Below are 122,033 nucleotides of genomic sequence, written 5' to 3' on the forward strand. Positions count from 1 at the left end.
CAGGCCTTGGTGCCGTTCCCTCGACAGGGACAGCTCTGAGTTTGTGTGGGGACTGACCAGGCCTAGACGCACAAGCGGGTCTGGATTTAGGGGAAGCTTATGCAGAGTTAGTTCTGTCTTCTGTGAACTATTCTTCTTCTTCCTCCTTTTTGGACATTAGTCCATGTAACACATTTAGGTGGCAAGTTCTCTCTCTGATGTAAATTTCCTGCAATGCCCCTGGACTTACTTTTTCCCCCCAGCTTTATCCATATATTGACATATACCCCCTGTCAAATTTCAAGTGTACAATGTGATGATTCGATACACACGGATATTCAAAATGATTACTACCATAAGGTTAGTTAGCACCCTTACCCTTTCGCATCATTACCTTTTTTTGTGGGTAGTGATGACATTCAAAGTCTACTCACCTCACAACTATCAATGATACAGTGTATCACTGTTAGTTGTAGCCACCATGCTGTTCATTACATCCCCAGAACTTACTCATCTCACATCTGGGAGTCTGTACCTTTTGACCAACACGTCCCCATCTCCCCCACTCCCAGCCCCTGGTAACCACCCTTCAATTCCCTATTTTTGGGAGTTCAGCTCAAAACATCCGTTTCCGTTTTTAATTTTAATTTTTAACCGAAGTAGAATTAGCATACAGTGTTACATTGGTTTCAGGTGCACAATATAGTCATGTGGCAATTCTACATATTCCTCAGTGCTCGTCACCATGTGTGCTCTTAATCCCCTTTGCCTGTTTCACCTATCTCCCACCCACCTCCCATGAGTTCGGCTTTATTACACTCCACGTAGAAATGAGATCATACGGGGGCGCCTGGGTGGCTCGGTCGGTTAAGCGTCCGACTTCCGCTCAGGTCATGATCTCACGGTCCATGAGTTCAAGCCCCGCGTCGGGCTCTGTGCTGACAGCTCAGAGCCTGGATCCTGTTTCGGATTCTGTGTCTCCCTCTCTCTCTGCTCCTCCCCTGTTCATGCTCTGTCTCTGTCTCAAAAAAAAAAAAAAATAAACGTTAAAAGAAAAATTTTATAAAAAAAAAAAAAAGAAATGAGATCATATGGTATTTGTCTTTCTCTATCCGACTTGATACTCAGCGTAATGATCTCAAGGCTCACCCATGTTGCAAATGGCAGGATTTCCTTCTTTGGCTGGATAGTATCCCATCGTGTGTAGATACACCACATTTTCTTTATCTGTTCACCATGTTGATGGACACTTAGGTTGTTATGTCTTGTAAATAATGCTGCAATGAACATGGGGGTGCAGATGTCTTTGAGATAGTGTTTTCTTTTCCTTTGGATAAATATCCAGGAGTGAAATTGCTGGAACGTTTGGTTGTTCTATTGTTCATTCTTTGAGTTAGCTCCACACTGTTTTCCATGGCGGCTGCACCAATTTGCATTCCCAACAGTACACTGGGGTTCCTTTTCCTTCCGTGGACTTTTTCCAAGTTAGACTCAAGCACCGGGAGAACTCATGGACTGAGGGTGTGTGATTATATATAGGGGGAGGGAAGTGGGAGAAATGGAGGAGGAAAAGAATGGCTTCAAATAATTGGGGAGAAATAGTTCAATTTGTATTTATGTATACGACATGAGGCTTCGGATATTTCCGTTTTAATATTTCAACATAAAATGAGTAAGGAAAGGCATTCAGAAGGAAAAATCACCAGTAGGCAGATCTGTCTTCACAGCTGAAGAAATCAAATGAGTTCGGTGTGGAAGAATTTTACCTTTGTTGTCCATTTGGTCATCATTCATAACCATGTGTGGCAGGAAATATTATCACAGCGGGGCCCTGGAAATGAAAGCTCAGAGAAGGCAAGTGATTTGCCTACAGCCACACAGCAGGCGAGTGGCAGAGGCTGACTCACCTGGGTGTCTCGCTGGTTTCAGCACTCACCAGTCTCCTGTGAGACATCGAATGTCCTGTGAGCAAGGTGCTGTCTTATTTTGAAGGGCAGTGGGAAAGCCCCCCCCTCCCCCCACCGGGAGCCTCAGTCTCCTTCCCTGTGAAGTGAGGGTACTACTCACTTCACTGTAAAGGTGGTCCTATGCCTTAAGTGAGATAGTAGAGAGGAATTGTTTATCAATTGTTAAAATTGATAATAGAGAGCAGCTGGTCTCTGTGCAGGTGCTGCTTTTTACCCCCAGCCTGGGAGCCCCGTTGCGTGTTTTAACTGGCGCATGGGCGTTCTAGGCGTGCTCTGCAGTGGCTCTGGGCTCTCCCGCCCAGGGAACGGGAGAAACGCGAGCGCTCTGGCGGAGAGCGGGTGCCTGACCGTGATGGCTCTGGAAAGGAGGAAGAGGAAGGGGGTAAGATGAATTGGCTGAGGTGGCCACACATCAGGGCAGGAGGGGGATTGCACGTCCTGAGGGAGAGCCAGGGAAGACGTCTGAGCGAGGAAGGAGAAACAGACATACATGACAGAAAGCCAGCCACAGCAAAGATGCTTTCTCAGCATCTTGACCTTCCTACACTCCGGATGTCCCACAATACACGCACACAACCCACGGGGCGCCCCAACCTGGCGTACGGCCCAGTGCTTTTACCAGCCCGCCCCCCAAAACAGTGAGGGTCCAAATAAAATAATTTATAGCAAATGTTTTTCTGGTCTAGATTCCAATCCAGAGTCATGTATTACCTTTAGTTATCAGGCCTCTGTAGCTCTGTAGTCTCCTTTAATCTGGAACAATTCCTCATCCTTTCTTTTTCCTTCATAACTTTTGACACTTTGAACAGTACACTCATGCCAATTGTTTTGTAGAATGTTCCTCAGTTTGGGTTTGATACTTCCTCATTATTAGTTTTAGATTGTGTACTTTGGGCCAGAATGCCACAGAAGTGATGTTGTGTTCTTCTCCCTGCAACATATCAGTAGGCAATGGTAACGATTTGTCCATTACTGGTGATATTAACATTGACCGTTTTCTTAAAATGGTGCCTGACAAGTTTCTATTTTCCTTTTGTAATTAATAATTATTTTTTGTGGAGAGATTTGTTGAGACTGTAAATATCTTGTTCATCATTTGATGATTCTTGCCTGAATCCATTATAGGATGGTGATTTTCTAATACCATAATTCTCTCTGCATTTATGTTGTATATTGGCATTCTACAGCAAGGAAGAGCTGTCCTTTAGGGATGGATGTATATATTTGTATGGACTTCTGAATTCTCATTATATTCAACTGATTATAATCCATTATTGTCATCTATTTGGATGCTCCATGCCTTCAGGTGTTTCCTGTGTACTCTTGATGTATTCCGATTATTTCTTATTCTGTCACAGTCCAGTGTTCCAAACTCATCTTGTTCTTGCCTTACCCAGTCCTCAAATAAGCCATCTCTTCAAGGATCTCTGGTTCCTTGTAGCAAAGAATGCTTTTTGGAAACCAAAAACATTGTATGCTAGAGTGTGCTCATTGCCGGCTGTGTTGGTGTTTCCAGGTCCTTCCATGGACAAAGGTAGAAATCCTGGTATCTCTAATTCCAATCTAACTCTGGAGGGTTTGCTTGTTTTGCCCCATTTCATGGTCACCTCTCCTTTCTTTCAGGGTGAGAACTCTGATTCCCAACATTAGTATATCCATTTACTTGTTTGGACCTAAAAACATAGAAAATAGTTCCAGAATTCTTATACTCACACTACTATGGAAAACCAAATCTGCTAAGTAAAATACAAGACTTATGTATTTATTTATGCAGTTGCCAGGAGTGGCTAAAACATACCAGGATTTGTCCCTGAAGCTGAGTATATTGTCACTGGATAAAAACTACTGTTCTGTTAATGTAAAGGATAGGGAAAGCTTCTTGGTGGGCAATCAATAATAATTCCTTGCAGTTCCTCTGGGTGCTATTTGGTGAACACCAAGGGAGTGACATAAGGGAGAGGAGACTGGACTGCCAACGTCCAGAGGAGAGATGATAAAGGCCTGAACCAGGGAAGGCTACTAGGGGCATGTTGCACATGAAATCAGCTGAGCCCTTTTAGAATCTTATGTACTCGAGTCTGTAAGATCTCTGGATAATACATTTCAAATATGTACTCTCCAATGTCAGGAGAATACTAGCTGTGTGACCCTGGACAAGTTATTAATCTCTCTGAGCCCCACATGGGACACTTTGGTGCTTGGAGAAAAGACGTGAGCCTGTCTATGATATTGCTCAGAAAATGTTTCCAAATTTACCTCGAATCAATGGTTTTGGCCAACAGCACGTTTTTCTTTAACTGGCAATTGCCTATTCCTTTCAACACTACAGGAATCTCAAATCCTTTTAATACATGGCATCGTAATTGTAGTTTTCATCTTAAACCACTTATTTTCAGAGGGAATGAGAGACTATGTCAAGAACATAATGAGATAATTTAATGAAAAAGATGAAATGCTTGACTACCACCCAAGTAATAGCTGACAAAAAAAAAAAAATCTTCAAGTGGCAGTATAGATCAGGTAGTGGAGAGGAGGTATCTCTAACCTGTGTAGGTGGAATATATTCCAAGTTATTAATTCCCTATGTGCTCAAGGCCAGGCATCCTCCATGATGGCCTGACCTGGCTTCCTGTCAGCAGAAGGGATGCTATCCATGTTAGTAGTGGGGAGTAATGACAATAGTCAGGACTTTGGAGTCAGCCAGACCTGTATTCAAGTTCCAGCTCTGTTATTCATCGCTGTATAATGCTGGGCTGTTACAAAGGGGTAAGAAATCCTGACCGTGTAAGATATGCCTTTGGTAAGATAATGAATGATGAAAGCCAACCACACAGACACACAGTGAGTGAGTGTTCCCTTCCCCCTTTGCGACTTCCATGGATTTACTTTTGTGCCCCGACAAAGCCCTATTTATCCATATATCCTCTCAGCTACACAGTGGCCTCAGCCTAATGTACCAGTAGCCAGCCATGAAGATTAGACACCAGAGAAACAAGAGCCAAGAGGAACCATGCTGCTTCCAATATCACACCCTGTATTTCTTTCAGGACTCAAGGAGCACTAAGTCACCTGCTTCTCTGTTTATAAAGACAAGTTCATAATATTCTTAAACACCTACCCAGCACTCAGTTTCTGTCCTGAATTTTGTGGATGATACAAAGAAATATAAGGTGTGGTCCCTGCTTTCCAGGAACATAAGGTCCCAGTTAAGGACCCAAGTAAGCACAATGCATAGCAGACAGACCTGGGTTCAGTCCCAGCTCTGCACTTACTAGCTATGTGACCGTGAATAGTCATGTAACATCTTTGTACCTCTATTTCCTCACCTGTAAAACAGACCCACCAGGTCTGTAGGTCTAAACCTACATCATCAGGTTTAGAGTAACTACTACATGGAGGTGCATGGGTGGCTTGAGTTGGTTAAGTGTCCGACTCTCGATTTTGGCTCAGGTCATGATCTCACAGTTTGTGAGTTCCAGCTCAGTTTGAGCCCCACATCGGGCTCTGTGCTCACAGTGCAGAGCCTGCTTGGGATTCTCTCTCTCCTCCTCTCTTTCTGCCCTGTACCCACCTCTCTCAAAATAAACAATACAAAACTTAAAAAAAAAAAAAAAAAAAAAAAAAGGAATAGCCACTACATGTAGTTGGCCCAGAGTAGGCACATGGAAAAATCTGAATTCCTCTTTCCTCAAAGCACATTGGAGTTAAATAATGTAACAGAAGATCTCTTACAGGACAGCCTATATTCACTGCAAGTGAAATGCCCTGAAATAAAGGCTGTTAGAGTTCATTGAAGAGCAAAAGCATTCAGGCTGAGGCAGGTGGGGTAGATTCTTGGATGAAGAAGGAAAATGACTGGCATCCTCCAAAGATGGGCTGATTTTCTCAGATGCATCGTGGAAGCCCTGTTTCCTGCACCAGTGACAAGGAATAAAGACTTGGGCACCTAAGATCAAAGTAGTGCCTTGAAGACTAAAGAAAGTCATTCAGTTATCCATCCAGTGCCATGCATTCTTTCAGGTGGGAGGGCACATCCAGACTCTGCTCTTTCACCTTGGCTGGAAGCAGAAGTCTTCCTTTTGCACTTCCTGTTGGACACAGCCAGAGTAACTTTCTGATGTTTACAACCGAAAACCCTGGCTGAAACGTTACCTTGCGTGATTAATGTGAGGATTACATGAATGTAATGCACGCATATAAATGCTCAGGACGGTGCCAGCACACAGCAAGTGTTCAATTAAAGTTAATGTACTAGTCAGTTTATCAGTTCTTTGTGGCCACAGCAAAACCGACTAGTACATTGACTTTAGTCAGTGTAAGTCAGTGACTTACAATAACAAACATTTCTAACTAATGTGTCTGCTGGTATGTTGGTTTACTTAACGCTGTCATGACTCAGCTGTGCTTAATTTACCTTGAGGACCAGGCTTCCTCATTCTGGGACCCAGGTGGAAAGTAACATCATCTGAGAAGACAAGAGCCTAAGGCCAAGTAAATGACTGAAATGCAGGGGCGCCTGGGTGGCTCAGTCGGTTAAGCGTCCGACTTCAGCCAGGTCACGATCTCGCGGCCCGTGAGTTCGAGCCCCGCGTCAGGTCCTGTGCTGACAGCTCAGAGCCTGGAGCCTGTTTCCGATTCTGTGTCTCCCTCTCTCTCTGCCCCTCCCCCGCTCTTGCTCTGTCTCTCTGTCTCAAAAATAAATAAACGTTAAAAAAAAAAAAAAAACGACTGAAATGCAGTTAATGTTTCTGCTCTGATGTGGTGGCTATTGTGGCCTCCCATATTTTATTGGCCAAAGCAGGTGATATGGCCATCCTGAAACTCGATGGAATACCACTGTACTCTACCCGCGGAGAGTCCTGGCAAGAGGACTCTTACAGAAGATTTTCTTACAGAAGGAGGAGCTGATAATTGGAACAATAACATAATTTACCATAGCCGCTGATTGTTATTAACATCCTCGTCTAGAAGTAAATTTCCCTGTACATGTCTGTTCAAAGCAATACTTTTTTTTAGAAGTATTGGGGTGAGCACATCTCTGCCCATCAGCATTTCCTTCATCCTAGGGATATCTGTCCTCTGCTTAATTTGTCTTTGCCCAATGGACTCCGATTACTGTGGGAGGGGGGTCGATTGATTCATTGTGGGGTGAAAGGCCATTGAGACAGGTGGATGGTGAGAACTGGCAGTTTGAGGGCAAAGAATGTTCTCTAAATACAGTAGAATTAAATTAGAAATTAATATGGAACAATGACTGGAAAATCTCCAAATACTTGGAAACAAAATAACATGATTTTAAGTAATTTATGAGTCAAAAAGAAAGTTTGCTAAAGTTACAAAATATTTTGAACTGACTGAAACTGAAAACGCTATATTGCAAAATCTGCAAGATGCAGCTGTAACAGTACTTAAAAAGGACTTTATAGGGGCGCCTGGGTGGCGCAGTCGGTTAAGCGTCCGACTTCAGCCAGGTCACGATCTCGCGGTCCGTGAGTTCGAGCCCCGCGTCGGGCTCTGGGCTGATGGCTCGGAGCCTGGAGCCTGTTTCCGATTCTGTGTCTCCCTCTCTCTCTGCCCCTCCCCCGTTCATGCTCTGTCTCTCTCTGTCCCAAAAATAAATTAAAAAGGTTGAAAAAAAAATTAAAAAAAAAAAAGGACTTTATAGCAGTAAAGGCCTATATTAGACAAGAAAAATGGTTGCAAATCAATGATCTCCACTTCCACCTTAAGAAACTAAAAAAAGAAGAGCAAGCAGATGCCAAAGTAACAGAAGAAAGAAAGTAATGAAAGATCAGAACAAAAATCAATGGAATCAAAACCAGAAAAACAAAGAAATAAATGAAACCAAAAGCTGATTCTTTGAGAAGATCAATGAAGTCGATAAACTGCTAGCCAGACCAAACAGGCAAAAAAGGAGAGAAAAGACCCGAGTTACCACTATCAGAAACATGAGCAGTGGTGCCACTATAGATTCCACACATATTAAAGGGATAATAAGGAAGGGGCTCAGTCGGTTGACTGTCCAACTTCAGCTCAGGTCATGATCTCACTGCTCGTGGGTTCGAGCCCCACATTGGGCTCTGTGCTGACAGTTTGGAGTCTGGAACCTGCTTCAGATTCTGTTTCACTGACTCTCTTCTGCCCCTCCCCTGCTCACACTCTGTCTCTCTCTCTGTCTCTCTCTCTCTCAAAAATAAATAAATAAATATTTAAAAAAATTTTTTAAGGATAATAAATATTATAGACAACTTAATGCCAATATAGACAACAACTAGATGAAATGACAAATTTCTTAGAAGATAATGAACTACCACAGTTTACTAAAAAAGAGAGAGAGGAAGGCTTGGGTGGCTCAGTCAGTTGAGTGTCTGACTTCGACTCAGGTCATGATCTCACAGCTCCTGAGTTCGAGCCCTGCGTTGGGCTCTGTGTTGACAGTTCGCAGCCTGGAGCCTGCTTCGGATTCTGTGTCTCCCTCTCTCTCTGCCCCTAACCAACGTGCATGGTGTCTCTGTCTCTCTCAAAAATAAATAAACATTTAAAAAGAGAGAGAGAGAGAGAGAGAGAGAGAGAATAGCCCTGTATCTGTTAAAGTAATTGAATTTCTATTTAAAAATCTCTTCACAAAGAAAACTCCAGGGCCAGGTTACTTCACTGGTGGATTCTGTGAAGCATTTAAAGAGGAAATAATACAAATTCTACATAAATTCTTCCAGAAAATAGAAGGAAAGAGAACACCTCAACTCACTTGTGAATTTGATGCCAAAGCTAGGCAAAGATAACAAGAAAAACAAAATCTCAGACCAGTATCCCCCATAAACATAGATGTAAATGGAACCCAACAACGTACTAAATGGATAATATATTATGGCCAAATGGGATTTATCCTCAGAATGCAAAGCTAGTACCGCATTCAAAATTCAGTCAATGTAATTCACTGTTTGACCAGACTCAAAAAGAAAGGAAATGGGGAAATGGCAGAATGACGGGCGGACTGGAGAACCAGATCCAGAACCACAGCTGGAATCACAGCCCAAACACGATCTGTTGCAGACACTGCTGCCACGGCCAGGTCCCTGGACACTGGACACGGGGGTGTGGGCACCATGGCTAATGGTATTGCTGGGGTCTGGATGTAGCTGCTGCTAACCCTGCCCCCATCAGAATGCATTCTCCGCTATCTTTGCTTCTTTGAATGGCTGGTTCCAGTTGTGAAGACCCAAGAAGGAGGTTCTGATCAGCCAAGCTGTCAAGAAGACAGGATAAGACAGGGTGACAGAAGAGGTTCTTAGTTGTCAACAACAGAATCAATGCCACCTGCTTCACACAGGTGGGGACTTAGTGAGACAGATTAAATAGTTCACAGAATCCTTGGAATTGTTGAAAACTAGGCTACAGACAGAACTTTCAGGAAAATACCTGAGATTACACTGCAGAGCAGGGCCTGATAAGGCAGCTTCTGCCACAACTGAGCTCTTGCTCCTGATCCCAGAAAAGAGCTGCCTCTACTTCCCCAGAAGTACTAGCCAGAATGGGTGTCCCAGGCTCAGAGAGTTTCCTCAAGTAGCTCACTTTGTTTGTTTGTTTTTTAAGTTTACTTATTTTGAGAGAGAGAGAGAGACCACAAGCAGGGGAGGGGCAGAGAGAGAGGGAGAGAGAGAACCCCAAGCAGGATTCACACTGTCAGTGCAGAGCCTGATGTGGGGCTCAAATCCATGCATGGTGAGATCATGACCTGAGCCGAAATCAAGAGTTGGATTCTTGACCGACTGAGCCGCGCAGGCACCCCTCAAGTAGTTCACTTCTGAATTAGACTGGTGTTATCTGTTTGGCAGAATCCAGATGATATCCACACTGAGTGGCAAGGGAGGCTAGGGAATGCAGAGGCTTTGTTTGTTTGGTTTTACCAAAAATAAAATGTGAAGAGGGTTTGCAAGAGATCTGAAAGAGCCATGAATGAGTGCTAGGTTTTTTGTCCCTCAGCGAGAGGCAGCTCTTCTTCCTACCCAGAGGGAGGGAGGGAACTTCCCTCCTTCATGTGGAGCAAAGTTCCTCAAGCTTAGGAAGGTGGTTCGGATGCTGGATTTCCAGAAGTGACAATGGAAAAGCACTAGAGAAAGGCACTTTATTACTTCCTTTGTACAGACTGGAAGCTGAGCTTCCCAGACATTTGGTAACTTGTACAAGATCACAGTTTGAAGAACAAGCATTGGCCAAAACGCTTACGGACCTCACTGCCTTTAATCTTCACAGCCCTCCGTGGCAGTTATTACCACCCTGGTTTATATAATAGAAAAACGAGCATTATAGAAATCAATTAAAAAGCTCAAAGTCCTGTGGTGTGACCCTGCTGTAACCTGCCCTCCATCCCACCACCTCATCCCAGTGAAGCAAGGTGACTCGTGACAGCAGAACTCTCCAGGTCTCTGGGTATAGGTGTGCATTTGCACGTGTGCATTTGTGTGTCCTTAACATCTTGTCCTGCACCAAGTTCAATGTTCATTGGATAAATTTGGGTATCTCTGTTACTAAGTCTCACTTTTCCTTACTACACACTATCTCAGGTATATTCCAGAGTCTCCTGGGGTGCTGAGATGTCTGGGCCCTGCTAGCTCTAATGATCTAACAAGTAAAGGGCAATGGGATGGGGGCATGGAATGGTCTGGGATCTGTAGCTATGTCAGTATGCAAATCATTTATTTATATGCAAAGTATTCCAAGGAAATGGTGTTTGGGATCCCTGAGTCAATCTTTCTCTCCCATAAATGATGCAAAATACCTTTGGTGTATATGACCCTGTGTGTTTTGTGGCTAGACTGAAATAGTTTTTAAAGAATAGACTTTATTTTTTTTAGAGTAGTTTTAAGGACACAGCAAAACTGAGCAGAAGATACCAAGATTTTGCATACACTCTGCATAGCCTCCCCTGTTGACATACCCTGCAGAGTGATACATTTGTTACAACTGATAGATCAGTATTACATTGACACATCGGTATCACTCTAAATCCATAGTTTCCCTTAGGGTCATTCTTGGTGATGTTCCAAATAAAATGAACTGAAAAAGATCCACACAAAGATACATTATAATTTAAATGTCAAATGCTAAAAACAAGGAGAGAATGTGAAAAGCAGCAAGAGAAAAACAACTTGTATGTACAAGGGAACCTCCATAACAGTATCAGCAAATTATTCAGCAGAAACTTTGCAGGGCAGAAAGGAATGACACAATATATTCAAAGTGCTGAAAGAAAAAACACTTCCAACCAAGAATGCTCTACCTGGCAAAGTTATCATTAAGAATTGGAGGAAAGACAAAGTTTTTTCAGACAATAAAAAATAAAGGAGTTCATTACCATTAGGCTGGCCTCATAAGAAATGTGAAAGGGACTTCTTTAAACTGAAAGAAATGGTGCTAATTAGTAACAAGTAAACATGAAAGAATAAATCTCACTGGAAAGGCAAATATGTAGTAAAAGTAGTAGATTAATTACTTATAATGCTAGTATAAAAGTTAAAAGACAAAAGTAGTAAAAATAACTATAATTATAATAATAGGTTAAGGAATACACAAGATGAAAAGATGTAAAATGTGATCTCAAAAACATAAAATGGGGGGGAGGGAGAGTAAGAATGTTAAACTTTAGAATGGGATCACACTTAAGTTGTTATCAACTTAAAATAGACTATTACAGGGGCACCTGGGTGGTTCAGCTGGTTAAATGTCTGACTCTTGGTTTCAGCTCAAGTCATGATCTCACTAGTTCGTGAATTTGAGCCCTGCATCAGGCTCCGTGTTGACAGCACGGACCCTGCCTGGGATTCTCTCTCTCCCTCTCTCTCTGCCCCTCCTCTGCTCTTTCTGTCTCTCAAAATAAATAAACTTAAAAAAAAATAGACTATTACAGATACAAGCTGTTATATGTAAGCTTTGTGACAACCACAAAGTAAAAACCTATAGTAAACACACAAAGAGAAAAGGGAAAGGATTATAAGTGTACCACTAAAGAAAGTCATCAAACCACCAAGGAAGAGAACAAGAAAAGAACAGAACCAAGAGGAACTATAAAAACAGCCAATAAACAATTAACAATATGTCAATAAGCACATACCTATCAATAAGTATTTTTTTTTATTTTTTTAACGTTTATTTATTATTGAGAGACAGAGAGACACAGAGCGTGAGCAGGGAAGGGATAGAGAGAGGGGAAGACACAGAATTTGAAGCAGGTTCCAGGCTCTGAGGTGTCAGCACAGAGCCTGATGCAGGGCTCGAACCCACAAAGTGTGAGATCATGACCTGAGCTGAAGTCGGTCACCTAACCAAGTGAGCCACCCAGGAGCCCCCCTATCAATAATTATTTTTAATGTAAATGGATTAAATTGTCCAAAAGACATAGAGTAGCTGAATAGGAAAAAAAAAAAAAAAAAGACCCATCTATATGCTGCCTACAAGACATACACTTTAGATATAAGGACACACACATGGACTGAAAGTGAAGGATAGAAAAAGGTATCCCATGCAAATGGAAACCAAGCAAAGTTGGAGTAGCTACGCTTAAATTAGGCAAAATAGCCTTTAAAACAAAGACTGTAATAAGATACAAAGATGGATGTCACATAATGATAAAGGGGTCAAACCAACAAGAGAATAGAATATTCGTAAATATTTATGCACCCAACATAGAAGTACCTAAATATATGAAGCAAATATTATCAGACCTAAAAGGAGAAATAGACAGCAATATAATAATAGTAAGGGATTTTAATACCTTACTTACATCAAAGGATAGATCATTCAGGCAGAAAATCAATTAGGAAACATTAGCCTTAAATGACATGTAGGACCAGATGGACTGACAGATAATATACAGAACACTGCATCCAAAAGCACCAGAATACACATTCTTCTTAAGTGCACGTGAGACATTTTCTCAGATGGATCATATGTTAGGCCACAAAACAAGTCTTAATACATTTAATAGGAAGCATTTTTTTTTTTTTTTGCCACAAGGGCATGAAACTAGAAAATAATTATAAAGGAAAACTGGAAAATTCACAAATATGGTGAGATTAAACACATGTTACATGAACAAACAACGGATAAAAGAAGAAATGAAAAAAATATCTTAAGGCAAATAAAAATAGAAATATACCAAAATTTGTAGGATGCAGCAAAAGCAGTTCTAAGAGGGAATTTCATAGCAACAAATGCCTACCTCAAGTAAAGAAGAAAAGTCTTAAATAAAAAAACCTAACTTTGTACCTCAAGGAGCTAGAAAAGTAAGAATAAATGAAGTTCAAAGTTAGTAGGAGGTAAAATAACAAGATTAGAGCATAAATAAATGAAATAGAGACTATGAACACAATAGAGAAGACTAGTGAAACTAAGAGCTGGTTCTTTGAAAAGATAAACAAAATTGACAAGCCTATAGCTAGACTCACCAAGACAAAAAAGAGAGAGGACTCAAACAAAATCAGAATTGAAAGAGAAGATATTACAACTGATATCACAGAAATACAAAGGATCATAAGACACTACTATGAGAAATCATACCATCAAACTGGACAATCTGGAAGAAATGGATACATTCCTAGAAACATACAACCCATCAATACTGAATCATGATGAAATAAAAAAAATTTTGAATAGATCAATTACTAAGAAGGAAATTGAATTGGTAATCAGAAATCTTCTAACATATAAAAGTTGAGCAGCGCATGGATTCACTGGAAAATTCTATCAAACATTCAAATTCAAAACATTCTCAAATTCTTTCAAAAAATAGACAAGGAGGGAATGCTTCTAAACTTAGTTTATGAGGTCAGCAATATCCGGATACCAAAGCCACACAAGGACATCACAAGAAAAGAAAATTATAGGTCAATAACCCTGATGAACATAGATGCAAAAATCATTACCAGAATATTAGCAAACGGAATTCAGCAATACATTAAAAGGACCATGTATCATGATCAAGTGGGATTTCCTCCAGGCATATGAGGATGGTTCAATATCCACAAATCAGCCATTGTAATATACCACATTAACAAAATGAAGGATGAAAACCATAAGATCATCTCAATAGATGCAGAAAAATCATTTGACAAAATTCAACTTCCATTTATGATTAAAAATTCACAACCAAGGCTGGCTGTAGAGGGAACATACCTCAACATAATAAATGCCATATATGATAAACCCCCAGCTTCACACTTAGTGGTGAAAAGTTGAAAGTCTTTCCTCTAAGATGAGGAACAAGACAAGGATGCCTACTCTCGCCACTTTTTAAAAATGTTTATTTATTTTGAGAGAGAGGGACAGAGAGCGAGCAGAGAGAGAGCGGGAAACAGAGAATCGTAAGCAGGCTCCATACTGTCAGTGCAGAGCTCAGTACAGGACTTGAAATCTGGAACTGTGAGATCATGACCTGAGCTGAAGTCAGGAGTCAGATGGCTAATTAACTGAGCCACCCAGGTGCCCCACTCTTGCCAATTTTATTCAACATAGTATTGGAAGTACCAGCTACAGCAATTGGGCAAAAAAAGAAAGGAAGGAAGGGAAGGAAGTAAAGGAGGGAGGGAGGGGAAAGAAGGACGGTAGGATGGTAGGACAGTAGGAAGGAAGGAAGGAAGGAAGGAAGGAAGGAAGGAAGGAAGGAAGGAAGGAAGGAAGGAAGGAAGGAAGGAAGGAAGGAAAGGCATCCATTAGAGAAGTAAAACTATCACTATTTGCAGATGACATATTATGTAGAACCCTAAAGACTCCACCAAAAAACTGTTAGAACTAATAAGCAAACTCAGTACAGTTGCAGGATACAAAAGCAATATGTGGAAATCTGTATTTCTATTAATATACTATTAGAGAAATTAAGAAAATCCCATTTACAAGTGCATCAAAAAGAATAAAAAACCCAGGAACAAATTTAACCAAAGAGATGAAAGACTTGTATATTGAAAACTGTAAGACATTAACGAAGGAGACTGAAGAAGGCACAAATAAATGGAACGATGTTCTGTGATCATGGATTGGAGAAATTAATGTTGTTAAAATGTCCAAAGCAATCTACAGATTTAACGAAATCCCTACCATAATTCCAATAGCATTTTTCACAGAAATAGAACAAAGGATTCTAAAATTTGTATGGAACCATAAAAGGCCCCGAATAGCCAAAGCAATCTTGAAAAAGAAGAACAAAGCCAGAGTCATCACACTTCCTGATTTCAAACAATATTACAAAGCTATAGTAATTGAAACAGTATAGTATTGGCATAAAAACAGACATATAGATCAATAGAACAGAATAGAGAGCCAAGAAGTAAACCCATGCATGTAAGTTCAATTAATTTATAACAAAGGACCCAAGAATATGGAAAGGACTGTCTCTTTAATAAATGGTGTTGGGTAAACTAGACAGCCATATGCAAAAGAATGAAATTTGACCTCTATCTTACAGTGTACATAAACAATCACTCAAAGTGGATTAAAGACTTGTATATAAGATGTGCAACCATAAAACTCCTAGAAGAAAATACAGACAGTAAGCTCCTTGACATAGGCCTTGGTGGCGATTTTCTGAATCTGATATCAAAAGTAAAAAGCAACAGGGGTGCCTGAGTGGGGCAGTCAGTTAAGTGCCCAACTCTTGATTTTGGCTCAGGTCATGATCTCACATTTTGTGAAATTGAGCCCCATGTCAGTCTGCTTAAGAGTCTCCCTTTCCCTCTCCCTCTGCCATCCATCCCATCTTTTGCTCTCAAATAAATAAATAAATAAATGGGACTGCATCGTACTAAAAAACTTCTGCACAGGAAAGGAAACCATCAACAAAATGAAAAGACAGCCTACAGAATGGTAGAAAATATTTGCAAAGCCCATATTTACTAAGGGGCTAATATCCAAAATGTATAAAGAACTCATTCAACTTAATGGAAAGAAAATTTAAAAAACCAATCGTATTAAAAAAATAAGCAGAAGTTTAAAAATAAAAATATAAAAAAAAAAATTTAATTAAAAAAAAAAAAGAAACAGAAGATCTGGATAGACCTTTTTCCAAAGATGAAAAACAGATGCCAATAGGCACATGAAAAGATGCTCAACACCACTAAGCATCAGGAAAATGCAAATCAAAACCACAATGAGATATCACCTCACACCTGTTAGAATGTCTATTACAAAAAAGGTAAGAGGGGTACCTGGATGGCTCAGTTGGTTGAGGGTTCAACTCTTAATTTCAGCCCAGGTCATGATCTCATGGTTTGTGAGTTAGAGCCCCATATCAGGCTCTGCACTGACCGTGTGGAGCCTGCTTGGAATTCTCTCTCCCTCCCACTCTGCCCCTCCCCTGCTCTCTCTCTCTCTCTCTGAAATAAATAAACATTGTTTTAAATTTTATATTTGAGAGAGAGAGACAGAGACAGAGTGCAAGCCGGAAAGGGAAAGAGAGACGGAGACAGAAACTGAAGCAGGATCCAGGCTCTGAGCCTTTAGCACAGAGCTGGACCTGGGGCTTGAACTCAGGAGCAGTGAGATCATGACCTGAGCCAATGTCAGACACCTAGCCGACTGAGCCACTCAGGCACCCCAATCAATAAGCATTTTTAAAAAAAGAAAAGATAGTAGTATTGGCAAGGATGTGGAGAAAGTAAAACCCTTGTGCACTGTTGGCGGGAATATAAATTGGGGTAGCCAGTATGGAAAACATTATGGAGGTTCCTCAAAAAATTAAAACTAGGATTACCACATGATTCAGGAATTCCAATTCTGGATATTTATCTGAAGAAAATGAAAACAATAACTCAAGATATCTGCACCCCATGTTCACTGCAGCATTATTTACAATAGTCAAGATATGGAAACAACCCAAGTGTCTACTGATGAATAAATGGATAGAGAAATTTTTGGTATATATATATATATATATATATATATATATATATACACACACACACACACACATACACAATGGGATATTATTCAGCCATAAAAAATGAAATTTTGCCATTTATGACAACATGGATGGACATTGAGGGTATTATGCTAAGTGAAATAAATCAAAGAAAGACAAATATTCTATTATCTTTTTTATATGTGGAATCTAAAAAAATAGAAATAGAAATAGAAATAAACCAAGCTTATAAAGAATAGACTGGTGGTTGTCACAGGTGGGTGGGTGGAGGGGAAGAAATGCTAAAGGGGGTAAAAAAGAGAAAAAAACCCGTAAATCTCCATCCATGGTTATAAACAAGGAGAGTGCTCATGTTCTATGTTATTTCTTCCTTCCTTCCTTCCTTCCTTCCTTCCTTCCTTCCTTCCTTCCTTCCTTCCTTCCTTCCTTCCTTCTTTCTTTCTTTCTTTCTTTCTTTCTTTCTTTCTTTCTTTCTTTCTTTCTTTCTTTCTTTCTTTCTTTCTAAGTAGGCTTCACGCCCAACACGGGGCTTGAACTCACACCCCTGAGATCAAGACTTGAGTTCAAGAGTTGTATACCTAAGTGACTGAGCCACCCAAGAGCTCCTCTATTTTACTACTTTTAACATTAAATCTACCATCGTATTCTCAGTGTATGAGCATATATTTTTCCATACTGTCTAAATGAACTTCAACATTTAGTCATTGAAATAATTATTTATATTTTTAATGCATACAGTACACATAGACTGATACTCAATATTAAATAGTACTTTAGGTCATTTCTGAGTTCCTGAAAAGGCTCATCATTAAATACTTTGGATTGTGCTCTGTAGGAATCATGTTATTGAGTCCGGAAAAAAAATTAAATGTGTTAATGGAATGTGGTAGATGTAGTGTAGTCCCTTAAACCAGTTATTTAAAAAAAAAGCTTTTTTAAAAAGATGCTCTGAATCTAGTAGAAATTATTGGTACTGAGAATCTATCTGATTAAAAAAGCCCTATCTCTGTTCAAGCGTAGAGCTAAACTTCTAAACTGAGATCCTGTTTTCACAGACTCTGAGTTATGGTTAAATACACAGTTGGGCTGACACACAGTTTAGCAATCAAGGTAGTATCTGCATTTAAAAAGAAGAAGAAAAAGAAGGAAGAAAAATGAAGTTTGCTAAGTCAGTTTAGTGAAAATCTCCCACTCTGATATCTGACCACCCTCCGTATCTGAACAAATTCCTCATCTCTCACCCTAGTCTGCCTTCAGCAAGAACCCTGTGGGGTTGGTGTAGCACGGATCCCCATCACCCCTGATGTGTGCTAATTTTCTATCCACTGATACCCACTAGTTCCTCGGCTATAAATTTGCACTTGTCCTTGTATTGAGTTGAGCCTAATCTTTCTCCCCTACAACAAAACCCCATTGTAGAAGCCCCCCTCACCCTTGAACAAAGTCTTCCTTACCATCTTTTACAAGTGTCAGGAATGGTTTAGCATTGTTTGTCCACCCAAAGAACTATTATAAGCCATGAAAATGAAGGAACTACAGGTGCATGCATCAGTGTGGATGAATCCTGTTGAGTCCAAACAGCAAGTCCAAGAGTACAGCATTAATAAAGTTCAAAAAACAAATACATAAAACTAAATAAGATGATGTTTAGGCATATACATATAACTTTTTTCAAGTGCCTGCATATGTGTATGTATATCAATACAGATAGTGGGTTTTGTTTTGTTTTTGCAGAGGCAAAAAGATGTACCAGGAAAGGAGCACACAGGGAACTGTAGGAGCCTGGCTTTGGATAGTGGGATCATGGGTGTATTATATTGTGAATAAACACATAAATAAATGTAAGTGCCAGGAAGACTCCCTGGAGACAATTGGCATACAGGCAGAGAGCTGGAGGGTGAATCAGAGTTGTCTGGGGTCAGGCTCTATCAGGCAGAGAGATCACTGTGTGCAAAGGCCTGTGTAAGAGAGAGACAGCTCAACTTTCTGGAGCTGCTGAGAGGGTCTCAGCACAGTGTGGCCCAGAGCAAAGTTGCATAAAAGTAAGACTGGAGTGGGGTGCCTGGGTGGCTCAGTCAGTTAAGCATCTGGTTTTGGGTCAGGTCATGATCTCGGGTCCATCAGTTTGAGCCCCACGTTGGACTGTGTGCTGACAGCTCGGAGCCTGGAGCCTGCTTTGGATTCTGTGTCTCCCTTTCTCTCTGTCCCTCCTCCACTCATGCTCTCTCTCTCTCTCTCAAAAATAAATAAACATTAAAAAAATTAAAAAAAAAAAAAAAAAAAGAGACTGGAGCTCAGGAGCTAGCCTCAGCTAAGAAGTGGGAAAGCATCCTGTAGGCCATGGGGTACCAGGGAGGGAGAGTACTGACTTTAGGGAAAGTACCAGGACACTGACTTTAGGAAGACAGCTCTGGCTGTCTACTCACTGTGGGAGTGACTCGGCTGCCCTCAAGCAGCCTAACCACTGTCTGTCCCTCCAGCTTTGTCTTAACCACACACCAGTCATGCTATAGGCTCTGTGCTGGGGTGGGTACCTAGCTAGGTGATCATCCCGTCCGTCTGCCCCCAGGAGCTAATTCTTGTAACTACCTTCACCAGGAAACATTCCCAGACTGCCCTTCCCAGCCCGGGAAAGGAGCTCCAGATCCTCCATCAAAACATTTCCCTCACTGGTTTGAATGGTCTTTACCTGTCTGTGTTTTTGGCGAACCGGCGCTTGTTGCATTTAGGCTCTTTGGTGCCTGGCACAGAGAGAACGGGGATCAGACCAAATGACTGTGGAATGGAACTGAAGTCAACCCCGGGAGCAGAGACGAGGACACCCAGACCAGGAACTTTCAATTTCCCCAAGGAAGCACCCCCTCGGCCTTCGCTCTGGCCACGCCCTCTGCCTTAGGTCTCCGCTCCGGCTGGGGAGGAGGCTGCCCACCATCAGCTCTAGGAGCCGGTACAGCAGAGAGACCCATCTCCCTGAGCCTCGGGTGGGTGGGGAAGGCTCCGCGAAGCAGGTGCAGTGTGAAATTGGGATTTAAAGACGAGCTGAAGCCTGCTCTTTAAAAATAAAGTGTGGACACGTGTCTGAAGAAGAGGCTATTAAGCCATCCTCTTTTCCTGGCTGCTACTTCCCACGTGCGCTGGGTAGAGACACCAAAGCTGCCGAGTGACCGAGGGTGTCTCCTCCCTCTCAGGGGCACCCACCCTGGAGCTCCCCGCGCGCTTGAATGAATGGGGGAGGACCCGTGCACATGAATGAGTGCGGGAGTGAGGGAGTGCGCGGGTGAGCGGGCGGGTGAATGGCGACCGCGCCGACTCGGCACGGGGGCGCGGGCGCGGGCTCCACTTCCCTCTCCCGCCAGCTGGTGGCCTCGGGAAGGTGGCGGCGCCGGCAGCGGCCCGAGCTGGGACGGGCCGGGGCGCGGGATGGTGGGGGAAGGGGCGTTCCCGGCGGCCGCGCCTTCCGCGGCTATTGGATTAGTGGCCTTCAGGGATGAGCTCAGCCGGATCGGCTTTCAGCTGCAGCCTCCGGGCCGGCCGGGAAGGCGGGGAGCGGGCGGCGGCGGAGGAGGAGGGGGAGGCGGCGGCGGCTGCAGCATCCAGAGCTGGCCGCGGCGGCCGGCGCGCCCCGCGCACAAAGGCGCCCAGCCCCTGGGGAAGGCGATGAGCACACCGCAGCCGGGGCCAGGACCCCAGCTCCAACTACCGAGACGTGCGCCCAGGGCGCCGGGGAAGACGCAGGGCGCGCCAGGGGCCAGCGGCCGAGGCGCGGGCCGTGAGCCCTGAGCCCTGAGCTCGGGACTCGCCGCCCTCCGGGTCAGGCGCGGAGCTTCGGAACGGCTAGCGCGCGGGCCTTGGCGCGTCCCCGGAATCCGCGCAGGAAGGCACTGCCCCACTCCCACCCGACCTCTCGCGCCCTCCCGCCGCGCCCGAGCGCCAACTTCCCCAAGAACGCTCCAACTCCAGGCCACCCTGCCGGGCAGAGGGGGCGCTGCTGCTGGGCACCGGCCGTGAGGACGCGCCCCTGGCCCTGGGGAGCCAGCCGGCATCTTCGAGGTTCCTCGGGCGCCCCTGAGTGGGCGGCGGCGGCGGCGGCGGCAGACGCCTCTACAGGGAGTGCAGGACCTGCCAGCGCTGGCGATTCCTCCCTCGCAGGCGCTCGCCCTCTCTTTTATGGTGAGTATTGTCCAGCTTCTGGCGAGGGGCGCCCTTGGGCGCGCTGGAGCCGGGCGCCAAGATCTGGCAGCGCGGACCTCGTGCGGGCAGGCACTCACCACAGCGGGAGCTCCTGGCACGGGTCCTGTTCGGGTTCCCGGGAATTCCTCTCTGCAGGCTGTGGCGGTCCCAGCTGGTTTGGTTTTGCGCTCAGCCTTTGGGGCGTTTGGGGCCGGCCCCTCTTGCCGTAGGTTCGAAGCCTGCCGCTTCTCTGTAATGGAGACAGCACGAAAAACTGTCCCCCGAGTCACCCTGCCTGGGTTTGGGTCCAAGATCCGTCATTCACTGGCTGGGTGACCTTGGGCAAGGAGCCAAACCTCAGTTTCCTCATCCGTAGGATGGGGATGGTCATGGTACGTATTTTATAGGAGTATTGGTGGGATCTACGAGGTGGTGCCTGTAACGCCCGTAGACCCGTGCCTGGCACAGAGGAAGTACTCAGTCAAATGCTACTAGCTACATTATTATTAGCTGGGTGAGCCCAAGCGTGTCACAACTTTCCGGAGCTGTAGCAGCTCCTTCGTCTATTTAACGGGGACTGAATAGATTGTGGGGGTCTGGGCGGGGTCAGGGGATTCGGAGCGGTGGAAATTAAGGGCCTGGCACGCAGTAGGCTGTGAGGAAGTGGTGTCTGTTGTTATCGTTTACTCTAGACGCTGGGGTAAGAGAGCGCTGCTCGCTGCTCGGGGCCAGTTTCTGCCCTTGCCTGGAGACAAACTTGGTGATGCTCAGGAAGGGAAGGGAAGGGGTCGCGAGCTCTGCGAGTCACGGATAGGGGTAGGAGGTGGGGTCTGGGAAGGTGGGAGGAGGCCAGAGCCTGGAGCGCGGCAAATGTGGCTGCTCCGGTAGCGCAGGACGCGCCACGGGCTCCGAGCTAGGAGGGGACACCAAGCCCAGGACCTCTCTCTGGTGGGATAAGCTGAGAAAGTGACCTATCCAGCCTCCCTAATGGCCGACCGTGGACTATTGCGGACTGGAAAGGAGGGGAGGGCAGTTTTGTACCGCTGTCACCAAGAGGCGGAGAGTTCTGGGCTCTGGAAACAGCCTAGAGTTCGAATTCCGCCTCCACCATCAGCCCTCCGTGTGACCTTGGGCAAGTACTCTAATCTCTCCCAGTTTAATTTCTTCCTCTGCCCTATCCTCCTCCGGGGGCGGTTGGGGGTGGGGGGTTGTGAAGAAAGGAGTTCTCTCCTCTCTAGGAATCTGAGCCCCCATCTTTCCACCCACCTTCTGCCCTCCCCGCAATCTGATGAGCCTAAATCCGGAAGACGTGAAATGTTATGCCTGAGCCTCAGGGAAACGCTGTTAAAAGGAGGATCCAGGATCTGCCCACCCTCTTCTCGGCCGGTCACCGCAGCATAAGAAGAGATCAATGTACTAAGTCTCTCTCAGTCTCTCCATCTTTGTTTCCCCACCTTCTCACCTCTCTCCTCCAGACATATTCTGCCCCTTCTGTCAGGCTGATGGGGGAACCTCTTCTCATCCCGCAAAACCTTCATTTGTTTTTAAAGCTCTGCAGATTAATGGAGTTTGCAGAAAGACAAAAAGTGTCAGTAGCATGATATCAGCAAGCTTTGCACAAGGGCATATTCCTCTGAAACACATACTTTCTCATTGATTCAATTTTAAAACTTCCTTAAAAAGTAGTAATAAAAGTACTTTAAGCCACCTTTGGCAAGAAGCAAACAACATTCAACTTGCTGGCCATTCCACTCAAATACCTCTCCAGTTTGCATTTCTATTTTATTTCAAAGACTGATAAATTCAATGATATAAAAAGAAACTCTGCATGGGAAAGAAATCACCATAAATAGTCAAAAGTCAAAGTAGGGGGAGAATTATTACTCCTATCCAAAGGGCTCATCTCTTTAATATGTAAAATGTTCCTCATGTCAATAAGCAAAAGACCAAAACTGGATAAAGATCATAAACAGTCCACACACGCGAAATGACACTCAAACATGTGACAAGATGCTCTACCTCCCTCAATAAGAATGCAAGTGAAAACATGCACTCTTTTCACTTACTTACTTACCTAGTAAGTAAGATAGGGGCCCTGGGGAGGCTCAGTTGATTAGGCTACCAATTCTTGATTTCAGCTCTGGTCATGATCTCAGGGTCGTGAGAGTGAGCCCTGAGTTTAGCTCCACGCTAAGCATGGAGCCTGATAAAGATTCTCTCTCTCTGCCCCTCTCCCCTGCTTGTGTTCTATCTCTATTAAAATACAAACAAACAAACAGAAAACACGCTACAATAAGATATATATTTTTTTTCACTTCAGCAGATATTAGCAATAAGCATTTATCAGAAACATCTTTTAAAATTTAAATCAAAGCCCTCTCTCTCTTAGAACCTTCTCCAAGCTGCCACGCAGTAGAGCCTGGTCACCGCCAGGGTCTTCCAGGTCTGGTTACTGCCCCCTACTCCCTTTTGCCATCATTTTCTTCCCACATTGCCCTCCACTACTGGCCTTTCTGGTTTTGCTGCAACAGTGGAAGGACTTCATTTGCTGTTCCCCCTCCTAGACTACTTTTTCTCTTCGATTTTCTTAAGACTGGCAGCTTCTTCTAGCTTGGGCAGGCCTATCCTTGGGGGACTTCACTCCTCTCCCAGGAAGTGGCCCAGGCCCGGGCCACTACAGTGTTCCTCATCTCTCTGTGAACAGACCCAGTTCAACTCACCAAATGGGGGCTACTTAATTCTGAGTTGCCTGGCCTGTTGTCACATAGCCAGGCTCTTGAAAGGTCCCTTCTCTGTTGTTATAAGAACCAAGGGTCTCAGGGCAGCTCCCTGGCTAGAACAGGCCATTCTGTGTGGAAAATCAGGAGGGTGGTGGGACCTGGGGTGAAGTTACCAGGCAGAAGCGTCTGCCTCGTAGTCATTTAAAAAAATTAGTGCATAAATTTGTGCGCTTAATTTTTGTGGACATAACCATACGTATTTGGTTAAAGAAGATCAACAGCAAAATATATGTAAAATATCAACACATTTTTAATAAAACATGGTTCCTAAATAAGTCAACTAGTTTATCTGCTGCTGCTCAGCTCAAGAAATAAGGATCTGTTCGGAGGCTGTGAGAAAAAGTCATCTCTGCTAAACCCTTTGGGAAAGAGGATGGTGAACCCAAATCAGATATCATGGGCCTTGTGGACCTTTCCAGGGCAGTGTTGACTGTGTGTGATTTTCGCTTCACATATTGAATTTAGAACTGAATCCCCATTTAAAGTGTGTACTTGGTTTATTATTTTTTTTAATGTGTACTTTAATTTTGAAAAAAGTGTTTGTTGCTTAAAATGCAAAATATACAGGAGATGTGGAGTGGATATTCCTTCTTCAACCCAACAAGTACTTTCTAACCTAGCCCAAGGGGCCAGGTGCTGGCTGGCTGCTGCCAGGAGGTAGAGGAGAGTCGGGTGCTGGCTTTGCCAACAAGAAATGCAGCATGCACTGCAGAAGACAGTAGAGATGAGGGTGCACAGAGCAGGAGGGCTGGCAGAGAGGATGCCCAGCCTGCCTGGGGGGGAGCAATCAGCCAGGCAAGTGAAAGTGGGAAGGCTCCTAGGACACCAAGGTATGGATAAGATGTGGTGCTTGGGGGAGTCTGGCATGGGTACCCTGGGCTGGGCCATGCTGGGAGGCAGTGCGGGAGGAATAAGCAGGAGCAGGTCTTGGAGGCTGTTGTGCCAAGCCACGGGGTGCAGCTTCCCCTGAGAAGCCACGTGGAGAGGTGAATGAGAAGATGGGTGGTGGCTTGGTCAGATTTACCCCTTGGCAATGTGGAAGTGGGCTTAGGGGACACAGACTGGAGTCCAGGAGCCCCATTAGGAGACCATTGTAGTAATCCAGGCAACAGCTGAGCTGAGGGAGAGCTGGAGGCATTAAATGAGAGGGATGGGGGGGGGGGAAATCCATGGCAGAAATGGGGGTGCACAGAGGGGAACCTGGTATGCTGGAGAGGGAAGAGGCTGAGGTTGAGCCCTGGACATGTACTGTTGGGTCATCTTCTCCCCAGATGTCTGGTATCCCAAGAGGGTGAGCATGCCCCCAGACGAGGCTTGTGGTAGAGACCAGGTGGCTTTCCAAGGCTGTTTGAAAGAGCACCTAATCTGGTGGGCAGAGGCTTCCAGCAAGAGGGTTGTGGTGCTGAGGAGAGAAGGCAGGGCTGGATACCCAGTTTGGAAGAATCTGCAGAGGCCGGAAATGAGAGAAGACACATGGAGAGAGAGGGGGGCAGAAACAAAAGATGTGACCTAGGGGGTACCCCCAGGTTTATGGGGCAGGCAAGGTGCATCCTGGAGCCAGGAGGTGGCAGGAAGCTGCCACGAGTTCTGTACCTCTCTATGTGCACAGGAGAGGCCCAGAGCAGCTCCCAAGTCACCCACCTGGCTTAGTGCTGTGAAATGTCATTGGTGGGGAACATGGAGCTCTACTTTCTCCAGGAGGGAGCCGAGGTTGTTCCAGTTATAGCCAGACCACAGAGATGGCTCCGCTCTCGGCCGCATACTGCGAGATAGGTTGAATTACATAGATTCCTGGGGTCAGGGACTCCCTCTCACCTGTCCTCCTCGCCCCCACCCCCACCCCCATCGTCTCTCTCTGTCTCACTGTCTTCCCTCTCTGGCCTCCCTGTTTTCCCAATTCCTCACCAGCCCCTTTTCCTCTCTTGCCCGTTCCCTGGTATCTCAAAAATGCTCCCAGAGACCTCAGGCTTAACAGAGGACCTTCAGAAATCCCAGAAGGTGCCTATCATGATCTCCTCAATCAAGCCTGAGGCATGAATACTTTAGCTTTTCTTTCAGGCATCCTGTGTTTTCCCACAACCAGTTAAACCAAATGGGCAACGTTCAGCTTGGGAGACAAACGAGGTGCTGGACCTGAAGATTATTGTGTTTTCCTCATGGAATTTTCCCTGAGAGGGTCCCAAAGTGTAGCACCCTCCCCCAGCCCCTGTGGTCCAGCTTTGCTCTAGCCCGAGCCACGCTGCGCCTCACGGAGGCCAGCTGCCCCTCAAAACAACCCATATGTTCCTGGGGATGCCCTCTGGGTATGGGAGCAGCTGCAGGGTGACCAGGCCTGCCCAGGCTGCATGTGTATCAGGGCCCCTGGCCTCCGCTGCCTCAGAGGAGTGTCTCTTTCAAATGACCTTGCGAAGCGCGCTGGCCTGGTCTCCGCCCAGCAACCTCCTTCATCCCATCCTCTGCTCTCCTTGCTGGCTGACAGCCTGAGCTTCTGCCCTGGGGGCTCCTGGCTCAGTCACGCGTGGGAGGATTCCCATGGAAACCCCACAAGAAGGAGAGGCTTGGGAAAGCCTCATTGATTCACACTCTAGGAAGACAGGCGTGAGACGGTTCCACCTGGAACTGGACAGATGGCTCTCTTTGTGAGCTCTGGGGAGGAAAAGACTTGCCCAGCCAGTTGTAGCGTGAGCTCCAAGCATGGGTATAGAGGGGGAAAGATGATGGGCGTCAGTGGAGAAAACCTTGGAGGTTCTTTAGTTCATTCATCATTGGTGGTTTCGCTCTGAATGAGCATCTTGTGATGAAACAGCCCCTCTACTTAATGTTTGTATTAAGAGAATCTTAAAAACATCCCAGTCAAACCAGATTAGGGTAGGTATCATTGGCACCATTGGAGAGGCAAACACTAAAGAATAAAGATGGAAATGAATTGCCTGAGCTGCCGGAGCTCTGTACTTCCAGCTCATGCCTCAGTGGAGGTTCTTTTACTCATTTGCTCAGGCTTGTGCGTTGTGTAGACATTCACCTAGCCCTTGCTCTGAGCCAGAACCATGGAGACTCCCTGGGACTGCAGTGAGGGGACCCAGCCCTCCTCTCGAGTTGTTTCCTTGCTGGCGGTGGGCAGGCAGCTAAGGAGAGTCACGGCCTCCTGTGATTAGTCTGGTGGAGTATCGGGGCTTTGCAAGCAGGGAAGGAGGCTCCCCAGAAGTGTTGATTCCCGAGCTGAATTACCCACCTGTGTGCCTGTGGGGGTGTGCAGGGAGAGGGAAGGGACGAAGGCAGCAGCGTGTCAGGACAGGAATGTGTGGGCTTACGTGTGCCTGTTGGGAAATTCTGGCAGGTTGGTAGGGATGCAGTGAAGGGGTTTGTGTGGAGGCCAGGGGAGCACTTTGGGAGGTTAGGGTTAGGGGTCTGCACTTTATCCTGCTGCAGAAGATTGTAAGCAGGGACATGATTAAATTAGTTTTGCATTTTACAAATGCTGTAGTATACATTGAAAAGCAGTATGCCGTCTGTTAAAGGAATTCAAACGGTATCAAACTGCACTGGTTTTTTTTTTTTTATAGTCCTTGTCATTATTCAGACCTGTCACTGGGTGTGACTCCTTTGGTGTGAGCTCTCCCTAGAGGGACACGGTCTGGTTTTATACTTCCCCGTAGCCTCAGCTCCCCAGGGAGGCAGCATCACTGTTGGTTACAAGTAGGACTGAAATCCATACCCACCCCATAAGTCTGAAGCCAAAGGCCACACTCAGAGGAGGGTGGCTCACCCAGTCATTACCAATTCCTGCAGCATCTGTCTTGTGGCAAACCCCATGCCTGGGTGAGCCTGGCCAGGCCTCTGAGAATGGGATTTCTGGTCCCGTGCCTCTGAAGGCTGAGTGTCACATTTTGCAAACCGCTGAGGCTCCTTAAGCGATGCAACCTCCATGCTTCACATCCCCTTGTTTCTCTGTCGGGTTGCAAGACCCACCAGGGTCCTGGGAAGGGCAAGTGGCAATTTGGGTTTTTGTTTTCTTGCTCAGTCATCGTTGAAGCCCCAGGGCGGACCCTGCCAGATAATGTCATTAAGCATCCCATCCAAGCGTAGACTAAGAGATTAAGTTTGGTTTGGGGGGAATGTGAAAGAGGAACCATTAAGCATTGTTCAGTATGCCCTCTGCTTACTGGGTTGAGAGACGATGTTATTATTCCTATCAGGAAGTTGGACTTTGTCGTATCTCCTGTGTGCCTGGCCCGGTGCCACGTCCTGTGGTGGAGACAAGAAATGTGACAAGCACCCACTCCTGGCTGAAGAGAGAAGGCAGGGACTGAGCCTGACCTGGCCACTGCTCTATCCCTAGCTCTCAGCAGCACAGAGCCTGGCACGTGGCAGCTATCCTCCAAGTGTTTGTTGAATGAATAAATGAGAACTAGGGCAGGAAGCGTGCACAGCAGTACCTAACAAAGGGGCAGATTAGATACAGCCAAGAGTCAGGTGATCAGGGGCGATGACAGTGTTAATGGCAGAACTAGGCCCCATGTCCTCATCTCCTGATTACATCCTCTAAAAAGCAGAAAGTGAGACCTCCCTGAAGGTCAGTGTCACCTCTCCACATGCATACATGTACTCTACCCTGTCTTTAGAGCATGGTGCCTCTGTCTGTGCTTGGAGGGGAGCAGAGACGTGCAGGTGAGAGATTCCTGTCCTCAGAGGAGCACCCCTAAAGGTAGAAAAAAAGCAGATCAATAGGACTAGAGAGACCAGGCTGGCTCTGGGCGGACAGAGGTCTGGGGCAGGTCCCTCGAGTCCTGGTGGATCAGGGCAGGCTTCCTGGAGAAGGTGGAGCTGTCAGGCAGGATTGGGAAGATGAGGAAGGAAGGACTAGGGACTCCACCCCCCTGGACACAGACATGAAGACTGACCTGTGCCCCGGTTTAAGAGTTGGGACTCTGCATTGCTAATTTCCTTTCTCCCAGCTCTGGCCTCGAGCCGGTTGTCAGCTGGTCCTTCTGTCCCTCGATTCTGATTCTGACCGTTGCCCGTGACAGGTTCCATGGGACTAAAACCAAATTTCTTAGCCCCTCTTTTATTCATTATTCACTCACTAGTTGCAGGAAACCTAAGATGCTAGAACTTCCCTGGGGTGAAGACTATAGAGGCCGTGAGTCTTGGCTGGGTGCAGGGAAGGTGAGAGCAGAATAGGGCCCCCGCTGCAGACCAGGATCTGGGCTAGAAGCTAACACATAGTCCCCTATTGTTGAGCGTTTGGGCTGGTCTCCATTCTTCACTGCTGTGAACCACTCTGCCCTTCGCTCCGTCGCTGAATCTTAGTGCTCACCCGTGGTTGTGTCTTTAGGGTGCGTTCAGGGCCCAAAATGGCAATGTCAGAGAATATACACAGTTTAAAGGAGCACTTACCATTTACTGGGTACCTCCTGAGTGCCCTGGGCCATTCCAGACATCCTTGCAAAGGCAGACAAGGTTAGCACAGAGTTAGCAGCCCTTCTCAGGTGAGTCTCAGAGAGGTCATGTCCTTGCCCAAGGCCCAGTGGACAGCCAGGCATTCAAACCCTGCCCTTCATTATAATGTGCGGTCGCTAGTTAGTGGACATCAGCACTCTGCGTGGGTCCTGCCTTGGGGGGGAGCAGCAAAGGGGCCATCTCTTATATGTCTGCCTTGCCTCACCCCCAGTGTGGGCAGCCTTTGGGATCCCCACCTTCCACTGTTGGGACAGAGGCCTTGAGGTCCTGAGACTGCAGCTGGGAAGGAGAGCCTTTGCCCTCAGGGACCCAGTGCGGGTCTCCTCTGGGGATGTGGTTTCGCTCTTGCTCTCAGACACCTTAAAGGTGTCCGTTCAACAGCAACAACTCTCAAGCGGGCCTGGCTGTGCACAAGGATAAGGCAGTTTCCCTTAGATTCGCCCTGTGTGGGCCACACAGCTCTGATTACAGGAAGAAAAATGGGAGAGCATGGGCTTGTCCTACCATGGCCCAGGGGTCCCTCTCAGTCCTGCCGCTTGCTAGGAACCTCTCTGAGCCTGTTTCCTCATTTGAATAAAGGGGCAGATGCCTTACAGTTCCTGGGAAGCGGCTGTCATGCCACTTGGCACAGAGCGAGTGCAGATACTTAAGGTTAGTGTGGGAGAAAGCATAGAGGAGCGCGTGCGATGGGGGCTTTGGCTGCAGGATGGGAACTGCTCTGCTGTCCTTTAGCCGTTTGCTTCAGTCAGGCTGCTTTCTCTTGGCACCTTAGTTTCATGGTCTGTTAGCTGGGACTATAAGGTGCCTTCGAGGCAGATTCCAACCCTTACAGTCCGTTGCATCAGGGCAGACTGTACAGACTTACAGAGACGGCCCTGGATGAGGGTCGGTTCTATTAACAGAGTCCCCACACACAGCCTGCACCTCTCACACGTTGTCTTGTTTATTTCTCATAATCAGGTTGAGGCTCAAGGGCTGAGTGAAGGTTGCTATGAAGCTCTAAGGTGAATAGAGAAAAAAAGCAAGTTGTGTTGCTCACTGAACTACAGTGTCCAGTTTTCTTGTACACACAATGGGTCCTCATTTCTGTCTGGACCCTTTGGGTTTGATACCCCCACCCCCTCCTCACTCCCCTGCCTCTTCCCTTTTACTCCTCCCCCTGCCCTCCACAGAAATGGCAACACACCTCACATAAGGTTCTGCACTTTGTTTGACTTCATCATCGGTACGTTCTTTTCTCCAGTTGCATAGTATTCCATTACATGGATTTACCATAATTTATTTAGCCTGTCTTTAGTTATGTTTCCCCCCAATATTTTGCTATTACAAACAATGCTGCAGTGTATTACATCTATATAAAATATTTGATATATACATGTATTATATACATATTATATATAATACATATTTTATGCATCTGATGTATTATATGTATGTACATAGTTCTGCATATTTAATACTGAATAAATACTGGCAGTGGAATAGCTAGGTCAAAAGGTATGTGCATTTCCAATTCTGATAGACGGTGTTAATATGTCATCCACTGAGGTCACACCATTTTACCTTCACTTTAGCAACATATGAGCCTGTCTGCTTCTCCAGGAAGGTGTTATCCAACTTTTTGAGCTTTGCTAATCTGATAAATAAAATGGCATTTCATTGCATTTCTAACTTGTTTCTCTCTCTCTTTTTAAATGTTTGTTTATTTTTGAGAGAGAGTGAGTAGGTGAGGGACAAAGAGAGAGGAGAGAGACAAACCCAGACAGGCCCTGTGCTGTCAGTGCAGAGACCCACACAGGGCTTTGAACCCACAAACTGCGAGATCATGAGCTGAGCCAAAATCAAGAGTCCAAGGCTTAACCGACTGAGCCATCCAGGTGCCCCCTAACCTGTTTCTCTTTTATTATGCATTTGGTGGAACATCTTTCCAAAGGAGCCATTTGTTTTTCTTTTTGTGTGAACTATTTGTTGTATCTTTCACATTCTGTATGTGGGTTGGTCTTCTCTTAGCAATTTGTTTGTCATATATTTGTAATCTGTGTCTTAAATATTTCCCCATATTAAAACAATAAGCAAGTCTAACTTCTTTCATGAGTGCTTTTTGTTACGCCATTTGGTTATTTCCCATTTTCATTTCTTTTTTATTTTTTAATAAATTTTTAATGTTTTATTTCCTTTTGAGAGAGAGAGAGAGAGAGAGAGAGAGAGACAGAGTGTGAGTGAGGGAGGGGCAGAGAGAGAAGGAGCACAGAATCCGAAGCAGGCTCCAGGTTCTCAGCACAGAGCCTCACATGGGGCTCGAACCCACGAACCATGAGATCATGACCTGAGCTGACGTTGGACACTTAACTGACTGAGCCACCCAGCTGCCCCCCCCATTTTCAGTTCTTATGTCTCATATTTGTGCCTTCTCCCCACCCTTTACATGATTAGCTTAAATGGTTTATGTGTTTTATTGTTTCCTTATTTTAGTCATTGAAGTTCTGCATTTAAAGTACAGTTAACAATATATGAAAATATAAATTATTTAACTTTAGGTGAAATGACCTGAATAAAGGCCCATGATGCCATTTTTTAAAAAGAAAATTCACTAATATTTTGTAAATTAAAAAAAAGATAAACTGAAATAATCTAAATGCTAACACTGTTTACATCTGGTTAATGAGATAGGTGGTGATTTATAGTTTTGTACATTTTTTTGAATTTTCTAGAACTTAGAAATTAGTTTTCTAATTAATAGACTTTAATTTTTAGAATAGTTGTAGATTTATAGAAAACTACATAGAAAATATGTACAGTTCCCATATACTCACACCCAGTTTTCCCTATTATTAACATTTTACATTAGTATGGTACATTTATCACAGCTAATTAACCAATATTGATACCTTGTTAACTAAAGACTATGCTTTATTCAGATTTCCTTAGTTTTCTCCTAGTATCGTTTCTCTGTTCCAGGATACCATATTAAATTTAGTTGTCATGTCTCTTTAGGTAGGCTTGCCTTGGCTGTGACAGTCTGTTCCTTTTTCTTTTTTTAAGCTTATTTACTTATTTATTTTTGAGAGAGAGAGAGAGAGCCAGTGTGTGCCCTCAAATACGAGAGCAGGGGAGGGGCAGAGAGAGAGGGATAGAGAGAGAATCCCATGCAGCCTCTGCACTGTCAGAGCAGAGCCCAATGTGGGGCTCGAACCCACAAACCATGAGATCATGGCCTGAGCCAAAATCAAGTGTCTGGTGTTTAACCGACTGAGCCACTCAGATGCCCCAGATGTTCCTTGTCTTTAACACCCTTAACAGTGTTGACGAGTATTGGCCAGGTATTTTGTTGGATGCCCCCCATTGGAATCTGTCCTATATCTTTGTCATGATTAGACTGAGGTTATGGGTTTTGTGGAAGAAGACCATAAAGTACTATTTCATTACATCATGTTTTATCATTTCATGACATACTATCAGCATGATAATGATATAATAATTAATAACCATATAATAGATAATATAATATGGTAGATTAAATGATTGCCTTAGACAGTTTTTGTGTTTTATTGGTTTTGTTTTGTTTTGTTTTTGTGGTACTTTTTTCCCAAAGAATTAGTTCTCACATTAGTTCTATTGTTTTTCTATTTTATTATGCTTAATTCACGTATTTTCATTTTTTATACTTACTAGTATAAGTACATCTCTGAGTAGTAGGATCCCACAGGTTTTAAGATATGGAATGTGTTTTGTTTTTCTTACTGTGTATATATTCTGCAAATTCTATCTAGGTTTCTTTTTTTGATTTGAGTTGTTTAGAAGAAAGTTTTTAGGGGCACCTGGCTGGCTCAGTCGAGTAAGCTTTCGACTTTTGGTTTCGGCTCAGGTCATGATCCCATGGTTCATGGTTTCAAGCCCCACGTTGGGCTCTGCTCTGATAGCATGCAACCTGCTTGGGATTCCCTCTCTCTCCTTCCCTCTGCCCCTCCCCCCACTCATGCTCCCATGCTCACTCGCTCTCTCTCTTTCTCTCTCTCTCTCTCAAAATACATAAATAAACTTTAGAAAAAACAGAGTTTTGTAAAATATCCAAGTGGTAGGGTTCTGTCTCATATTTTTGTGATTAATTTTTAGTTTTTCTTTTATGTTACTAGATTCTGTATTATCTCTGCTTTTTCTGTAAGGTTTACTTGTGGCCTGATAAATGGGAAATGTTTTGATATATACCTCAATTAACCCTGCCTTATTAATTATGCAATTTTTATTTTTTTATGTCCTTTGCTAATTTGGTTCACTGATCTGTCAAAAGCTTACAAAGGTACTGCCTCTGCTGTGTATCTATCTGCCTGTTCTTCCTTGTTATTGTCTGTAGCTTTTGATCTGAATTTTGGTGCTATTATTTGGTATGTTAGATCTTTAATATTGTTGCCTCTCTTTGCTTTGGAGATACCTCTTTTAAAAAAAAATTTTTTTTAATGTTTATTTTTGAGAGAGAGAGCATGAGTGGGGGAGGGGGAGAGAGAGACAGAAACACAGAATCCATCGGAAGCAGGCTCTAGGCTCTGAGCTGCCAGTACAGAGCCCAACTCAGGGTTCGAACTCACAGGTTGTGAGATCATGACCTGGGCTGAAGTCGGATGCTTAACCGACTGAGCCACCTAGGTGCCCCTGGAGAGGTCTTTTATATGTAGCATATGGTTGGGAGTTTTGTCTTATTTTCCAACTTACATTTTTTTTTTTTTTTTTACTATGGCCATTCATTGACACAGCTAGTATTTCAGGCTTAGTTTTACCATCATATTTTATGTCTTTGTGTTATGATTTCTCTTGCTTCTTACAGCAGAATCTTTCAGTGTGCGGTCTTTTGTGTTGTGTTCTTTCTGACAGTTTGGAAGCTTTGCACTTTAGTTCTTCTAGAGGTTGCCTTTATAACTATGTAAGATGCATTTTATCTTTTTTTTTTTTTTAGACTGTGCTAGTTGTCTCCCTTCTGAAATAAGTGATCACAAAATTACTTTACAAATTTAGTCACAATTTTTAAGTGCTTTGTGACAGCTTTTTTCCGGTGAATTTTCTTGATTTGCCATTTGTTGTTGTTGTTGTTGTTCTCTCCCTCCTTTATTTCTCCTGTAAGCATCTTTGACTATGTCGTGCGCTAATTCCTCTAGATCAACGTTTTGCAGGGGATTTATGCAGAGGGGAGGTGCCAGGAAGTATTTTAGGAGAGCAGGATTGCTCCCGGTTCATGGTAATTTTGTTCCTAGGACTGAGGCCGTGATTTCTTTTGGCCTCGCTTCTACCCAGCAGCAGAGTTCTGTAGCTATGGGCTTCCCCCAATCTCCCACTCTGCCTCAACAACACACTGCTTCCTGTGACGATGGCAGGCCTGTGGTTTTCTTGCTACCCCTGCCCTCCTCTGTCCTCAGGGTGTCCGAGGCAGCTCCCACTGCCAGACCACATACCCTGCTCCCACTGTTCTGTTTAGGAACCATTGGTTTTTTTCCATCAGAGAGTGCCAGCTACTGGTTGGCTTTGCCAGCTTTATCCGAGATCTGCAGCCACAGGTGTTTTCTGTAGGTGTTTTCTCACCCCCGTTTGATCTTCGCTGCTTTTGGCAGTCCTTTACTGTTTTTGGCAGTCTTTCCTTATAAGTTGTGGTTCGGGTTACAAATGTGTTCTGGTTTTGCTGAAGATAAAATTTGCATTTCTCTTTCTCTTTCTCCTTTATTTTAGGTGATTTAGGATATGAAAAGAAGTAACTGTATTCTGCTATCTTCGGGCTGTCTAGTGTTGCAAATTTTTACGTGCTCTGGTTTCCCCCAGATTAAACATTAGCCAGAGCTCTCTGGATAGGGTTGGCATGTGCTGAAGTTGGGGTCTGCAAATAGAAGGAAAAGAAAATGAGAGTTGAGAATAAAACAGGAGAGTTAGAAAGGAATCCATAGTATACTTGCTGTGCTGTGTAGCAGCAAGTTTCTTTCCTTCTCCGTTTGGACTGTGGCTGGGAGTGGGCCACTGTTTGGGTGGGAGGTTGTGGCCAGGCAGAGCAGGGCATGAAAAATGCCTGCCCCTTGGTCTGTCTCAGGGGAAGTCATTCTGAGCCCAGCAGCTCTTAGGCCAGAGAAGCGAGGGCACATACCTCTGCCCTGGACTGGCTGCCGGGCTCACCTCTCCATCTTTCCCCACACCCAGGGCTTGTCCAAGCAGCCCAAGCACTCTGGGCTCTGGCTGGCCTCCTAGAGATGGTGGCCAAGTCCTCCTCCCTGAAAACCAGGATCTTGCCTCAGAGGAGGTTGTCCGGGGTCAGTGTTGTTAATGGTGTTTACGTGCCCGAAGAAAAAGCATGCTTATCCGAAGGGAAGGGGTGCTTGTGGGATTCCCAGAGGATAGAGCCAGAGAGGAAAACCTGCCCCCAGAATCTCAGGCTTGGCCCTTTGTATTACTGTCTCTCCAGATTACCACGCCACCCAGAGGGTGCTATTTATCCCCATTTTACAGATGAGGAAACTGCAGGCCATGCAGCTTTGAGTTGGAGACAGGCATTTGGATGCAGTTTTTTCTGGCTCCAGAGCCTGGACCCCAGCTCCCTCATTCCCCCTGCCTCCCACTCCCCTTCCCATGGAGACCCCACCCCACCCTCATATGGCTGTCCTGTGTCCATGTTCACGTTATGATTCACGCAGCCCCTGGGCATCACTGGCTGTCGGTGCTGCTGTTGTAACCCGTGCGCTTTGCTTCCTTCCAGGAGCTTGGGCCCCTGCCCCAGCCCGGTAGAGGCTGTGGAGGTGTACGGTCCAGAAGCCTGGTACCCAGCCCGGCGGCCCATCCCTGGCTGTGGGGAGCGGAAGCTCCCACGAGGTAGCGGTGGCCTGCAGCGGCCCCCTCCCGGCAGCGAGCCATGGGCCAGAAGCTCTCGGGGAGCCTCAAGTCGGTGGAGGTGCGAGAGCCGGCGCTGCGGCCGGCCAAGCGGGAGCTACAGGGAGCGGAGCCGGGGCGGCCGGCGCGGCTGGACCAGCTGTTGGACATGCCGGCGGCGGGGCCGGCGGTGCAGCTGCGGCACGCGTGGAACCCTGAGGACCGCTCGCTCAATGTCTTCGTCAAGGATGACGACCGGCTCACCTTCCACCGGCACCCGGTGGCCCAGAGCACCGACGGCATCCGCGGCAAGGTGGGCCACGCCCGGGGCCTGCACGCCTGGCAGATCAACTGGCCGGCGCGGCAGCGTGGCACCCACGCCGTAGTGGGGGTGGCCACGGCTCGAGCCCCCCTGCACTCCGTGGGCTACACAGCACTGGTGGGCAGTGACGCGGAGTCGTGGGGCTGGGACCTGGGCCGCAGCCGCCTCTACCACGACGGCAAGAACAGGCCGGGAGTGGCCTACCCCGCCTTCCTGGGGCCCGAGGAGGCCTTCGCGCTGCCGGACTCGCTGCTCGTGGTGCTGGACATGGACGAGGGCACGCTCAGCTTCGTGGTGGACGGCCAGTATCTGGGCGTGGCCTTCCGCGGCCTCAAGGGCAAGAAGCTGTACCCAGTGGTGAGTGCGGTGTGGGGCCACTGCGAAGTCACCATGCGCTACATCAACGGCCTTGACCGTAAGTACAGAGTGGGGGTGCCTGGCGGTTTCAGAGGCGGGCTGTCGTGGGACCAGTTGGGGAGGGCGGCAGGAAGCAGGCGAGGCCCCACCTTCCGTGGTCGCTGGGCATAACCCTGCTGTGTAGAGGATGTGGACTCTCCTTTACTGGCTTGGTGATCTTGGGCTGTGCCTCAGTTTTCCCACCTGCAAAAGTGGCACAAGGACAGTAACCTTGGGCGTGTTGTTGTGACGATCACATACCATAATAATGTATGTGACGCGCTGAGAACGGTGACTGGCACCTAATAAGGGCTTCCTGTGTTGATGCGAATCATGAATCTTGCTGTCTGTGTAACGGTTATGCAAAATGAGGTCTCCTCTGTGCCAGGCCTCAGCTCACAGCAGGAGGAGAGGGACGGTAGAAGATAGAGTCCCTGCACACGAATGCCATACACTCTGAGTTAATTTGTATAATAAGTGTAGTAAGTGATGATAATAACGACTCTCCTGTATTGACCACCAGCTGAAGGCAGGGACTGGACGCTCAATTCCCAGCTCTTCCTGGTGAAGAATAATCATCTCTAGCTGATTATTGCCTCCTGGGAATGAGAGCCAAAAGTTGTAGAATCTCTTAATTTTTCCAAGAGGACCCAGAAATCTAGATTTGTGTGAAAGATCCCAATTTTCAGGAGTTGGCAGCTGCTGAAAACACCACGTCGTCAAACAAAACACCCTCGCAGGCTGTAGGCAAGCCCCTAGGCTGCTGGGGTTGATCCCTGGCAGCTCTAAGGCCTCCTGTCATTTAACATGCACCATCATGCTGTCAGGCACCTTCAAAATCACGGCAACAAAAATGGTTATGTTTTTAGGAGGTAGTCATTCGGAGGCAGGGTGGCCTCTGGACAGAGGCATCTATGGCCACCAGCTGAGCGGAGCCTTGTGGGCTTATGCACTTCTCATCCAAATAGACTTCCTGCCACACCCCTGACACAGCTCACAGAGGCAGGTGCTTAAAGCCTGAATTCCAGTTTATTCATTTCAAATGAGAGATATAATTGCCCCCATTTCAGGGAGCAGAGCTACAGAGAGCCAGGGTCTACCTAGGTCGTCTGTCAGCCGCTGAAACATTCTTTTTCCACGCTCCCCCCCCCCCACCTTCAGTTGAGGCGCTGAGAGTAACACCCAAGAAAAGAAGTCAAGAACAAGATTTTACTCAAGTAAAATTTATATTTACTTGAGTATAGGTTAGGTTGACTGGGTTTTTTTTTTTTTTTTTTATTTAAAATATTTTTTTTTCCAACGTTTTTTATTTATTTTTGGGACAGAGAGAGACAGAGCATGAACGGGGGAGGGGCAGAGAGAGAGGGAGACACAGAATCGGAAGCAGGCTCCAGGCTCCGAGCCATCAGCCCAGAGCCTGACGCGGGGCTCGAACTCACAGACCGCGAGATCATGACCTGGCTGAAGTCGGACGCTTAACCGACTGCGCCACCCAGGCGCCCCAGGTTGACTGTTTTCAAGGGTGCCAGGCCAGCAGAAAGTGGCTGGTGTGCTCAGCTCTCTGGTGTAATAGGTGACATTCTTGCTCAGATTTCCTTTTCATGGTTGTTGAACTGAGATTGCCATTGATGGCAAAGTGTTGTTCTGTTTTCTCTGATTTATCTGGTTAGATCTCAGAGCAGCTGAGTGTGTGCTGAGAAGGGCTAGTTTAATCATCCCAGTGCCATGTGGAGAATGTCTGGAACCCTCACAGACATGGGGAGCAGGCAAACCCCAGTACCAAGAAAACCAATGGCAACAACAAACACTCTTTCAAGCAGAATTGGGAAATTTACTTGCCAGAATTTATCCTGGGACTAGAAGGGTGGACTTGGTGCACAAGGCTCTGGAGTCTGACATGCCTTAGTTCCAACTGCATCCCCAGTGCTCGATGGTTTTGCGTCTTCAGTGAGTCATTCTAATGCCTTACAGCTCATTTTGCTTGTCAGTAAAATGGGACAGCATCAGGTCTCTTTCACAGCTGCTGTGAGATCTCGTAGCTGGGATTAAAGGCTGACATTGATACCCAGCAGGAGCTACCTGAGCCAGCAATTGGGCCCCCAAGGTGGGCTTCCTCTTGGGTATTGATTCACTGATTCATGCCCAGCTATTATCTGTTGCTTGGTTTTCAGGCACAAAGCTGAGATGCTAACAAGGTCATAGACTGTGGCTCCCCCATGCGTGTTAGGATCAGGAGGAGTCAAGCCCTGGTATCCTCCTTGGTGCAATGTTGGTGGGGAGCTAGGTGGGAACAGATAGTTGTGTTGGGGGCATTTTGAGTGCTTGGATCCTTCAGGTGGCTGGAGAAGCTCAGTGAGGCTGAAACGTGGACTGTTCCATGCTTTTCCTCACTGGTGGTGATTTTTGAGGTTGGCTGAAGCTGGAATGCTCCTCGAGGAGGCAAGCAAAGGCCAGGATGTGATGTGATCCTGTAGCATCTGTTGTTCCATGTCAGGATTGGCTTGTCTGCTATGACACTGGCCTGTTCTCCAGCTAGAAGCAATGTTCTCTATCATGGGCAGGGTATGATTGCAAAAAGGAGGAGCTCAGCAGAGGCACCTGGCTGGCTCACTCGCTTAAGCGTTCGACTCTTGGTTTCAGCTCAGGTCACGATTTCACAGTTCATGAGTTCAAGCCCCACATTAGGCTCCACACTCCTGCTTGGAATTCTTTCTCTCTTCCTCTCTCTCTGCCCCTCTCCTGCTCACTCTCTCTGTCTCTCTCTCAAAGTAAATAAATCAACTTCAAAATTTTTTTAAAAAGTTGGGGAACTCAACTTTTCTGTGCTTTGAAAGGCCATGGTCAGCCTAGGGCAAGCCCTGACTACGGAGTGGGCCATAGGACATGCTGCACTGGACTCTGATAGGGGCTGGTTGGGAAGGGACTGTGTGATGCCTGTAGGTGGGACCTGGGCTGATGTCCACCAAGGGCATCCTGGGCACTGGGAGGCGTTTGGCCTCAGGGAGTCCCTGGGCAGGGAAGGTGACCCAATGTGGGGTTGTGTACGTGAGAATTCTGTGCCAACATTGGTTGCGGACATGATGTCAAGTCCCCATTCTCAGACCCGACAGGGATGTAGGGGAGCACAGTCAGAGACACGTTCTGGAGCAGAAAGGCGGGGCTGCTCTCTGGGGTTGCTTCCCCGGAAGATCATCAGGGAGAGAGCTGTGCCCAGGGCTCCTCACAGACTATGTTAGTCTGGCCCTAGAATTCACCAGAAGGCCGGGCACAAGGATTACCGCTCTGAACCTCACTGTTCTCCTTTGTAAAATGGACGTAGTAAAGCTCGCCGACACAGAGCAGTTACACGGCAAGTGGTGCTTCTGCTTTGATTAGTTAGGTGAGTGGAGCCAGGTCCTGGGGTTGACCTATGGGTTACAACAAAAGCGGCCTCAATAGAAGCTTCTCCTCTAATGTGACGGAAGGAAGTTGATGGATATCCTTTTCTCAATTTTTGAATTTTTATGACTCTGAAAGCAAGACCTAAAAAGGTCTAACCTCATTTAACTCGGAAGCATGTGTTCGCTGGGGGCAGGAGCCCCAAGAAGCACGTTTTCCTGTTGCAAATGTGTTCTTTGGCTGTGGCATGGAGTGAAGTGGCTCTACCTTTCAGAGTTTGCTGCAAAGAGCTGCAGGACCCCCGGGGGCTCTGCCATTTCGAATGAAGCGTAGAACCAAGGCCGGGCAAGTGGGCAAATCTCCAGATGATCAGATCCAGGGCCCAAATAATAACAGCAGTAATAGCACACCAGCGATAAACTAAACTCCCTCTTAGGTGGTGCTGGGCTCTATTCTAAACACTTTACAAATTTTAACTCATTTAATCCTTGTAACCACTCATTCAGCCAATGCCTGTATTATCTCATTTAAAGTGAGGAAATTGAAGCACAGAGAGCTTGAGTACGTTGCTCAAGGTCACCAAACTGGAAACTGGGGGAACTGGGATTCAAACGGGAGGCATAGTGGCCCGGTGGGCCCCTTGTGGAGAAGTTTGCAGAGGGGGCAGAAGGGAAGGAACAGGAAAGGCTGCTCCACCGGGCTGGGTGGCCACGCAGCCAACTGGACTTTTCCTTCAGCGGTGGGTCTAGGTGAGACTCTGAAATGCTGTCCTGGTAGCTCTCCTCGCTCTTGCCTTCATCTCTAGCCCTCAAAGCTCTTGGCTCAGCACAGAGCTCCACGGGGTGTTCTAAAAAGTTAGCTGCATAAAGACAGCCCCAGCAGTGGCTGTGAATCAGGCATGCTTTGGTCGCTAACAGGAGAATGTCACTGAAAATGTCCCAACTGCTGTGAGGTTTGGCCCAACTGCTGTGAGGTGGGCCAGGCCTTTGGAATCTGCTCCAGGATGGTTTCCGGAGTTGCTCCTTTGCTCCCTGGCTCCTCCTTCCACATGTTAGAGGCCAGCAAAGTAGGTTGACAGAACGGCTTTGTCTCCTGTCTTGGAGATCTTGGGTGGTGAGTGGAGTATAAGTGACACAGGAAGTGGAGAGGAGCCCCAGACAGAGACGCGCAGGCTTGGAGTGCCACACAGCTTTGATTTGAGAGTCATATAACAATTATAAGCTGTTTGTTTGTTTATGCCATTCATGTTTCATGCTCTGAGCCAGGCATTCTTCTCTCCCTCTCCCTCTCCCCTGCCTCTCTTTTTTGTGCCTACAATAAACATGGAGGCATTGTGCTGTTATTATCTCCATTCTGTAGATGGGCAAATGGACTCTTGGAAAGGTAAATTAGTGAATGTGCTCAAGGCCACACAGACAGACAGCAGTAGAGCTGTGCTTAAACCCGGGCCCAAGCACTCCTGTGCCCTGCCTCCTGCTGTCTAGACCATCCCTGACTCCATTTTGCCCACCAAGTAGGGCCTGATTCCACAGAGCAGGTGTTGGTGCCCAGGGCTCATTTTCTCGGGTGGGGGTTGTGGGGGAGAACGGGAAACATAGGATCTGAGGTCTAATTGGCAGAGAGGGCTTGGCCACCTGCATCGGGCCGGGGAAACTGTATTTCCAGACGTTGTTCCTAGATGGTTTAATTGACCTGCCAACAAGTATTTATTGGCGCAGCGGCTCAGCAGAAGAGGCTGGCAGCCAGCCAAGGCTTCTGGTATTGATGAAGGCCAGAGAGAGTTTTATACCGAGATGAGTACAAGGACACCATCCCCTTGCCAGAGCCATCCTCCAGTCTGCACTGAACTCACCACCTTCCTGCTCAACTCCCATGTGTCTCTCCCAGGTGACATGGTCCTCCCGGTCTCCCTGACATTGAGACTCAGCTCCTCTTTGCTCCTGACCCAGGGCCAGACCTGGTCTCCCCTTCGCCCTCTGTCATATCATTGTGCCCTGACCCCAGCTCACCCCCAGCCCTCAGCCCAGGCTGTCCCCTGCATACTCATTCAGCACCTAGTGTCCCTCATCTGCTCCATTTACTTTTCCACATGTGTGCCTTCTTTCCCTAAGTAGATATGAAATAAGTTCCTTAGGACGAGGGACGGTGACCCAGGAGGCATGCGTGGGGAAGCCATAGAGACTTAAAAATATGTATGTATTTACTTATGTTTGTCTTTTTAATGTTTATTCACTTTTGAGAGAGACAGACAGAGTGGTGAGCAGGGGAGGGGCAGAGAGAGAGAGAGAGAGGGAGACGGAGGCACAGAATTGAAAGGAGGCTCCAGGCTCTGAGCTGTCAGCACAGAGCCCGATGAGGGGCTCAAACTCATGAACCATGAGATCATGACCTGAGCCCGATGCTTAACTGACTGAGCAACACAGGTGCCCCTGCATTTACTTTTGAAAGGCAAACTGAAATATAAACATGACAATGGAATACCCCTCTCCCCTACACCCATCAGCTCCCCAGCTCCTCTCCCTGCTGGCAACCTCCCTTAACAGTTTCTCGAGTTTCCTTCCAGAATTTTATGACAGAGAATTTTTACATGAGTGTGATCATGCTGTAAACATTGTTCTGCATCTCACTTCCCCCTTAATAGATCTTGACGATGATTTAATATGATTAATGTAGAGCTGCCTCATTCTTTATTAACAGCTGTATGGAGTTTCTTGGTATGGTTGTCTCATAATTTAATAATTCAGACCCCTGGGTTTTGACATTAAGGCAGTTTCCAGTCTTTGAGAATGATCATTTGATTCTGATTTAAGTTTCATTTCTGCCTCCTGGCCAATTAACATCCTCGAGCCATTGTTTTCCCATCTGTGCAGTGGGAATAATCATATGTACCTTTGCATCATTGCTGCATGAGAAATGATGCAGAAACAAAGCATGGTCCAGCATGTGGCTCCTAGGTGTGTGTGCTGCAGGGGGCTGTGGGTATTACTGCGCTTACCCTGCATGACCGATTGGACCATGTCCAGTGCTGAACTCATCCTGGACACTTGATGAATCTTGTGAATGATTTGGCTTCTTGTTTAAGATATAGTAGAATGACATTAATTTGCTGTTACAGAGGCTTCAGACAGTACTGGACTCAGATCATTTGAGTCGCATAATCTGGTCCTTTCGTAGGGTGAATGTCAGTGCCGTAAGTCACCGGGTCCCTTACCTGCACAGAGAGGGTCCACAATGAGCGTGGCTTGCTCTTCTGTTGTTGCCACTGCCGCTGCTGAAGCTGGTGGTTCTGGGAGGCAGGGACTGCATCTCACCCTTCTCGGCCACCCGCTGTTGCACCCCTTGGAACTGAGGACATAGTAGGTACTCAGTAAGTGCACGTGAATATACTGGCCTCCTACCACCCGGGGCAGCTTTTCTTTTCTCTGCTGCAGCGGGACCTGAGTCACAGTTAGCTGGAACAGAGGGAGGCTGGCTACGAGAGGCCGCCCTCTTGAAGCCTGACCCTAGAGTGACCCATTCCCGCCTCTCATTGTGTGTGGAGCACAGCACATCTGTCCCCACACTCAGGCCAGGCGAAGGCTGCACGATGGGCTGGGCAACTCAATTCAGAATCTTGACATTCAGAAAGTGGCCCCTGCCCTTTGTTTTCCACAAAAAGGAACAGACTTTGAGCTGAAAAAAAGCTTTTGCTCAGACACCGTGGCCTGCTGTGAGTGGGGGTTTTTCGCACGAGGAAAGTCCTGCCTGTAGGAAGGGGGCTCTGGAGCTCAGGCTCAGTCAGGAGAGTGTCACCATGGGCCGGGTTGCAGTTACACACGGGGCACTGCAAACAATGCGCGCCTGCCATCTTCCTTTCAGAGGGCGTCAGTGTGGCCTCGTGGGACAAGCTAGGGCTCACTCCTGACTGGGCTGCTCATTAGCTGTGACCCTGAGCAAGTCACTTCACTTCAGAGCCTCAGTTTCCTTATCTATAATAGTAATAGAAACATACCATGCTACAAGTTGTCATGTGGATGATATATACAAAGTAAGTGGGCTAGTGCCTGACACATAGTAGATACTGGAAAAAGTAGGTTTCACAATTGCTGGTTATGACAATTGCAGCTCCCATAGTTTGGTAAAATTACTGTTAGAGTTATTAAATGTGGAAATACTCATTTATTGAATTTTGGTCCATGGGGCGCCTGGGTGGCTCAGTTGGTTAAGCGTCCGACTTCGGCTCAGGTCGTGATCTCATGGTTTGTGAGTTCGAGACCTGTGTTGGGCTCTGTGCTGACAGCTCAGAGCCTGGAGCCTGCTTCAGATTCTGTGTCTTCCTCTCTCTCTGCCCCTCCCCTACTCGATCTCGATCTTTCTTTCTCTCTTTCTCTCAAAAATAAACATAAAAAAAATATTTCGGTCCACATTGTGCAATCTGAGGGATTTCACATAAGGGAGTATGTTGGTTTGGGGAGGTTTTTGACTCTTTTATCTTTAAGATACTTGGTGGAAATGCCACCTGAGGTTCAAAGACCACTGTGAGTTTGTCGCAAATGAGCTGGGAGTGTTTAGCCTTCCTTGTGAGCAGTTTCAGAAGTTTCCAGCTAAGAGTCTGGTTTAAGCATTTTGTAGTTCCCGGTGGCAACTTGGTTGGTGAATGAGTGTTCAGCAAGGATGTCCAAATAAGTGACCCCCTTGCCAGCTGTGCCCCACATGCATATTCAGTGGGGGTGAGCTGCTGAGGTGGTGGGCCCGAGGGGCAGCATCTGCCTGAGAACAGATGGTCAGTAGGCCCGGCTGTGGGCCAGCCCCTGCTGGACCTTTGGAGGAAAGGGAAGGGGGAGTAGGTGGCCAGTCTCCACTCTTCGGGAGCTGGCAGGAGGGTGAAGGCAGGCCCCAGGCATTATAACTGGAACAGATGCCATCCAGCAGCCAGTGCCAGACCCCCACTTTACAGGTGGGAGCTGAATGGACCAGAGAGCTGGGAGGACGTGCCCAAGGTCACCAACTAATTAGCCTAAAACCCAGACTGCCAATCCCCCTTGAAAATGCACCTCACTGGAAACAAGAGAGTGAGAATCCAATGCAATTTGTGAGCCCATATTGAAAAACCCTGACATAGGGGCGCCTGGGTGGCGCAGTCGGTTAAGCGTCCGACTTCAGCCAGGTCACGATCTCGCGGTCCGTGAGTTCAAGCCCCGCGTCAGGCTCTGGGCTGATGGCTCGGAGCCTGGAGCCTGTTTCCGATTCTGTGTCTCCCTCTCTCTCTGCCCCTCCCCCGTTCATGCTCTGTCTCTCTCTGTCCCAAAAATAAATTAAAAATGTTGAAAAAAAAAATTAAAAAAAAAATAATAAACAAAAAAAAGAAAAACCCTGACATAGATGACAGAGGACATAGGAGTTTAAGAGGTGAATGATGCCTTCCTAGAAGCAGCCTTTGCAGTTTGAGCAAAGTTGAAACCCTCCATGGCTTCCCAGTGCCTCCTACATGTCAGAGACCCCTTTCAGACCATAGAGCAGGGAGTTCAGCCCAGAGACCAGAGACCCACCAGTCCCTTCATTTATGATGAGCTGGGCATGAGTTTCCTAACTTCTCAGTTTCTCAGTATTCCCATCTGTAAAGTGGGTCTGATGATGGCACTCACCCCATAGACTTGTGGTCAGCAGTGCTTCTCAAACCTTAACGTGCATTCAGGTCAGCTGGAGATCTTGTTAAATGAGGTTCTGACTTAAGAGGTGTGGGCCGTGCCCGGGATTCTGCATGTCTGACAAGCCTCTAGGTGATGCTCATGCAGCTGCATGTTGAGGGCAGGGCACAAGATAAGACTTCCACATGAATGGCTTGTCCCTTACTTCCACCGTCCTCACTCTGATCCTGCAGCCAAGCCAACCTGCTTATTCCTCTGTGCCTTGGTCGGTGCTGACCTCTTTGTTGGAATTGGCCTGTTCCTCAGGCCCGCCCCCCTCCCCCCATCAAAGCCCAGTGTTACCGAGCCAGGCTCTGCCCACTGCCCCACCTGCCTGGCTGACGTGAGGGTAGTTCCTGTGCCTTGCCCCCCGACACTCCCCAGCCTTCCGATGTCCACCTGTGCCTCAGCATAGTTCCTTCATTTCCCATCCAGCCCCATTTTCCTCTTGTTCTCATCCTCCCCAACCACCGTGTGACCCACTTTACCTGTCCTGGAACCCCAATTCACACAGCTGCCAGCAAGGTATACACAAGTAAATCCGTGAATTTTCCATGAGGGCAACTTTGTTTGGGAAAAGATTACTGCAAATAGAAACGGCTCTTTGTTAAACAGTTATTGAGCACCTACAAAAGTCCACATGCTGCTTGGCGCTGCTCATGCATCACGTCGTCTTATTTAGACCCCCCCAGCCCCCATACAAATGCTAGAAAGTGCCCTGTGCCCATTCGCTCACCAAATCCCCACAGATGAGAAGGTACTGTTGCCCCGCTTCCCACAAGAGGAGCCTGAGGCCAAGAGAGACGGAGAGCCCGCCCACAGCACAAGCTTGGAGGCAGCCGTCTGCACGGGAATCCAGGCCGCCAACCCCTGCACCCCCACCTCTAACCTCCAGACCTCACGGGGTCACGGCGAGCCTTCCTTCAGCTTTGCTGGTGGTCTCGAGCCTTAGCAGAAGAGTTTACTGAAGCTGGCATCGGCAGACCCACTGCCACGGCATTTAAGCCCCCTAAATACAGGACATCCGGACTGTGTTCATTCCCACCTGTGCCCGTGGGAGCGGTGCTGACGCGGAGTGGGTGGTGCGGTGGTAGCGATGAACGGAGTAAGCAGATTTGCAGGACGGTGTTGAAACGACTGGGGAGAGCAAACAGCCTGCCAGGCTGGCAGCAGCATTTGTTTGCCGCGATCGGGGAGCCAGCTGACCCTCCCAGTCGTGTCCCTTGGTTAAGGCAAGGGGGCAGTTAGCATGAGTTACAGCCCAGCCCAGACACTAATAAGGCCGCTTGTCTGAGGCCTTCCATAATTCAAGCTAAGCCTGTCCCGTTTAAGGGCCGTTCTTCATCGCATCTTCCAAGACTCGGTGCCTCCTTAATGATTTATTTGCTTGGGATGAAATGAAGCCGAGACAGCGTGAGCTTGGAAAATACTGCCGGGTGGCGGCCGCTTCTCTACACAGAGCTGTGAGCCCCGCTTCGTGACCTACCTGCTGGGAGCCCCGGGGGGCACAGGCGGCCCTGCCACGACCCTCTGGGGCCACACCTGATGAGGCACCTGGTGCCTCTCATCTTTCCCACCTCCCAGGCTGGCGACCCCCCTGGGGAGCAGCGAGGGGTGGGAGCTGCCAGCAACGACATCGCTGTCTTGGCTTTGGAGCCATTTAAGTAGAAGCGTTTGAGGTGATCCATTTGGAGCTACCGCCGTGTTCCAGATCTTGCCCTATTTGTTGATGTTTCTCCCTCAAAATGCATTTCAGGAGAGAGTCCCAGGGTGAGAGTGGGTTTGCTTCTGGTGTTTAGTGAGGTGGATGACAGATCTCTGCCTGAGTCTGGGCCTTGCTAGGAGGGGCATGTGGGATCCGGTTTATCTCCCTAAGTGTGGCCGCCTCTGTGGGGAGGGGCCGCCACTCACGTGGAGGCTGGGTGCCGAGTGAGGGTGGGATGTTTAGTCCAGCTCCTTTGGAGTTGCCTCAGGAAAGGGGTGAGTGTGAGGGTGTGTGAGGACTGAGTGGTCCAGGAACGGGAGTGTGCTCATGTACCTCACTGCTGCCTCAACGGGTTGAGTGTCAGTGTTGGGTGCCTGAGTTTGGAGAGGCTGCTTTACTCCCTTTGTTGCCTCCTGGGGTGTCCCAAGGGGTGTCGGGGTCGATCGGTCCATCATGTGGAAGTTCTGCCCCGAATCAGTCCCTCAGCCAGGGCTCCAGGAGGTGGAACATACCTGTGTGTGACACTTCTGCACCTTTGGGATGGCCGAGGTGCAGTCCCGCGACGTCCGGAGCCACTGCTTTTCTCCCCGTCAACAGAGACTAGGTCGCCCCCTTTGCCCTCGTGTCCTCAGCATCTGGCACATGGTGGGTTCTCAGTGACCTCTGTTGAATGAATGACTAGATAACTGAGGGTCCACGTGGCAGGGTGAAAAACCATTGCAGGTTTGGGTGGAGGAGGACAAGGCCCAGGGAAGAGCACATTCCTCCTACAGCATCTGCACAAAAGCCTTTACAAGCTTCCCGTTGAAACTTCGGGGAACGGAATCCTAAGAAGTTTCCAATTAGCCAGGAATAGTAAATTAAAATTAGTCGCACTCTGCCCACAGCCAGTAATTTGATCTTGGTGTAAATAAGCCGTTGCTCTTCGCTCAACCACATGCCATCCTGCGGGGGCCAGTCCGTCCCGCGGTGTAAGGAGGTGATTTATCCTTTCACTCAGTGTTTGTGAAGGGCCTGACCTGTGCTGACCTGGGCCGGGAACCGGGCTACAGTGGTGAGCAGGGGAGGCGGGTGGGCTTTCCACTCTCCGTGGAGCCACAGTCTGCTGGAGAGCCATGGTCACAATAAGAGAGGCTTTTTATCACTCAGCTTATCAGTCAGTGACTATTTTTTAAAACATCTCCTGTGTGCCAGGCACTGGGGGTACTGTGATGGCAATTTAGGAGAAAGAAACAGAAAAAAAACAAATAAATGCTGTGATAAATCTAGACATAGAAAATTGTGGTTAAATGAGCAAAACAGGGGACCATGATGGGAAGGGGTGTCTCCATATGCTGCTGCTGGGGATGGGCCCTGGAGGTATCTATGGTAAGGTGGAGGCAGCCCTGGGAAGATCTGGGGAAGAGTGAGTTGGTGGGCACCAGGCAGCAAGTCTGTGGCCAACAGGGCAGCCAGCAAGGCCGGGTGTGGTGCAGGGGAGAGCAAGGGCTGGGAGACATAGGGGTTGGCAGAGGCAGGACTTGGGGGCCTGCAGCCCGTGGCATTTCCTCCCATCCTACAGACCCAGATGATTCACTGTTTTTTAAAAAGTCATAAACAACCTTATTTTAAAGAAGCAATATTTAAAGTTCCTTTTCCACTGGGACATGTCTCCTGGTTCTACCAAATGACACGCTGTTGGACGTTTGGCGAAGGTAGCTTTGTTTGAGGTGGGTATTGCCATTTCCATTTTTACAGATGAGTTGATTGAGGCCCAGAAAATTTGGGAGCCTTGCCCAGGTTGCACTGTGAGTGGGAAAGCTGATTTGAACTCCATCTTTCATTTTTCCACATTGTCACTGCTCAAGAGGCAGATCCTAGGGGTGTGTGTGTGTGAGCATGACAGGGCTCCATGGGTCTACTAAGAGCCATCTGGCAGTCCAGATGAAGGCCCCAGAGAAGGGGCCTCTCCAGAGCAGGGAAGCCCATGGGGACCTGGGTAAGTCTCCGCCCCACACTGTTCTTTTGTTCCTCCAGGCTGTTGAGGGTGCTGTGGCTGGTGATTTGTGGTTCACAGTCGTCTTCCCTATCTGGGTGGTGGGTGGGTGACCCAGGGCTTGGAGCCACCACTGTGGCCAAGGTCTGGGCCAGCCACTGTTCACTGTGCTTCTGCTCCTCCGTGTCCTTGGCTGCACCCTGGGAAGGGGGACACGTGGGTGGGTTCTGGGCAGGTAGGCTCTGCCTTCCCTTCTGTCCCCTGACATGATGGAGCTCCAGGGATGGGACAGATGTCTTTTGGCTTAGGGGCTTGTCACCTCCAGGCCGGGTGAGCCATCCAGGAGGGACATGGCAGGTGGAGGACTTTGTTTCCATTTTGGACGACACCGTCAGCTTCCCTCAGTTATTCAAGGTGTTGTGGCAAAATGGATTGTTGAGATATGTGAGTTGAAAAAACATTTTTAGGCTGAAGTAACTTGATTTACCTAGAGTCTGGTGTTGGGTGGAAAAGAGAAGGAGGAGTTAAGTCCTGGGAAAAAATGCTAGATTTGGAGCCAAAAAAGCTGGTTCAACCTATTCCACCTTGGCCATCAGCTCTGTGTGACGTCGGGCAAGTTACCTCACCTTTCTGTGCCTTTATTTCTCTACTACTGGAAGGAGGGGATTGGACAAGATGACCTCAAAGCGTCTCCATTGTTCTGTTTTGCTATCTAGTATTGAGACACTATCTGCACATGATGACAAATATTTTACACTGCTGTGCTGTCCAGTACAGCAGCCGCTAGCCTCATGCAGCTGCTTGGATTTGAGTTTCAATTAATGAAAGTTAAGTTAAACATTCAGTGCTTCAGTTGCAACAGCCGCATTCAAGTGCTCCATAGCAACATGTCGGTGGTGGCTACCATGTTGGATGGGTACATGCAGAGCGTTTCCATCGTCACACAAAGTTCTCGTGGCCAGCGCTGCTTTCAAGCCCCTGGGGAGGACTGGGGAACATAATAGAGGGGTGCAGACCTCTGTTCCCATTCTGGAACTATTCTGGGGTCAGTGCCAAGAGAAGGGTCAGCTTTCCCCTGGGCCTGGCTTGAGCAAGGTGGGTATAGGAAGAAGATTCAGCACAGATGCCCGTCCAGGGAGTGTTGGGCACAACCAGGAAGGAAACCTTAGAGAATGTCAAAGGTCCTGGGTGAGGAGAGCCAGGAGGGGGCCAGTGACAGAGGTATGCAAGGAATGCCAAAGAGGAGGGCCTGGGGACAGCAGGGGCCAGGAGCCCCATCTGGGGAGGGGCGGCTGCTGCAAGGAGGCAACAGGTCTGGACACCTGGGTTCAAGATCCGAGAGCAGCCATCACCCACTCCCAGGTCTGTGTCCTTGGGCAAGTTTCTGAGCCCATGGAGCCTCCACTTCCTTTTGGGTGAAAGGGGAGGAAGAAGAAATGAAGGTTTTGATGGAGATGAAATAAAATCAGGCTCTTGAAAGCCCACTGTCAATGGTACGGCCAAATCACGTTAGAGAGTGCTTCACAGAGCACTGTTGACGATTTGTGTTGACTTGTAATCACGGACAGGCTTCAGTTGTGATTTTAAGGACCTGAGGTGTCTGTCCTGTCTTTCCAACTGGATGGTAGGCTCTTTGGAGAAGGGGACCAGCCCGTTCTTCCGGTGTCTCCTTAGCCCCGAGTACTCAGGTACTTTCCCTTTGCTCAGTTGAATGGAACAGTGCCGGTGGCCACCATGTGGGGGGCCATGCTGGCTTGTCCTCTTTGCCCCTGACCCGGTGGCCTTTCACCAACACCTAGCCATGCTCTGAGAGTTGTTGAACACTCTCCTTGTCCCTGACACATAGGCACATCTGGCTAGGTCTGGTTGTCATTTTCTGAACCCATGGCCCATCTCAGGCTCTGACCCCAGCCCCACTGTGTGTAAACAAATCAAGGGCAGAGGTCAAAGGCCAGAGCTGGGCTTTGCCAGTACCTCGCACATGCTCTTGGCAGGAAGTAGCCTGGTGTCTGGTTTCATCATGTAGGCCCCCGCCCCACGCAGAAATCAGCTTTTTGTCTGCATTCCTAGCTGGGAGGTGACATTTCTGGCTGGCTTGTCAATGATGGATTGCCTGCTACACACCAGCCCTGGGTAGGTTCATTGCTCAGGTCTGGCTCTGGCTTTTCATGAAGTCTGCACCATGGGCATGCAGAACACAGAGAGGGGAGCTCGAATCCCACCAGAGCCACCTTTCCTGCCACAGAACTGGTACACTTCCCAAAAAAAGTGGCAACGAAGATAAGTCAAAGAACCATTTGATAAACATCTCCCAGCCCCAAACAAGTGTTTTACACATATATGCATCCCATCCTTTTGGCCCTGTGTGGGTCATATTAATATCCCCATTTCATGGATGAGGAAACTGAGGCTGCTAGAAGCTAAAAGGTCGCAGGGCCAGAACTGGAATTGGAACCTTATCTGTCTGACTCCAAGTTCAAAGGCTCCATTTCAGGAGGTCCTGAAGGCCTCCTTTCTTGCTCCTGGCATCTTTCCTCTGATCACGATGAGCTGTAGCAGAGTTTTTAAACCATCTGATATGCCCTGTAGCATCCTTGTTTTCCTTGCTTAGCCTCAACTTGACGATCTGAACTTCTCTAGATGTGTGTTTAAGGCCAGGTTTTATGGAGCTGTGTGACCTAGGCCAGCCACAGGACCCCCTCACCCCCTGAGCCTCAGGTGTCCTCACTAGACAGTGGGGACACCATACGTATCCAAGGAGCTAGAGGGATAGAGTGCCCCAGTCCATGGGAACTGTGCTCTGTGGTTTTTCTGTTGTCCCCTTGCTACCCACTCACCCCCTACCCCAAATAGAACCCTGGATGGTGCCCCTCTTATTCAGGAAAGGTCCGCCACAAGACATAGGACAGGCATCGGCCCCACTTGGGCCCCATTTTCTCAGCCTCTTGTCAGGAGGGAGGCCTGGGGAGCAGGGGCCCTCATTGTGCCCTTTTCTCTAGGCCACCCCAAGGCGATGCGCCCTGTGCGTGGCCTCCCTCCACAGAGCCTGCGTATCAGAACTTCCACCACAAAAGTATGGCCCCAAAATAAATAAACATTAAAAAAACAAGAGTATGGCCCCCAGACCTGAGACCAGGCAAATTTCACCCCCACACTTTTGCTTATGCTGTGCCCCTGACTGGAGGCCAGCCCCACCTCTCCGTCTGCCTAAAGGTATCCTTTCTCACAGGTCAGAGAGATGCCAACTTAGTTTTTTGTTTTGTTTTGTTTTGTTTTTTTTGTTTATTTATTTTTGAGACAGAGAGAGACAGAGCATGAACGGGGGAGGGTCAGAGAGAGAGGGAGACACAGAATCGGAAACAGGCTCCAGGCTCTGTGCTGTCAGCACAGAGCCCGACGCGGGGCTCGAACTCACGGACTGTGAGATCATGACCTGAGCCGAAGTCGGACGCTTAACCGACTGAGCCACCCAGGCGCCCCCCACCTTCGTTTTTAAAGTCCTCTTTAATGATCTCAGTCTGTAGTAACAACATTCTGTACCATTGGAGCACATCTGGGTGCATAGTAGGGGCCTGCGGGGTTTGTAACCCAGAAAAGATGAAGGCACGACCACCTTCCTGGTGACACACCTTCAGATGTCGTTCTCTGTGGCTCCTCCTTGCTGGACTCTGGCCCCTGTCACCTCTCCCTCCACTAACTCCAGAACCTCTGGAGGCCCTTCAGGGCAGAGGGGAAAGGCTCTGATTTGGGCAGAAAGCCCGAGCTTGAATCCTAGCTCTGCCCTTCCAAACTGCGGGACTCTGCACTTTCGCTTTGTTCCCATCATCTGTAAAATGTGGCTAATAATGGCTCTGCTGGAGGGTGACAGAGAGGCCAATGAGCCTGCCAGCATGAAAAGCCTAGCACAGTGCCCAAGGCCTGGCATCACTGGATGGAGCTCAGGTGGCTGTTTCTTCTCCCAACAGTAACAGCATGTGATACACTCCCAGGTGGATAGTGGGCATGCAATAAAGACTTCTTAGTTCTTTTCAATCTTTCTTTTGTAATGTTGCTCTATTAAATGCAACCTGAGGCACTCCAAGGCCCAGAGCAGAAGCACAGTGCTTGCTCAGCCTTCCAGGGAGCCTCTGCCTGGCCCTTCCATCCTCCTCCCCTACACCCCTGCCCTGGCCCCTCTTTGCCCTCCTCTCCATGCCACCTGGGCGACTGCACTGGCCTATAAATCAAACCTGTCCCTGGAGACCTCTGACCCAAACCAGATGGCCGTACATCGCCAGCACGGAGTAACTCAGCTTCCAACAATGCTTGACCCCTCCCGTGCCTGACCCAGGGCCTTAGAGCTCCTTTACGCAGCTGCCCTGTCAATCAATCCCAATCCGTGATCCAGGCTCTAGCTGGGGGCCATGACCTCTCAGAGACACTTAGGGACTGCCTTGGAAACATTCCATTAAAGCCATATAAAGATCTCTGGAAGGTTTGTGCTGCCTACTTTGCCACACCAGGCCAGGGAGTAGCCTGGCTCAATAGCCCCAGAGCTGGCGTGCTCTGTACAATTTTCGACCCCTCCTCCAGGAAGCCTTCCCTGACTACAGCAGTTACTGTAACTTCTATGGCATAGAATGTTTGACGGCCCCAGGCACTCACTCATACATTTTTCATTCATTCTGCATTTACTGTGCTTCCTTTGCCTGGGCCCACTGGGAAGCTTGGACGTTGCCCTTACCACCAGTATACCCAGAGACAGCTATGGATATAGATTATTACAGGACAAAGTGTTAGGAGCTACAGTGGAGCAGGAGACCCAGAGCACTGTGAGAACTTAGAGGTGGGTGTACTATAACCTAGGAATCTAGGACAGTTTCCCAGGGAGGAGCACTGAAGCTGAGTTTTGAAGGATGAGTTGGTGTTTGCCAAATGAAGGTGGGTGTGTTTCAGACAGAGGAACAGCATGTGGCAGGGGCAGGCATGGGGTGTGAAGCAGCTTGATAGATTCAGGACCTACAAACTGGAGAGCAGCTGCAAGTCTACCTGGGGAATAAAGCGGGGCTAGCGGTGTATTGGGATGAAATAGGTCTGGCTGTGTGTGGCCAAAAATTGCCGCTAATATAGGCTTAAACAAGAAGAGAGATTCATTTCTCTCTCATTTAAGGTAAATCAGGAAGCAGGCAGTCCAAGGATATTGTGAGCCTCCGTGAGGTGATCAGTGCCCCAGGTTCCTTTTGCCTGCTACTCTACCTCATCAGCTTGTGACTTCTATTCCCAAAGGTACCATATGGTACAGAATGGCTGCCAGAGCTCCAGCTTTTGCACGCACACTTCGGGCAGTAGGACCAAAGAAGAGGTGAAGGAGGGCACACTCTTTCCTTTAAAAAGATGTCTCAGAAATACCATACCATGCTTCTGCTTATAGCTCAATGGTCAATATGTTATCACATACCACTCTTGGCTGCAAGGAAGATGAGAAAGGTAGCTCAGGTCAGTAGGTGCTGCCTGTAATACTGTTCTTCTGCGAAGGATCCTGAGGCCCTACCTTGCCTTTGTGGGAAAGAAGGCGGCTCAGTTAATAATGCCTCCCTTCATTGTGGGCATGGAGCCAATTAGCATGCATTCCCGTGTTTGTCTTGTTGGTTCACAGCCAGAAGGTCCTCTCCCCAGGGATTCCCATGGTGTTTTGGTGCACTTCCTGCAAATAGAGCCAAGCGCATGGCCAGTCAGTCTCCAAAGCCCCAAAGCTGAGCTGAATTAAGGCAAAGGGTTTCTTGGTGTTCTGCAGTCTGATTTTGTTTCTGATCTACCACCTCCTTAAGGCATCCATTGCCCTTCCCTAAGCTGGGATTTGCACACAATGGGCTGTGCAGTGAGAGCATGGACTGGGAGGACAAGAAAGAAATACAATGTCACTAAATAGCTGCAGCCTCATTCCTCAGTGAGGAGAACTTCGAGAATGCAATAATACAGAAAGAATTTGAGGGAAGTTTTGAGCCATTTTATTTTCACAGCTGGAAATGGATTGTCTCCTGGTTTAATTTCATACCTGCCGTGTGCCAGAGCCCCCTTTGCTTAGCTGTGAAATGGGGCTAATACTACCTACCTTGAGAGGCTGTTTGGAGACTCACATGAAATAAGAGAGGGCAAAGCGGGGAAGAGACACCGAGGGTGGCCGATGGGAGCCTAGGCTTGGCCTCCAACTGCCTGGGTTCCAATCCTGACTCTGCTACTGGTTACTGTGTGACCTTGCATACGTTACTTAACTTCTCTGTGCCTTGGTTTCATTATGTGAAATGGGGATGATAATAATAATAATAATAATAATAATAATAGTACCTACCTTGCAGAGCTGTTGGAAGGCTCACCCGTGTGATAATGTACAGAAAGGGCTTAAAGCCTGGCACGTGATGTGTGCGTGTAAGAGGTTCCAGCTCCAAAAAGCACCATCTTTGGGTAATTGCTCCTCTTCGCCATTTCCTTGTTTGTAAGATAAGGATAACGTGACCTCCCTTGCAGCCTGAGGATTAGTGACAGAATAACTGTAAAGCGACACATAGGACACCTGACGAGTCAGAACTATGGTAAAGATTATAATAATGATACCTTGTCCCAGGCTCTGTCAACAGCTCCTCTACCTAAAAACACTATAGATGTAGGCTGCTGTTAAGGTTCCTCCTGGGGCAGCTGAGGCCTAAGGGCTGGCCCAAGGTCACCCAGCTGCTGAGACATGAAGCTGAGGTTTGACTTCCTGGGTGAACTGACCCGGAGCCTGCGCTATCCTCTTGGGAACGTCAAGAGGAGCAGGCCCTGGGATTAAGAGGGGAAGGGCTGGGGGCGGAGGGCTCCCAGAGTTTCAGGAACAGCTGCCCCTGAGGTGATGCACAACCGAGGACCAGGGCTTCTGAGCCGCTGTAGTCGGATTTGCACGCAGGACCTTGACCCTAGCTCAGAGGACGAGCTCCTGGGACCTGTCTCTGAGGTGGGTTGTCCTTGCCGCATGTGGCCAGCAGTGTGGCCGGCAGCAGCCGGGTGACAGGCATGGAAGGCAGTGGGGCTGGGCTGAGGCAGGCCTGGATCTCTCTGCTGCATTTAGACCCTAGCTGCAGGCAGTGGGATCCAAGGGAGGGGCTGGAGGGGCACCAAGAAAGCCACATTTTTGGAGGATTCGCAGTACGTGGAGGGATGGCAGACACTGTGGACTTTGCGCAGACAAGATTGGAGAGTGGAGCGGGAGCAGGCCACAGGGGGAGGTCACTCAGGAGACAGACCCAGCAGGAGGCCAAAAGCCTAAGGTGTGCCGGTGGAGCCCCGGTGTCTGGGTCCCAACGATGTCAGGACCTGTGACAGCTGCTTTATCCGATGATCTTGTTTGATCCTCAGAGAGTCCTGGGAAGCGAGTGTGACATACCCGTTTTCCAGATGAGGAAGCAGAGGCTCAGGAGGTGAAATGGCTTGCCTGAGGTTGCACAGCCAGGGAACAGCAGAGCTGGACCTGGGCACAGAGCCGAGTACCAAGGTCGGGGCCCTGCTCTCTGCCTTGCCCACCTAGGCTGCTGTGGGCAGGGGGAGAGGCAGAGTGGGACGGGGAGCGGCAGGTGAGGAGTTGCTGCCTTGTCTGTGGCAGGAGTGGGCATGGTGGGACCCTTCTGTGTTTACAACCTTAAGGAATAGACTTTTCTTTAGGACGCAAAAGTTTGGTTGTGCTCAGTGAGCAGGAAAATGGAAGTGACCCTGGAGCAGAGATTTAAAGCCCTGTTGGCCATTTAGGCAGCACTGTGTTTAATAGCTTGGGACCACAGTGTCAGAGTGATAAATCCACTGTGCACCGTGAGGTGGGGAGCTGGCCTCCTGGGGTCTCCCTGCTCTCTGAGTTCCACCAGGACCCAAAATTCCTTCCAATCTGTCTTGGAAATGGACCCAGCCCTGGACTAGAGAGGCTGTTAGCACCAGCTTCAAGAGGCGACTGTTGCCAGTGTTACACGGGAAACACAAAGAGGGCACAAAGTGATACATATGTAAGTCCACAAGTATGAAGTTAATGTTAAGTACACACTATAAAAACTAATGCTAGAAGGCTACGCTCCAAACAGGTTATCTATCCAAGGTTACTTCTAGGCAGGAGGAGAGGTAGATTTCCTGTTTCTTTGTGCTCAATGTCCCTTACAAATCAACACACACACAGGGATATAAAAAGTGCTCTCCATCCATCCCCATTTCCTAGCAGATTCTTGGGGTGCCCATGCTTCATCCCCCCAGCCCACTGGGTTTCAGAGCCACTGTGGTGGGTGTTCCCAGGGCCCGTCGCTTTGGCACTGTGCTGGCTTCCGTCTGCTCTGCTCTGTGCTGAGCTGCAGTGGCCCCTCAGCTGGGTGCAGCTACCACCTGGACGTACCCGTGGGGGGTACCCCTCAACTACTGTGAGGAGGGGGGCCAGGGGATAAATGCCTCCAGCCCCCAGGACAGCTTTGAAGTATGACTGAGGGTTGCTCAGAGGGACCTGCGAGAATAAGCCCAGGTGCCCCCATCTGTGTGAGCTCATTAGCATACCCTTTCTTGGGGCTTCTGGGTGGTTCAGCTGGTTAAGTGTCTGGCTCTTGGTTTTGGCTCAGGTCATGATCTCACGGTTCATGAGTTCGAGCCCCGCATTGAGCTCTGTGCTGTCAGTGCGGAACCTGCTTGGGATTCTCTCTCCTTCTCGCTGTGGCCCTCCCCTGCTCGTGCTCTATCTCTCTCAAATAAACTTTATAAAACAAAAACCATACCATTTCTTGTCTTCCTCCCTTCCCTGTTGTACTCTGCCCTTTCCCTCATATTTTTGGACATCACGTTCCCCCCCCCCCGCCCCCCGAAACTATCTGCTCCCCTCATCTCAGGGGAGCCCCAACCAAGAAAAGCCCACACTGACCAATTTCTGGAAGAGCTCCTCAGACGTCTTCTAGCACATCTGTATCCACAGCTAAATACTGATGTGTGCACTTGCTTTTTCGCAAAGCACAAACGGGACCAGGCCGTATTTACCATTCTGCAACTTGCTTCCTTTGTGACTCAGTGGAACACTGCAGTGGGATTTCAGGTGCCGGTGTGTGCACTTAGCAGCCCTTCCTGGCGACCTTGATTCTGCTTATTGTGGACACCCAGGTCCCCCAGGACGGGACCAATCCCAGTTAGAGGTTACTGGTCCTCAAGGAAGGGGAGCATGTGACAAATCCTTGTCCTCATCCAGTAGGTCCGTATTCACTGTCCAAACACTGGCTGAGCCTTGTCCGCTTCCCCCAGGCCAGATCCTGGCTGGGCTTTGCAGCTGAAAAGATAGGCCTGCATGGTCCAGCCCATTTGCCCAGCAAAAAGGAACAGTCCAGTAAGAGCTGCAGGTTTCCACAGACCTCAGAAGGCGGAGAAAGGGCGCCGAGGGGGCACAGATAGCAGATAAGGTAGGTCTCTGCAGAGGAAGGGACCTCTGAGTCCTGAAACCTGGGTGTTTGCCAAGTGGGGTAGAGCCCAAAGGAGTGAGGCAGGCTGAGGTGTGGAGGTGAGAGGGGGGGTGGGGGGTAGGACAGGGAGCAGATGTGGTATTTCTCATGCCTCGGCCTGACATTTTCCTCGACTGCAATGGATTCTTTTATCACGACTGTCACAAGCAGGCCTGTGTCTGCCAGCAGCCTTAGGGTCGGGAACAAAGGAGATGATGGACGCCTTTGGACAGAAGCCCTTACCTCATTCTTTGGGGACTTTGTCAAAAGCCAGTTATCTTTGAAAAACCAATTTTCAGGGATTTCACAGAAATTGTTCCAGAATTTGTGAGTGTTGACAACTCTGTCACTAATCAGCTGGGTGACCTTGGGAAAGTCACGTTAGAGACTGCTTTGGAATTGCTCTATTTGCTTTTTTGAGAGCAGCTGACCGAATGAGTGTACCCATTGTGTGTGGGTGGGGGGAGGTGATGGGAACATTCATGAATACTTGTCTGAGGTGACGCTGGCTACCTACTCCTTTCTCAGCTCCTGCCCCCCCATCCAGACTGCTTGTAAAGCAAGGGGTAAACAGAACAGTTCTCCTCTCTCTCTCTCTCTCTCTCCCCCTGCCTCCTTGCCTACTCCCCAGATTGGGAATACACATTAGGGTCAGCCCAGAATTTAAAACCCCAGCTCTTCCGCCGTTTGACCCTGGACAAGTCATTTTTTAAAAATTCATTTATTCTGCACATACTGAGCACCTACTATGTGACAATTACTAGTAGGCACTGGGGATACAAATGACACAGGCAAAACAGATAAAAAAAAAAACTCTGTCCTTGTGAAGCTTATATTTAGTAGGTGGAGACAAAGTCAGGCAGTAAAAATGAATAAAATGTTAGCTAGTTATAAGTGCTACAGAGAAAAGTAAAGCAGGGAAGGGGCTAGAGTGTGTTGGAGGAGGCCTTGTTGAGAAAGCAACATTTGAGTAAAGAACTTGAAACAGAGCAGCGGTGAGCCCAGTGGGTGTGTCTGGGAAGGGCCATCCAGGTGACAGTAACAGCAAGTGCAAAAGCCCTGAGGCACATGTGCTGTGAAGGGTACAGGAACACGGTATGAAGCCAGAGAGGATCCAGGCATGGGGATGGGCAGGTCATGTATGACATTGGCTTTTTCTCTGACATTCCCACATACAGACTCTTGGGAAGAGGAGCAACATGATTTGCCTTAGGTTTTAGTGGGATTGCTTTTACTGTGGTCTTGAGAATAGATTGTAGGGTGGTCTGGGTAGAAGCATGGAGGCCACTTAGGAGGCTATTAGAGACGCTAGTGGCCTGGATCAGGAAGGTAACAGAAGAGGTGATGAGAAGTAGCTGAATGCTGGATATATTCTGAAAATTCCAATGGGATTTGCTGGAGTGGGTGAGAAAAAGAGAAGAGTCAAGGAGTCAGGGATGATCTGCTGGTTTGGGGCCCAAGCAACGGCAAGGGCGGAGGTGCCATCAACTGAGATGAGGAAGACTGTAGGTTGGGTAGTGATCAGGAGCCTTACCTTGGACATGTGGGGGTTAAGATGCCCATAGGACATTTGAGAGGAGGTGCTGCGTAGGGAGTTGCATATGGGGTGCAGGGGAGAGTCCTGCATAAATATGGCTTTTATAGCCATGAGACAGTGTGAAGTCTGCTGGGGAATGAGCGTAGCTACTAAAGGGAGGAGGTCCCAGACCAAACCCTTGGGCACTGTGATGCTTAGAAACCAAGCCTCAGTTTCTCCTTCTGTAAAATGGGAATCAAAACTAGAATCATCTCATAAGGGCTGCCATAGAGATCATGTGAGACACTGCATGTGTTATGCATATATTAAACATTTCACAATAAAGGCCATAGGTAAGAGTATCATAGGCCCGAGTTGTCATTAATGATACAAATAGTTGTTATTAATGAGTAATGACGGTCTCAATAAGCATAATGCCTCCTACTTATAAATGCTTTTTAACTTTCAAATCTACTTTCTGGTTTTTTTTTTTTTAAGATTTTATTTTTTTTCTTTAAAATCATCTCTGCACCCAAAGTAGGGCTCGAACTCACAACCCTGAGATCAAGAGTTGCATGCTTTACTGACTGAGCAAGCCAGGCACCCCAACTTTGTTATTTTTGACCATCAAAACTGTCCTGAGAGGGGCACCTGGATGGCTCAGCCGGTTCAGTGTCCAGCTTCAGCTCAGGTCATGATCTCACGGTTCATGGGTTCGAGTCCCACTTCAGGCTCTGTGCTGACACCTCAGAGCCTGGAGCCTGCTTGGGATTCTGTGTGTGTGTGTGTGTCTCTCTCTGCCCCATTCCCACTCGCACTGTGTGCCTCTCTCTCTCAGAAATAAAAACATTTTTTAAAAAGCTTTTAAAAAGTGTCCTGAGCTATAAGACACATCATAAGTATCCCTGTGTAGCAAGTGAGAAACCTGGGGCTCACAGAGGTTAAGGGAGGTGCCCAGCTTTCCACCAGGTTAGTGACAGAGCCAGGATTTGTGTGGACACCCACCCCCCCCAAACCCCTGCTTCTCTGATCCTCCCACCACAGCCTGTTAAGCCTGACGAATGACTTTATTAAGTAGAACAGGTGCTACTCACCTGTGAGAATGTGGATGCCAGCTTTACTCAGGACAAGCCCCGATGGCAGTGCTCCCCACTGGTGGTACCAGTGGCCCGGGTTCATGCTAAATGGCCAGGGACACAGGCTGAAACCTGTGGAGGTGGTGACAGGGCAGGGTGACTCCCTTTTGTCAGACACCCTCCTTTTTCAAAGCAGATGAGGCGGTAAAGCTCATTCACATACCAGCTCTATTCAGCAAAACCTGCAGGACCCCTGCTCAGCCCGGGTACTGCTTTTCCTGGCAGTCAGTGCATCTCCCAGCACAGCAGCTAACTCTGGAAGAAGCTGTGAACCCAGTTAGTGGCATAGGAGGTTTGGGGGGGAGGCCTGGGTTGGCCCTGGGTCGAGCTGAGCTGCGTTCAGATCTCGACTTCTTTGTCTTCAGCTGGGTTCCTGGTGTAAGTTATTTTACCTCTTTGAGCTTCAGCTCTCTCTTCTGTAAGGGGGGGGGGGTCCCCTTGGTTCCCAGCATTGTTTATGGACTAGAAATAACATATAGAGTGAATGGAACAAAACAGGGCTTGATAAATAGGTGATGACATGATTATTATTAGCATTAATGTTATCAGCAAACTAAATGAAGAGTGAAATCAACCTACACACGTTCAACCAAAGCCCTTCTCCTTCAATAACCACATCTACTCTCAACCATCGACAAGGGGGTCTATCAAGAAGGGCGCCTGGGTGTGTCAGTTGGTTAAGTGTTTTGGCTCACATCACGATCTCATGGTTCATACGTTCGAGCCCGGTGTCGTGTCGGGCTCTCAGCTGACAGCATGGAGCCTGCTTGGGATCCCCTCTCTCTCCTCTTTCTCTGCCACTCCCCTGCTGTGCTCTCTCTCTTTGCAAACAAATAAACTTGAAAAAAAAAAAAGTACTGATTAGAATCTGCTGCAATTAAGGCCTCCATCATTGATATAGCCAGTACCTCTGAGTGCCCCTGTGCACCAGGAGTGAGACTTGAAGTGGGGAGGAAGCCAGATTCTGCCAGGAACTCAGGGCAGCCAGGCCCGGCTCAGGCAGCCTCTGGCTTTGCTGGTGTCCTGCCCCATGAGCTGGCCCTCTGGAGGAACAACTGGCATGGGAGCTCAGTGTCCTGCACCAGGGGCCTCCCGCGCTTGCTGACTGCATTGGAGTGGGCCTCCTACCCTCAGTTCCCTGATCCAGGGTGAGCAGGGAGGGAAGCTAAGGATAGGTACGTAGCCTGGGCACTGTCTCAAGGCAGAGAGAGAGAAGCAGCATTGCCTCCTTCCACCAGAAGGGAGCCCCTCCTGTGTCCAGTGTATACTTGATATCTTCTAGACTCCTTCACCTCTGCTCCACTGCAGAGAGGGGCTGCTTACCACACTTTAAGAAGCTCAGGGAGGTGAAGCAACTTGCCCATGACCACACAGTTGTTTCGAGGCCAGTCTGATGCTTGGGCTCTGGCTCCTTCTGCTCTGCCTCCCTCCCTCTGCCCTCAGAGGGGGCTGTGGGCCACACTGTGGCTGCCAGCCTGCAGGGAAGATTTCAGTGACAGGCTCTGGGCCTGGGATAGCAGTGGGGCTGAGCCTGACCTGCCTGGAGCGGAAGATGGAAGGTGCCAGGATCCCCACTCAGAGAGGAGAGGAGGAGGCAGAGGGTGGGGCAGCCCTGGCGATGTGGGAACATTTGCAGAGGTCATGCAGGGAGATGAAGGTGTTCTTTTTCATAACAGAGTCTGTAGGGAGAAATTAAGCCTTCTTGGAAGTTGAACCTAAAAATGCCAGCTGGCCATAATGACAACAGCAATAATACAATATGTAGTAATGCCATGTATTGTGGTAGACACTTTTCATATTGTAAATCTTCCTAGCACATCTGCCGAGTAGACGTTACTTTCTTCTCTACTTTGTAGCTGAGGTCATTGGGGCTCAGAGAGGTCACTTGATTTGCCCAAGGTCACTCAGCTAATAAGTGGCAGAGCCAGGATCCAAGCCCGGGTCTGTCTCATTTCAAAAACATGCTCCTTCTGCTATTCTAACTGAGGTATAATTTAATTCATCAGCCCGTTTGATCTGAAGTGACCAAGAGGAGGCCCAGAGAGGTTAAGCTGGGCGTGAGGCCCACGGTGGATTAGTCACAGCTGGGGAAGCTTCCGGATCTACAGGGCCACCTTACCACCATGCACTGCTGGAGAAGGGCTGTGTGCCAGCTGCCAGGGCCCGGCTGGGCTCTCTTCTTCCCTCCTTCCACATGCCTATTTATCACATATATATTTTTACGAGCAGCTCAACCTCTGCAAGAGAGGCAAACTGGAAGCCAAGGGTCTTCCTTGCCAGTCGTGTACAAAGAGCCATGCGCCTATTCCCTTGGCCATCTGCAGCCAGAGCCACATCTTGCTGAACTCCGGCACGACGGCCTCCTCCTCTAACACCACGTAGGCATTCTATGTGACCTTGGGCAAGCCATTGCCAAGTTCTAGGCCTCAGTTTCCCCTCCTGGGAAATAGGGGCTAGCAGCACCTCCCTCTGGGATGGCAGGGGGGCTTTAGTGTGGTGACGTCTATGAAAAAGTCAGCCAGCTGCCCGCCACCCATTCAGCGTTTAACAAATGCCACTTAGGCCTGACCTGGTTCTCTTTAGTGAGTGGTAGCCAGGAGTGCTCATTCTATTTCTAGAACAATATCTGTGGCAGTCTTGCAGCTTGGGGCCACCAAGTGGTCACCCTCTGCAGCCGAGGGCAACTTGTGTCCATCGTCATCTTCCTCCTGTGACTCCCCCGGCCTCGGCCCTCTCTACCTGACCCAGCATTGTCCGCCCTCCCCCATGACACTGCACAGAGTAGGTGCTTGGAACCTGGTGGGTGGTTGAATTCGTGTTCCGGGTCTATGCAGATCTGTGCTGACTACCACAGGGTGTCCCGAGGAACAAGCGACTCCGCCAGCTTCACCCATGGGGTGGCTCCTGGCCTGCACATCCCCCTCATGGAGAGCTGGCTAGACAGCAGTTCCTTCCACACACTTCTGTGCCCTGAGCAGGCAATTTTTGAGGTGGCCTGAAGAGAACACGGATTGGAAATTACGTTTGCCCCTGGCCTTTTTTTTTTTTTTTTTTTTTTTTTTTTTAGCTTACCCCAAAAGTCCTGTCACAAAAGGCTTTCAGCTGGAAATCACTCTATTGCACCCTGAGGAGGAAGCTGTCATAGGCTAGGACTGAGACTGGTCAAGGACCCATCGCTCCCAGGGCCCGAGCACAGACTGGCTGGTGCCCTCCATGCCTGTGGCCTGACTTCCCTCTGTGAGAGATGGCTGTGCCACCCGATTGTCCCCTGGGAGCAGCCTTCCTTCACAGTCTGGAGGTTGCTGTATAAACTCCCCAGCTGCCGCGTCCTCAGGTGGGATCGCTCTGAGGGCACCTTCCGGCCAACTCTCGCTGCTAGCCGGCTGCAGAACACATCCTGCCTACGTGTCCCTTCCCCCACCCTCCTTCCCCCAATTCCCTTGTCCCCTACACTACATGCTTTCTCTGTGGCTGCACTTTCTGTCTCAGGGAACATGGGGGGTTTAGAAGTGCCCCAGGGGCCACCAAGGAAGCACTTTAGGAGAAAAGGTGTCAAGGAGAGTCTGGACTATCTACCCATGTATCCTGCTCCCCAGCAGGGCATAACTAGTGGATGTTCCCATTGGAAGAATGGGCTCGGCTCCTCTCAGGCCCGCTTCCAGGTAGCTTGGGGCAGGGGGCCCTGCCCCTGGGTGTCAGGGTGACGAGGCAGCCCTGCACAATCCCTGGGGAAGAGTGCTCTGGGCGAGACTGCAGAGGGCATGTTCGGGAAGGGATTTCCGGGCTACTCTGAGGAGGAAAATTTGAGACCATAAGCTCCTCAACAGCTGTGCTCTCTGTATTGTTTGGGCCACTGCCTGGAGCACCATGGCTACGGGATGAATACAAATGCATAATGGAAGAGGCTGTCCTGGGGCTCAGAACAGACTTATTCATCCCTCGCTCCCCCACCTGCTCCCTGCCCAGCTCCCCTGCGACTTCTCTGGGACTCGATGTTGTCAAAACTTATATAAATCCCAGTGTCATCTGGCTCTGTTGTCTGCAGGACCCCAGACATCAGGAGGGAAGAGGGAATTTTCACTTTTCTCCATAAATGAGGGGGGTCGATGGGGAGGGCCCGTTGTCCACCCAAACTTCCTGGGAAGCAGCTAGGACCCAGAACGCAGGGATGGCTAGGGATCCTTTGTGCCCCATCCCCCCAGAACATTTTAGGTCATCGGCTCCAGTGCCATCTGCTTCAGAGGCTGGGCCGGGGGGAGCTGGCACTGTGCGCGGGGTGTCTCCCAAGAGGATGGAGAGCTCCAAACTGGTACAACCATAAGACTTCTGTGACTGAGTCTGGGCTGGGAGTCTGAGCCTGGATTTGGACAAACCATAAGAAGAGCATAGAAGGAGTAGAAATAACACCCAAGGCAGAAGTAGAGGCCCCCTCTGGAAGAGGAGCCAAAGCTGGGATGTGATGACCATCTAGGACTATAGGGGGAAAGAGCTAAATGAGTTCATAAGCCAGCAAGTGATAGATAGGTAGCAAGGAGGTAAATAGTCAGGGCCTCTCCAACAAACATTATAGCGAGACCTCCCCTCCTTTCATCTGGACCTCATACTGCTTTTGATGCAGCCTCTGTTAGTCTCAGCTAACTAACCAGCCAGCTCACATTGTCCAGTCTCAGGGAGCTTATGACTGTTTCACAGAATACACTGCCAGGCCAGCTCTCCCTGTCCTGCCAGCTGGATTTATTTCCAAGGCTTAAAAGCAGGACTTTATAGGAAACCGTGATAGGTTCCATCTTACTGCAGTATGCCAAATTTCCTAGAGTGTGCAGATCATTTGGGTTTCTAGTTCCATACTGGGTATCATCTATCATTTCCAGCTTGTGCTTCTTACATATGTGGTAACATCATAACAAACACATTAAAACTTACAACACCCTTAAAGCGAAATAAGTCAGTCAGAGAAAGACAAATATCATATGATTTCCCACTCATATGTGGAACTTAAGAAATAAAACAGATGAACATAGGGAAAGGGAAAAAAAATAAGATAAAAACAGAGAGGGAGGCAAACCCTAAGAGACTCTTAAACACAGAGAACAAACTGAGGGTTGCTGGAGGGGAGGGCGTGGGGGGATGGGCATGAAGGAGGGCACGTGTTGGGAGGAGCACTGGGTGTTATATGCAAATGATGAACCTCTGGATTCTACTTCTGAAACCAGTACTACACTGAATGTTAACTAACTTGAATTTAAAAAAATTAATTTCAAAAAGCCTTGCAGCATCCTTTGTTAAACATAATGAAGGTGTAGTGGTGAGTTCAGTTGTGTTGCCCGGAACTTGACTTCTTGACATAATGCTCTTTTTCTAGGGTAGATATTTAATTAAATGTATTAACTTTAGTTTTGCAGCTTTCTTTCAATAAGTTTGCCAATAAATGGACCAATAAATTTACCCCGATCTCAAACATATTTTAAGGATCTTGGAAAGTTTGTAATCCACAGAGCCTTATGTCTGGAGCGTTGCATGGTTTAAGCAGGCCTGGCATCTTCCTGCTCTTTCTAGGTCAGCTGCATCAGCAATCCTGGCTGAACTTCCTGCCTCTGGGTCCCCTGTCTGCAACCTGGTGCCTTTTATACATGGCTTCCAGACTCATCACCCTGAAATACCATTTCTTTTTGTTCCATTTTCTTCTTGACAGTCTGTGTTGGAGCTGGAATTAGGCCAGGACACTCAGCCTGCATTTGGGGCTCTCCATCATCAGCTCCCAGCCCCGGGTGACCCAAAGTCCCTTGGTCCTAACACAGGCCATCCCTGAAGTCAGGCCAGGGCCTTTGTTGGCCCTTGGACCCACCATGCTGATTCCTTCATGTCCACCATTGTCCCTCTTCTCTCCCAACCTGGGGATGCGATGATCTCCAATAATACCATCCTGGGCCCATAACAGAGGCTTTCCAGCAATGGAGAGTGTTTCTGAGGCTGCCCACGTTTCTCTCCAAAGACTTACATTTCTTGTAGTCTTGATCCTTTCTTACGAGTATCTCCTAAGGCCTCCACTTTGACTTTCTGCTTGTCTCCCATGGGAGAGAGAGCCTGGCCTCCTCTCTGTTAAAGGAGGAGAGATGGGCTCAAGGACTCTTGGGAGGGAGGACCAGATGGCACTGGAATGTGGCTGGTGCCACAGGAAAGAAGGCCGGTGAGCCTCTGACTGGGTGGCAGTGTGGTAATATCCAAAAGGTAAATTCAACAACTTAAAATAGTTAAAACAATCCAGTCATTAAAATAATTTAAAAATAACAAATAATAAATTACTGACCATCATCGTGTCTCTTCACTGAGTCCCCGTGACATCTGACGCCCTATTCATGACCTTTATCTTACCATACTCACGTGAAATAAAAACAGGCTCAGGGCAGGTACCGCAGGTGTTCAAGGCCACACAGGCTGTGAGGACAGCCCAGGCCTGTCTGCTTATCACATCCATGACCTTTCTTCCCCATCAGGACCATTTTCTCACCCAGCAGCAGATAGGTTCACCAATTGCTGGAGAAGTACAGCATTTCACTATCTGTCTAGACCTCCACCAGTGCCAAGTGGTTTTAATTACTGTAATGCAGTGATTAAAAATCTGTTTTAATAGCCTGTAGGACTGCTTCTGCCTCGTTATCCCTTATTTTTGCATTTTTCTGTTTCTTTTGTGTTTACTTTTCCAGATAAACTTTAATCATTTTAGTAAGGTCCCCCCGAAGTCCCATTGGTATTTTAATCGAGATCATACTACACTTATGGATTATTTTAGGGGATAATTGACATCTTTGAGTTACTGAGTACTGCGGTCCACGCATAAAATATATCTCTCCATTTAGGCAAGTTTTCTGTTATGTCCTTCAATGTGATTTACATTTTTATTCTTACAAGACTTACACATTTCTTATTGTGTTTATCCCTAAGTATTTTATCTTTTTTGTTGTTATTATGAAAGGAATCCTACCTTCCATTATATTTCCCAACTTGTTATATGCCTGCAGGGAAGCTGTTGATTTTTGATGACCAGTAATTTTCTACTTCACTGCATTCTTATTTCTCTCGAAGGTTCTCTTTTGGTTCTCCTGGGTATACAAGCAAACCATCTGCAGAAAATGACAATTTTGCCTTCTTTTTCCTCTTTCACTTACAGAACAGTGATAAGTAGTCGTGGTGTTGGTGGTATAATGTAATTTTTAATAACTAAACAAATAGTATGTCACCATTTAATCATACTATAATTTAATTAACTGTCCTCTATTTTATACATTTGTTTCCAACTTTTCCCTCTTGTAAATAACACTGCAGTGAATGCTTTTACCTATACCAGCTGTTCTCTTTATTTATATCAGCATGGTAGATTGTTAGGAGTAATAATAGGTCAAGAAATATAAACTGTTTTTGAGATTGCCGACACTGAGTGCCAACCGATTTTCCAGAAAGAGTTTATCTAATTAATTAAACATGTATATGTTAAAGCTTTGAACATTGGCTAGTGCCTTGTAGAATCTCAAGATTGGGGGACCATTTACTTAGAGGAGATTTATATTAAGTGAGCTTGGTTGTTAGTCTTGTCAAGAAGATGTTTTATTGTCAACTCAGACTTAGTTCAGAACAAGAGATTGTAGCATCAGAATGGGCTAGTGCTGAGGCCAGGTCTGGCCTCTTGGGGTCCCCTGAGCTCAAGTCCAGCAGAGTCTATGTTTACCTTCTTCTGAAAATCCCCTCTGCCAGAGACTGTTGGAAACTACACCACCATTGGGCATGGGCCAAGTATTGTCCTGACTGGGCTTGCCCATGCCCAGAAGCCACAAGTCTGTGGCAGGGGTCGTGGTCCTTTGGCTCATGGCTCTGCCCCTCTGTGCTGCCTTTTGCATATATGTTTCAGTCTTTCTCTCCTGGCTCTCCAGACGTACCAGCTGCTGAGCTGGTTTGTTCTTCTTCCTTGGTAGCCCTCATCTTCCCTTGCGTAAAGTAAACAAAGTGTTACGGGCTTACTTATGTTCCCCTAAAACTGGTATGTTGAAGCCCTAACCCCCAGAACCTCAGAATATAACCTTATTTTTCCAAATAAGATACAATAAGATGTAAGTTAAGATGAGGTCACTCCAGTGGGCTCTAATCTAATAAGATAGGTGTCCTTATAAAAAGGGGAGATCCAGACACAGAGACAGGGACAACACCGTGTGAACAAGAAGGCAGAGATCAGGGTGCATGTCTACAGGCCGAGAACCACCAAAGATGGCCTGCAAACCACCGGAAGCTAGGGGAAAGCGGGTAGAACAGATTCTCCCTCGCAGCCCTCGAAGGCTCCCACTGTGCGGACACCCTGATCTTGAACTCCCAGCCTCCAGAGCTGTGAGACAATAAACTTCTGTTGCTTAAGCCACCCAGTCTGTAGCACTTTTTTTAGGGCAGACCGAACAAACTAATACGTAGGGGAAAGGCTCATCTGCTCAATCAACGTGAAGCAAAGGCCTCTGTGTGCTCAGAAAGATGCACTACGATGGCTTCAACAGGTGAGGCCAAGGGTGAGGAGGGGCACAGCTTGCAGAGCGAGCATCCTGGATCCCATGACTTAGCAGCCCTGGGTGTGGGCCTGGAGCCTTGAGAGAGAAGGCAAGGGTACCCTTGCAGGCAGCTCTCTGGGCAATGCTTGTTGCATAAATCCGACAGAGTCCCTGTGAAATGGTCAGAGGCCTCTGCTTTCCAGGCCCAAGCCCTGTAGCTACCCTGCTAGTGTTGGAGATACACCACGACCACACAGGGAACGTCACTTCAGGGAGGCGGAGGCCTGGCTTCTCGTGAAACCAGCAACTCTGCAAGTGTAGACGAACAGGTGGAAGTTGTCACATAGGAGTGACACTGGTCTTAAAACATGCTCTCCAGACCTTCCAGGCTGGCAGTGGAGGAGTCCCTTTGGAGAAGGCTGGGGGAACTTAGAGCCCAACTGCCATCCCCTTGGAGACTGCCACAGCCCTCAGCAGGCTGGCCTGAGTACTGCAGTGGCCCACCCTCCCCTTCCTCCCCACTGCAGACGCCCATGCTGGGAGGCTGGGGAGCACCTGACTAAACAGTGGGTCAAACAGACCCGGCCGGACCCACAGCTGGGAACCTTGTTTCCATGGCAACACTGCATCTTCAGTTTGGGGGACGCTCCCCCACAGGCACCTGCTCAGAACCTCACTCTGCAGCCCGGCAGAGACTTCAGAGTCCAGCTACCAGGGATAGAGCCCAACCCTGCCACAGCTCCTCTGTCATCATGGCTAAGCTCCTCAACCTCTCTGAGCCTCTGTCTTCTCAGCTGGAAAATGGAGATAGATCCCACCTGTCAAAGGTCTCCTGACCATTAATAAATAATACAATGCATATAAACTGCCCCACATGACTTTGGCACATAGAAGTGACCACTGCCAGGTAACTCTTATCATTACCTGCATAATACTCCCCAAATAATGGACACCCAAGTTCTGTCCACCTTATGAACATTTTTCCTTCTCCCTTAAGCTAAGCAGCAGACAGCACACTAAACATGAAAGGCATCAATGATGCGTGCTCATCTTAAATTAATCATAACAGGTTCTGCACTATTCATTTCCATTCACCAGCCCTTGCTCACCAGAGACTTTTTAGGATTTCCCAAAAGCATTTTCAGGGATGCTTGTAAATTCATTCCACTTTGTTATAGGCAGCGCTCCCACTCCAGGCCCTTTTCTCCGTGAATGCTTCTCCAGCCACACGTTCAGTGCCTTTCCAATGCAGTGGAAGGCCTCATGACTCCCATATAAATTAACTGAAATCCTAATAGTTTGTTCGTTGGTTCATGCTTTCGTTGATTCATTCCTTCCTTCATCAAAGAGCAGGAATTACTTAAGCAGGAAGGTGTATCCAGGCAGAAAGAGCAGGAAATCACAGTTATGAGAGGCCTCAGGGTCTGGGGCTGGAGGCCTCAGCTTGGCTGGGGTTGGAGTGGAGGGTGTAGTGATTGATTGAATATTTACTGACAATGTACTCTGTGCCAGACCCTGTGCTAGGTGCTGATAAGGCAGTGAACAGGGCAGCCAGGGACCCCGTCCTGGAACTTAGAACTCAGCAGGGAGACATGTCACAACCAATTATAGAAGTTGTCCTGTGGTTACTATGGTGCTGGTGGCACACAGGGGAAGCAGAGAGTGCTGGGAGCGGGCATGAGGGAACTCTGGTCTGTCTTAGGAGTCAGAAAAAGCCAATCTAGGGAACCTCTAAACTTAGAGGAGAAATTAACTAGCAAGATGTCTGTTGCGAGGTGGGAGTGAAGAAAAAGGTATTCCAGGCAGCAGGAGCAGTATGTGCAAAGGCCCTGAGGTGAGAAGGAGCTTGGTATAATTTAGGAACGGAGATAACAAGTGGCATGCATGGAGCATGGCAAGAAACAAGGCTGGAGAGGCAGCAGGGTCTCCCAAAGGTTAAAAGGAGAAAGCAAGAAGTAAAGCTTTGTGTATGTAAGATTTTCGAGCAAGGGTAATTTGGGGTGTGATGAGATTACAAACTCACTAACAGTGCCCAAAGGCAGGTGGCCGAGTGGCACCTTGGAGATGCCTCGTGGTTGAAGTGGCTGCCCAAGGAAAGCACTGCCAGGGAGGAGAACACTGCTTGACAGAACTCACCACGTTTCAGGCAGACAGGCTACCTGCCTGTGAACCAAGCCACACCTCCACCTCCACCTCCACCCGGCAACTCTAAGGGCCACCCAAGCCCTTTCTTCCTACTGTCCTTGACAGTAGTGGCTGTGTACTTCACCACGCCCAGCCCACTCTTTGTTCAGCACCTCTATTCCCAGGCCTTAAAAGAGGATTTATTGCAGCCCAACCCAGCTGTGGTAACTTGTAAGAAACGAAATGGCTCCTAAGTGGCCATACCTGTCCTGTGTGCTGCATAAAGTCGTTTGACCTCTCTGTTTTCCAAGAACCAGAGATTAGACAGAGCAACTCATTCCAGCAAAGTTTAGAAATTCTCACCCATCCCAAATGTACATCCTCTGGAGCCAGCAGTCACCAGTGACCTGGAGCCATGGCCCCTCTGAGGCAGAGATGACGCAGCCCGCCCTTCAAGAAGCCATCAGTTCTAAAGTGAGAGCTGAGAACGGTGCCCTGGGGCGACCCCATCCCAGTCACACATTGCCCAAAGCAAGTCAGCTGGGTCTTCTTATGGAGCCACTCTGGGTCAAGCACCACAGAGCCCACTCATCACCCCGAGGGCACAGCAACATGGGAAGAGCACAGTTGTTTCATGTCCTCAAGCCCTATACAACCTCAGCCCAGAGAATGAATGGAAAAACTCACTTAGGGCCTTGAAAGGAGCCCAATTTCTGTTTTGAAGTTTAGAGCAATCTTCTTAGACACTATTTTCTGTTCATCCACACCTTACTAGCATTTACATCAGCCCGGTCATCTGCCTCCCACTGCCTTCGCCAAACAGAAGCAGCAGCCAGCGTGGGCAGTGAGGCCAGAGAAAAGCACACAGGCGCGGGCCCGCAGCGTGGACCACCTACCCACATGGGGGCGCTCAGGAGAGCAGCAGCAAGCGGGAGCTCTCAGAGCACAGCAAAGGGGCATGCAGCTCCCACCCCAGCAGCCAGGCAGAACCAGGACCAAACGTGGCATTTTCTTTTCTAACGGAATCCTCAGAAATGGATTCCATTGGGGCGCCTGGGTGGCTCAGCCGGCTGGGCATCCGCCTTCAGCTCAGGTCACGATCTCGCAGTTTGTGGGTTCGAGCCCCGCGTCGGGCTCTGTGCTGGCAGCTCAGAGCCTGGAGCCTGTTTCAGATTCTGTGTCTCCCTCTCTCTCTGACCCACCCCGTTCATGTTCTATCTCTCTCTGTCTCAAAAATAAATACACGTTAAAAAAAAAAAAATGGATTCCATTGTGTTAAGGGTGACTGGTTTTAGATGGCGGCATGATACCATTTCACAGTATATGCATATATGAAATCATTGTGGTGCACCTTAAGCCTGTACAGTGTTATATGTTAGTTATATCTCAGTAAAACTGGAAAAAAATTAAAGGTGAAGGCATAATGCATTTTAGAAAAATTCCCACCCAAAGAGATCAAACTAAAAGTAGGTTTAGGTACTTAAAAGGATAATTTATCAGAAAAATTCACTGATGTTGAAAAAGCTCTTTCCCTGTTTCAAATAAATGAGGTGTCAGCGAAATAATGCCAGCATTAAATAATAAAGGCACCCCGGGAAGGGTGTGATTAATTATCTAATGAGGGCATGGGCAATGAGTGCTGTCAGCTCGTGGAAAGGCACAGTCCCTGTGGGTGCAGAATTATGGGGGGATGGACCAAGGAGGACCTTGTGCAGGTGTGGGACCTAGTAGGAATGGGCCTGATGGGGGGGATGGGAGAGGTGTTCCAGGCAGGCTGAAAGGCAGGAGCAAAGGCGGGGAGGCGGGGAGCACTTGAGTCTGCGGAAGGGGAGCATTTGGGTGGGTTCCTTGAGGGGAGCCTGCTGGGGCCAGACTGTGACCCGGATACGCGGCAGACATCTTCCGGTGGCTGCCGCTGACAGGTCCACAGAAGCTTCTTTGAGAGCCTCCCAGGCATGCCCCTGAGAATGCCCTAGGCCGTGCCAATGGCCGGGGTTGGTTTTGGCAGCTCAGGGTCGGGAAGTGCGTGGGAGGAGACGGCCCGGCAGAGCGGAGAGGCTGCCAGGCCTCATGGTCTGCACACAGGTGGCCGGTGTCAGGCGGGCAGTGGTGTCTGTGGACCTCACTGCCCAGATGGGCAGGGCTGTCCCTCACAAGCGAGCCTTTGTGGCCCTGGTTTACGAAACCAGCCAAATATTTTCCCTGTCGCTTTATGAGGTGCTAGCTCTGCCCATTCAAGCTGGGAAAAATAAAAGCGTCACATAATTTGCTCCGTGAGAGTTGAGAGGAGGTTTGAAGTTAAGGGAATTCTGCGCCCCTGGAAAGGCCTGTCAGCCCGGAGTGGGGGAGGGGGGGCGGTTCCCAGGATCCCACCTCTGGAGGGGATGTGGGCACCATCCAAGTCAGCTGCAGCTTTTTTGTGGATGGAGAGAATGAGGCCCTAAGCCTGGAAAGTCAGCCCAGAAGATGGAGTTAGGTGAGGAGAGCCAGTTCCCTGAGAATCTTCTATAGCACTGTGTTTTTAGGGACAGTTTAGCCCCTTATGCATAGGTGAGGCTGGGGAAGTCACAAGGGGAAATGGGAATTCTCCTGCAGAACTTACCCACCAGCCATAGAGGTTTCTAGAAGGGTTTCAGAGCCGAGGTACCTGGTAGGAGAGGACCTCGGACAGTGAGGTTGCCAAGCATCAGCCTTGGGACACCAGGGTGGCTCAGTCAGTTAAGTGTCAGACTCTTGATATCAGCTCAGGTCATGACCTCAGGGTCATGGGATTTAGCCCCACGTCAGGCTCCACAATGAGCATGGAGCCTGCTTAGGATTCTCTCTCTCTCTCTCTCTCTCTCTCTCTGCCCTTCCCCAACTCACGCTTTCTCTCAAAATAAATAAACATTAAAGAAAAAAAAGGGGGGAAAAAGCATCAGTCTTATGTCGTGAGGGAGTGGGCAGCCACCGACACACTGTGATTTCTAGCTTCCCAGTGAGTTCTTACATCCCCTACAAAGCGCCCTTTCTTACTGACCATGGCCTGCAATTCACTGGTAGACCTACTTCCCTTTTGCCTCTAGTAATAAGTGTCATTGGGTACTTGTCACTCTGTGCCAAGCACTTCATTAGGTACCACGTTCTTCCAACTGAGGTTTATTGAAAACCTACTATATATACAAGCTCCTGAGAATATAGCAACGAAATTCTCCTTTGCAACAGCGCTGTTTATAGTAGCGGTGAACCCATTGCTACAGATGAATAAGTTGAGCTCATAGAGAAATGACTTGCCAAAGACATACAGCTACTACATGGCAGAGCTGCATTTGAAAGCCAAGTCAGTCTGACTTCAATGCCTGGCTTCTCTCTACTTCATTGGCCAGGTTAGAAAGAGGCACGTAATTAGTAAAGAAGCGACAATATATGTAGCCTCAATTATAATTCTTTGGTTTGTGTTCCAAGTTATATTCAAACTAGTCATAGTTTTGTATGCTAATTATCTTTTGAGATGAATAAAGATACATTTTCTTAAAAGCAAATCCATAATGGCTACTGACCTCAATTCCACAAAGCATGCGGCAACTCCGCATCGCCACCTGGTGGCAGAGCTTTCTCATAGCAGAGGAGAGAGAGCTGAAAAAGAGCAGACTTAACTAGACAACAACTATGGGTAGCGGAAAGGACACCATATCTGAGGGGTTCTGGCCTGTGATCTGCCCTGGACTGGCCATGTGGGCACTGAGTCATCCACTTCAGCTCTCTGGGCAGCAGATTCTTGACTGTGCAGTGCCTGATGGACTGGTATCCCTGAAGATCCCTTCTAACTTGTACATTCCCTGACTCTCTGTGTCTCTTTCGTAGTACTGAACTTGAGGGGAAAATGCTCAGGTGGATTTTGACGCACCAGCCGGAAAACTGGCACTGTGCAAGGAGGGCTTTCCAGAGCCCTTAGGCTACTCCATGAAGGCAGACTTCCTCCTCCAACTGTATAGCATGGCCCGCCACGGTTTTCTTACCTCTCTGGAATCCTTTCTGACTCCAGGCCTCTTAATGTCCATTCTTACCTCCTTCCATTCTTCACTGGACCAGGGATCCTCTTCCACCTACTATAGTGCCTCCATCTGAAATAACCTCTGATCATAGTCCCATAACTCAAGTCCAGGGTTAGAGAAGGCCTAACACAGCCAGGGTGGTTTGTTAGTTGTATTCTCTTGTAAGCAACAAGAAACCTGACCCAAACTACCTTATATTAATAAAGAGAATGTACATGCTTTTATCACTGACTAGTACTTGGGTAAATCGGGCTTCAGCCTCACCTACATCCAGGGTTCAAACACTATTGCCAGGGTCTAGTTTTTCTCTCCATTTCTCAGCTCTTCTTCCTTTGCATGCAGTAGTGACTTAGGGCTACTTCATGGGGCTTTAGGTCCTCATACTCTCAATCTCCATGAAATAACACAATTTAAGTATAGACCAGTCTCCAAATCTCTCATCCCACAGGGCATCCCACAATGAAGTGAGGTTATCAGAAGGATAGCCTTGATTATCACCCTGATTTATTGAAAGATCGATCATTATACACTTTCATTCTATTAACCTTTATGTTAGTTACTAATGGATTTTTGGTGGGTTTGCTCCCAGCATCTTTTCTCTGCTCTTTTAATAAAACATCTTCAGATTCCCTTGGGGAATATGGGTGTTCCCAAGACCCTGCCCCATCCCACCTCTTAAGCCCCTTCTGCACACACATTTCTGGAGGCACCATGGTTGGGCTCTTTCTCAAATCCCAAAATGCCTGCAAGAAGCCCCTGGGGCCATCTGTTCCATCCTTTTTTTTTTAAAATCTTTATTTATTTTGAGAGAGTGTCTATGTGCATGAGCAGGAGAGGGGCAGGGGAAGAGAGAGAATCTCAGTCTCCAAGCTCAGTGCACAGCCCACTGCAGGTCTCAGTCCCACAACTGCGAGAGCATGACGTGAACTGAAGTCAAGGGTTGGATGGTCAACCGACTGAGCCACCCAGGCATCCCAACCTATTCCCTCCTTATCTTGCAGGAGCCAGCCTGTTGTATCAGCCTTGACTAGCACAAGTCCTGGAATGCATTCTAAGGCCTCTTTGGGTCACATACCCACTCCTGAGCCAATCACGGTGACCACTGGCTTGGAATGTGCTGATTAGCTGAGCCCTGGTCACAATCTCCACCCACGCAGGTGGGATGGGGCAGGGTCTTGGGAACGCGCATATTCCCCAGGGGAATCTGAGTATGTTTTATTAAAAGAGCAGAGAAAAGATGCTGGAAGCAAACCCACCAAAAATCCATTAGTAACTAACATAAGGGTTAACAGAATGAAAGTGTGTAAATGATCGATCTTTCGATAAATCAGGGTGATAATCAAGGCTATCCTTCTGATAACCTCACTTCATTGTCTCCGGAGTTTCATTTAATAGCAGCTGGATTCTGTCCTCCCTGCACTGCCATCCACAGGGGGCAGTCCTGGTGAAGACACATTTCAGTGATGACTCCAATTTAAAGACCTGGAAAAAGGGAGGTATTTCTTTAGGTTTGTGGGTTTACCCATGGGAGGTTGTCTTGCATGTGATATCATCCTGTAACTACTGGGATATCCTTCTGTCCCCTCCTCTGGTCTCTGGTGTTCACTCAGAGATCTATTTGTCTAGAGTAGATTTTGCTCACTGTGCTGCCCTGCCTGGGCTGATGTTTAAAATTCCAGGTAGAGATTTCAAATGGGAAGAGCCTTAGGGACCCTGGTCCAAGCCCCCGTGCTGTGGATGGGGACCGGTGAGAGTCAGGGGCTTGCCAAGGCCCCTCAACCAGTTAAATTGCAGAGCCAAGGCCCTCTGCCTGGCAGCCCCTTCCTCTGGGTGCCTCATTTCCATGGGATTCCTGAGTATCCAGGCAGGAAGGCAGCTGAGGTGAAGGCCCAGATGTAACCTTTGCCGTGAAGAATCCACAGAATCCTTTCTCTTTAGAGCAGTGGGGCAGGCCCCTCACTGTGTGTGTTGCTGGGTGCATCCACGGTGGTTATTTCTTGCTGCAGGGCATCCCTTCCTAATTGTATTTTGCTCAGACTAATGTGAAAACGTAACTTTCCCAGCACACCCAAATGAGGCCAAGGGAGGAGGTGGTGTGAAAGTAGAGACTTAAATTTCAGCAGATAAACTGCAGGGAATCATCTGGAATGGATGCTCTGTGTGTGTGTGATCCCTGAGAGATACTGAGCAGCATTCTATGTGAGGGCCTGGGATACACTCTGAAATCAGATAGGGGCCCGGCCTCAAAAATCTCCTAGTTATTGGAGCAGCTGCACAGATAATGGTAATTCAGTGAGATAAGATTAATCACGTGCTCTAGGAAGTACAGTGGGGAGAATAACAGGTGTTTGGGGCAGCTGTGGCATCTAGGAAGTGCTCACAGAAGAGGGATATTGGAGTTGAGATTTAATGAGGTTGCTAGATGGAAAGGCTGTTGCTAGATGGGTATAGCATGTGCAAAGGCACAGAGGCTTTAAAACACATAGCCAAGTGCAGAACACTGCAAGAAGTTCAAGGAGCACATGAGGCAGAGAGTAGTCATGTAAGGGTGACCCCACTGATGTAGTTGGTCATTTGTTCATTCATTAAACCTGGGCCTTTTGAAGTCCCATATTTTTTTTAAATTTAAAATGTGTTTATATTAAATACATTCATAAAGTTTAATTAAGATGTAACAGTGAAAACTTTCCTGCCCACCCTTTTTCCCAGCTACCCTCCCCAGAGGCAACCATTGCTGTCAGGTTCTTGGGTTTTCTTCTAGGGGATTTTTCACAGATACGCAGGCAGCAGCATTCCCCTTATGCCCTGATGTGCACTTGCTTTCTTCGTTTCATATATCTTGGAGGTGACTCAGCACCCAGAGGGGCTTCATCATTCTTCTTGACAGTGGTGGGAGTTCAGCTGTAGAGCCCCAGCTGTGCATGAAGAGACCTTCTCATCCGGTCTCTTGTTGATGGTGGAAAAGACCAGAGGCCCAGAAGAGTAGGAAGCCCACCCAAGGTCTCCCAGCTGCTGTTTTCAGTGACTGAGCCAGGACTCAAACTCGAGTCTTCTGCTTCTCATATCTATCCAAGGCCAGCCAGGCCCACTGCCTTGCCTCGATGGTCTTCATTGTTAGACTATGGGTCGGAAAAGGTGATGGGTGAGGTTGCCATTTTTTACAGTCAGTGGGGGAGTAGGCTGATGTCTCCACTAGCCTCTTGATGTGTGCTTCCAGGCTTCCATAGTAACCCTTGTCAGTGTTCCCTCCCCTCCCCCCATTCCCTTTCCCCCCCTTCCTCCTCCCCAGCTTTCTCCTCCCCAGTTTTCTCCTCCCCCACCTTTGCTTCAGAAGCCCTGTGTCAAGCCTCTGGCCCATCCCTAGCCCAGCAACTGGTCACTATGACAACAAGGGCCTTCCATCAAAAAGTGGCCTTCCAGGTATTTTATTTTGAGCCCCAATTAAGCAGGGCAGGCTGCAGGCTGGGAGCAGTGCAGGGAAGTATGTTTTATGGCCTGTGAGAGAGCCCAGGTGCTATTTATAGCTCCTTAATCGGTGTTGCTAAATGGGGTCTTAATGCAAGTCCCGTGGCAACTGCACATTTTCATCACAGAGAATCTCCTCCCCGCAGCCTCACTCCCTCCATCTGTCGGCCTGAGCGGGCTCGCCTGGAAGCCCCTCCTGAGGGAAATGGTGCCTTCTCTGTGCTCAGCAGCTGTCAGCAGGCTGCCTGGCCCCCCTGACCTCCTCCTGTCACAAGCGGGCCCTTTGCAGTCCTGTCTTTGGGGATATTTGGCCCACAGCTGTCCCTTCCATCAGGAACCTGGAGTCCTCGGGTGGCCATTTATCTCAGGGCTGAGGTTCTGTCCCCAACCCCCCCCCTTCCCCCTCCACACCTCTCCCCAGCCTCTCCATCAAAGCCAGAGTGGGGTGAGGGACATGTATGACTGAATATACAAGTAAACACCCACAAAATGCTTTCCGTTAGTGCCTCATGGTATTAACAAGCAGTTTTACTCATTCACACACAGAAGGATAACAATTATACCCCATTCCTTACAGCTGGGGAATTCAGGCTGAGGCCGGAAGAGGAATTAACTAACGTTCACTGCCAGGCAGTGTCTTGGAGTTTAACAGGTGCCACCTCATTCAGTCTTCACGTCACTTGTTTTCGAGGGAAGGGGCCCGTTTCAGTCAGGGTAGGCCAGGTCTTGCTGCTGTAATAGACAAACCCCAGATTGCACTGACTTCAAACAACCAAGGTTTGTTTTTGCCCATCCCTGGTCAGCCCAAGGCTCTATTTTGTGAGGTTTATGTCCTTCAGGTCCAGGGAAAAAGGAACAGCCTCTAATGGTCCCTAACGGAAAGGAGAAGACACAATGCACATACTGGCTGCTAAAACTTCCACTTGGAAGTGATACACAGCACTCCCACTGACCTTTCATTAGCCAAAGTAAGTGCATGGTCACACCTAACTGCAGATGAGTAGGGAAAGGGAAAGCTGATCTGTGCCTGGAGGGTAAAAGCTGGAATATTTGAAAACAGCCCTAAAGACCTCACAGAAGCTCAGGGTCAATGGTGAGGGATTTTCCCAGCTCCCATAGCTCCTAAGTGGCAGAGCGGAGATTTGAACATTCAGCTGTTTTCCCTAGAAATCTTTGCTCTCTTCCTTTCTTAAAAATTTTTTTAAATTTATTTTTATTTTTTATTTTGAGAGAGACAGAGTGAGAAAGAGAGAGAATGGGGGAGAGGGGCAGAGGGGGACAGAGAGAGAATCTTAAGCAGGCCTCACACTCATCATGGAGCCCAATGCATGGTTCCATCCCGTGACCCTGGGATCATGACCTGAGCCAAAGTGAAGAGTCAGACGCTCAACGAGCGGAGCCACCCGGGCACCCCTGTGCCCTTTCCCCATGTTGCCAAGTGGCTATAGACATGAATGCTAAAGACAGACTTCTGACTCAAATTCTATCTCCAGTATTCACCAGCTACGTTACCCCAATTAGCCGGTCATGTAACCTCTCAGAGCTTCATTTCTCTGTAAAACAGAGATATTGGTGCAGGACTATGTTGTGAACACCAGAACTTTATTCCTAAGTTTGGGGCAAACTCATTTGGCAGCCAGACTCCATTGGAACGGGTGTGAGCCTATTTATAGTCATTCCTTATTTCCCTCAGTGTGAATATTCATAGGTCTCACTATAGAAATATTAATGTATTTGATTACAGGCGCTGCCCCAGACCACAGGGATGTTATGCAATACATGGCATATGCAACTTAATTAATAAACTCTGGAACTCTCTCAATTCTGAAACAATCTGGCCCCAGGGTTTTGGATAAGGCACATGGATCCTTCACGGGTTGCAGTGAGGATTAAGGGAGATGATGTGTCAAAAATTCTGAGCACCAGGCCCAGCATGTAGTAAGTGCTCAATACTTGGTGATTATTTTAGATCCCAAGCTTGAACTGACAAGACAGGAAAGAGGCTCCAGCTTGTGGGAGATTGCCACAGGACCTGAAACCAAGGCAAGAAAAGAGTGGGAATTCTCCAGTCTGCACTAACTGAAATCAGCAGGTCTCTTTGGTTCCTAAAAAGCCTATCCTAGTAAATAGAAGTCTTTAGGGCCTCAGATATTCTAGAGTGTATTTGTGGAATGATTCACTCTGATAGCAACTAGGGTATTTGTGAAGGTCCTCAGAAAAGAGACAACATGCTTGGTAAATGTAAGGTGTATCAAATAATGTGCCCTTTCTAGCCATTGGACCAAAGTCTGAGGTTTTGTGTCAACATTCATTTTCCAGAATCGTGGGTCTTGCAAAGGAGTCCCAAAACCTTGTTCCTCTGAAGTCCTCAAGGCCCCACCTTGAGGGTATTACCTGAGACCCCACCCCTCACTCTGGTCACCTTCCCTTCTACCTGTGGTTCTACATAAAAATTCATTTGCAAAAAACTCCTGTGGCTTTGGCCAAGAGACCTGCCCTTTTGCCTCACGCAGGCTGAGAACCGCAGCCCAGAGACGCCCTGTGTGCAGCGGTTAGAACCTTCGTTAACACTGCCTGGGCTCGGATCCCTCCTGAACCACTCACTGGCTGAGTGATCTCGGGCAGGTTATGACCTCCATGTGACTTATTTTCCTCATCTGTAAAGGAAGATACTGATGGCTGTTGTGGGATTAAATGAAGTTAGTTTGCGGAAAGTTCTTAAAATAGTGCCTGGTGTAGCACACACCGTAGAAATGCTGGCCGCTATTACTACCATATTATAGTGAGTCTGTGGCACAGCCGAGACCTGGGTCTTCTGTCTCTCACTCCAGGAATCTCATCCAACTAAATTCACATTTTTGAAAATAAGTGTTGACAAGGATATGGGGAAATTGCTGGTGGGAATGTAGAACGATGTGGCCACTGTGGAAAACAGCTTGGTGGTTCCTCAAAAAGTTAAACATAGAGTCAACACATGACCCAATAATTCCAGTCCTCGTTATATACTCAAGAGAAATGAAAACAGGTGTTCAAATACTTGTACCCAAATATACATAGACACAGCCAAAAAAGAGGTAGAAACAACCCAAATGTCCATCAGCGGAGGAATAAACAAAATATGGCATTTCAACACAATGGAATGTTATTTAGCCATAAAAAGGAATGAAGTTCTGGTACATGCTACAACATGGAGGAACCCTGAAGACATTGTTGCTAAATAAAAGAAGCCAGATACAGAAGGCCACGTACTGTATGATTCCATTTATGTGGGATATCCAAAATAGATAAGTTCATAGAGACAGAAGGCAGATTAGTGGTTGCCAGAGGCTGGAGGAAGGAGGGATGGTGGGAACTAGTTGCTTAATGGGTACAGGATCTCCTCTGGGGGTGATAAAAAGGTGATAAAAAGGGATAAAAAGGGAACTGGATTCAAGTAATGACTCTACAACACTGTGAATGTATTAAATGCCATTGAATTGTCGATTTTAAAATAGTTAATTTTATGTTAGGTCCACCTCACCTGAATTAAAAAATAAATTCATTGCAAGGAAGCTGTCCCCAGACTTCAGTCAACAGGGCGGTTATGCTCATGCAGAAAGTATTGGAGGGGTGAACTCACTCACTCTGAGCATGGCACTGGGGAGCACCCTTTATCCCCCATGACCCCTAGGACACTGTGTGCTCCCCAAATTGAGGGTGTCTGACTCATTTCTGATTCCCCAGCACCTGGCTTTGCACACAGCAGACCCTCAGGGAACATAGGACTCCAGGGGGTAATTGACGAAAGCATAGCGAATACCCACCAGCGCTGACCGCCCCTCGCCAGGTCTGTAGTATTGTGCCAGCAGCTTAAGCCTCCCGGCTTGTTTTCCTCGCTGCGAAATAACATGGGATGATGGTGCTGTGTCTGGCTCACTATGCCAGCCCAGAGAGGTGATGCATCTCAAGCTAGTGGGGCAGAGCTGGGCCCGGATGCAGGGCCCAGCAGAGGGCAGCGGCTGCCCGTCTTCGGCTGTTTTATTATTATTATTATAATTGGGAAACAAGCCTCCACCCCCCCCCAACTTTATTGAGATATAATTGACATACAACATCGTGTAAGTTTAAGATGTACAATGTGTTGATTTGATACCCTTTCATACTGCAAAATGATTACCCCTGCAGGGGAGGCTAACACCTCCATCCCATCACCTAGTACCTTATCTTTTTTGTGGCAAGAGCTTCTCATTTAAGATCTATTCTCTTGGCACCTTGCAAGATTGGTCAAGGGGATTCTCAATCTGTGTTCCTTTAAGAAACTGGTTTTGCCACAACCGGAACTAAAATATTTTCCTGCCTTTGTCCAACTCACACTAACAAAAAAATTAATTTTGTCTGTCATTTTTCTCTACCAATATATTTTCGTTGCTAAACCTCTACCATCTGCTACCCGTTGTCTGGAGTAAAATAAGAAATAAGAAGGTGTCTGATTTTATGGGAAAATAGATATGGACATTTTACACCAAGTACATCAGTGTTCTGGGTGTTGAATAGTGTCTTGTGAGGAACAGATTCTGGGACCAACAGCTCTGCCCTCTTTTCTGGGTGACCTTGGGAATCACACGACCTCTCGATTCCTGAGTTCCTCGTCTCTACAATGGGGGTAAACATGGTACCTGCCTCATAGGATGCGGAGGACTGAACGAGTTGCCAAAGGGCAAGTGTCTGTTACTTGGGCGAGCTCCATATTAACCATTATTACCGTTGGTGGGATAGTGGTGGTGGTATCATTACTGATACTCTGTGGTGATCCCTCCAGTGCCCCTGGACTGCCAGGTGTCCTAACCCTGGAGGTTGTACATTTTGCCAACCTGGTTGGTTCGCCAGTCTGTCTACACAAGGAAAACCGAGTGCGAAGGAGTGGGTGCATTTGGTGACCAAGTGAGTGAGATCTTCCCAATCAGAATACTCAGAATCCATGGTGAGAGACGCTGGAGAGAGAGAGAATGGGGTTTTCGTGAAGTTCGGGATTCTTATGTGTCATCGTGGATATTATAGCTCGGGTCATCCTCAGCATAGAGGAACAGTGAGCACATTGCTGGATCCCATCGAGTTTGTGCCTCTGTAGTTGGATCCGACCTTCCAGAAGTTTACGAGGATGGGGGGTGCCCCTCCCCCCGGGGTGGGATGACTGTTAACCAGGTTCTGACAAGGTGGTGGATGAGCTTCACTTGGTGGTGAACCGACACCACTAGCCCGGGTCTGTGTCTGGCCCTAGAAATGTTTTGACACAGAAATGTCACATAAGAATCTGGATGTCAGGGGTTTTGGAAAGAGCAGGAAATCCGTAACACCGGACACACCTTCCTGCGTGGATCCGTGGCTGGAGCTTGTGTGCGCCCTCTAGTGGAGGACTCCCCCTCCCAACCCTCATGCCCACTGCCCACACCTGCGTCTGCCATTCACACAGGCCACCCCTCTGGCCCCTAGGCATTGGAGTTGGCCGCCTCTGGTCTAAAATCCAAACACATCTGTGATACTAGAAGTGGCTTTCATTCATGTACTGACCATTAACTTTTAAAAAAGTTATCTAAAGCAAGAGCCATTTGCCTTGAAATGAGAAATGGAAATAGAGCAGGAGTTTGCAAATTTGCTAGCTATTATGCTGTATCATGGCTCTTTACACACGGAACATTTTTATTTACAGACCTCATCACTTGCCGCTTTTCAGTAGACACACTTTTTCTCTTCCCAAGCTATCCCCTAAATACGGGGTTCCTCTTGAGCTACTTGGATCCTCTGGCTAAAGGAGGGGGGAGCCAGGGTGAGAAAACTAGGCAGACGCCATCCAAGAATTCAGTTTACTCATCAGCTTTGCTTAAGTTAAGAAAAACAAGCTTCCACCATCGTCCTCTGGGCCTGTTTCTGAGCTCACACTTGGAAAGGTCAAATAAACACCATAAATCCATTAGAAGGCCTTCGTATTAAACCCCTGAGGCTTATGCTGTTTAGCAAGAGGCTAGGGTGATGACGTTTCCCAAGTGGAAGGAAGTTTGCCTGACCTTGGCTATTTGCTAGAAAACAGGAGTCAACTGTCCCCATTAGCCTCGATGGTTGCAGGGTACATGGCCCTGGGGCTGATTCAGGAAGGGATGACAGTGGAAGGCAGTCTTCTCTGGCTTCCTTCTCCTTTCCAAATTCTTCAGACCAAATCCCAGGTGCAACCAGGTGGACCGAACCACGCATTAGTAGCTGTCCCTGACTAGGCAGAGTCCCTCATTGGCCCCATATCTCACCACTTGCCTGCCAGCCATGGCTGGGCTTTGTTGGGCCAGGGGCTCACCTCCAGTCCATCCAGGGATCTCCACGCACAAAGAAAGAGCTACCCCTCCCTGACACACACACGGAGCAAGGCTGAGTCTTGGGGCATGGGGCCACAGAGACTGGGGACAATCAGCAGACCTAGGTTTCTTCCTCAGTGACTGTCACCCCACTTCCCCAGGAGAGTCTGCCAACATAAGGTGTGTCCCAAACCACACTGCCTGAGTTCTGGTCCCTTTTAACCACTTGAAGCTGGCTTTAAGTAAGCTACCTAACCTCTCTCTGTGCCTCAGTTTCCTCAGTCTGTAAGTGGGCTACCTCACTGGGTGATAGTGAGGCATAAGTACAGTAAGACTTAGACCATCTCCAGACATTAGAAGTGCTATGTACATCCTTGCTGTGACTGTTTAGATTTTTACTATTATTATTGCCAAAAATGCAGCCAAAGAGCCCAGAAGAACACCAAGATAGACTCAACCCTCATGGCTTTCCTCATGCTTCTGCTTCTGATGAAAAGATTGGAGGAACATCCTCAAAGTAGAAAGGGCTGATGGAGAGGGCTGGAGTCTGGGATTTTACCGAGCTAGATTTGGATGCGGGCTTCGTGGTGCACCAGCTGCTGGGCCTCCCCAGCAGTTGTTGACGTGGAAGCATCCTACACGGGGTGTCCGTCCCGCTGTCTACACCAGCTGCTTTCACTTTGTTCTAAAGGACCAACTGTTCTGAAACAATAGCTGTCACGTTTGATCACCCAGGTGTGCCAGGGCCTAAGCCCGTGCCCCTCATCTCGTGCCCCCACACCCCCACAGCCGACGAAGCAGGCATCGTCCCCCTTCTACAGAGGAAGCAGCTGGCCGCTTAAAGCCAGAATTCAGCTCCAGGCCTGGGCTGTGTCTCCTTCCAGCGGCACCTTTTCCTAAGCAGCTCTAAGTTCTCGGCAGGCGAGGTGACTCCGTTATTACTCATCAGCTCGAATTCAGCTATAAATTGTCTTCTGGCCAAGCTTCTGGCCAGATAGAGGCCAGTCCATGACTTGTCTCACTCACTTTTGCTCTTTCTTTTTTTTTGTTTTTGACTGAACCTCTGATACAGAGAATTGGATTAAACACAATCCTTAGTTGTGATATACTGCCATCAGAGCCATGCATAGCCCTCTTTCATTCTAACTTGCTTCTTTATGTATTTACTTCCTTATAATTTAATGTTCCCATGAACCCATCCCCAACCCAAGGACTAGAACATTGGCAGTTGGATACCCCCGTGCACATCCGTGGTTCATCCCTGCCAACCTGCACTTCTCTGAATTTTGTGTTTATTGTTCCTTATAGATTTTTCATGTACTGCTTTTTAAATTATTTTTAAACATTTATTCATTTTTGAGAGGTGGAGAGAGACAGAGCATGAGTAGGGGAGGGGCAGAGAGAGAGGGAGACACAGAATCCGAAGCAGGCTCCAGGCTCTGAGCTGTCAGCACAGAGCCCGCTGTGGGGCTCAAACCCATGGACCTCGAGATCATGACCTGAGCTGAACTCAGACACTTAACCGACTGAGCCACCCAGGTGCCCCTAGATTTTTCACTTATAGACATACGTGTAAACAATGGCTTATTTAGTTTTAGTTGTTCCTGAACTTTTCTAGTTTATCTGTTCGAATACCACACTGTATTCATTGTTACGGCTTTAAGTAAGTCTTGCTACGTGGTCGGCAAGTCCTGCTGCCCCCACACCCCTCATTCTTCTCCTTTAGAAGGGGACACACCATGAGAAAGGGGGACCCACCCCTGAGGGCCCCAGCACTGCCCTGGATGGGACCTGCACCAACTGTCTCCGAAGGACCATTGTGCTCTCTTATGTGGTCATCCCATGCTGGATGTGTTTCTTTCAGCATCTGTAGGGGCAACCAAGCTGTTCCCAGGACTGCAGTAGCAGGGAAGACTTCCGGGGACATAGGACGATCCATGGTGCAGGGTGTATCACAGCCAGAGCCCTCCCCCCCACCTCCCTGAGGCTCTCCCCACATGGCCAGGGGCTGTCCTCATCCAAAGCCAGGGTGTCCAGCCATCGTGCAGCTCCCCAGGGCAAGCCCCAAGTTGAAAACAGCCAGATATTCTGGGAAATTTTTCGGCTGAGTCAGGAAAATCCCTCCACCAGACCGAGGAACTGGCGCAATGTGTTGCTAATTCTGTCCGCCGGTGGGACCTTGCTGGAGGGTTCTTCAGCCAGCTTAGGGCAATGTAAAAGGGCTACTTTTTAAAACTGTGTTTCTTGCACCAGAAGAGCTGGGATACCACTTCCTTTGTAAAGATGAGGCTCATCGCAGCTGCCTCCTTGGTCCCGGGGACCGAGCACCCACCGTGTGCAGAGCAGAGCCTTAAGGGCTGGGAAGCAAGGATAGGAGCCAGTCCCTACCTGTGGGAGCCCAGCATCTACAGGGGTGAAGAAAACACCACCAACAGGAAGTGATTCTAGGGGAATTCGGGGTGGTCAGGGATTTATCACAGGTCGGGGGTAGGGAAACCACACTTCCCAAACGGAAAGTTAGACGGTGATGTCTGGCCACAGGACAGAATATTTCCAACAGGGGTTGTCCCATGAACTCCTCAGACGAGTCACCATAATGATGAGAACCACTCACAGGCCTCTGCTGGGGAAAGTATTTGGGGGACAGGCTCACCCAGCAGAGAGAGGAAGCTATACTAGATGGGGAGAGGGCAAAGGCAGGGGGACGCTCGGGAGGCTGCTTTTCATGGTGGGGTCAGGAGGTGACCAGAGGGCTGGTCGCGAAGACAGAATGTCAGGATGGATCCGAGGTGTTTAGAAGGTGGGCATGGCAGGGCTTGCTGGTGGGGCCAATTTGGAGGGCAGAGAAGGGCTTAGGAGCCTGAGACATGGCCCCTAGGACAGGGATCCCACCAGAGAAGCACAGTGGTGAGGAAGATGGGCCAGGGGAGATACGTGGGTTCTCTGCTGGGTGTTGGGATGTGTGTGGAGCAGCCCCATGGAGCGGGCCTGTAGACTGTTGTGTTGGAATCACTGGGGACCTTGTGAAATTGCTGGGCCTGATGCAGCTGTTCGGGGTAGGCTGGAGCTCCCGCATTCCCAGCAGGCTCGTGGCTGAAGCTGATGCTCCTGGGCCATGGATGGCTCACGAGGGTCCCAGACTGGGGCCGGTGTAGAGGCTGGTGTGACGCTGTCCCCGACTCAGGTAATAGCAGGGGCTAAGTACCTGTCGAGTTGAGGTCAATAGTCATTTTAGTTTCCCCTCCAAAATGAAATGTTCCTCAGGCTCCAGGAACACCACCACTGATCATTCCAGTCAGAATTCAGGGACATGAGAATGGAAAGGGACATGTGACTTTCTGGAAATGTCTTCATTTGAAGAGTGAGGCACACACCATCTCAGTGTACATTCACTCCTGGGACTCGCCTGGGCACCCTCATGGACACTTGGCTAAGATCGAGGGTACAGCCTCTACTCCCAGTAAAGGGAGGGCGCTGACTTTTTCTTTTAACAGACTAGATCTTCAACAGCTGGTTTTTGTTTCCTCAAAGTGTCATTTGAGAAAACTGTGAACTTTTCCCAATGTTACTTACACAAACGAGATTCCTTGAACGCATCTTAGAGAGATGGCTTTGGAGCCAATAGGCATCCTCACCCAGCAGTAAAACTAACTCTTATTCATCTTCTGAAACTTCTCTTACTTGCAGCCTCCTCCAGGAAGCCATCCTGGATAATCCCAGGCTGGGCTAGGTGCCCCTCTTCCTGGCTCTCACAACCCCCCTTACAATTCCTGCTCTTAAACACAAACCCAGCTGGGCTACCACCATTCATTCTCATCTCCCTGTCCCATCTGTAGCCCCGGGAGCCCCTGTGTGCCCAGCTCCCTGCTCAGGTCCTGCAAAGCAAGTTTAGAAGTAGAAGTATGATGAGTGCCTGCATCTGTGATTCATCGTTGCATTAGAGGGACAAGACTTTATCCTCAAAGTCCACAAAATGACACTGGGCCTCTGGTGTCCCTCCAAGCCCTCTTAAGAAGACTTTGATTATAACAGTGATGTCCTGGGGCGCTGGGGTGGCTCAGTTGATTTAAGCATCCGACTTCAGCTCAGGTCACGATCTCACGGTCCGTGAGTTTGAGCCCCGCGTCGGACTCTGGGCTGATGGCTCGGAGCCTGGAGCCTGTTTCCGATTCTGTGTCTCCCTCTCTCTGCCCCTCCCCCATTCATGCTCTGTCTCTCTCTGTCTCAAAAATAAATAAACGTTAAAAAAAAATAATAACAGTGATGTCCTCATGCTTTGATTTCCCCATCTGCAGAATGGGCCAGCGAAGAGATCTTACATCATTCAGGGAAATTTCAAGTTTGCTGTCAACAGAGACTGATCTTGGCCCTGTAGGAGGACGGAAGCCGAGCTGGGATTTCTCTCCAGCACCGCTCCCCACACCCCTGCCAGGCTCTCAAAAGGCTGGGCAAGTGACAGGATCTTCTTTCCGTCTCCCCAGTACCCGCCCCCCCCCACCCAGCCTAAACACGCAGAGGCTTCTTCAGCCTGCAACCGCTTAGTGGCTGAGGCAGCTCAACAGGGCTGAGGCCACAAATCCCCAGAGAGGCCCGAGTCCCCCAGCACCTGCCTGGAGCCATTCATTCTTCCTCACAGTGGGGTGAAGGCAGCAGCCAACACCCACCCACTGGCTTTGGCGGGGCTGGGCACAGCGGCAGAGTGAGTGGGCAGGCAACCCCAGCTCTGCTAGATCCGGGCCAAGAGAGCAGAGAGCACCCATGGATAGAAGGCCCTCAGATGAAGGACTCAGGTCACCAAGAGTCTTCATTCCTTTGGCAGTGCTAATGTGAGCCTGTGGCTAACATGAGTCTCACTTGGTAAGCCTGAGTGCGGCCTCCGAGCACCCAGCCCTGCCTTTGATAACACAGCAGAGTATGGCTCAGTACCACCTCCCCCAGGAAGCCCGCCTTGCCTGTGCTAGCATGAGAGCCACAGCCCTAGATCTCCAAGGCTCATCTAACATTTATCTCACGGAAGCCTTGCCGTTCACTTTTTCATGTACATTGAAGCCTAATTTGATTGGGTTCAGTCAGAGTCCCTCCGCTGCCAGGATTAAATCTGATTTCCGTTCTGCCAAGTGTCAGCTGTGGAAGGGACCCTGAGCCTTCTTGCCAAACCACTTGCCATGCTGATAGAGGCTGAGACCTTAAGGAGGAAGGCGAAGCCACCCTGCCAGCTGGTGGCCGAGGCCCGCCACAGCCCAGGGCTGCCAGCTGCTCAGCCACTTTTCACTCAGCTGTGCAGCAGGTTCAGGGCGAGGGGGCCCTGAAATGGACCTGAACAGAGATGAACCGAGCTCAAGGGGCTCCTAGCTCCCTGTACGTTCTCAGTCTCTAGCCCTGTGCCCCCGGCCACTTAGTGGCTACCCATCTCACCCGTCTGCCCCCCCATCCTTTGTCGCTGTCTCTGGGGATGGTGAATCATTCAGCTGGGGTGAGGAGGAAGGTGAAAGAAAAGAATGCTGATGGGTTGAGCGAAAAAGGAGAGGGTCCTGTGGCCACAGTGGGGGAGGCTGATCCAGTGGTCAGAGACTGGGGTGCTGAAATGGGCATTTAGGGAATGTAGCTGAGCTCCGTGGCATGACCCAGGGGTGGGCACTGGGTGGAGGGGAGTGTCCCAAGCACGAGGTGGCCCAGAACCAGGAGCCTGAGTGATGAGAGGGTTGTGCCTGTGGAGGACTGCGTCAGATGTGGAGGCGGCAGGTGTGGGCGGATAGGGGACCTGGGAGGCCGGGCCAGCACCCTGACAAACAAGGGGCCAGAGGTCAGTGGATGAAAGAAGCAAGGGTCAGAGCCAAGGGGTGCAAAGAGGAGCTGGGAATTCTCACAAGCGAATGGCAGGTGTGGAGCTTCAGATGTGCAAGGAGTCTGCCCGCCTCCTGGGCCTGCGGGCACAGACGGCCCCCAGGGAAGGCCAAGGGGCTGTAGAGTCTGGGAGAGAATGTTACGGGCCCTTCAGGCAGGAGGTGCGGGGAGCTCCTGGGGAAGTCAGGGGTGCCATTTTCTGTGTACAAAGCTGCAGTTCCAGAGAGCACAGTGGAAGATTGGCTGAGGTTTGGGGCCAGAGGTGAGGAGGCAGAGAGCGTCACGGGGAAGATGGCACTTGAGAGAAGCGACGGCCACAGGCAGGAGATCTAACGGCTCTTCATGCCCATCACTCCACCTTCCTTCACATGCACGTTCCATTTCCTCTCTCCTTTTCCTGGAAACTCATGCCATCCTGTTTCTTGGAGCACATTTTCATTCTGCAGGAGCACCTCCTTGAGTAACAATCAGACTGGGTGGGCAGAGGCTCCTCTTTCAGAATCTGAAGTGTAGCTGCTTTTCGCTCCATAGCAGTGCAGTTCCCCTGCGATGGGAGCGCTGTGGAGTCTTCGGGTGACCGCTGTCTTTCTGGACCCAACTTTCTGGAGAGGACTGGGTCAGGGAGCTGGGCGGGCCAGACCCGCGGCCGCTTCATCCAGATGGAAGTGTCTCCCCCAGGCCAGCATGCCCTCTGCGGTGGAGAAGGGCTGACTCGTGCTCCACTCGGCATCTCTGTTTGACCGCAGCGCTGACCAGGAGCTTCCCCGAGGCTGTCTGTCTCCTGCAGAGAGCGAGCCGAGGCTTCAGCTGTCCCAGATGCTGAGCTTGTAGTTCTCCAAGGGATTACCCTGATGATAGCTCATGTCTTGCCCTCTGTTGCTAGAGCTTGGGGCTTCTTCAGGGCTCCTTTGGTGAGAGCCGTGTCCACCCCTGGTGCACAGGGCTGCCAGTTCTCTGCTTGATCTTTCCACCGTCCTGTCCCTGTCTTCCCAGAATTTATCCAAACGTCTAGGCTGCTGACTGCCTGTCTTGCTTTCCAGTACTGTTGTCAGACCCTTTAAACACACATGTGCACACAGGTGCACATCTCCTCTGCCCTTTCGAGAGACATGGGCAGGAGAGGTAGAAGCCGGGGGTCCAGGCTGCCGCCTCAGGCACAGCCTCACACAGTTCAGGTGGTGTTTCCTAGCACACTCTGTTCCGGATTCTCCCCTCTGGAAGTTTCCCACGTCCCTGCTCCGCAGTGTTGCTAGGGAAGACCATGCATTATTTAGGACTGTTCTGTTGTGCAGCATTCCCATGCTCGTGAAGGGGCTCGCTCGCTCTCTATCCCGGGGGAAAAACGCGGGCCCCACCTGTGCTGTGGGGACCATCTGTGCCAGTGACGCTTGTTGGGACAGAGTTCATCAGAAAACGCTGCTTATGTCCCAGCTGCAGTCACAGCACTTTTTGCTGGGGAAACAGTGAAGCTTGCTAAGAGAAAACTCCAGATTCCAAATGCTTTCTAGATATGAGCTGAGGTCCCTGCAGAGCATGATGGGGCCGGTTGGTACAGGGATGCCATATATTTTAGAAGTGAATGCGTAATGACATATTTGTCCATTTGTGTAATTAAGTGGAGCGACACTTGACAGGTATAGACACAGAAGGCAGAGAAGCCACACCATTGGCGAGGAGGTGACACCTAGTTGGGGTCCTATAGAGGAGGCAGGCTTCTGGCAGGCGGGCGGGGGTTCTGACAGCTGAAGGAGCAGCATGAGGGGAGGCCCAGAGGCATGCAGGGAATTCTCTGAGTCTTCTGACACCAAAACCATAGTCTACGGATGAGTGATTAGCACGGTGTCAGGCACATAGAGCATGTATGTGATTGCCCATATGCGTGTCTTCTTATTTCTTTTCCCGAAAACAAACAGTACCCACGTGTACTGAAGTTCAGGTTTCAAGGCTGGCGCTCAAACCTTCCCCTATCTGCTGACCACTGTCTATAGCTGTTGCAAAAGAATTTCATCTCCTGACCTTAAACTGTTGATCTTTTTTCTAAATATCAACGTAGGGATGGATGTAGGGTAGGACTCACATCTTGGCATCTTCTACTGCGAGCAGAGGAGACCTCAAGGGGCCCAGGGAAGCTGCTTAAGCCACCAATCCCTGTGTGAAATCTCCACCATTCACCGTTTCCATCACAGATATGGACTCGCTAAGCCAGATGATCTAATTTCCCCACTTTGTTGACAGCAAAACAGAGTCCCTGAGAAGTTCCGTGGCTTACTTGGGGTTGTATAAGGGGTTGGTGGAGAGTTACGGAAAAATTCAGGTCACCACAGAACCTTGGAAATGATTGCCTTGTGATATTTTTAGCGTGGAACCAGACATGCAGCCCCAGCTTCAATAAATCTTCATCAAGAGCAGAGCATTGTCAATTAGGACCGTGTACTGAGGCATTTTTAGAAACACAATAAGTAAATTGCTACTATTTTTAATGGTGCCTCTTGGGCTGATGGCCTGAAATAAGACCTACCATAGAGAGAATGTCTTTAAGGCAAGGAGCATGCTGTGGCATACTATCGTCACAACACGTGGCTGGAAGTGTTGCTGTCCCCACTTTACAGATGAGAAAAATGTGGTCCCGAGAAGGTGAGCCAACTGCCTGGCCCACTGGTGGTGGGAGCGGGAGATGGGGTTCCGAACCAGCTTCCTCTCCTCACTTGGCCCCATTGAGGCCTCTGGGAAGACGTCTGGCTTGTGTCCACACCCCCCAATCATGGAGTGGAGGCACTCCCCATTCAGTCAGTGACCTTTTATTTTTCTTAATGCAAATGCATTTTTGATGTATAAATATGCAGAAAGCATGCAAATCTCAGGTGACAAAGCTGGATGGTTTCTATAAACTGAACACGCGGGTACAGCCAGAACTCAAAGAGCAGGACAATACCTGTCCCCCAGCTTCCTCCTGTCCCTCCTTTTTTTTTTTTTTTTTTTTTTTAATATTTATTTACTTTTGAGAGAGAAACAGAGTGTGAGCCAGGGAGAGGTAGAGAGAGAGAGGGAGACACAGAATCCAAAGCAGGTTCCAGGCTCTGAGCTGTCAGCACAGAGCCCGACGCAGGGCTCGAACTCACAAACCATGAGATCATGACCTCAGCTGAAGTCTGACACTTAACTGCCTAGCTGCTTAGCCGACTGAGCCACTCAGGCGCCCCTCCTCCTGCCTAATTGCCCCCTGCCCAGTATCACCACTGCCCTAATGTCATCATCTTGTTTTGGGAACTTTATAGGTGAAGTCACACAAAATGTACTTTTCTTTCACTCAAAATTATGTTTGTGATTCATCCGTGTTTTTGCATATAATTGTGGGTCCTCCTTCTCATGGCTGGTTAGGGTCGTGCTATGTGAAGATACACAATTTACACTTACATTCCACTGTTGGTGGACAGTAGAATTGTTTCCAGATTTGCGCTCTTACAGATACTGCTTCTGGGGCATCTGGGTGGCTCAGTGGGTTAAACGTCTGATTCTTGACTTCGTCTCAGGTTGTTATCTCACAGTTTGTGGGTTCGATCCTCGCATTAGGCTCTGTGCTGACAGTGCAGAGCCTGCTTGGGATTTCTCTCTCTCCCCCTCTCTCTCTGCCCCTCCCCTGCTCGCTCTCTGTCTCTGTCTCAAAATAAATAAACTTTAAAAACCAATAATGTGTCTATGAGCATTCATGTACCTGCATTTAGCACACTGGTGCACACTGGAAGGAAATCTGCAGGCCACAGGCTCAGCTTTAGTTTTCAGAAATAGTTGTGCCAGTTTACATGCTCTCAGCGTCATGAGAGCTCCAGTTGTCCCACATCCTCGTCTGCACTTGCTATTGCCTTGTTTTCATTTTGGCCATTCTGGCTGGCAGACAGCAGAGTCACATTATAGTGTCAGTTTGCACTTCCTGGCAATTCATAAAGTTGAGCACTTTTTCTCATACTTATTGGCCACTTGCATATGTGCTTTTGTGAACAATGACTCCTTTTCAATTGTCGTTTTGGTTGGAAAACATTTCTGAAAATGGCTCCTGTGCTGAAAGATTCTGTGTTTCTCTTCCCACCTGGTTGATCATTTCCAAGCCTCGGCATGTGGCAGTTCTCCGAAGGCTTCCAAAGCCAAGGGGAGTCAGAGAGAGGAGTTGGAGGGTGGGCCCAGCCAACACTGGGCATCCCTGAAGTGCTGGAAGTTCCACGGCTGCAGCAAGGCCTTGCTCTGTGCACTCTGGCATTGCTGTGCAGCCTTCAGTTTACAGGTCGCTCAGAAATTAGCAGAGATGATTTTTATTTCCTATTCAGAGCTAAAGACGTGCCCTGAACTCCAGCCCCAGCCCCCTTTCTCACTTCCTTTGGAGTTGGGCTCTGGACTGATTTCAAAGACCACAGAGGAATGAGGATAAACAGAGTTCTTTCCTCCTCCTCAGCCCCTAACTAGGCAGGGAACACACAGGGCATTGGGTTTGCTTGACAAGGCTTAGCATTTTGGGCATTGAGGACCTGATGTGTGCCTAGAGCTTTAAAATATTTAAGGAAGCTTTCAAGCTCTGGCATGATTATCAGACGTTAACAGCTCAGAATTTTCCTGATGCAAAGTGCCAGCCTCTCTCCCCTCAGAGCCAAAACCTACCTTGTTAACAGCCCTCCCCAAGCTTATCCTCACCAAGGGCAACCAAACAAACGCATGGGTGGGGAGGAGATAGCTAGAAATGGCACGTGTTAAACACCTACTCTGTGTTATCATGCTAAGTGCGTTACACTTTCCAGCTCACTGAATCCCCACCAGAATTAAATCCCCACCTGAATTGAAACCTGCCCTGTTGGAGGGGGGGGATTTACAGGAGCATGAGGGAGCTAAGGCAGACATGCTTCCGGGTAAGAGCAATTTATTCCAATAGCTTAAAACATCTATAGAGGACATGCCCCGAGGCAGAACATCAATTTGTTCATTGAACAGACAATTTCCGGGCCATCCCCCTGTGTGCAGACTGAGGGCTGTAGGTCCTAGGACAGGTGAATCGGGTCATGTCCTTTAAGAAGTTCACAGGCTGCTTGTGACGAGGAATGGAATTGAAAACCCTTGCCACGTTTGTCTAAGTGGAGGAAGAGTGCACTTCTGGTCAGGACACCTTATGCACGGGGCCCATGGGGGCTCTGCCACGAGTGGGGACCGGCTCCTGGCTGGGGCCCTTACCGGCCATATGTCCTTGGGCAAGTGACTTACCCTCTTTGTGTTTCAGTTTCCTCCTCCTTAAAATGGGGATAGGGGTGCCTGGGTGGCTCAGTCGGTTAAGCATCTGACTCTTGGCTTCAGCTCAGGTCACGATCTCATGGTTTTGTGAGTTTGAGCTTGGCATTGGGCTCCGCGTTGACACTGCAGAGCCTGCTTGGGATCCTCTGTCCCTCCTCTCTCTCTCGGTCCCTCCCCCACTCACACTATCTCTTTCTCAAAATAAATAAGCTAAAAAAAAAAAAAACCTTAAAAAATAATAAAATGAGGGTAATAGTAATAGTTATAACTTCTACCCCAAAAGGTTGTTGTGATATGAGTTTGATAATACATTCATGTGAGCAGTTCCCCACAGCACCTGACCACATAAGTCTTCAGTAAAGAGTGACTACAGTTAACCTGAAACTAATGTGACATTGAGTGTCAGCTATACTCAAATAAAAAAAATATATAAATAAACAACTTAAAGTAACTATAACTAGATGGGAGGATTGGGATTTGGGAGGGGGTGTTCACAGAGGCATGATTTAGGGAGCAGCGCAAAGCTTGGATCAGAACCAGATGGGAGGACAGGGAGAAGGAGAGCTGGGTACCAGGGTGTAGCTATGGGAATGTCTCAAGAGAGGTGTTGGGTGTGGGTCTAGGCATGGTGACTGTGTGACCATGTGACTGACGGTGACTGATCTGCTTTCTGGGCCTGAAAAACAGGAGGCCAGGCCTCCCTGGCCAACATGAGTGTTCATATGAGGGTCAAAAGAGGATATGGAGGCAAGAATGTTTAAAGCCACCAATACTCCCCATGGATACGCCACACAGCACAGCCTTGTCTCGAGTGAAGGAGAGCTGGGGACACTCTGGTGTGTGGCTTCCAGTGCACCGGCCACGTCCTGCTTTAACTCGAATGGCTCTCCATATTAACTCCACAGCTCTCGTAAATGAAAATTCCTCCAAAACACACTCTTGACCTCTTTCCCATCCCTTATATTATTCCTCTCACAACTCTTGTGTTAGTATTCACTACTTACAGTTTTATGACATCTTAGCACATTATAGATGCTTTTAAACTGTCACTTGTTCTGTTACCAAAAAAGCGTTCAGACGCAGCTTCAGGGGGTGCATGGGGGCTCCATTGGTTAAGTGTCCGACTCTCGATTTCGGCTGGGGTCATGAGCCTCACACCGGGCTCTGTGCTGACAGCGCAGAGCCTGCTTGGGATTCTCTCTGTCTTCCTTTCTATCTCTCTCTCCCCTCCCCTACTCTCTCTCTCTCTCAAAAACAAAAACAAAAACAAAAACCTTAAAAAAAAAAAGATGCAGCATTAGGCCTCTAATGTGTAACCATCAGCTTGGGGAAGCTAGCCCTATACAAGCCATAGGAGACAACATGTTTCCACCATCCTCTCATTCCTGACCCAGCTGACCAGCACCATTCCTCTCCCTCCAGACCTTCTAGGCTGTTTTATGCCTCTGTGCCTTTGCCTGCTCTCTCGGCCTAGAATACTCCCCTCCCTAACGTGACATAAAACTCCTATTCATCCTTCAAAACCTTTTCAGTAATCCTCTCTTTGAACCTTTCAAACAGTTCTTCCATAGGAACTGCCCAGTTTCTGCCCCTTGTGCACTTAGGAATCATTGCATCTATTACACTCTGTTACAAGTATTCACCTGCTTAAACTCCAGCCCTGAGCCCTTCTCTACTTCCAGGACTGCCTCTGGACTTGGTTTAGTTATCTCTGTATACCTAGGTCCAATCAGAGGGCCTGGAAGAGAATAAGAGCTTAATAAATATGTGCAATAAAACTAATTAAACTTGGTCCCACATCCAGATGTTCTATGGGTTATGAATTTTAATTCATGAATTTTCCCAGAACTGGATATTAGAAGAAAATACATCCCTCTGCTGATTATCAAAAGGTGCTACAGGAGAAGTTTGAGGGTTCAACGGAATTTCAAACAGCCTCCCCAAGCCTAACCTGTTTCTAAGAGGAAGCTCACTGCAGATCCCCTCCTAGGTCAGAGGCTTTCATTTTTATCGGGACCTGCAGAGAGAAGTATTTTTTCCATTGAGACACACGTAACATGCATATCAGAGAAACAGCTTTCATGGAATACTTACTCTTGCTATGGTCATTGCTCTCCATTTTCTCTTTCTTGTCTTTCTTCTTTGTTTTTTTTTTTTTAATTATTTTTTTTAAATTGCTGGTCACCATCCAATGAATTGATTTCAGAATTCTTTTTATTTATTTATTTATTTATTTATTTATTTATTTATTTATTTTTATTCTTGAGTGGGAGAGAGAGACAGAGTGTGAGAGGGGTAGGGGCAGAGAGAGAAGAAGACAGAATCCGAAACAGACTCCAGGCTCTGAGCTGTCAGCACAGAGTCCGCAGCCAGGCTCCAACTCACCAACTGTGAGATCATGACCTGAACAGAAGTCAGAGGCTTAACTGACTGAGCCACCCAGGCGCCCCTCTTTTTTTTTTTTTTTTTAATGTTTACTTATTTTTGAGAGAGACAGAGAGTGAGCGGTGGAGGGGCAGAGAGAGAGGGAGACACAGGATCTGAAGCAGGCTCCAGGCTTCAAGCTGCCAGCACGGAACCCGAGGCGGGGCTTGAACTCATGAGCTGTGAGGTTATGACCTGAGCCGAAGTCCGACACTTAACCAACTGAGCCACCCAGGCACCCCGGTTTCGGGATTCTTTAGTCTAACTGAGCCACCCAGGTGCCCCGGTTTCAGGATTCTTTAATCAGTTGCTTCCCGCAGTTTGAAAACCCCTGCTCTAAGCCTCCAGCTAGTATAACTGAAGAAGCCTTCCCGGAGGAGGAGTCCCAGACCTGGAGGCCAGATCAGAGGAGCAGGTGCGCCTGTGGTGGGCAGATGGTAGGCAGGGGTGAGCAGGTGTGTGAAGGCAGCGGCAAGACTAATCCACTTTCCTCTCGTTGCAGCTGAGCCCCTGCCACTGATGGACCTGTGCCGGAGATCCATCCGCTTGGCCCTGGGCCGCCAGCGCCTACGGGACATCGGCGCCCTGCCCCTGCCTCAATCTCTCAAAAACTATCTGCAGTACCAGTGAGGCTGAGGAGCAGCAGTGGGGGACCCACACACAGCAGGGCCTGGGCCTGTCATTTCACAGTCACACAGTACATTCAGGAAGGCGTCCTCCTCCTCGCCCCAGAGCGCCAGGACACTCCGTTCTTGGAAAGGACCAGGATGCGTTCCCAACGTTGAAAGTGAAATGTCCCTTGCCAACAGTATTTGCCACCCTGGAGGCAGCCCTCCTAAGTCAGGCGCCTCCTTGGGAGCCATGAGGAGCCCGGAGCCTGCGCCCAGCGGAGATCCTGCCCCCCGACCAAGAAGACACAGCGGCCCCAGTATTGATCAGAGAGCGTGTCTCCTTATTCACGAGAATGAATGAAACATTTGGGCGGGAGGCTCGCTGTGGTGTGCCCGGGTGCAGACAGGGCCGGGGAAGACTGGCCAGCTCGGGGAGGAAAGTGCGGCCGAATGATGAAGGACGAAAGCAGCTTGGTGCCGGCGCTCTCTTGACACCTTGGGACTTTGTGCTCCTTTGAAAGACTGTTACCCAGGGATGCCTGATGACAGAATTGGCAAGTGGACAAAGCCGTGTGTAGACCCCTTCCAGCTTACCTCTTTGCACATTGTTTACTTACCCTTTCACGTGCCCTCTGTCCCCACCGCTGACCCACAGTTCCCTGGCTACCCCGGGCACCTCTCTTCGGGGAAGCTGAGTCTGACTAATTCACCCCGGGGACAGAGTGTAGCCTTGATTATTATTATCTTACATCTGGTGGCATTTTAAAAGAGGAATGTGGTGAGGGCAGTATGTAGTCCAAAGGTGCTAATGGGGGAAGTGGGGGCATTGTGACACCCAAGTGGATGATGGCCTCAGGCTGGGGAGCCTTCCTGGGGTGCTGAGGGACTCTAGGCAACTGTCCATTCGGATGTACCTAGCCATCACAAAGCTTTATTTGAGCGAATTATTTTTTCACTTTAGGAGACACGAACGAGTTTGTTTCTGTTTCAAGCGTGTGTGCGATGTGCTGTTTATTTATCAGCTTGGGGCTGCACGGGTGGCCCCGGACCCGTAGGGGTGCGGGTCCTGAGCCTGGTCCTCTCCTGGGGATGCCGCCACCACCCTTGTCGGGCATCTCTCGTGCGCTCCCAGAGCTGTGTCCAGACTCCGTTATAACTGGAAATTGTCACCGCAGTGGGATCCCAGAGCCCCAGACGGCACCGCCTCCCCCGACTTTAATGTGAATTTGACTGATGAATGAGGAGCGTTTCTAATAAAGTGTGTTGTTCAGTCCTTCCGCTGTTTACCAAGTGCTGTGTGGGGAGGCGTGGGAGGGCGTCCTTCATCAGCCTGGCTGGTGTGTTCCCAGACCCTCATAAGGCAGAAGTGGGAACCCCTCTCCAGGCTCTTCTCACGTCTTCCGTCTTGTCGTTCCCACTTGAGCCCAAACCCAAGTCACTTTACAAAGGCCTGCCCCGGAAGAACGAATGTGTCTGGGGCCTGGGTCCCCACAAAGCTAGTCACCACGGTGGGAAAACAGGTTGGATGATGCCGGGGTGGGGGTGTCCAAGGGTGGGCTCTGCAAGGAGCAAGGGTCAAGCAGGGTGAACCCTACAGGATAACAGTTTCAAACTGGACCCAGAGGTGGAACTGGATGTGACTTTGGATGTGCATGTCATCATCGAGGAGTGGTGCAAACGGCTGAAGGGTGAGTGTGCAGCCGAGACAGGCTTGGAGCTGCCAGCAGGTCAGGAGCCAGTTCAAGACAAGGTCTGGGCCAGGATGGGCACAGCATTCACGCAGCAGTACAGGCCACCAACATGCACGGTGCCAACCTCTGAGGACCTAGAGCACAGGCAGATCTGTCCCTCCAGGGGAGATGTTTACAGATGTTACGGACTAATAAAGGGAGAGGAAGATCACAAAGCTGGTGTAGGAAGATAAGGGCCTGAAGGGAAGGCTTCCTGGAGGAGGAGGCACTCCTCATACCTGTTTTTTCAGCAAAAACAACCTAGGTGAGGACAGACTGAAAGCATCAGACCGGCTAAGCCTACCACCTGGGTCGGTGTTCTTCCCTTGCTCTGATGTCAGGGAGGAGGCTGGGCTCAGTTTTGGGAGTCAGGGGGCCTGGGTTTGAGTCCTAGCATTGTGACTTAATGTGCTGTGACCTTGGGTAAACCACTTCCTTCTCTACACACTGTAGTGGCTAGACCAGGTGGCCAGTGGACAAGGATCCTTCCTCTCCTGACTCCTAGGGTCCTAGTTTCAGCACCAGCTTTCCAGCTTAAAGACACCTGTCTTGCCCACGCCTTGCTTATGTAACTTCCTTCACCCCAGCAATACTCTCCCCGTCCTTGCTTTACCTTCTCTAAGATCAGCTTAGATTGACCCTCCTCCAGGAAGCCCTCCTTAAAACCACCTACCAACCTCTACCTGCTCTGAGAGTCTGCTCCTCGCCTCCCAGGCTTGAGGATGCCTCTCCTGGCTCCCAGGGCTCTTGCCCAAGCGCTGGCTTGGCTGTCCCAGTGGGCTGAGAGCCTTGGGGTGGTAGAGCCTGGGCCTGTTGTACCCACACAGACCTGGACCAGATATGTGGTCTCAGCAAAGGCCTGCGAGGTGGAGATGTGTGTGGAAGTGCCCCCTTGTACCTGGGATGCCCATGGAACCTGCAAGGAAAGTCTCTGGGGGAGAGGAGGAATTCCTGCTAGAGCCAAGGACCTGGCCATGAGCCTCCAGGAACTCAAGCCCTTTCACCCCCTTAGCCATTCCACAGGTATTGTTGGGCATTGGAATGTGCCCAGCACTGCCAGAACAGGAAGGAGGGGATCTGGCCCTGCCCTGCTGGACCTCCCATTCTGAGCTAGAGGTAACAGGAAGCAAAGCCATGGAATGAAGTCAGAGGGAAAAAAGGAGCTGGGCAGGGCTAGAGAGCAGGGAGGGGAGCGGAAAGGGCCCAGGATTGATAATGGTGAAGGAAAACCAGTGCAGAGATGCAGAGTTGGGAAGAAATGAGAGGGAGCCATACACAGAAAGCAGGGGTGGGGTGGGGGAGGTGGATCTCTGGGTGGGGGAACTTCCTGCTGTCCCATCCTCAAAGCAGGAGCTTCTGGGCCCTGGTGAGCTGGGCTCAGGTCAAGAGCCACTGTGCTGCCACCCTGCCTCGAGCACTAGTTCAGTTTGCCTATGATGTGTGACATGTCCCCAGGGTTTCTAGTGTATTAGCACTGTCTACACACACACACACACACACACCAGTGCAGGCATCCCGGGAGCCTCTGACTACTCCCCAGAGCCAGTGCTCATCACAACCCAGCCCCCAGCTCTCTCTCATCCTTGGCACGTTCTCTGAGGTTCGGCCTTTCTCTCCATGACCTGGTTCTGCTGGAGGCACTTGCTGAGACAGTCCCGCTAACTGCTTTCTAACTGTCTATGAACAGAGCATATGGGGGGCACAGCCCCCCACAGAGCTGATCTTTACCCCATATAACATTGCCACTTTCTGGACAAAGGCCATCCTCTTTCCTTTGCTTTCTCTTCAAACCCTCATGCCAGCAGCTGGCTTCTTTGGGGGCCATCTTTCACTAAGAAACAAAGATTTCATCACCTCACTGTGTGGCAGCCAGACGGGCAGCAGGTAGCAAGGAACACGGTTACTTGGTGGTTGATTTGTGCAGGACAGCCAGGCCCGCTCTCCAGGACCCGGCTCCCAGCTGCAGCCTCTGAACGGGAGACACGGCTGGGCCTCAGCCAACGGACAGGAGACCATGTGGCACCTCTCCCCAGGCCCCTGGCAAGGAGAGGAATGTCCACATTGAGTCCAAAACACAAGGAGCTGGTCTTCTCTTCCCTCTAGTTCTGAGGGCCTGAGTCCCATTCCAGTCTGTAGACGTGTTTTGTCTTCCCACTTCATGTGTGTGTTTAAATAAAATTGAGCCCAACCCAGTAAAATCAAGTAATTTAACAGAAAATCCAGATTTCTGACGTCTCTTAAAAAATAGGGAGATGAGCTGAGACCAGGCCCACATTCCTTGACGGTGATGTTGGCCAAAGCTGAGTAGTGACAGCCTCTTGAGAAGAGGCCTCTGTTCTGTGATCCAGCCCTAGGTCCACCCTTCCCACAGCACAGCATCAGGACCTCTCACTGCCAACCTCCCTCATGGGTGTAACTGTCTGGATCTGGGTCAAGGCTTCTGAGTTCACCTCTCTGGACTATTGCCATAACACAGTCACATACACAAGCACACTCAACCAAGGGCGGCTTCAGGAGGGGAGTCTGTGAGTTCTAAACTTGACTTTGAAGTGTCTCACAGCCTCGGGCACCGATGTCCAAGGAGCTCACAGACACCCAGGATCTCCACCCAGATACCAGGGTTAACCAGTATGCCCCTGGTTAGATGATGAACTCTTAGAGGACAAGGAAAAGAATCCCTGGGTACTCTTTTTTTAAATGTTTATTTCTTTTTCAGAGAAAGAGGGAAAGAGTGTGAGGGACAGAGAGAGAGGGACACACAGGCTCTGAGCTGTCAGCACAGGGCCTGATGTGGGGCTCAAACCCATGAACTGTGAGATTATGACCTGCGCTGAAGTCGAGCACTTAACCGCCTGGGCCAGCCAGGTGCCCCTCGGGTACTCTTTTAATAAGCTGCATGATATGACTAGGCAAGCCTGGCTGCACTTGAGAATCCTCTGAGGAACTTTGTAAAATGTCCCGGTGTCTGGATCCTTCTCCCCAGGCCAATTAAATCAGGACCTCTGGGAGTGGACTGTGGGCTTTGATAGTTTGTAAAGCTGTCTAGGTGATTCTAATGCACAGCCAAGTTGAATCTCTCTGGAAGAGGTGCCTAATTAAGTTTTCTTGGTGGAGACATGGTGGACACTGGGGTATAAAGCTTATCAGAGAACAGAGACAGCTATCCTAGCCCACCCAGAATTCCCAGGGAAGAGAAGATTTTGAAGGGCAGTTGTCACCAATGTGATTAAGTCCAAAGCCAGGGAGTACTTCCCAACTATCTCTCTTCCTTTAGTGATGCTGAGTTGGCTGCTCTCCAGAACCGGAGTGGAAGGACCATTCACTTCTGCCCCAATGGCACACAATTCTTGACTAATTCATTCCAGCCCCACCCACCCCCCTGACCTGTGGGGCCCACGGTGTGTGGAGAATATCCTAGGGAGATTTGTCATGATCACTTGAAATTTCCATACAACAATAAATACAGAAAATACAGAGTGACTGAGAGTGGCGTGGTCCTGGATGTACTGTTTTGAGTAGAAGAATTGAGAATGGTGAGCCCCAGCTATAAGACCACTTTGGTTCCCGGTATTTCCAAACCTTGCTTCCTTAAGGAAGATGGCACATATGACCTAAATAGTGATGCCCTCCTCCACTTCTTTGATGGGTTTGGGGAGTAAATAAGTAGCGACAAGCTCAGTGACAGTGTCCCCACCTGCTTGAGATGACAGACAAGAAAGGTTGCCCACTTTCACCACTTCTGTGCAACACTATATTGGAAATCCTAGGCAGTTCAATAAGACAAGAATGAAAAATTAAAACGTATAAAAGTTAGAAAGGAAGAAATAACACTATCATTATTTGCAGATGACATCACTGTATAGATAGAAACAAATCTTTAGAAAACTGAGAATCAATAAGGGAATTTAGAATGATCACTGGATACAGGGTCAGTGTTTTTTTAAATTGCATGTATAGAGGCACCTGGGTAGCTCAGTCAGTTGAGCCTCTGACTTTTGATTTTGGCTCAGGTCATGATCCCAGGGTTGTGGGATTGAGCCCCACATTGGGCTCTGTGCTGAGTGTGGAGCCTGCTTAAGATTCTCTTTCTCCTCTCCCCCTCCCTTGCTTGTGATCTCTCTCTTTCTGAAATAACATATAAAGCAAAATAAATAAATTGCATGTGTACATATTAACAACAATTAGAAAATAAAATTTAAAACAATGCCACTTACAGTACAAAAATAGGAAAATCTTTTTTCTACATTTATTTTTTTTACATGTTTTAAAATTTCTTTTCTTTTTTTTAAACGTTTATTCATTTTTGAGATACAGGGAGAGACAGGGCATGAGCAGGGGAGGGGCAGAGAGAGACGGACATACATAATCTGAAGCAGGCTCCAGCTTCCAAGCTGTCAGCACAGAACCCGATGTGGGGCTTGAATCCACAAATCATGAGATCATGACCAGAGCCAAAGTTGGATGCTTAACCAACTGAGCTACCCAGGTGCCCCTAATTTATTTCCAAGTTAGTTAACATATAGTGTAGTCTTGACTTCAGGAGTAGAACCCAGTGATTCATCCAGCACTCCAGTGCTCACCCAGAAAAGTGCTCTCCTTAATGCCCATCACCCATTTATCTCACCCCCTCCCATCCTCCCTCCAGAAACCCTCAGTTTGTTCTCTGTATTTAAGAGCCCCTTATGGTTTGCATCCCTCTGTTTTTATCTTATTTTTCTTTCCCTTCTCTTATATTCATCTGTTGTGTTTCTTAAATTCCACATATCAGTGAAATCATATGGTATTTGTCTTTCTCTGACTGACTTATTTCTCTTAGCATAATACCCTCCAGTTCCATCCACATCATTGCAAATGGCAAGATTTCATTCTTTTTCATTGCCGAGTAATACTCCATTGTGTGTGTATACACACGTACACATATATATGTATACATTTATATATGTATATACATGTATATATGTATACGTATATGCGTATATATATATATGTATACGTATATGTGTGTGTGTGTGTGTACACACACACACACACACACACACACATATATATATATACACACCACATTTTCTTTATCCATTCATCTGTCAATGGAAATTTGGGCTCTTTCCATAATTTGGCTATTATTGATAGAACTGCTATAAACATTGAGTACATGTGCCCCTTCAAATCAGCATTTTTGTATTGGATAAATACATAATAGTGTAATTGATGTGTCATAGGGTAGTTCTGTTTTTAATTTTTTGAGGAACCTCCATACTGTTTTCCCACCAACATGCATTTCCACCAACAGTGCAAGAGGGTTCCTGTTTCTCCACATCCTTGCCAACATCTGTTGTTTCCTGAATTGTTAATTTAAAAATAGGAAAATCTAATGAAAGGTATGCAGGGCCTCTACATGGAAAACTACAAAACATTTTCAAGAGACATTGAAGAAGCCCTAAATAAATGGAGAGATATACCATGTCAATCAGAAGATTCAATATTGTTCATATGTTATTCTTCCCAAAATGATCTATAGAGCCAATGCAATAGCAATAAAAATTCTGAGTTTGTTGTAGAAATTGACAAGTTGATTCTAACTTCATTTGGAAATGCAAAGGACCTAACACAGCTGTAATGATCTGAAAAAAGAAAAGCAGAGTAGGAGGACTTACGTTATCAGATACTGAGAGTTGCTATAAAGGTAAATTAAAATGGCTTGTCAGTGACATTAGGATGAACAAAGAGTTCAATGACTAGACTAGAGGTCAGAAACAGACCCACACTTGCCTGGTCAATGATTGTGTCACTGAATTTCAGTGAGGGAAAGATGGGCTTTTTCAATAAGTGGTGCTGGGTCAGGACGCCTAGGTGCCTCGGCTGGTTCAGGGCTTGACTTTGGCTCAGGTCATGGTCTTACAGTTCATGGGTTCGAGCCCCACATCAAGCTCTCTGCTGTCAGTGCAAAGCCAGATTTGGATCCTCTGTCCCTCTCCCTCTCTGCCCCTGCCCCCCTCAAAAATAAAAATAAACGTAAAAAAAAAATAAGTGGTACTGGGTCACTCGGATATCCATAATGGAAAAACCATGAATCGTCACCCCTGCCTCACATCACAGACAAAAATTTACATTGAAAGTGACTAGAGGCATAAACACGGAAGTAAAACAACAACATATGTTTTCTAGAGAAAGCAAGCAAGGCTTTCTTAGAAGCACAGAATGCAGTAGCTATAAAGGAAACGATAAATATATCACACTTGATGAAAATTAAGAACCCTTCTTCATCACGGGACAGCTTAAGAGAATGGAAAGGCAAGGCACGGTCTGGAAGAAGCTGGTTGTAACACACAGAACTGGGTGCATCGTGGCTATTCTTAACAGGCCCAAATTGGAAAAAAAACAAATGTCCATCACCGGAAGAGAAAAATAAATTGTGTCATATTCATACAGCGGAATAGTATGCATATAATGATTTTTAGTAAAAAAAAAAAAATGGACTATTGCTACGTATGACTGAGTGGATCTTGTGACAATGATGAATGAAAGAAGCTAGACACAAAAGAATACATAATTTCAGGGCTGAAATACATAATTTCAGCCACCTGGGTGGCTCAGTCAGCTGAGCATCTAACCCTTGATTTGCAGCTCAGGTCATGATCTCACATGAGTTCGAGCCCTGCCTCGGGCTCTGCATTGACAACACAAAGCCTGCTTGGGATTCTCTTCCTCTCTTCCTCTGTCTCTCTCTCTCTCATTCTCTTAAAATAAATAAGTAAACATTAAAAAATACATGACTTCATTTAGGTGAGTTCAAGAACAGGCAAACATACCTCTGATTGTACAAGTCAGAATAGTGTTGCCGTCATACAGATATCCAAAGGAGGGGATCGGGCATGCCACCTGTCTTGGGGATAAGCATGAGAGAGCTTGCTGGGGTCCTGGAAAACTTCCACATTTTCACCTAGGTGATGGTTACACAAATATATACATACGTAAAAATTCACCAAACTATCTACGTAAGATTCACGTACTTTGTTTATATATAGGATACCTGAATTTAAAAAAAAAAAAAAAAAGGAGAGAAGGAGCTTAATGCCCCCAAAGCAACTTCCTTCTCATTGAAAATGCTTTGGATTCAATGCAATATTTCCCTTGACATCAACTTGTATGGTTATCGCATCTGAGAAGAAAAAGGAGGAGGAGGAAGGAGAAGAGGAAGAAGGAAGAAGCATAAGAAGAAAAAGAAAAAGGAGGAGGAGGAGGAGAAAGAGGAAGAAGGGAAGAAGGAGGAGGGGGAAGGAGAAAGAGGAAAAGGGAAGGAGAGAAGAAGGAGAAAGAGAAGGTGAAGAAGGAGGAAGAGAAAGAGGAAGAAGGAAGAAGGGAGAGAAGGAAGAGGAGGAGGAGGAGCAGGAGAAGGCAGTTGCTGAGAGATTTGAAGGTTTTAAAGAACAAAGAATCCCATTGTCTCGTGAAAACATTTTCAGAGAGCTGAGGTCCTAGAAGCACTCCCAGGAGCGCAACATCTGTTCAGGGATCTCCCATACCTAGTGGCCTCCTATAAAAGCAAGTGTGGATGCCCTTATGAGCCCAAACACACACAGGGGAGAGGTTGCACGTTTCCATCTAAAAATGCACATTTCTTTCCTGGATAATAGTCATGTTACCTAACAGCCCCTGGGACTGTCACATAGAGCTTAATCGGATATCACTGCCCACTAGCTACAGAAAAATCCACCTTTTTTTTTTTTTTTTTTTTTTTTTGTAAACAGAGAAAACCAGCCTTTTCCCTCTCCTTAAGAAAAATGTCTTGAAATCGCTTCTCCTTTATCAATGTGTGGGCAGTCCTGCATTCCTCCCAAACTCCTCCAAGATTTTCAGATGAAGTTGCCAGGACTGGTTCTGAATTCTTAGAAATTTAAAACAGAGACTGAAAATAATCTTTTTTGGTAGAAATACAAACAAATAGTTCCAGATGGAATCGCATGATGCTGGGGCTGGAGTTACAGGGATATATAGATGAGACAAAAGAGGCAATGAGTTGAAAACTGTTGAAGCTAAGTAATGAGAACTTGAGAGTTTATTATACAGTGTAGTCTACTCTTATTGTTTGAAATCATCTACCATAATAATAAAAAAAAAAAAGAACAGATTCTCTGCAGGTGAATTGATTTGGATGGATGAACATTTACATCTGATCACATGAATTAACAGGGAGATTCTGACTGCTGAAAGCCACTTGCCATTTCTCATCCACCTTTGAAAATGCAAGTGACATTTCCTGATTTGCACTCCAGGTCACTGATAATTTTCTACCATCCATGTGTCCTTCACTAACTGGAGTCTAAGCCTGGGGTTTAAAAGTTTGCAGTTTTCTTTTTTGATCATTCAGATATATTTGGTTTTTATCTGCTCTTTTTTATCTGGATTCTTTCATTCAGCATAATTATTTTAAGATGCATCCATACTTCTTTTTTTTTGTTGTTTGTTTACTTATTTTTGAGACAGAGGGAGACAAAGTACAAGTGGAGGAGGGGCAGAGAGAGAGGGAGACACAGAACCTGAAACAGGCTCCAGGCTCTGAGCTGTCAGCAGAGAGCCCGATGCAGGGCTCGAACCCACAACTGTGAGATCATGACCTGAGCTGAAGTCGGACTCTTAACCGACTGACCCACCCAGGCGCCCCCTCCCCCCTTTTTTAAGATGCATCCATGCTTTTATGTGCAGCAACAGTCCATTCCTTTTTCCCACTGAGTAGCATTCCGCTGGGTAAATACACCACAGCTTGTTTATTCATTGATGGACATTTGGGTTGCTTCTGGATTGGGGCAATTACAAATAAAGCCGCCACAAACATTTATATGTGGGCATATGCTCATTTCTCTTGGGTAAATACATAGGAGTGGAAGATTGGATCATATGGTAGGTGTATGTTTAACTTTTTAAAAAACTGACACATTGTTTTCTAAGTTGGTTGGGCCATTTTACATTCCAGTGTGTGAGTTCCAGTTCCTTCACATGATCGCCAACATTTGATATGATCAGCCTTTACAATGTTAGGTGTGCAGTGTTATGTCACTAGGGTTTTAATTAGCAGATCGCTAATGATCTTGAGCTTCTTTTCATATGCTTATTTACCATCCATGTATCTTCTTTGGCGAAATATCAGTTCAAATCATTTTTACATTTTTAATTGGCTTGCTTGGTTTTCATTATTAAAATTTGAGAGTTCTTCACACATTCTGAATGCACATTCTTTATCAGATGCATCCTGTATTTTCTCCCGGTGTGTGGCTTGTCTTTTCATTCCCTTCATAGTGTCTTTTAAGAGCAGGATTTTTTTTCACTTCTAAGAAGTCCAAATCATTAATTTCTTCATGTATAGTTTGTGCTTTTGGTGTCTTATTTAAAAATCTTTACCCACACTTACAAAGGTTTTATTCTATGTTTTTCTTCTAGAAGTTGTACAGTTTTAGGTTTTACATTTAGGTTTTGATCCACTTTGAGTTAATTTTTGTATATTGGGTAAGGCATTGATCAGAGTCATGCTATTGCATATAGATATCCAAATGTTTCAGCACTATTTGTTGTAAACATTATCCTTTCTCCACCCAATTGCCTTTGCATCTTTGTAAAAGTGCAGTTGTTCATAAATGTGCGGTATTTTTCTGGACTCTGTATTCTGTTCCATTGGTCTATTTGTCTATCTTGGTGCCAGTACTCTACTGTCTTGACTACTATAGTTTTATAATAAGTCTTGAAATCAGTATTAGTTCTCCAACTTTGTTCTTTATGAAATTCATTTTGGCTATCCTAGGTTTTTTGTAGTTCCATATAAATTTTAGAATCAACTTGTTCATTTCTCCACAAGAAAATTTGCTTGGATTTCAATAGGATTGTATTGAATCTATAGATCAATTTAGGAAGAAATGACATCTTAATACTACTGAGTCTTCCAGCTCATGAAAAACATATATCTGTCCATTTATTTAGGTCTTCTTTAATTTCTCTCAAAAGTGTTTGATACTTTCCGTGGATAAGTCTTGCGTATCTTTTGTGAGATTCACCCTCTCAGTATTTAATATTTGTTGCTATGTTGTAATGTTTAAAAACAATTTCTACTTCAGATCACTGGTACCTAGTGTATAGAAATACAATGGACTTTTTCGGGGCGCCTGGGTGGCTCAGTCGGTTAAGCGGCCGACTTCAGCTCAGGTCATGATCTCGCGGTCTGTGAGGGCTGTGAGTTCGAGCCCTGCGTCAGGCTCTGTGCTGACGGCTCAGAGCCTGGAGCCTATTTCAGATTCTGTGTCTCCCTCTCTCTGACCCTCCCCCGTTCATGCTCTGTCTCTCTCTGTCTCAAAAATAAATAAATGTTAACAAAAAATTAAAAAAAAAAAAGAAGTACAACGGATTTTTGTATATAGATCTTGTGTCCTGCAATATTGGTACACTCACTCATTAGTTCCAGTGTCTTTTGTAAATTTCAAGGTACGAAGTTGAATAGAAGCAGTGAGAATAGACATTCTTGTTTTGTTCCTGATCTTAAGGGCATAAGTATCAAGTTTTACACCTTTTAAAAAAATTTTTTTAATGTTTATTTATTTTTGAGACAGAGAGAGACAGAGACAGAGCTTGAGCGGGGGAGGGGCTGAGAGAGAGGGAGACACAGAATCTGAAGCAGGCTCCAGGCTCCGAGCTGTCAGCACAGAGCCCGACGCGGGGCTCGAACCCACGAACCGTAAGATCATGACCTGAGCTGAAGTCGGTCGCTTAACTGACTGAGCCACCCGGATGCCCCAACACCTTCTTATTTTTCTCCTTCATCACCCCAACTCCGTGGCCCTGATCAGGCTGGACATTCAGTAGGTGTTCAGTGTGTGATTGCTCTATGGCAGGAAGATGTATTGGAGTGTTCACTTCCCATATTCTCTTTGTGGTAGGAAACTCTCCCAAGGAGGAAAAGGTCATTTTTCTCTCTTCTCTTGCCTCTCTTAACAGATAAGGGCAGACAGGGTCTAGACTCCTTCGCCTCTGGAGGTATTGATAGATTCTGGGTTTTAGAGCCCAGAACAGAAGCTGCCAGGAATTTTAGTTTGGAGTCCCCAGAAGCAGACCCCAAGATGAAGATTTGCACACAATCTGGGAGATGATCCCAGGAGTCACATGTCGGGGAGCAGAGGGAAAGGGAGCCAAAGTAGATATGTTAACGAGTAGGTTACCACTTGGGGCACCTGGGCTCATCCTACTTGGACCTGTGGGAGATTGTGGGGAACACAGACATGCACTGTCTCACCCCAGGGGCCCAGAGCCGGTGTATTTACCCACCAAGTGCTATTCATCACTGGTTGAAGTTGTTCTCGAGACATTAGCTTCTGGGTACTTCTGGCCCGCACCCTGGGCCAGGCACACCCCTGTGCCAAGCAGCTGGAGAAGTCCCCGGGCAGAGTGTTGGGGGCCTGCAGGAAGGTGCTGTTGGCTTCCCCAGAAAGGTGAGCTCTGGGGTTAGGGGCAGTGTACCTACAGTGACTGCTACATCTAAAACCTAGAAGATGGCCCCTCCTCACTGAGGGGTTAAGCTTGGTTCTGCCTGATGGGAAGGAATGGAGGCTAGAGCTTGGGGCTTTGGGTGACTTGTGGGGACGGAGGGGAGGAAGGTGAGTCCGTGCAAGGTGAGAATGACACCTCACGTTCACAGCAGGGCCTCTGAGGGGTGGCACACAGATGCTGGGTACTGGGCCCTCAGGGGTATGACTCTGGGGAACAACAGCGAACAAACGCTGTGCCCAAGCTGGAGGAGGAAGGAACACCACCCATTGTTTGTTTGTTTTTTAATGTTGTTTATTTTTTGAGAGACAGACAAAGATAGCACATGAGCAGGGGAGGAGCAAAGAGAGAGAGAGAAAGACAGGATCAAAGCAGGCTCCAGGCTCTGAGCTGTCAGCACAGACCCTGTCACGGGCTCAAACCCCTAAACCATGAGATCATGACCTGAGCCACAGTTGGACGTTTAACCAACTGAGCCACCCAGGCGCCCTGGAACACCATCCATTATAAATGGGCAACATAGGCCATGAGAATCTCAGTGGTGGCCGTGATGGCCTGAAGACCAGAGATGCTTCCTCATGTTTCCAGGACTGTGCAAGTTCCACTGGCTCCTTGGGTGACCCCGGGGAAGAGAGAGTGTCCCCAACAATGGGTGATGTTGGGCATCTCACTGCCCTGGTAAGTAGCGGTTGAGATGCAGATTGAACTTGATCAGGAGAGGAGAAGTAATGTGATGCTTCTTGCTTTTGAGTGTCGTGGAGCAAATGCAAACCGATTTCAGTGGTTGTAGTGAATAAAGTTTTGAAATCAGAGGGGAAAGAAGCCTGAAACATGGAACCACAACCCCAAGGGCGAGCAATTAAAGTTAAATGCTGTGTGTCCAGCACATACACACAAAAAAAGGGTCCCCTCTTCAGCAAGTAAAATAGCATCCTGGGGCCACAACACACGGCAAGGTGATTTTTAAGTGGCAGAGACAAAAAAAAAAAACCACCTCTTCATCCTTAAAAATTCATGAAGCGTGTGTGAAGTCATGGAGAAGATGAAGAGTAGAACTTGGATCTTAGGACAAAGTCTAGACACCCAAGGGAACTTTAAAACACAGAGTAGGACATCCTGTTTCCCCAAAGGCAGCCTGTCACTTTGACAGATGGCACAGGCTGGAGATGGAGACAGGTTCAAGAAAGGCTGGAGGAACTCACAATTCACAAAGGCTGGCATGTTCCTTGGGGAATGAAAAGTGTAGGGTAACCGTGCGCGATTGAAGGACATTCCTGACCTTCACAAAACCACCACAGCCAGCAAAGCCACATGGAAGTGGCCCTGGGTGCCAGTCTATAGGGATATCACTCTATATCCATGCTAAGATACCAATGGAATAAATTGAAAATATGATACCAGGAACTCAGACGTCCACACTTGACCAAATGTACCGCGGTCCTGCTTTTGTGGAGGCACCCAGCACGCTGGAGGGGAAATTAAAAATACCCATAGATTGCATCCACCTGCTACATGTGGAACAAATGTTGTTAAACTATCCAAGGGGTCCCTGCGTACCAGCCTCTCTGAGACACGCACATGTCTCAGGCCAGCCCCATTATAAAAATTCCAACCCCTGAATGGTGGCAGGATCTGTGTGGAAGCAGGGTCTGAAAGGCATCCATGCTCCCAGCAGGGCCACAGTGGTGGGGGGGATGGTGGTGCAGAAGAGAGCTCTAGAAGCAGGTGGGGTCTGGTCAGGGAGGCTGGGAAATACAAGAAGTTCGGCGTGGGTGAAAGTGCAAGTTGGAAGTTTCAGGATATGAAGTTAGAGATATAAAACAAAGGTCAGATCGCAGTGGGCCCTATCTGATGATATGATGCTTTCAATTAGGACACTTCTTAAAAATTAACTTTTTTTATTTTGAAGTAATTATAGATTTATATGCAGTTGTAAGAAATAACACAGGCAGGTCCTGTGTACCCTTTACACAGTTTTCCCCAGTGGTAATTTTTACACAACCGTCGTACAGCATCACATACAGGATATTGACCTTGATACAGTGAAGCTCAGACCATTCCCATCACCACAAGGACCCCCAATACCTCCCTTTTGTAGCTACATCTGATTCCTTTCCACTTACTGTCTCTTTAACCTCTGCCAACCATTCATCTGTTGTCTATTTCTATAATTGTATCATTTTAAGAATGTCATATAAGTGGAGTCATACAGTGTAAAACCTTTGGAATTGGCTTTTTGCATTTAGCATCATTCTCTGGAGATTCATCCAGGTTGTCACATGGATCGGCCATTCACCGTTTTTTAAAAAAACTTTTTTTTTTAGTTTTTATTTATTTTGAGAGAGAGAGAGAGACAGCGTGCAAGCAGGGGATGGGCAGAAACAGAGAGACTCCCAAGCAGGCTCCACACTGTCAGCACAGAGCCCAACATGGGGCTCAATCTCATGAACCATGAGATCATGACCTGAGTCAAAATCAAGAGTCAGATGCTTAGCCGACTGAGCCACCTGGGCTCTGTGACCGTTCACCCTTTTTTATTGCTGAGTAGTATTCCATGTTTATTTACCCATTCACCTGTTGATGAACATCTGGATTATTTCCAGGTTTTGACTATTATGACCACAGCTGCCATAAATATTAGTTTAAAGGTTTTTATGTGAAAATGAGTCTTTATTTCTCTGGAATATACACCTAGGAATGCAACTACCAAATCTTAAGGAAGTTGCATGTCTAGTGTTTTGAGAAACTGCTGAAACTGTTTTCCAGAGTTCAAGGAACTGTATTTTATTTTACATTCCCAACAGCAAATGAATGATCTAGTCCTGCACCCTCACCAGCATGTGGTGTTGTCCTTATTTTTTTTTTATTATTGAGAAAGAATTTACATAGAGCATCATGTAAGTCTAATGTGTAAAACACATTGATTTGTCACATTTATAGTGTCATGTGATTGCCATGTAGTGTTAGTTAACGACTCTATCAGGTCACATCATTATCATCTCTTCTAGTAGTGGGAACAATTAAGATCTTGTCTGTTAGCAAATTTAATGTTTATGGTATGGTTTTGTTGCCTGTAATCACTATTCTGTGTCTTAGAGCTCCAGAACTTATTTGTCTTCTAGCTGCAAGTATGTACCCATAAACAATACATCCCCAATCCCTCCATCCCAGCCCCTGGTAATCACCGTTCCATTCTCTGCTTTTCCAAGTTTGTTTTCTTTAAGATTCCGCATATAAGTCATATCATGCGGTATTTGTCTTTTCTGTCTGACTTATCTCACTTAGCTCAGTATCCTCGAGGTCCATTCATCTTGTTGCAAATGGCAGGATTTCTCTTTTCCTCATGGTCGCATAGTATTCCAATTGTATATACAGACCACATCTTCTTTATCCATTCATCCATTAATGGATGCTGTTTCCAAATTGTGGCTATTGTGAATAATGCTACAATTAACATGGGAGTGCAGATATCTCTTTGATAACCTGTTTTCATTTCCTTTGAATAATTACCCAGAAATGGGTTTACTGGGTTGTATGGTATTTCTATTTTTAATTTTTTGAGGAACCTCCTACCGTTCTCCATAGCAACTGAGCCATCTTACAATGCCACTAACAGTGCACGAGAGTTCCCTTTTCTCGGAATCCTCGACAGTGGTATTGTCCCTCATTTTTATTTTAGCCACTCTGGTAGGTATGCAGTGCTATTTTATTGTGCTTTCAACTTGTACTTCCCTAATGGCTAATAATGTTGAACGCCTTCTCCTGTGTGTGTTTGCCAATTACATATCTGCCTCAGTAAAATATCTGTGTATGTCTTTTGCTCACTTTCAACGGGATTGTGGTGGGTTTTTTAACTGTTAAGTTTTGAGGGTCTTTATACATTCCAAATACCAGTCCTTGGCTAGATACGTCATTTGCAAAGATTTCTCTCACTCCGGAACTTGTGTTTTTATCCCGTTGTGGATCATGCTTTTGGTGTCGAGTCTAAGAATTCTTTGCCTAGCCTTAGATCCACCCAAGACGCTCTTGAGAGCAAATAGGAATAATGGGAATAAACCACAACTGTGCAGGGAAATCAGAATGCATGGTGACATTATCTGCAAGGCACGCTAAATAGCCTGTGCTTAATTCTGTAGCTAACAGGACATAACAAGATAAGATTTAGGTAAATGGATTGGCAGCTCCAAACCTGAAGAGTCAGCCCCTTGAGGGGTCGGGAGAAGGGTTCTAAAACTCAAAGAACCACAGGATGACAGTTTGGGAAGAGGCCTCAGAAATCATTGATTCAACCTTCCCAATATACGGATGAGTACATTGGGGCACAGAGATGTGCCCCATCAGCAGATTCTCAATCACACATGATGAAGAACTTCTATGGATCGTTGAGAAATCTGTTGGAGCTTCATAACTTCAGTGCAAGATCAGGCCACTGGGATCTTGTTAAAATACACATTCCGACTCAGTAGGTCTGGGGTAGGGCCCAAGAGTCTGCATTTTTAATAAGTTCTCAGGTGATGCCTTTGTTGCTTGTCCATGGATCACACAGAGAGGAGCAAAACTTAAAGAACATGAATAGCTCACAGGGGCGCCTGGGTGGCTCAGTCAGTTGAGCATCTGACTTTGGCTCAAGTCATGATCTCACGGCTAATGGGTTCAAGTCCTATGTTGGGCTCTATGTTGACAGCTCAGAGCCTGGAGCCTGCTTTGGATTCTGTGTCTCCCTCTCTCTGCCCCTCCCCAGGTCCCTCTCTCTTACTCTCTCTTTCTCTCTCTCTCTCTCTCTCTCTCTCTCTCTCTCTCAAAAAAAAAAATAGCTCACAGAATTTCCAGGGGAACCAGAAAACCAAGCAAGGTGGCTTCATGGTCAGATGGACTCACACTGGGGAACAGGCACAGGCACTGTGGGGCCCTATTGGGAACAATGACACTGAGCCCCCCCCATTGCTGCCACCTTGGCTGAGTGGATTGCATGGGGGCCTGCTTCTTTACACCATGAACTTCAGATTCCAGTTTGCCATGGGGCATCCGACTGGCAGAGTGGGGGTCAAGCTGGTCCCTCACTTCAAAGGAAGCTGGGAAAGAGACCTCCCCTAGCTCTTGTAGTCAGGAAGCCCTGACCCATACAGTGGAGGATCACCTAAACTCAGTTCAAAGGCACTAGGTGGCCAGAAAGAATGACATCCCCCTCTTGGGAACAAAGTGTACAATCCCCTAAAGTCCAATAAGATGTAAAACACTGAAATTTCTGGGAGGAAGAACACATTAACTCAAAGGTGTGAGGGCCAATAGTAATTTTTTATTCCTGTATTAAACAAACATGTGGCGGGGCACCTGGGTGGTTCAGTCAGTTAAGTGTCCAACTTCAGCTCAGGTTATGATCTTGCAGTTCATGAGTTCGAGCCCCACATCAGGCTCTGTGCTGATAGCTCAGAGCCCAGGGCCTACTTTGGATTATGTGTCTCCCTCTCTCTTTGCCCTCCCCCACCCCCTGGCTTGCGCTCTGTCTCTGCCTCTCTCAAAATTAAATAAACATTTTAAAAAATTTTAAAAAGAGAAGCATGTGGATATTTACTGAGCGCCTACTAAGAGCAAATCACCAAAGGGGCAGTATTCTGTGTTCATATTACTATCTTGCTAGGAACTAGGCTCCAAATATCTCTCCACAGTTTTCTCAAGGTTTATGATTTTTCTCTGACCTGCAGAAATATGCGAGTGGTCTCTTCAGAAAACAGAAGTTTCCCTAACATCCATGATCCCCTTGAACTTCTGTTCAGATGTCAATTCATTTGTGCCTAATTGTTAAACTCCATTTATTCATCTTATCAGCAGGCTTCTGGCACATTCTCTTTCATATAGAGGGTAGAATGTGCTATCTTTCTAAAACATTCCAAAGCATATTTGAATAAAATGGTGATCTTATAGAAATCAGAGAGGGACATGACACATCACAGATGGAAAGAGCCTCAAGATGTTCAATGCTTGCAAAGTAACAAACAATGGAAAGAATGAAAGATAGAAATGGGATTTGCTAACAGATGGTCAGTATGAAAATATGCAATCCTAATTCAGATATGCAGATCTGTAACTTTGTGAAGAAAACTGGAAATGGTAACTAAAAGGGTAAATATGTAAGATTTTTTCTTATTTAAATCTTATTAAAAGATAATTATCCAACCAACAACAACAACAATAACAACAAAACACAATGGTTTGCGGGGTTTATGTGTATAAATAAAATATATGGCAACAAAACACAAAGACTAGAATGGGTAAATTGAGAGCATAAGATTATAAGATTCTTATACAATATAAGTAGTAAAATATCACTTGGAGGTACAGCATAAGTTAAAAATGTATAAGCCTTAAAGCAACCACTAACATAACAAAATAAAAGGCTATAGTTTATAAGTCAAAAAAAAGGAGATAAAATGAAGCATAAACAATACTCAAGTCATCCAAAAGAAAGCAGAAAAAGAAGAAAAATGGAGCAAAGAACAGATGGAACATGAACTCCCCTTAAACACACACACACACACACACACACACACACACACACACTTCTGGTAGGCAGTATAATGTTTAAAGTTGGGCTTGCTTTTTTACCCACAGGGAAGAATCCAGGCACGGATGAATTCACTGATAAATTTTATGAAACATTAAAGAAAGAAATAATACCAATTCTACACAAACTTTTCTAGAAAATTGAAAAGGAGGGAATCCTTTCCAGCTCATTCTATGAGGTCAGTATTATCCTGACACTAAAACCAGAGAAAAGACATTATGAAGAAAAAAAAAAAAAGGTACAAACTATACCCCTCACAAAATGAATGCAAAAATTTTAAACAAAATGTTAGTAAATCAAATTCAAAAATAATTAAAAATGGATAATATATCACTGGTGAGTTTGTCCCCGGAATGCAAGGCTGGTTTAATATGTGTCAACTGATCGATACAGTTAACCATATTAATAAACTAAAAATGAAAAACCATATAATCATCTCACTATAGGTGGAAAAACATTTGACAAAATTTAACATCCACTCCAGACAAAACTCACAGCAAATAGCAATTCTAGATGGAACTTTTTCAACTTATTAAAGAACATTTATGAAAAACCTATAGCTAACATCTTAGTTGAAGGTGAAAAACTTGGGGCGCCTGGGTGGCTCAGTAAGTTGAGCGTCAGACTTCGGCTCAGGTCATGATCTCACGGTTCGTGGGTTCGGGCCCCATGTTGGGCTCTGTGCTGACAGCTCAGAGACTGGAGCCCATTTCAGATTCTGTGTCTCCCTCTCTCTCCATCTCTCTCTCTCTCTCTCTCTTAAAAATAAACATTAAGAAAAAAATTTTTTAATGACCCAGATCTCAGGAAAAGAAAACCAACATTCAGGGATTGGGAATGAACATTTGGGGAGAACCTAGTTTCTGTCATGTGTCTTACGCTCGCAGTCTCAGGCATTTATTGGGGAAGTTGGGGCTCAGAGGAAGGCAGGCACTTGCTCAAGCTGACAGTCACGCGGTCCAACCTTGGGGTGACTAGACATTGGTCAGCTGCCCTGATATGGGGGATCTGGGCCACTAGGAGGGGACATTGCCAACAGCAGGCCCCACCTTGGACAGGACAACAGCAGGATTTCTCTGCCTTGACTGAGCTTTTTCAAACCATGCACCCCAGTGCCACATCCTCATCCCAGGGAAAGTGTGGTGCAGGGAAGATGAAATGAACACTCATGAAATGCGTAAACGACAGCGTGGGTAACATCTTATTCATTGCCCACCTGAGTGATCCAGGGATTCCTAGGGGTCATACAGAGCAGAGAGAATTGGTGGGCACCCTCTCTGTATTTAAGTCAACAGGGTCAAAGTCGCTGCAGTTAGGGACCCAAAGGCCTCCCAGACCCATTATCCGTGGCCGTCACCTTATTCTGCTCTTCTCACCTGTAAGTTGCACAAGAGGGCCTGGCGTGGTTGAAAGGCCTCGCTGAGACAAAGTGCAGGCTGTGTTTGTTTGCACGGTGAGCACCATCTCAAAGACACAGTCTGTTTGGAGCTTGGTTTCCCTGGCTTTCCTCTTCTAAAGGCCAAGAGCTTGCAAACACTGCAATGTGAATGATGCATTAAAGTTTTATACACTAATATATATTTTACTGAACTTTTTAATAACCCGGGGAGAAATGGCTTTAAATAATTCAATATGGTGTTGGCCCCGAGCTGAACCATGCTACAAGTAACCATGTATAAAATATGACACTAATATAGCATACCTTAATATAATAAATGTTTATCTTGATAATAAGCCATTTGAATTCTAGTAATGTGGGAGTTACGGTTGCCATGGCATGGTCTTGTTAAGTTTTTAAATGAGACGTCAACAGCAACAGCCACATAAATTCATACGTTCACCTACTTGCTGTTTATAAACGAACCAACTGGACAGTGAATGGCTTATTCATCAATAAAAGTTTTAAATGCTATTTATGAAGCAATTGAATGACTGGAGGAAGTGTGTTGCCAT

At 47.7% G+C, this 122,033-nt stretch overlaps 1 protein-coding gene and 2 long non-coding RNA genes across 3 annotated transcripts; 1 reads left to right on the forward strand and 2 right to left on the reverse strand.

Moving 5' to 3' along the window:
* The first annotated feature begins 20,047 nt into the window (after positions 1 to 20,047).
* Positions 20,048 to 101,538, forward strand: SPSB4 (splA/ryanodine receptor domain and SOCS box containing 4). The gene is made up of 3 exons (XM_058730050.1): positions 20,048 to 21,024; positions 35,989 to 36,835; positions 100,157 to 101,538. The coding sequence occupies exons 2-3, from the start codon at positions 36,142 to 36,144 to the stop codon at positions 100,282 to 100,284; spliced, it is 822 nt and encodes a 273-aa protein (XP_058586033.1). The 5' UTR covers positions 20,048 to 21,024; positions 35,989 to 36,141; the 3' UTR covers positions 100,285 to 101,538.
* Positions 34,190 to 36,469, reverse strand: LOC131511927 (uncharacterized). The gene is made up of 2 exons (XR_009261815.1): positions 36,363 to 36,469; positions 34,190 to 35,121 (listed from the first exon to the last, which is right to left on the reverse strand). It is a non-coding gene; the product is annotated as an uncharacterized LOC131511927 (long non-coding RNA).
* Positions 69,228 to 71,708, reverse strand: LOC131511926 (uncharacterized). Its single transcript, XR_009261814.1, has 2 exons — positions 71,285 to 71,708; positions 69,228 to 69,629 (listed from the first exon to the last, which is right to left on the reverse strand). It is a non-coding gene; the product is annotated as an uncharacterized LOC131511926 (long non-coding RNA).
* Positions 101,539 to 122,033: the final 20,495 nt, after the last annotated feature.

Source organism: Neofelis nebulosa, chromosome 5, assembly GCF_028018385.1.
Source record: "Neofelis nebulosa isolate mNeoNeb1 chromosome 5, mNeoNeb1.pri, whole genome shotgun sequence".
NCBI lineage: Eukaryota > Metazoa > Chordata > Mammalia > Carnivora > Felidae > Neofelis > Neofelis nebulosa.

Coding starts and splice junctions, on each gene's coding strand:
- SPSB4 (XM_058730050.1), top strand. CDS start 36,142: ATGGGCCAGAAGCTCTCGGGGAGCCTCAAGTCGGTGGAGGTGCGAGAG. Junction 36,836..100,156: donor CTACATCAACGGCCTTGACC/GTAAGTACAGAG, acceptor CTCTCGTTGCAG/CTGAGCCCCTGCCACTGATG.